Genomic DNA, 141514 nt, shown 5'->3' with positions numbered 1-141514 from the left:
TGATTGATGGGTTTACTGAATCCACGATTTAGGTTACGTTCAGGTGAGCGTTCTAGTCTTTGCTGATGAAAGGCTTTCTAGGGGCGCCTGGGTGGCGCAGTCGGTTGGGCGTCCGACTTCAGCCAGGTCACGATCTCGCGGTCCGTGAGTTCGAGCCCCACGTCGGGCTCTGGGCTGATGGCTCAGAGCCTGGAGCCTGTTTCCGATTCTGTGTCTCCCTCTCTCTCTGCCCCTCCCCCGTTCATGCTCTGTCTCTCTCTGTCCCAAAAATAAATAAAAACGTTGAGAAAAAAAAAATTAAAAAAAAAAAAAGAAAGGCTTTCTAACGGGCAGCGTGGTGGTCGTGATCATTGCTGATGGATTATTGTTGGGCAAGCAGCCACTCGCCCTCCCTCCTTCACAGCACACGCAGAGTATCCCTCCCCACCCCCGTTAACTGTGGACTTGGCCGTGGCCGTGGCTTACCTCGATCAGTGAACGTTCGTGGATGTCACACAGGCAGTGGCCCTCAAAGGGCTTGGCTCTTGTGCCCAGTGATCCGCCGTAAGAAGAACGCGCCCGGGGTCACCTGCTGCCCCTTCAGCCTGGGGCTCAGAGCAAACACGCCTGGGGGCTGAGCGAGCCCGACCCCCGTCCTGTAAGCCAGCCCGGCAGACCTTCGGCCTGAAGCACCGAGCCCAGCAGAGCTCAACCTGCGTCAGCCGAACCACAGTCGACCCCTCTCGTCGTGCGAGCCACTGGCCGGTGTGTGATGTGGCATTATTGTGTCGATTGCGACTAACAACACAGTGATGAACGTGCCACAGGTCTGCGCCCTTCCCTTTCCCCAGGACTCCCAAAGTTAGGTAGAGGTGGGTGATAGAACTTGCCGTTACTCTGGGGACCCAAGAGTACAAGAAAACCCATGCCAGTCACTTGTAGAAAAGGATCCGGGGAACCAGCCAGCTCCCGGCGCTTTCCCAAGACGCGCAAAAGGGGCCGCTGTAGAAGGAACGCGTGGCCGGTGCGCCTGAGAGCCTTGTAGAGTTTCTTCAGCACAGAACTCCACGGTATCCAGGGAGCTCCCTGTGGGCCCTTGGGGTGCCCTGCCAGGCGTGGCCCCGGGACCCAGCACCCTGGGAGAGGCCTTGCTCCCGAGGTGCAGAGGACACTGGTGTGGCGGGTGAGCCTCGAGGACAGTGCAGAGAGGACAGTGCAGGCTCGGCCGGGGCCCGGGGCACCTGGGGACCGCCCGGACCGGGTACCGCACGCACGTCCGGGGCTATGTGGCCTCCCTAAGCAGCACTCCAGGGAAAGGAGGAGCCCAAATCCCCCAAACGAGGTTTCTGCCACCCGACACAGGGGACTTGAAAGAGAAAGTAACCGGGGCGCCTGGGTGGCGCAGTTGGTTAAGCGTCCGACTTCAGCCAGGTCACGATCTTGCGGTCCGTGAGTTCGAGCCCCGCGTCGGGCTCTGTGCTGATGGCTCGGAGCCTGGAGCCTGTTTCCGATTCTGTGTCTCCCTCTCTCTCTCTGCCCCTCCCCCGTTCATGCTCTCTCTCTGTCCCAAAAATAAATAAAAAACGTTGAAAAAAAATTAAAAAAAAAAGAAAGAGAAAGTAACTTGAGCTGGAGTGACAGTCCCGGCTCCCCAGAGACAGAAGACAGAAGTTCATGCCCGCTGCGGACAGAGAACTGATTTCATCCCTGGCTGAAGTGGTCTGTTTGCTTCGATCCCGTGTCTCCGTCCCCGCAGGGCTCAACCAGGGTTGGCAACCTGGGGCCCGCGGGCCAAATCCAGCCTCCTGCCTGCTTTTGTAAATAAAGTTTTATTGGAACAGCCATGCCCCCTTGTTTCCATACCGTCCAGGGCCACGGAGGCAGGACGGAGTAGGGGCAGGAGAGATGGTCTGGCCCGCAGAGCAGAAAAGAGTTATCACCTGCCCTTAGCGGACACAGGTTGCCAACCCCTGCCTAAAAAACGTCGCCGCCTCAAATTCTAAATCCCCACCTCCTGAACCCCGCTTCCGTTAGAGTCACTCGGCGGAGGCTTGGGAACGAGGCACAGCATTAACAAGAATAAACCTGGCTTCATAAAAGGAAACCAGACCCTTGAGTGGGCCAGGGGGCCCTTTCCCACATACTGCAACATTCTTCGGACTTCCCCCTCCGATTAGCCAACGGGATGTGCCGGGGGCCTGCCTGGATCACAGGGAGCTTGTACCCGTCCCCGTCCAAGAAAAATGACTTTTCCCCCTACCGTTCGTATCCCACCCCCTGCCCAGCACTCCTTACCGCCCTCCCTCACCCCCGTGTTCCCCGGGAGAGGCCGGGTCGAGCAGTCCCCGGGTTTGAACTACTCCGGCCAGACTCCACCCGGCACCGGGGATGCCAGCAGAAACGCGACGTCCGTCTCCATTAATCACAGGCGGAATCTGCAACTTGAGCCCCGTGCACCAGAAACGAATGGAAGAAGTGCAACCTGACCACAAAAGTATTATTTTATAAATAAGGCCCTTCAGTAGTGGTTAATTGGATACACATTTTGCAAGATTCGGGGAACATTAGAACTATCACACTCCAATCGACTGGCTGGGTTCGTGTTACCGCAGCGGCCATTTTCTGCGCAACGTCAGGCCCCAGGTTGCAAATTCTAGCTCAGAGACTTTATTTTTCCCTAAAGGATGTCGCTTCTCCACCCCCACTCTTAAAAAAAAAAAAAAAAAAAAAGCAGATGGATGTAGTGTATATTTAACAGCTCCATAAATCACTCAACATGCTTGAATCTCATCAAAATTCTGCCAGAAATGATTTTCCCTGAAGCAGACGGCCCGTTTGGGAACCTAATTTGGCATGCTTTTATTTCCACCAAATTTCTAGGAGCTCCTACTGGGTGTCAGTCTACATCTTAGTGCTGGACGGAGCCCGGGGCAGCCGTGTCCCATACGTGATTCGGCGTCCCAGAGGAAGCGAGCGCCGCACGCGCGGGGGGCGGAAGAAGTTCAGGGACACAGGGAGACGCAGGTCGCCCTCCCCTTCGTTCCGAGTCAGTTTAAGATTCACCCATTTCTCCGGGCGCCCGGGCGGCTCCATCGGTCAAGTGTCCGACTCTCGATTTCGGCTCAGGTCGTGACCTCACGGTTTGTGAGATCGAGTCCCGAATCGGGCTCGGCTCTGACAACTCGGACCCTGACTGGGATTCTCTGTCTTCCTTTCTCGCTGCCCCTCCCCAGCTGGTGTCCTCCCCAGCTCTCTCTCTCTCTCAAAAATAAATAATTAAACTTAAAAAAAAAAAAAAGATTCACTCATTTCTCACGGGGACAGATCAAATCCAAGGCAGGCTTTGAGTGTCGATGGCCCTGTGCCAGTACTCAGGGTAGCAAGGGGACAGGGAAGGGACTCAGGGTCACTTACAGAGGGTAGGCTGGAAGGAGGGGTGGCATGCAGGGGAGGCTGGAAACGGCACCCAAGTTATCTCATCGATTCCTCAAAATGACTCCACAAGGCAGGCACGGTTACGATACCCAGTTCATGGATGAGAAGACCAAGTCTGTCGGGTTTCTCAATGTTTCTATCAAAATACTCCTGATAATGGAAGAAGGGGAACATAGAAGCTGGGGACCTGGAGGGGGGCGGTTCCCAAATCTACCTACTGCAAAAGCAGCATTTCTTTGAAGTTCTGTGTGCGTGTGTGTGTTGCTTTGATTTTTACACACATTTTTACATAGTTTTTTTTTTTAATATAAAAATGATGTTTTGGGGGTGCCTGGGTGGCTCAGTCGGTTGAGCGTCCGACTTCGGCTCAGGTCATGATCTCACAGTTCGTGAGTTCGAGCCCCGCGTTGGGCTCTGTGCGGACAGCTCGGAGCCTGGAGCTGCTTCGGATTCTGTGTCTCCCTCTCTCTCTCTCTCTCTGCCCCTCCCTCGCTCATGCTCTGTCTCTCTCTGTCAAAAATCAATAAACATTAAAAAAAAATGATGTTTGGGGGCACCTGGGGGGTGCCCCAGCTAGTTGAGTGTCCAACTCTTGGTTTCGGCTCAGGTCACGGTCTCACGATTCATGACTTCGAGCCCCGAGTCAGGCTCTGTGCCAAAGGTGTGGAGCCTGCTTGGGATTCTCTCTCTCCCTCCCTCCCTCTCTCTCAAAGTAAATAAATACATTTTAAAAATAAATAAATGAATAAAAATAAAAATGGTGTTTTTGGTTGTCTATCAGTGAAATCCCACCAACTTCCTCTCAAAAGAACTTCTAATGCAATCTGCCTTCCCAGAGGATGTACCTCATTTCTTCTGGGCGTTTCTGACTCCTTTTACCCCCTGACTGTGCCCGGAGGCTAAAATGCTCCAGTTTAAGACGCTCTGTTGGACAGCAGAACTTGTAAACTGGTGGCCTTCGGGCCCTTTGGTTTTGTTTGGCTTCTGTAGTGGTTTTTTTTTTAATTTAATTTTTTATGGCTTATGTAGTGTTTTTAAGTTTTCACCAAAATAAGAAAATAATCCAGATTTCCATGTTCTCTTGAACAAATGGTTCCCCAAAGAGCCACCACATGGCCCTGAGTAGTGGCAGGCCCCTTCTGGCTGGGCAGGGGTTCCCAGTGCTGGTGATGCAGGTGGTTCCCAGGGGTGGTGCTGAAGTCCCCACCGCTCCCTAGTGTCTTACGCCTGGACTATGTCATTGGTTTATGGGCTCAGTTGGGCCCTGGAGGCCCTGGGTATGTGTTCTTGCCTTGGAATGACTGGCATTTGGGGGTACAAAGGGCTGAAAGGCCATGGGGTCCTCCCCGGGAAGACAGAGTTGGCCACAACACGAAGAAAGTGAAGCGCGTTCACAAAGAGCCTGGCAGAGCCATGTCAACATGGAGGGAAAAAGCCCAGACGATGCTCGTGAAGCCTTTTTATTTTCCACTCTACCTCTGCTCCTGCTCGGAGTGATGGATCGAAGAAGCTCACTTCCTTTGATTGAAGAGAAAAAAAAGAAAAGAGAAAAAAGGAAAAGAAGAAGAGAAAAGAGAAGAGAAAAGAGAAGAGAAAAGAGAAAAGAAAAGAAAAGAAAAGAAAAGAAAAGAAAAGAAAAGAAAAGAAAAAAGAAAAGAAAAAAGAAAAGAAAAAAACAGAATGCAAAAGAAAAAGGCAGTGTTTAATAAAACACGGAGGAATGACGTAATGGCGCTCAGAACCCTCGGGGTGGAGCTGTTAATTGCTTCCTTCCCCGGGATGCTGGTTAGCCCTTCTCTGGTGGACTTAGATGTGTTTGTCAAAGAAAGTATCAACCCCCCATAACTCTCCGAAATGATACAATACATCACTTGAAAGTAAGCTAGGATCAACACGTTGTTAACTGTTTGATCTCCCAAGTCAGAATTAATGATAGGTATTTTGCACAAAGAGAAAACAAATGAAGCTAAAAGCCTATTTATGTTAACTAAAGACATCCTTGCAGCATCGGGGTTGAGCTGGAGGCGATTTCCTGCGGCACAGCTGTTCCACGTTTGGTAGTCTGCGGGCGGGTGGCAGCAACCGGTAATCAGAGCCAGACTGAGGGTGCGGGGCTGCGATGACGGGGGGACAGGGATCTCCAAACAGGAAAGCCCAGTGACCGCCTGGAAAAGGAGGTCCCGCGTTAGAATTCACGGCGGACTCCTCCAGAACTTCGGGGAGAGTCAGGGACCAGCTTCTTCACCGGAAAAATGGACCTCATTCATTCCTTCACTCATTCTGGAAACAGTGAAGGAGCCGGGCTGTGCACTGGGACCCAGTGGGGTGCAGACCAGGTCCCTACCCTCGTGGACCTCACATTTTGGACGAGAACACTTTCACCAGTAAGGAAACCAACAGATGAGCAAATAAGAAAACTCCGGGTCAGGATGAACGAACGATAAGATGTGTCCCAAAGGGACCAAGATGAGTGGTCAGGGAAGGCCCCTCTGGAGCGGTGACGCCGGGGTGGAGCCCTGAATGATGTGGAGACGGGGCGAGCTAGGCACACAGTCTAGAATGGAATGTGCCGGCAGAGCCCGAAGCCCGTGCAAAGGCCGGGAGGCAGGGAAAGGCACCAGCAAAGGCGGGAGGCAGGGAAAGGCACCAGCAAAGGCGGGAGGCAGGGAAAGGCATCGGGGCGTCCAGGCTGATGCCAAGGGGCTCATGTGCTAGAGCTGCGGGAGGGAGGTGGCAGGAGGAGGAAGAGGCCGGCGACGCAGGGGACGGTCACACGTGAGGCTCGCTCTGGAGTCTAGCCGCTGTTCTGAGTGTGAAGTTTCCACTGAAAGAGTCTGGATAGGATCCGATTTTCACTCTTTTTTTTTTTTTTTTTTTTGAGAGAGAGCGAGAGAGAGAGAGAGAGAGAGAGCGCCTGCATCCAATCAGGGCAAAGGGGCAAAGGGAGAGGGACACAGAGAATCTTAAGCAGCCTCCACACTCAGTGCAGAGCCCGATGCGGGGCTCGAACCCACGAACCGTGAGATCATGACCTGAGCTGAAATCAGGAATCTGACACTCAACCCACTGAGCCACCCAGGCGCCCCCTCTGCCCCCCACACCGCTGATGTTCATTTAAAAAATCTCTGTGGCTCTGGTTAGACAATGGGTTGCCGGGACCAGTGGGGGCAATGCGATCGGGGAGACCCCACAGGTGTTGGTGTTGTCCAGCCAGGGAGGACTCCGTGAACTGAGGCGGCCAGCCCCCGGCCGTCACCCACCGTGTCAGGCACTCACCTCAAGTGCCAAGTTTCGGATGGGGGAGAGGGACTGCCAAAAGTCTGAGGACCCAAGATGAATAAGGACACCTTTGGCATTATTGAGTTTTGCTCCTGCCTTAGGGTCTGGGATGGGTTGGCACAGCCCTGGGACCCATCCTGTCTCTGTTTAGAGTTTTGATACTTTGTTCATCAGGGATTTTTTTTATGTTACTTTTGATTTAAAAACAACAACAACAACAACATTGCATGAAAATATCGCTTACCTGGATGACTGAAGTTCTGGTGCCCCCTCAACCCTAACTGCACCCCTGTGCTAAGCAGGGGACAAATGTGAGCCATGGCCATCGTTGCTGTGGTTCCTTGGCTTACCAGCGAGTATGCGAAATCTTACCCGGCTACCAGGAGGGGCAGGTGCGTGGTGGCTTCTGGAAGCTTCCCATGCTCCCCCCGCTCCCCCCAAGTTTATGACTGAGCTAGAACCATGTCCGCCAGGAGCTCCCGGGGCTATGAGTGGCTGAATGCATGCTCCCAGAGCTCAGACGGAGGGAACCTGTCTGTCAGGCAGGGGGGCCTCCTGGCTGCGTCTCAGTCCTCACCTGGGGAGCTTCTCAGTTATTCAGATGCTGGGGCCACACCCCAGAGCAATCACTGGAAAGCCTGGGATCTGGCCCCGGGCCCCCTGGTAATTCCAACTTCCAACCGGTTCGAGAAACTGAATCGAGAAACTGAATTAAAAAACACAGGAGGGGGACGCCTGGGTGGCTCAGTTAAGCGGCCAGCTTTGGCTCAGGTCATGATCTCGCGGTCCGTGAGTTCGAGCCCCCCGTCGGGCTCTGTGCGGGACAGCTCAGAGCCTGGAAACTGCTTTGGATTCTGTGTCTCCCTCTCTCCCTGCCCCTCCCCCACTCACACTGTGTCTCTCCAAAATAAATAAACATTAAAAAAAATTTTAGGGGTGCCTGGGTGGCTCAGTCGGTTAAGCGTCCGACTTCGGCTCAGGTCATGATCTCGCGGTCCGTGAGTTCGAGCCCCGCGTCGGGCTCTGTGCTGACAGCTCAGAGCCTGGAGCCTGCTTCAGATTCTGTGTCTCCCTCTCTCTCTGCCCCTCCCCCGCTCATGCTCTGTCTCTCTCTGTCTCAAAAATAAATAAACATTAAAAAAAATTTTTCAAAAAAAAATTTTTAATGTGGTTATTTTATGGGGACAGGTAAAGATCACGAAGGTGCGTGAGAGCAGTGTGGGGCACCCCTGTTCAGTGGATGGCCCCAAGGCCCGGAGGTGCCATCTGACGTGCACCACTCTCTCCGGGTGACAAAGGACGAGACAGACGGGGGGGGGCAGTAGAAATACGCGTCTCAAGCCACCCCGACGGTGATGAGCCCAAATGCTGGTAGTTTTTAAACTCTTGGTTCAAAAGTTTTGTCACCTCTACCAAACTGAGAAGTCCTCTGTCACCCTAAGATGTGAGTTTTACAGACTCACCCCAACCCAGGCTTTCCCAGCACTTCTCTGCAAGCAGAGGGAAAACCGACAAACTGCGACGATTGTCTATTCGTCGCCATTTTTCCGTCGCTCGCAGTGTTTCTCAACCTGCGGTGATGTGGCTCCAGGGAACATTTGGGAACGTTCCAAAGAGGGTGGGGGTGAGGTAAGTACGCTGTGGGTGCAGGCCCGGGAGGCCCCGACACCTGCCGCCGTGCACGGGACAGTCCCCTCAACAAAGGATGAAGCCCCAAATGTCCACCGTGCCGAGGCTAAGAAACCCTGCTCTGTAATAATGATGACCCGTCTCACTTCACAATCTCAGACAGAAGGATTAGAAATGTCTCTCTGTGGCATTCCTCAAGTTTGCCCAGAAATTAACTTTTTTTGGCTAAAAAAAAAAAAAAAAAAAAGAGGAAAAGATTATACAAATGGCAATCATATCTTTTTTTTTAACATTTATTTATTTTTGAGAGAGACAGACAGAGTGCGAGCTGGGGAGGGGCAGAGAGAGGGAGACACAGAATCGGAAACAGGCTCCAGGCTCCGAGCCATCAGCCCAGAGCCCGACGCGGGGCTCGAACTCACGAATCGTGAGATCGTGACCCGAGCTGAAGTCGGACGCTCAACCGACTGAGCCACCCAGGCGCCCTGGCTCATATCTTTAATAAGAGCTAACATTTGTAGGGGCGCCTGGGTGGCTCAGTCGGTTGAGCGTCCGACTTCAGCTCGGGTCACGATCTCACGCTCTGTGAGTTCGAGCCCTGCGTCGGGCTCTGGGCTGATGGCTCAGAGCCTGGAGCCTGCTTCAGATTCTGTGTCTCCCTCTCTCTCTGCCCCTCCCCCGTTCATGCTCTGTCTCTCTCTGTCCCAAAAATAAATAAACGTTAAAAAAAATTATAAAAAAAAAAAAAAGAGCTAACATTTGTAGAGCCTTCGTGTTGTGCCAAGCACTGGCCCGACGACTTTGCGTGCAGTCCTCACCAGCACCCCACCAGGCTCGGAGGAGGTATCTGAGGCACAGAGAGGTGAAGCCACCGGCCTGAGGCCCCACAGCTGATGCTTCCGAGGCGGGGTCCGACCCCAGCAATCTGCGCTCGCGACTGCACGGTTTTTCGGTGTTTTTTAGTGTAGCCTAAATTGTAAGAATATGTATCTTCTACGGGACTCACTTTAACTATCTTCGTTGTTAAACGAGGGGACGACATGTCACACAGAGGCTTTCATTTTTCCTGAGTTGGTCCTCGTGAAGAAAGAGGACACTGCCCCGTTCCAGCTCGTACCCTTCATTGCAGTCACTTGTCCTGCGATTTCCCTGTTTGGCCTTAATTTCCTTGGAGTCCTCGGTGCCATGTAAACCGGACGGGAGGGGTGCGTGGAGACGGCTTCTGTTGAGCCCAGGACAGCCCGTCGGCTGGTCTGAGCGAGAGACTCAGATTTGATGGTGTGAACAAGCCAGAAGCGTGCAAGTCTGAGCATTTACGTGGAGGGAGCGGAATTCAGCGAGTCCTTATTCTATGCCAGGCACTGTGGGTGTTTCTTCATGGCACCAGCTCTCGTTGGGGGTGTGTAGTGGGGGTTTTTTTTGCTTTTTTGCTGGGGTGAAAATCATATCACAAAATTTAGTACTTCAAGCACTTATCGTCTCTATGAACTTGCCAGTTCTGGACACTTCCTGTCAACGGAATCGTACAACCTCAAGTCTTTTTCGTCCGGCTTCTCTCACTTAGCGCCATGTTTTCAGGGCTCAGCCAGGTGCCCACACCTGCCACCATTTTACGGCTGAATCACGTTCCGTTGTGTGGCTAGACCCCATTTTGCTTCTCCATTTCTCTGTCGACGGGAGCGGGGGTTGTTTTCACGGTTTGGTTATTGTGACTAATGCTGCTATGAACATTCATGTGCAAGATCTTTAAAAAATTTTTAAAGTATTTATTTTTGAGAGAGAGACAGAGCATGCGTGGGGGAGGGGCAGAGAGAGAGGGAGACGCAGAATCCGAAGCAGGCTCCAGGCTTTGAGCTGTCAGCACAGAGCCCGATGTGGGACTCGATCTCACGAACCAGAAGATTGTGATCTGAGCTGAAACCAAGAGTCGGATGCTTAATCAACTGAGCCATCTAGCAGCCCATATTTTTAAAAATTTTCTTAAATGTTTTTATTTATTTTTGAGACAGAGACATGAGCAGGGGAGGGGCAGAGAGAGAGGGAGACACGGAATCCGAAGCAGGCTCCAGGCTCTGAGCCGTCAGCACAGAGCCCGACACGGGGCTCAAACCCACAAACCTGGAGATCGTGACCTGAGCTGAAGTCGGACGCTCAACCGACTGAGCCACCCAAGCACCCCCATGTACGAGCTTTTTGAACACTCGCTTTCAATTCCCTTGGGTACATTGTCGAGGAGCAGGATTTCTGGGTCATCCAGTAACTCTGTTAGAGCAGTGGTGAGCCCACTTTAGAGACGCGATATCCGAGCCGAGATGTACCCTTGCCCAGTGTCTCAGTGATAAGCGTTAGGACTGGGATTTGAACACGGGCCACAAGGCCATAACCTCTGGTCTCCCCTGCCTGTCATAAATGAGGCTTGGGAGAAACTGCAGGTGAATCATATGACACAAACCCTCGTTTGTTTATTACATTTTGTATTTTTCAGTTTGCTTTTATTTCATTATGACAGTCGGGAGCGCTCATTGCCTCATACCAAATGACTTTTAAAATCAAGTGTACGGGCGCCTGGGTGGCGCAGTCGGTTGAGCGTCCGACTTCAGCCAGGTCACGATCTCGCGGTCCATGAGTTCGAGCCCCGCGTCAGGCTCTGGGCTGATGGCTCGGAGCCTGGAGCCTGTTTCCGATTCTGTGTCTCCCTCTCTCTCTGCCCCTCCCCCGTTCATGCTCTGTCTCTCTCTGTCCCAAAAATAAATAAAAACGTGGAAAAAAAAATTTTTTAAATCAAGTGTATTAAAAAACAAATGATCAATGGTCCACATGCTTTAGGCAGCTCTCACTTAAAAGATTTTTTTAAATGTTTATTTATTTTTGAGAGAGAGAGAGAGAGAGAGAGAGACAGAGCACAATTGCAGGAGGGGCAGAGAGAAAGGAGACACGGAATCCGAAGCAGGCTCCAGGCTCCGAGCCGTCAGCACAGAGCCCGACGCGGGGCTCGAACCCCCGAGCTGTGAGATCATGACCTGAGCCGAAGTCGGAAGCCTAACCGACCGTCTCACGCAGCTTTCCCTTTGGGGCTTCTTTCCTCCGTCAGTAAATGACAGAACGGTTGCCGAGGGAACACTCAGGTTTGATCATTTTTTAACCCCTGGGAAGAAGGGACTGATCCTCAGGGGCCCAGGGCTATGCCATTCCCAGGGTCAGGAGTGACGGGGACTCTCGGGGCCTGAGCTGGGCCATCCGGGGAAGTGCTGTGCCCTCCGCAGCCACTGAGACCGGGCCAACAGTACTGGCGACCCTGTGCCAATCACAACAGCTCCCGGGTTAGGGCGATACCATCTGACCTACGTCGTGAAGTGCCTCTTTGGCTTCTCCGTCTCAGGGTTTCAAGATTCTAGGTTTCCTTGATGAGCTGGATGGGCCCTGGTGTCCTACAGACAGGGCTCGGTTGCAGATGCCACCTGTGGGCAAGTTGCTTCATGGGAAGTCACACCAAAGAGGCGAAGGCACACCTATTCCACGGAGAGATAATAAAGAAACCACAGCTTGTCCAGGGAGCTTATGTTGTGCCAGAAAACGGGCCAAAGCCCTCTCTATCTTCTCATTAACTTAATTCTCAACAATAATCCTTTGATCGAGGGACTGATTTTGTTCCTGCTTCATGGATGTGGAAGGTGAGGCACAGAGAGGTTGAGTGACTCGCCTGAGGCCACCCAGCCAAGGCTGGACTTTGCGATCCCAGCAACTTGGCTTCCAGAGCCCCGCGCTGTCAGCCCCCGTGGCTCAAAATCATGCTGGGCAGCTACCTCCACCAGAGTGTGGAAAACTCCATCGGCTCAGCTTCAAAAGAGGTCACACATCAGCCCGGATGGACCTGTGTAGTTTACATGTACATGTAACACTCCGTGTTCTGAGCGCTGACTCTCTCTCTGCTGGGTGCGGAGGCAGGCGCGTATTGTTTCACTTGAGCAGCCCTTCGAGGAGGGCACCAGTCTACCCATTCAGATGCAAAAGGGAAGAGTCAGAGGGGTTTAGTGACTCCGTCGCGGTCACACAGCCCTGAGAGCAGGAGCTGGGGATTCCAACCCAGACACTCAGGCCCCCGGAAGGCACTGGTACGGATGTACTCATTGCTGGTCATACTCCGTGGCCGGCAGCTGTGATCGGTGGGCGCACGGGGTGGCCCTGCAGTGTCCCTAGAGATGCACACCGCCCGGCCTCCCCCCCCCCCCCCCCCCCCCCGCTGCAAGGTGCATCTCCAAACATGCAACAGCACACGGGTGGAGGGTGGTGCCGGCCTCCCCCGCTGTGCAGATGCTGCTTCTTTAGACAATGAACTGGGGAGGAAGGGGGCTCTGGGGTGACGGGAGGGGCACGCGGGGGGCTCGGAGCCACGCGCTTTGCCAACTCGCAACTTGTTGCTGCCGCCGGGGTGGGCACGGGCCCTGTTCTTTGCCCTGAAAGAGCAGGCTAGGCGCCACGGCCTTCCCGTGTCTTCCCAGGAGCCGCCCCCAAGCCCTGACTCCCAAGCGCCTCCAAAGGCAGAGCCCCAAGCCGGACTACGGAACCTGGACGATGCTGGGATCACGGACGGCTTTGGAGGAGCGGCAGCGAGGACGCCGAGTGGGGACAAGCTCAGATGCCCACCCCTCCATGTGCAGACCAGATGCAGGACGGGAAGCAGAAACCACATCAAAGTGGCGGGCGCCCAGGCCGGGGCGGGAGGGACCAAGGACGGGCACAGCACGGTGATAAAAACCCCAGGCCCCACAGCCGTCACCATCTGCAGGCACGGAGCCGCTGGTCCGGGAGGACACTGAGCATCTGGGCTCCCTGCGTCTTGGGGCTGAGAACGTGGGTTCGTCGGCCAGCGGGGCCGTGGCCAGGGTGCAGCTGCTCCGTGGCCCGCGGAGAGGCGGGGCCGAGGCCAGCGGAGTTTCGGAGCACGGGCCGTGGGCCCTGAGGGTGTGTGGGGGGGGGATCCCAGCTTGACCGACCACGAAGATCATAACCTTGCAAAAGCTATTTAGCCTCGGTTTTGCCATCTATATAATGGGCGTAATGCCTTGCCTACCTTACGGGGTCGGGGAGAGGATCAGATGCGTTCCGGAAGCCCTCTGGGAGCCAGCGCCCCCCAGGGGAGCAGCTATGGGCGGGTTGAGCTACGGGGGTAAATAAGCCAGTATCCTCCCGGCTCTGAAATGCATGCTCCTCCCTGTCCCCTGGAGTCCCCAGCAAGAGCGGCTCGGCTGCCCGCGGCCATAGCTGTCCCTTTGTCGGCCGCCTCCCCTCCCTGCCTGACTTCCCTACTCCCGCGTCTCCCCCACGCACACTGCTCGCCGCACGCGGTCGCTGTCGTCACCGTCTCAGGTGGGCTCTGGGAAGAACCGAGCCCATGACCTCGCCCACGGCTAACACCACCAGCTCTCCACGCCGTGAGTCAGACCGCGGTTCGAATCCTGCCACGTGCACGCTGAGACCTGGGACAAGTGATGCGGGGTCTCTGAGCCTCTGTTTCTCATCTTTAAAATGCACGCCATGAGGGGCGCCTGGGGGGCTGAGTCGGTTGAGCGTCGGACTTCGGCTCAGGTCACGATCTCACAGTCCGTGCGTTCGAGCCCCGCGTCGGGCTCTGTGCTGATGGCTCAGAGCCCGGAGCCCGCTTCGGCTTCTGTGTCTCCCTCTCTCTCTCTCTCTGCCCCTTCCCTGCTCGTGCTGTCTCCCTCTCTCTTCTCAAAATTGAATAAACGTTAAATTTTTCTTTTTTAATGCAGACAATAACGGCAGCTGCTGCGTTAGTTTCAAGACTCGGTATGTTCTGTAGGTCGCGTCTCACATAGACCCCGGCGGACAGGGACCGCTCAACAAATGTTAGCGGTTAGTTTTACAGTCAGGTAGACAGGGGGCAGCTTTCCGGGTGGGAGAGCCGTGCAGGCGTAAGGCCCCCGCCTGGCTTAATGCTTTGCCATCACTGTCTTCACATTCGTAACGAGCGTGAACAAAGGGTCCCACGTTCCGTGTTGTATACTGGAGCCCGCAAACGATGTAGTCGTCCCTGTGGGACCTCGATGGGCGTCAGATCCCCCGTCTGTACGATGCGGTGACAACAGAATGGACCCAGCCCAGCAGTCATGACGTGGGGCCCAAGTGTGGGTCTATAGAAGCGGTCTGCCAATAAAGACAAAAAGCCCCAAGGAAAACACTGGCAAAGTATCCGAATGGGCACGGCTCCGGAGAAGAGGGACGAATGGCCAAGAAACGCACCGGGAGATGCTCGCGCCTTCGGCCATCGGGGAAATGCAAATCAAGACCACAGTAAGATACCCCTCGGCACCCATTACCACGGCCAGAGTCAAAAGACGGACCAAAGCAAGCGTTGGCGAGGACGCGGAGAAAATCGGGACCCTTCTGGGCGGCCGGCCGGTGGGAACGCGTGACGGCACGGCCGTCCCGGAGAACAGTGTGGCGGCTCGTCAAGAGTTAAAGTGGAGGGTTACTCTATGGGCCGGCAGGCCCGCTCAGGGCCTGCCCAAGAGGAACGAAAACCTACGTCCACACGAAAACTGGCACGCGCATGTCGACGGCAGCATGAGTCACAAAAGCCAGAAGTGGGAACAACCCAGTGACCCACTGACCGATGCGCAGACCGCGGTCTGTCCTACGATGGGACGTTACTCAGCCACACAGACGAGGGGAGCGATGGTACCCCTGCGACAGGTGGCTGAACGGGGCGAAAGGAGCCAGACACAGACCCCACGCTGTGCGGTTGGCCTTGCGAGAAATGTCCGGGAGAGAGGGCTCCACAGACACTGAAATCAGCGCTTGCCAGGGGTTGGGGCTGGAGTGGGGGGGGGGGACGGAACTGGGGAGAGGCTGCTGATGAGGCTGAGGTGTCTCTTGGGGGCCAGGAAAACCCTCTGCGAGCCTGTGATGGGTGCACAACCACGAATACACTGAAAACGCTGACCTGCGTACTTTAAGCGGCCGAGTTGTATATTTTTGAAAAGGTGCCTTGCAAATTCCACAGCGCTGGACGACGGCTGTTCTGACGATCGTGGCCCTGCCTGCACATACGTACACACACACCCACACAGGCACCTGCACACGTACACATGCACACCCACGCAGGCACCCACCACGCTCGTGGTCCCGGCCGCGTTTGTGCCAGACCTGAGCCACTGCCCTGCATGTCTTCCGTGTTTATTCTTCACCTTCAGGGAAACACATCCCCCGCCAGGCCCCCCGGGCAGAAGCCTCAAAGAAATATGCCAACCAGGAGGGATCCCTCCTTCCCACATTCCGAAGCAGAAGCACGGGTCACTGAGAGTCCCTGGTGGGACAACATGTGACATGGGCCCTCCAGACCCTCCTTAGCACTCCCGGACCTTGCTAGGAGGTAAGGGCCCCCTCGTTTTGTTTCAGGCTGCAGACGGCAGAGGGCTCGGGACAGTCAGCGTTCCGATAAAGTGGTGGTGGCCCATATGGGCTTGTCCCCTCACCCTGTCCCTCCTTTGGACTTCTCTCTCCCTACAGTGCTCATGCATGTGTCCCTCTCTGACCCTCTGCTCCTCTCCCTATCTCTCCCCATTTCTCCCTCATCCGCACCTTTGTCACCTCATAGCTGCAAGGTGGCAGCCGAGCTTCCGGCCAGCACGCCCATGTTCCAGGCAAGAAGAAAAGGCAGAAGGAACATGAATCAACGCCTCAAAATATTTTCCCAGGTGTTTGTGACGGAGGTTCAAATCGGTGAATGTCTGGATATCCTTCTTTTCCTTAAGCACCCCCGCCGGAAAGAATTTTGTATTTCGCTTGCTCGGTATTCTCCTCCATTCCGCGCTCTAAAAACAGCCCGGGTTGTGCCTGGGCTTTTGTGAAATGGAAGTGGAGGGCTGGCAGGGCAGGGGGACTAGTAGGCAGCGATGTGGGTTCTGGTCCCTCGGCCCCACGGGCCTCCACCACACCCGCACTTACCCCCACCGCACCAAATGTTTTAGCTCGTCGTTCGCTCCTTCTCCCGCACCCCCACTGATCCCCTCCCTCATTTCAACAAGAACTGTGGGCTCATCAGAAGGACCCTGACCAGGAAGAGCTCAACGAAGCAGAAATCCCTGAGCCAGAGGAGATGGAGGGAAGGAGTGTTTCCGGTCACTTTGCCCACGACCCCCTGAGGCCGTGATGCCCTGCTCGGGCTCTCCTCCGTGGCGACCCACAGGGCTTGAGTGGACCCCCCCCCCTTTCGTGGCCCTGCTCTTACAGAGCCTGGAGCATCACCTCTACTGACAGAGGCAGACAGAGATGCTTCCAGGAGATGGGCCAGGCCCCGCCCTCTCCCAGGACCTGCTGGGCAGGTCCTCGCTTGTTCTGTGCTCATCGTGGGGTGTAGACATGTGGGGGAGGCGGGGACTGGTTAAAGGGGCAGCCGGCTCAGTTGAGTTCCAATTAACTGTGGTCTCACTCAGCTGAGGCCGGCCTACGGTCTGCTCTTTCCCGCGCCTTCCGTCTCGGGCGGCGGGAACCTCCAGCGGGGTGGGGATCGTTTCCGCTGGCAGGGCCAGGCGGGTCACGGCCAAATAAGCCTGATGATTATGACGACGGCACCAGTCCTTGCGCACTTGTGATGGTCCATGTTATCATAATATGCTAAGCACATGGGGTTATTTTTCTTCTTAATCTTTACAACCGCTCTATGAAGCAGATGCTATAATTATAGCCATTTTGCAGATAAGGAAACTGAGGCTCCAGGAAGCCAAATAACACAGCCAGGAAGCAGGTGGACACTGGGATAGAAAGGCGGGGGCGTCCGCCATCAGGGCACACGCCTCGGTCCTCCCTCCCCGCCAGCACCTCCTTGGCCGCCACTGTCCCACCTGGCCTCCAGCAACGGCTTTGGCGTGGGCTTGCTTCCGTCTTTGTGTACATTAATTTAGTCTAAGGTGTGAGCGACTACCAAGCTCGACTCCTCGTGGCAATATCTGCTTTTTTCTTTTGAGTTCTGGTTCTTCCAAATGCATCCTTATTCAGAATGCAGAGAAGCACCAGCCGAATTAAAGGGCCCCTCCCACACGGCCGTTCCTGCGGGGGGACTAGGGGTGCTGAGCAGGATCTGCTGCCGTCTTTCCATCTACAAACCCTACGGCAGCAGAGGCGGTGAGCACCTCACCTCCAGCCCTGCCCTTGGCCATGAGTAAGTCTTTCCAGGCCCTTCCACGGCGGCCGTTAATCTGCAGCCCCAACGACCAGACTGTTCTCGGCATTTCCAGGTCTTGTTTGGACTGGAACAATTTAAAATGCTTTCTTATAATTACAGAGGTAGTGCGGGCGGGGGAAGTGCCGCCAGGAGGCCAGTGGGTTTGCACGTCTCGGCCGCAGCCAGCAATTTCAGTAATGATAGTCATGCACGCCGGTTATCTTTGGGGTTTCCAGAAATACAGGGACTTTTCCAGACACTCGTGAGTGTCTGTGATATGAGTGATTCGGTCTCCATCCCTCTCCGAGGCCGCGAGAACCCACTGCCTGGATGAGCAGGGTTGCCTTTAGCGGCTGTTCAGGGAACACTGAAGTCAGGTGGGTCCGGACAGTCCGGGGGGTTGGACAACACTCAGAAGCCACCCCTGGAGAAGGGTCGTTCCCCGGATGGAGGGCTCTCCTGGGGTGGAAGCTTCTGAGTTTTAAGGCCAAGAAAGTCCTGGGCAGATCAGGAAGACTTGGTCACCCTATTATCCCAAAGCTTGGCATAAAACCATGGCGATGGAAAAGCAGAAGTCAGAGGCTCCATGCTGGGACCCGGCCCACAACTGGCAAGAGTTCTAGAAAGAGGAGATAGGACGGAGGGAGAAATGATCATAGCATTAACAGTTCTTGGAAAACCGGAGACAAAAAGGACACTCCAAGTTTTGCCAGAGAAAGAGGGGAAAGTTCGTATACGAATGAACAGGAATCGGAATAGCCTTGAACTTCTGAACAACAATCCTGGAAATGTTGCAACTCTGAGAAGCAGGAGCCGAGCCTTACGAGGCCTTCAAAAGTCTGGAGGAAAATCATTCTCAAGCGAGAAGTTTTCTATTGAGCTAAGTAATCAACGTGTGAGACAGAATGATGTTTTCAGATACTGGAAGTTTCAAAAAGTGGCCTCCCGTGTATCTTATCCCAGTAGCTCCTGGAGGCCTCTGTCCCAATCACACAACAGTATAAACCATGAAAGGCATGGGATCCAGGAACCGGGGGGACGCACTGCAGGAGGGAGGTGAAAACTCGTCCCAGGGTGGCATGTGGGGAAGTCCCAGCTGTGCAGCAGGCCTGGAAGCCACCGACAGGAAACCAGGAAGAATAAGTGAAAACCCAGAACGAAAAGAAAGTCACCCAATAGATTACCTGATGTATTGAAAAAACTTGGGGCGCCTGGGTGGCGCAGTCGGTTAAGCGTCCGACTTCAGCCAGGTCACGATCTCGCGGTCCGTGAGTTTGAGCCCCGCGTCGGGCTCGGGGCTGACGGCTCGGAGCCTGGACCCTGCTTCCGATTCTGTGTCTCCCTCTCTCTCTGCTCCTCCCCTGCTTGCGCTCTGTGTCTCTCTCCCTCTCAAAAATAAACAGTTAAAAAATTGTCTTTAAAACAATGGTGGATCCTCACCTGTATTCCCGCCGAAAGCAGGAGTCCGTGCTGGAGTGGGGACTGGCCCAGGGCTACTCTTTGTCACAAGCTTGTATTCAGCTGAACACAGAGGTCTTACTTGCCTCTGCATAAGTAGAAATTAAATGTGAAAAGTGACAAAAGCACAGCTTTCTCTGGGAAGCAAAAGTAACACAAGGGATTCGTCCGCAGGGGGGTGGGGGTGGGGGTGGCCGGCTTTCGAGTACAGCTGGATCCAGCAGCTCACGCGATGCCACCGAGGGCCGGGGTGGCCCACTCGAGTCAGCGTGCTGGGGACTTCCTTAGTTTTAGCACCGAAATCTCCACCCTCCGGGGAAACCTGTCAGTGCCCAGCAGACCAGGACGGCTGGTCACCCCAGCAAGGGCCCCGGGGTTTCGGCTTTTCTGGTCTGCCTTCCACGGGGTCGACGTCATGCTCACGTCTCACGGGGTGGCCCCTCGCACATTTGTGTGGTCGCCCCTCCCCCGCTGCCAGGCGCCTGAGTCGTTGACTCACAGCCCCTTTTCACACACTTTTAGTCCGATTTTATGTTTCATCTTCCCATCTTTCATACACTTACGCTTTTTGTGAAGCCTCCCACCGAACCTTTTTTGGGAAGCAGTCCGTCTATACATCCTAAATAAATAAACACGTCACTCTCCTTTCCACAGCTGTCCCGGCGAGAGCGGCTTTCACGGTGGACCTGCCCGGCTTCCCGTGGTGGGGGGCCCTGCCAGGGCGAAGTGAGTTCTCTAGCCCGAATTACTCTCTCTGGGCCCACACCCCTTTTCTCCGCCCACGCCTGCCGAGCGCCTTTGTGTGAACAGGGACAAGGTGGCCTTCTCAGTAGATGTGGCCCTCCACACAGCTCGGGGGGCCGATCACAGCTTCTCTCTCCCGGGCCGGACCGGGACAGCGGGTGGAAACACCCAGATCAGCACCTGGATGCGGCACTCGGGTCGGCAACCAGTGGCCCGTAAGGCCTCTGCCCCTGCCCCTAAAGAATTTGGTGTGGCTGTGCGCCCCCCTCAAAAAAATAGACTCAAAAACAGAAAATTCAAAATTGAATGGTACCACCCACCAGAGTATGCAGAATGAGAAAGACAGACATATCAGGTGTTGGGGAGGGTCTGAGCTCTCGTAGGCTGCCGCGGGGGACTTAGTGTTCGACCACCCCGGACAACAGGGGGGCAGAATCGACTAGAGCGAACGAGTCACAAGTCCCCGTCTGACCCAGCTGCTCTGATCTCCTTCCTAGGAGTAGACTCGCTGACTTGTTCACCAAGAGGCAGATAGGCAAGGATGTTCCCAGCATCATCTCCTTTTTTTATTGCCTTTTTCTTTTTTATTTGGGAGAGACAGTGGGCGAGGGGCAGAGGGAGAGAGAGAGACAGAGAGAGAGAATCCTAAGCAGGTTCCACACTCAGCACAGAGCCCCACGCGGGGCTCACGATCCAGGGATCGTGACCTGAGCCGAAATCAAGAGTCGGACACTCCGTTGACCGAGCCACCCAGACACCCCTTCATCTCCTTCTTTTTTTTTCTTTTAATTCTTTTTTACATTTATTTATCTTTGAGAAACAGAGTAAGACAAAGCGTGAGCAGGGAAGGGGCAGAGAGAGAAGGAGACACAGAATCCGAAGCAGGCTCCAGGCTCTGAGCTGTCAGCACGGAGCCCGACGCGGGGCTCGCACCCACGAACCGCAAAATCATGACCTGAGCCGAAGTCGGACGCTCCACCGACTGAGCCCCCCAGGTGCCCCAACCCTTCGTCTCCTTCCCAAACAGAAACTCCAAACGACCACACGCCCATCAAGAGAAGAACAGATAAACTAATCAGCTCCATTCACAGAATGGAATATTATAGAGCGGAGGAAATGAACCGATTACAGGTAAACGCGGCGAGATGGGTCGATCTTACAAACATAACGTTCAGGGAAAGAGGCCAGACACACAAGAACAAACATCAATTCGACTTTGTCCGCCTCCCTTTCTCTGACAGCCAGACCAATTTTGGGGTGAGAATCTGGGTGTTTACCCTAGGAGATGGGGCTGTACCGGAAGAGACCTCTTGTGGGGGGGGGGGGTGATGCTATTTCTTGATTTATTCCCAGGGCAGAGGCCCTCACTCTGGGGTCACTTGGTGCATATTCACTCTTGCAAAGTTGGTGCTCCTTCCTGCACGGGTGTCATTCTTCAGTAGCAAACCCTGGATAAATGCGATTACATCACGTTGACTGTGTTTCCCTCGCCCAAGGGATTGTGGGGGGGCCTGGGCCGATGGTGAGCCCCCCTTATCCTCCCGTCTCCGCCGAAATGTCTCCCAGCACCTGTCCTAGCAGGTGGCCTAACCGCTGGCCACGATGCCGCCATGCCCCCGGTCAGTCTCCCTTTACGCCCGGCTGAGCCGCTGTTTCTCCTGTTGATGGCGGAGCCGCTTTCTGTGGCTGGGGGGCTGTCACTTGCGGGTTCGGGGACGTGGTGCACTGTGCCTTATCCCTCTCACGGCCCGGCCTGCCGCGTGCCTGTTTTCTGGAACAGTGCCAGGTACAGAGTCAGAGATGAAGCCTTTGCGGCTGTTGTGTGTGTGTTGGACGGGACGAGTCAGGCGTTTCTCAACCGACCAGAGGAAGGGAAACGTGCGTCCTGTTTTCCGTCCACCAGAGGAGAAGGCTGGATTGATGGGCAATGTTTTCGACCTCTTCCTCCGAGCCCTTGTTCGTTTCCGGATCTAAGATTGGGAACAATCCGTGTGAACCAAAGGAGCGTTCGGAGGCTGAACCGGCAGCCAGACGGAGGCTTCGGGCACGACGCTGAAGGGGAGCACGTCGGAGCCCACGGCGGGGACAGGACGTCCCGGCTGGGCAAAGGCTGGAAGGAAGGCCATCGGGGGTGAGACCATCGAGCCCAGGGCCCCACTGTGGTTGAGGACACGCGGGCAGAAGCCGTGGCAGGCCTCTGCGCATACGTGACCCCGTGGCGGTCACGGACCGGGCGTGCCAGACTCCGCCATCAACGCCACGCCCACACAGCCAGGCCCCCGGCCCGCTGGACTATTTATACCCCTGGGAGGTCACCAGGAGGGCCAGGAAGCAAAGAGCCTTGCGGCGCATTAAGCCCGCGACCGCCGCCCCATCTCAGCCCCGGGCTTCCGAGAGGGCCCGCTCAGCGCTATCAGCAGGCCGGCTCTGAAGATAAGCGGCCTCCGCTTGGCCCCACGAATGGTGTTATTTCAGGGACCGCTCAGAAGGACAGGATGGGATGGGACCCAGCCATCTGTCATCCTCTCCTTCGTCAACACGCTTCGCAAGCGTCGAACAAAGACCAGCACTTGTCTGGGGAAACCACCCTCCCCAAAGGCATCTGGGCAAGGAATCTGCTCAGAGCGATGCTTTCCATCCTCCTCCCCAGCACCTCTGGGCGGTCACCACCCCCCCCCCGCCCCCCGAGGCCAAGGTCTGCTCCCCAACCCCGGGCTGGACGGGCTGCGTGAGGTCACTTCTGCTAAAAACCTCCTAAAATAAAGAGATCCCAGATCTGGACTCGGTTAGAGAGGGTCAGGGCCCAAACGTGGAATTTCTCTACTTCAAACCCTCTACATCCCGCATCTCGATAACATAATTAAGTTGGATACGCGGCGCTGAGGGTCAAGGGCCAAGGTGCGGGCCTCTGAGCCGACGGGGGCCCGCGTCTCCATCCCCCACCCTTTCCACCTTGGCCCCCGCCGTTCCCCCACCCCCACCGGACACACACCCACGCTGTTCTTGGGGATTGTGTCATCTTCTACTCGGCGGCCGGCCGGCTGCCTCAAGTGATGCCTCCGGTTTGGGAGAACGTGGGCAGATGCATCGTCCCCAGTTTCCCCCGCCACTGCCTGTCACAGAGCGGGAAAAGCAAAGAAGACAGCCACGGTTTGGGATGAAAGTCAGCGGGAAGGTTCACTGCTCCGTTGGCACGCCCGGGCACACCTGGGAAGACTTCTCTTTGATGATCCCCAAGCGGCGTCAAATGTGCCCACGGGGTGAGGCCGACTGAGGGCCCCCGACCCCAGCCTTGATCTGAAAGGGAGGGACGCCGAGGGCCAGGGCGAAGGCCTCCTCGAGGTCGTGCAGCTGCGAGGGGCACACCCCACGTCTGATTCCAGGCCTGTTGATGACAACAATGACATGTATTCACCAAACATGCGAGGGAAGCCATGGGCTGGGCACTGGGGACACCGCAGTGACCAAACTCCTCGCCAGGAGCAGGGCTCACGCACGAGGCGACTTGGGGCGAAGATCTACGGAAGCTGAGGGAACAGCCTGTGGCTGTCTGGGGGAACAGCATTCCTGGCACAGGCTGGAACCAGTGCAAAGGCCCTGAGGCAGAGCACGCTTGGGGTGTTGAGAACAGCAAGGACGATGCATGGCCGTGGCAGAGAACATAAAGGGACAGGGGGTGGGGCGAGGTGCGGGAGGCCGGATAAGGGCCCCTCAAAGATGTCCACGTCCCAGTCCCTGGACTCTGTGAATATCGTACCTTACAGAGCTGACATGTCACCTAGTGTCCGCTATTTTCACCCACAGCACTTCTGGCACCGAGACCCTCGACCCTCGACCCTCGACCCTAGGAGGAGCCCCTTCTTCAAGTCTTCAGACACCAGCCGGATGTCCTGATTCGATTCGATGCTGGCACTAACCACCCAGAGTTTGCACAGACCCAAGGTTAGGGGGTCCCCTGCGTCGACGCCCGTTGTAAGTCCCAGGTTGTCACCTGGACTTCTGACGGTCTGGCTATAAACGGGGGGGGGGGGCGGATATCCACAACCCCTCCTCAGCTTGGGTGACTCGCTCAAACTGCTCACAGAACTCAAGTTACTTTCCTTATTAGCACCGGCCGTAAAGGACACAAGCCAGGAACAGCCAAATGGAAGAGATCCCTGGGGCGGAGCATGGGGGGGAGGGGGGAGAGGGGCTCAGAGCTTCTGGCCCTCCCGGCACCCCCATACGATTACCGGGCAGGAAGCTCCCCAAACCCCATTTTTCAGGGTTTTTTTAAACGGATGTTCCATTAAGTACGCAGGACTGAGTAAATCACTGGCCGGTGGTGATGAACTCGGTCCCCAGCCTCCTGGAGGTCAGGGACTTGGGCTGGAAGTTCCAGCCCTCCTCTAGGGGTCCGTCCCTCTGGCCAGTCAAGAGTCACCTCCTCAGCATAATAAACTCAGACGTGGCTGGAGGGAGCTACTTTTGGGAATCGGCCGACATCTCAAAACCCCCTTCTTCCCATCCCTCAGGAATTTCCAAGGGTTTTAGGAGCTCTGTGCCAGGAACCGGGGACAAAGACCAAATATTTCTTTTTTATTCCATCCCACCTTGCACCAGGGACTTGGCAGATATGGTTGGGTTAAGGATCGTTGAGGCAGAGGGATGGTCCTGGACTGTGTGAGCACAACATCATCACAGGGGGCCGTGTGAGAGAGGAGTCGGATCAGAGAAAGACGTGGGGGGATTGGAGGACGCCACTCTCCTGCCCTGGGGCTGGGGAAGGGGCCGCAAGCCGAGGGGCGACAGCAGAGGCGCTGAAGGAGCCGGAAAAGGCGGGGGCCCTCCAGTCTCTGGAAGGAACGAGCCCTCTCCTGCGGCCTGGACAGACTCCCGACCCCCCGAACTGTGAGGGGTAAGTCCGTGCTGCTGTAAGGCGCTGCGTTAGGGGTCATTTGTCGCAGCAGCCCAGGAAACCGGGGACGGGACAGATGCAGTGGGGCCTTTGGGGTGATTTGACTCGAAGAAGGGTGGGGCTCGGGGAGGGTGCTGGGCAGAGACCTCGGGTTTAACAGGATCACTCTGGCTGCGGCGATCAGCCCGGTGCTTGAGCTAAGCGCTCTGCTTACGTCATCTCATTTAATGCTCCCCATGTCCCTGAGACGTTGTGAGCGCCGTGCCCATTTCACAGAAGAGGAAGCTGGGGCTTCAGGGAGCTCCGTGGTCGCTGTGCGGTGCCTCGAGGTGCGCCAGCTCGTAAGAGGCTCCGATTCTCCCCCTGGTAGGGCGTACGAGGTCCTTCGATCGGTGGCCACCCCCGCCCCGGCAGATGTCCTTCAACTGTCCCCTAGAATGAATGTCCAGCCGTCTGCTGTCCCCTTACTGCCTCCTGCAGGTGTTCACGGCTCTCCCAGAGAGGCGGGCACTGCCACACAGACTCTGTCACCAACCCGCCGAGTGGACACCACAGCGGGGGGGGGGGGGGGGTTTCCAGAAGGCAGGAGGGGCCCCCGCCCCTTAACATCTCCCCTGAGCTCCCAGGCTTCTGCCTTGTTGGCCCGGCTTCCGTTTCTCCATCAGTGGTTCTCAACCGGGAGCGACTGTCTTCCCAGGGGACGCGGGGCAATGTCTGGGGACATCAATGGCTATCACCACTTGGGGGACAGGAGAGGAATGGGGGCCAGGGATGTTGCTAAACATCCTACAGTGTGCAGCGTGCCCCGCCCCAAACGGCAGCAGCTGAGGCCGAGAATCACAGTTTGCCCGTCACGCGTCTATTGGCCTCATGTCCCCCCCTCGGGGTCTGCGGGCGGCCCTGTGGCCATGGGGCGTTACACATGGGGTTTCTGTGCACTCTGCCTGCGCCCCTTGTCACATCCCCTTTCTGACACCCCCCTCACCTGGTTTGAGTGCCTTCTCTCTGCCCCCCGCCCCGCTCCCCTGCACCGATCCCCACCCAACGCTCAACGTTGTCACCCCTTTCCCTTGGTTGCTTACTTGTTCTGCTCCCTCTGCCCCTGGACGCACCACCATCCACGAGCACGGGGCCCTCATCTCCCCCTCGGTCACGGTGCGTCCTCGGGGCCCAGAACCCCGCCCACAGTGCGTCGATGCTCAAAACACACCTGCTGGATGGCAGACGTGTCGAGTCAGAATTGGGCCCCGGGCCTGGCCCCGAAGTCTTTGTCCTAGTCCCCAAGCACAGGACAGCCCGGCAGGACACGGGTGGGGCCCTGACTCAAAGGCAGGAAGGATTTCAGGACGATGACCACAGCCCATTCGCATCAGCAAGGGGCCGTTCCGAGCACAGAGGCTCGTGCGGCTGCTTAGGACACGCGGCCGGAGAGAGGAGAGCTCGTACCGTCGCGAAACGCTGGCCCGCGGTGCTGGGACAAGAGTGGCGGCCACACCTCAGTGTCACGGCACTTCGAGCGGGCCCGCTCCTGGGCCAGCTCCTGGGCCTGCTGGCCGCCGGGTCTGAGAGACGGCCGGCGGAGAGGGCGCCGCTCGCCCAGGCCAGGTGCACTCTGCCTCTGTCCAAACAGCTGCTGCGAAAGGCTTTGGCGAGTTCTGTGTTTTCCCTCTTCTATTTTTGTTTCCTCAAATCTGAGACCAAGAGAGGCCAGTGCCAGATTCTGAAGCGGTCTGAGCCAGGGCGGACCGATCCACAGGCGAAGGGAAACGTGTCTGCGAGGGGTCACTGCAAGTACCCTTGGAAGGGATGGACAGACTTCACGTTGAGGGCGGGGCCGAGCCCGGAGAAGGACCGGGTCCCCTGACAGAGGCTCCGTCCCGCCATCGGAGGCCCCCGGACCCAGGGCCGCCTCCGCTCTGCCCCCCGCTGGAGGTGCTGTTTTCCCCGACCCCTTCCGGGAAACAGCGCCCCCTGGAGGTGTGCAGGGCCCAGCAAATGTGTGATGGTTTCTACCTCCCTGTGTGTTCGAGTGGGGACGGCGGTCAGCGTATGTGGCTCTCAGGCTTGTCCCGCGGATCTGCACGAGCTCGGTGCCTCGGACGGGGTCCCTGGCCCGGAAGGAGCACTCCAGGGCTCACACTGTGGTTTGCAAAGATCCACACAGGTCATGCCATCATCCTTCCCGGGCACATGTGAGAGTAGCTGAGGTGATGAGGGACTTTACAAAGACTCTGGGGGCGACAGGTAAGGATTCTGGGCACTTGTAGGTCACAACCTAAATCATTCAACTCACTGGATGGGATCGGGGCGGGGGGCGTCCTCCCTGGGAAGACTCTGTGTTCAGCTACAGCCATGATCATTCTCTCGCGTGCCTGCTATTTGCCAGGGACTTTCTGTGCCCGTGCTACCCCTGACGTCCTCCATAACCCAAGGTGCATGGGGTAGCTCAGGTGATGTGCGAGGGAAGAAGTCTGAAATAGCCCCCAGATTTCTGCCCAGCGTTGAATGATCGCACCCAAAGGTGAAGGGATTTTGCAGGTGCAGTTAGGGCCCCTAACCAACGGACTTGGAGCGAATCAAAGGGAGATTATCCTGGGTGGGTCTGACCTCATCAGATGAATCTTTAAAAGAAGAGAGGTCCTCCTACTGGCTTTGAAGAACGAAGCGGCCGTGTTGTGAGGGGAGCACCTGTAAAGGAGCCGAGAGTGACCCAGGGCTGACAACCAGGAAGAAAATGGGGACCTCGGTCCTACGACCGCAAGGAATTGGATTTGGCCAACAGCCGGGATGAATTTGGAAGAAGCCTCAGCTCCAGGTAGGAATGGAGCCACGGTGGGGGGGGTGGGGTGCCTGGGGGGCTCGGTCGGTTAAGCGTCTGACTCTTGAGTTCCGCTCAGGTCATGATCTTGAGGTTCATGAGATCGAGCCCCGCCTCGGGCTCTGCGCTGGCTGCATGGAGCCTGCTTGGGATTCTCTCTCTCTCTCTCTCTCTCTCTCCCTGTCTCCCTCTCTCTCTGCCCCTCCCCCATGTTCACACTCTCCCTCTCTCTCTCTCTCTCAAAATAAATAAACATAATAAATACACATAAAAAAAAAAAAAAACGCACCTGCTGGCACATTGCTTACAGCCCCGTGAGGTCTTGAGCAGAGAACCTAGCTACACGTTGTCCACACTTCTGACCCGCAGAAGGTGTAAGATAATAAACGGGTGATGATTTAAGCCAACAAGTTTGGGTAATTGTGCTGTAGCAAGAGAAAACTAATACCAATAGGTAGTTGCCAGTCTCCAACATCCATGAAATTCTGAGAGCAATAAAACACTGCTGATTTTTGACTATATACCTCGCCACCTAGAATCAAAGACTATAGTTTCCAGTCTCCCCTGCGGCTGGGTGTGGCCACGTGACTGTATTTTTGCTAATTGGCGGATGACTGGATATTTTGTGTCTACGCGTTAGGACGGCTACTGGAAGGAAGCATATAGCCTAGAATACAGATATAATGGCTGGTGCTCCAGCAGCCATGTTGGGCCACGAAGTGGACTGGGAGGATGGAGGCCATGAATGACGATGACAGGGCAGACAGGCGGAAAGAGACTAGATCCCAAATGGTGCGGTGGAACTGCCATCCTGACCTTGGACAGCTGACTTTCAGACTTCCTTTAAATGAGAAACTTTTATCTTGTTTAAGCCACTGTGACTTGGGGGTTTTGTTGTGGTGGCGGTTAAGTACAGCTTATGCTCACCCTACATTATCTCGGTGGGCACCATACCGTCTCACAGAGGAGGAAACTGAGGTCACAGAGAAGGTAGAGACGTGCCCACAGCGGGGATCCCACAGCTAACTAAATAACTGGCCCCAGGTCCCTCTGCCCAACACGCACTGCCTCTGACTCTGTGGCGTGAGAACTCTCCTCCACGTCAAACAGATATCTGTTAAGAAAGCAGCAGTGGACTTCCCCCAGAGCAGGTGAGTGAGTGTCCTGCCAGTTGCCCCCACCGGTGAATTTGACCAGTGTCAATTCTCACCCCAAACGCCTGGTGAAGGGCCTCGGGGCTCACCACCTCCAGCCTCTGCAGATGAGGAGGCAGGACAGGTTCCACTGGGGCCTCGGAGCCTTTGCACGTGCTGATCCCTGAGGCAGAGATGCTCTTCCCTGCAGTCACTCCACTGCTCTGTCCTTCCTTCGGGGGCCCACCCCTTCCTTGACCACTCCGTCCGAGGAGCTTAGCCAAGCTGAGCCAACCCCTCACTTCCTTCCCCTGCTCACTGTTCCTTCCTGATACACATCATTACTCGCCACTAAAGTGCTCACGGTCCACGCCAGCTTGTCCAGCAGGCACGGTGGACAGTGCCCAGGGCTCACGGCACTGTCAGGGGCCCCCGAGGTGTTTTCACGTCTTTTAAAATCAGAAGGTAAGAAATGAATGGGATTCAGCCTGACTTACTTGCCATTCCAACCCGGTCGTAACAGAATCTGCATCATTCTGCATGAGGGGAGGGGTCCACGCGGCCACGGCGCGGTGCCAGTTACGACTTGCTTCTCATGCTCCCCGGATGCAGGCTTCGTGGTGAGGACGCTTTGCCTCGTCCCCTGCCTCTCCAGTGGCCGTAGCGGGGCTGGTGCGTGGCGGTGCGTGCCATGAACTAGTGAATGAACAAACGAGCGAATGAGTGCTTCCGGCCGAAGAGGAAGGCTGTGCTTCCTCGGAGAGATCCCCGCTCCCGCAAAGGGCAGCGCGGGTTGGCTGCCCTTGGCCGTGGTCATCCTTGTGTGTGGTCTACCTACTCCTCCTGGATCCCTGTGCCACGTCGGCCCCACCGGAGGACGGCGGCTCCCGTCGTGCACGGGCCAAGGGCGGGAAGTGGGGGGAAGCGGGGGTTGGGCTCCCGCAGCCCCTTCTCCAGCCACGGGATGGGGCAGAAAACGGCAGCACGTATGGCACGAGGCAGGCTGGGACTGAGGCTGCTGGGAAGTTCTGGTAGGCTCCAGAGCTTCGTGGGGGCAGAAGGGGACAAGGCCGTGGGAGAAAGACAGGAACCTCACCGTAATGGGATGAACGGTGGCCTCAAAAAAGACTTGTCCACATCCTAATGCCTCGTACTTACGAACGTGACCTTATTTGGGAAAAAGGTCTTTGCAGATGTAACTGAGGATCTTGAGACGAGATCATTCTGGATCATCCAGCGAATCCTAAACGCGATGACGAAAGGCCCAGGAAGTCACCAGAGGAAAGCGGAGAGATGTGACGACGGGTGACCCAGCCACCAGCCGAGGGAGCCAGCAGCCCCAGAAGCTGGGAGACGCTGGGAATGACTCTCCCTGACGTCCCCGCACAGGGCACAGCCCTGCAGACACCTTGAGTGTTGACTTCTGGCCTCGGAACTGCGAGCAGACCCTTCTGTTTTCGGCCACCACTGTCGTCATCAGTCACGGCAGCTCCGGGAGGCGAACACGCTCACCTTCCCCGAAACATCTGAACGGAGGGAAGGACTCCAAACGTACGTGTGAGGATTCTCCGAGCAGATGGCCTCAGTGGCCGCGGCCAACACCCCCAGCCTCTCAGCAGGGCCCACACACGGTCCGTCACCGGCAGGCGAGGGAGGGCTCCCAGCGAAGGCCTCGCTCACCCGCTCGCTCGGCAGGAGAGGCCGCCGGCCACACCCAGGGAGGAGGCTTTGTGTTGTGCTCAGAGTTCTCACAAAGGAAGGTCTCGGGTGGCTTGGAAACGGCAGGGAGACCCCGGGCCTGCCCTTTGCGGTCCAGGAAGTTGGCATGGATTCGGGGACTGACACACGGCCCCGGGGGCCTTTGGGAGGGTTGGGGCTGGGGGCCCAGAGACCCCGCTTTTACAAGCACCCCCGGGCGATCGTAGCTGCGGTGATCTCGGTGGAGGCCAGGCTGCGGGGCTCATATTCTGATCGCGGCACTTGGTGGCTGGGGACTTCGAGTAAACGCCGTCACCTCTCTGCGCCTGCTCGGCGTGGCCGGCGGGGACCTCAGGCCGCGCCGCGGGAGCAAAGGTGCCTGACGCAGGTGCTCGGAGAGCAGGGGCGGGACAGGAGGCGATGAGAAACCGCTCGGAGGTGAAAGTGAGCAAGAGGGGTGGAAACCGGGAAGGCAAATGACCTCACGTGCGCTGCCGCGGCCACAACACCCCTGCCCGCAGGAGCCCAGAGAGGCGCCTGACGGGGGAGGCGGGCCAGCAGGTCGCTCTGAGACTGGCCTCTCGGCTTCTTCCGGAAGGTGTGGCTTTTAGTAGACATGTGGGTACAAATCCATAGCCATCTGCAATGATTAAAACAGCAACTGACATTCACCCCTTATGAATAACAGCCTAACGAGACAGACGATTGGGAGTAGTGAGGACTGTGGCTAACGAGCGCTGTTTGGCTCCAGCCGAGAGTCTCCACGCAGGAAGGCGGCCCACGGCAGGCAGGTCTGCCCATTTCTCGAGAGGAGTTTTCACCCTCAACCTCCTAGTTTTCAAAAACCATGATGGCCATGAACTCCCTTTTGGAAGACGTATCAACACCATGCTGGGGGGCGGGGCGGGGGGTCAGGCTCGTCCGCAGGCGCATCCGGCCCTCCGGTCTCTGGCCTGGAACTGGAACAAAAGCTAGTTTGCGCCTCAGGACAGTGACAGGAGGGTTTGGAAATCCCGGGGGCTGGAAGTTGCTGGGAGCGGTTGTTTCGTTTGAGGCAACGGGGAAGGGCGGGCCGTCTGGCCAAGTAACAGCGGGGCTCCTAACATCCACCAGGCGACCTCTGGGTGCACTTGAAAGTGACAAAGGAACCCACGATGTTGCACGGCTGAGCGCTGCCGAACGCACGGCAAGGAGGTGGGCCCCTGGCTGCCTCCCCCGGGCCCCCACCGGTCGGTCCCTCCCCAGCTCGAGCCCAGAGCCAACAGCTCCCCCCCACCCCGCCCCGAACCACTGAAACAATTTGCATTGGACAATGCTGGCGACGGGGCCCTTGCTGCTTCAGTTTTGGGTGTGCACTTCCCCGCCCCCCCCCTCCGCCCCCAGCCTGCCTTTTTTGTTTCCTTCTTGTGCCTCTCTTTTATTGGGATGACTAAATCTTTAAACTATGTTAGCAGTAAACACAGCTAATTTACCCCCCCGCCTCTCTGAAACAGCTGTTGACAGCTGCACTGTAATTCAATCAAGGATCTTTGTAGTCGAGCCTCCCCGGTTCACATTTGTGGTTCGGTCCCATCCCTCCTGCCCGGAGCCCCACACAGCTGGACCAAGTATTGACGAGCGCCCCGTTCTCCCCGGGGCCTGGCTGACGAACGGCGCGCCGATGGTGGGGGCCAAGGCGGAGAGTTCTTAGCGAACCAAGGGAGCGGCGACGTCCGGGAGTTAAGAGGGAAAGAACCCGACATCCACGGCCCCAAGAATCAGAACCAAATGTCTCCTTTTATTGAAAAGTCAAAAACCCTCTTTATTTTGTCTATTTATACAGAAAATTCGCTGAGGACCGCTCTATGCAACAGCTGAAGGTACAATGGTCTGACCGTTAATAAATAGTCTTAAATAAGAAAACAAACAGGCCGGGGGCGGGGGGGTGGGGAAGCGAACTCATCATCCTGAACGAGGGACCGAAGAAGGAGCGTGTAAAGTGAGCTTCCGATGGACATAAATAATTTCCTTTGTTTTGTAACAACTATTTACATGTTTCAATGTACAGACGATGCGAGCCAGAAGCCAGTTGGGGTACAAGTGGCCAGAAAACTTGCACCTAGAGGGAATCACACAAAAATCCCCAGATCTGCCAACAGGTAAAACAAAGCACAGCAAAGACAGTGACTCTCCCCTACTGACCGGGCCGAGTGAAGGCTGCAGCCTAAGCTACTGAAGAAGAAAAATAAAAGAAGATAAAAACGGGGGCTCTGGTGTTTCCAGGAACCAACTTAATCAAGGTGGAGAAAACAGTTCCCTGCTGGACGGGACTCCAGGGGCACAGGCCTCATCTGGATGAAGCCTCGTGTGGATTAGCCTCATCTGCACAACCCTGCTCTAGACTGCCCAGAGCTCCCCAAGGCTTGTGTGGCAGCTAGCGGCTGGGTGCACAGCATTTAGGGGACCCACTGGCCAAGGGAAGGGAGGCTCACACCAAGAGCCACATCAGAAATGGCAACTTGGAGTTGGAACACCCGATTAGGACGTCACTCCCAAAGCGGCTTCTAGATCCTTCCATCTGAGGTTGGCATCCAGCAGATCTGAACCACGTCATCTGCTGCTTACTTCGAGGAGCTGATTGTTTGCAGAGCCCTCAGCAGGGGCCACCGGGGGCCCCGGTTGGAGCCCAGACCTCAGAACGCTGCTGTCCACCTACGGCCCAACGGGGGAGCCCCCCGGGGCGGTGGCCAGCACCCCCGCCCACCCCACCCCGATCTAGAGCTGGGCTTCCTTGGCACTCCTTTCAATGGGGCCATGTTGGCTAGAGTGCAAGGTGTCGCTGCAGGTGCTCTCCCGCTGGCTGTCCCGTCCACCCTGGCATGCCACATCGAGTTTCCTACCGTGAGGAGAGCCGGGAAACCGGTTCCAAAGTCTGCCAGCCCTCCACATGCCTATTTTAATCTCTGCCACCACACACACACACACACACACACACCCAGCTGAACATGTTTTTCCTTCAAGGTCAACACCCCCCCTCCTGCGAGCAGAAATCTGCCGTTTCCCTGCCCAGCTAAATCTTAGATTTAGGCAGGTCTATATAAACAGTGGGCCTCTGCAAGTCTCAGAATGAAACCAGACTGGAATGACGGGGGGTGGGGGGTGGGGGGTGTCTCCCCATCCTCCCCCGGCCACAGCTTCTGTTTACGAAACCAGAGTAAACCAAGAGATGGGGATAAATTGTTTAGGAAAATATATCTGTAACATCCTAACCATTTTCGTTCATTCGTTTTATTGTGACATTTGTTACAGGAACTTCTGTGTTAACTCTCCTTGCGCACAGACACAACGCGCCCACGCCTCGCCGCGCCCCCTTCCTCCCGCTGCTGGGGGGCCCGGCTGAAGGGCGCTCCTAATTACCCCTGGGAACGAGTCAGCGCACGGCAGAGACTTCACAGCCAATGATCGCGGCCGGGCCACTTTTCTTTATATATATATTGTTTTCCTTCAGGCTTTGCCTGCAGCAGCTTGTAGGATCTTGTCCATAGGAGGCCGGTGAAAACCTGATCAAAAGGCATTCACCTCTCAAATTCCTTGACGCTCCCACACCGTTGAGGTTGGGGACGGGGGCGGGACAGGCCTCTCGAGGGGCGGCGGGTCTGCTGGTGCCTTGCCAAGGCAGGGGGTGGCAGGAGACCGAGGATCCTGAAAGAACGTGGCCCCCGAGGATCTGAGCTCCGGGGAGGGACTAGTGGCAGCCACAGGCCCGGACGACCATGTTTCTGTATTTCTTCAGGATGACGTTGGAGCTGTCGTCGAAGTACAGCACAGAGATGGCGTTGAGCTGCGTGGGGGCACAGCACGGCTTGGGCACCGTCTCCGGGTTGATGAAGTGGACCTGGAACGAGCAAGCGGCGGCAGCGGTGAGACGCGTCGCGTCACTCCCCCCCGGCCGCCTCGTTTCTAGAAGGATCACGAGGGCAAAACGACCGCGCGCGGGGCTCGCCCTCGGCGCTTCCTGGGCGGACACGGGACTAGCTCGGTTCTGAGAGGGCCCGTTTCCCACGGCAGGGAACCAGAGTACCGACGTCTACACAGCACACGGCTGGGAAGCGAGTGGCCGGGCGGGTCTCCACCGCGGGGCTGCCTGTACAGTGCGGAGGGCTTGGTGGGGTCTCTGCGGGGCCAGGGGCGCTCGACCCCCAGCCGCGACGGCCAAAGATGTCTCCAGAACCTGTCAAATGTCCCCTTGGGGGGGGGGCAAAATTGCCCCAAGTGGAGACAGAATGGGCCCGCAGGCCGAATCCTGCCCACCAGCTGTTCCTGCGAATAAAGTTTTATTGGCACCTAGGGCTGCACCTGGCACACTTGAGTCGCTGCAACAGAGGCCGTAGGACTCGCGAGGTTAAAAAGATCTACCACCTGACCCTGTCCAGAGAAAGGTGGCTGACCCCCGGGCTCACCTGTCCTGTCCAAGAAAAAGAGAAAGCGAGGCACACATGTAATTTCCCATGTTCTAGCAGCCGCATGTGAAAAGATGGAAAAGAAATACGTACAATTCATTTAAATAATATATTTAATTTAACCCAGGGTTTCAAAAATATGATCGTTGCAATACATACTTACCGTAAAGAATCATTAATGATGTATTTTGCTTTTTTTTGGTACCAAGTTTTCAAAAACTAGTGTGTATTTTATTTTTTTTTGTTTTTGTTTTTTGTAATGTTTTTATTTATTTTTGAAGGAGAGAGAGAGAGAGACAGAGCATGTGCGAGGGAGGAGCAGACAGAGAGGGAGACACGGAATCCGAAGCAGGCTCCGGGCTCCGAGCTGTCAGCACAGAGTCCGACGTGGGGCTCGAACCCCCAAACCATGAGATCACGAGCTGAGTTGAAGTCAGACGCTTAACCGACTTAGCCACCCAGGTGCCCCTAAGTTTTTTTTTTTAGTTTTGAGACAGAGAGAGAGAGAGAGAGAGAGAGAGAATGCAAGTGGAGGAGGGGTGGGGAGAGAGAATCCCAGGCAGGCTCCACACTCCACAAGGAACCTGACATGGGCTTCACCCCAGAAACCGTGAGATCATGATCTGAGCTGAAACTAAGAGTTGGATGCTTACACTGACTGAGTCAGCCAGGCGCACCCCTAGTGCGTATCGCATTGTACTGTAATGTTGATTTTTGAGGGGGGGAGGGGCAGAGAGAGGGGGACAGAGGATCCCAAACGAGCTCCACGCTGACAGCAGAGAGCCCAGCGTGGGGCTCGAACTCACCAGAGATCATGGCCTGATCCGAAGTCGGATACTTAGCCGACCGGGCCCCCCAGGCGCCCGTAGGGTGCATGTTGGACTCCCGACGCCTCTTGATTCAGACTGGCCCTATTTCAAGTGCTCAAGAGCCACGTGTAAATGTGGTTACCGCGTTGGAGGGTGCAGATCTAAACGATACGAGACCGTCCTGCCTCGTTAGTAGTGACAGTTAAGAGGACAAAATGGGGCGAACGCTTGGTTGGACATCATCAAGAAAGAAGGTCGGGAAGGGAGGACTGAAGACAGAGGCCGGCTGGCTGCCCAGGTTTACTGCCCTTCGTGCTCGTGGGATTCTCTGCACCCTACGGAGACCAGGGCTGGTGGCAAACAACGCCCCGGGCCTGAAGGGGCCACACAAGCGCCCCGGATGAGCGAGGCAGGCAGGGAGTCAGACGAGAGGGAAGAGTGAGGGCTGGGGCACACCGCAGGGCGGACGCGGCCAGCTGACCGCGGCCAACCAAAGCCAGCGAGTTGAATATGCCGAGTGCCCGGGACAGGCCAGGAGTCTGGTTCTTGCTTTGTTTTTATGTCAAACTTCAGGTTTCCAAGCACATGCCAAGGGAAAGCACACTGTAGAGGCCTCCAGCCTGTGACCTCTGACATGAGCCAGCACACTTGGTAACTTTTTATGACGGACCATTTCAAACCTTACAAATCTAACTGCCCCCCCCCCCACCTCCACCCTTGAATCATTTGAAAGCAAATCCCAGACATCAGCTCATTTCCTCTGTATTTCACTAGGACTCTCGGCAGGCAAGGCTTCTCCCCCCACCCCTTTTATTTTTTTAATGTTTTTTTTTTTTTTTTTTTGAGACAGAGAGAGACAGAGCGTGAGCAGGGGAGGGGCAGGGAGAGAGGGAGACACAGAATCTGAAGCAGGCTCCAGGCTCCGAGCTGTCAGCACCGAGCCCGACGCGGGGCTCGAACTCACGGACCGCGAGATCGTGACCTGAGCCGAAGTCGGATGCTCCGCCGACAGAGCCACCCAGGCGCCCCTCCCACCCCCTTTTAAACATGACCACAGAAGCATCTTTTCGGAATAATCGGAGGGCTCGCTCTGATCCCAGAGTTTCCTCGTGACGAGCGGACGGGGCGGGTGGTCACAGGATGGCTAGGCTCCTGTTGTGTGGGCCATGAAGCAGGGGTCGGAGGGTAGAGTTAGACCCGTGGCAGCCCGGGAGACCCCCGGGGCACCTCCCAGGGGCTTCAGGACAGGACCTTAGGGGGCACGTGGGCGCCAAGGAACAGGGTGGGGGCACTATTCATTTCCAGCCCGAGGACTTTCAATCCTGAACAGGGCTCCGGAGTTTACTGCTGGGGGAGGAAGGACCTTGCAAAAGCGTTGCTAAAAAGAAGAGGCCTTCCTTCAAAGGGCAGACCGCGGCCCAAGTGAAAGGACCAAAGGGGCTTTTTCTCCAGGAAGTAACACGTGGGTAGGAACATGGGGAGAGAGAGAGGTTTATTCTGAAACAAAAGAAGCCAAAAAGTCCATCACAAACAGAACTGCAGGACAGAGGGGATGGCCCTGAGGAGGGAGCTCTCTGTCACCAGGAGCATTCAAGCCAGGGAGGACGACCGATTGACAGGAAAGGCCCCAGTAATGTTCAGGGCAGAGAGCTAGATAATCAAGACCCCTGAGCCTCAGATTCTACACCGAAGAACCAAGTTCCTAATTTTTATCACTACTGCGGTTTTCAGGAGAGTAATAAAAATCACATGCACCAGGGGTCCCAGTGCTGGGCACCCTGGTAAGAGCTTAGCTTATTATCACACTGAATCCTCCAGTGACCCCACGGAAGTTCCACCTGAAAGGCCCCCCTCCACCCCATCTCTCTGTCCTATCGTCCTGTCTGCCACCTTCCTGTCCCTTACTCCTCTCAGGCTTCCTCATTTGTCTACTCGACCGTTTCTCTCCCTGGAAACCGAGGCCCCGAAGGCAAGGACCCCATCTGTGCCGTTCCCTGCGGTGGCCGCTGTTCCCAGTCCGGGTCTACACGCAGGAGATGCTCAGGAGATGCTCTAGGATGGCTGAACCCCCAGAGTTCAAGGGTAGGAGGCAAAGACGTGAACTCGGAAAGGGGACAGGCTCTCGAGCCAGCATGAGCCAAAGGAAGCACGGATTTGGGGGGTCGGGGAAGGACCTATGGACGTGGGGTAGACGTGCGGACAGCCAAGAACAGTCCCCCAGACAGAGGCAGGACCAGGGCCGACTTCCCCATTAGGCACAGTGACCGCTGTCCGAGATGCCTTTAGGAGCCCGGGAACCTGTTCTCGCTTCTTTCAAAACTGGGAGAAATACATGAACTTTAGGGTCAGAGGTTGTTGTACACATTGTTATGCTGATGCCGTTGTAGAAGAAGATTCTTAATCTTTTTTTTTTTTTTTTTTTTTATGGAGGAAGGGGCCCAGGCGGGATGGGGTGGGGGCCCCAGGCTGGGGGAGCCCGAGGCAGGGTCCGGCCACCCCGATGGCAGGCGGGCCGCACTCACCAGCGTCTGCACGATGGCGTGGTTGGTGGCGTTCATGTAGGAGTTCAGAGGGAAGGCACACTCCCCCTCGCAGTAGTAAGCAGCATAGCCTTCGGGAGCGATGATCCAGTCCTGCGGGCGAGAGAGGGCGAATGGGGGCGAGTGAGAGCCCCGTACGGCCCACTAACCTCCACGTCCAAACCGCCTCCTGCGGGCCACACTCCGCGCTCCCGGGCACAAAGACCCGGCCCCGCTCCGTCCTGCGCAGCGGGGGTCCTGCTGGAGCAGGAGAAACAGATGATGATGCGCTTTCACGGTCCCCACTGAACGCAGAATGGAGGAAAGACCACCCGGGGGCTGGGCTGAGTCCGGAACGGACGCTCGCACGGCTTTGTGGAAAGGTGGCACGACCGAGGGGACGTCCACGTTAGCACTGCCAGGTGGTTACACGTTGGCGGTCTGCGTTCGGCGAAATCTCCGTCTGCCAGTTCGCCCACGTGGGGCACAGACGGATAATCACCCACCACGGGGAGAACAGATAGAGGACCGTGTAGACGAGCCAGCCCAGCCGCCCTGTGCACGCGAGCGGCTTGGTGAAGGACGCGCGGCCGTGCCTGCCTTTACGGTCGGGTGAGCACAGCACTACCGTCCCAGCAACACCCACACCCCTCACTGACTCAAGTCCATGGATTCTTCCAGCAGCGGAGTCTGGGGCTCGGTTCCAGCCCGGCCGGGTGCCCCGTGGAGCACTGGGCCAGAACCAGGGGAGGGCTCCACGCTGGCCGTGGGCCAGTGCCTCGAAGGTGCGCTCGGGAGCGATCCCCAGGGAAGGGTCTGGCCTCGCCCACCGAACCACAAGTTCACTGAGGGGAGAACGAGATCGGTGGCCTTGGTGATCTCAACGCCCCATCGGGGAGCCGAGCTCCACGAGGGCGGGCACACTGTTCACGCTCACGGCTGTGTCTCTGGTGCCCGGAAGAGGGCCCAGGATGTCGGAGATACAAGCAATCACGAGAGCGTATGACCCTCACGCCCGTCCTGGGATACGCCCCCTGCCCTTCACCCCACTCCATCCAAATGGTTCCGGAGGGGGCAGTCATGGTCCCCGGACGTGATCTCACCCCCCAAACAGCCGACCGGTTCAGGATCAAGCACCCGACCCGAGCTGGCTCCGTCAACTCCCTGCCCTGCGCAACTGAATCACGGAAGGGGGAGGGAGGGACAGGCAGGGCAGGAGGTGGGGGCCGGCCCTCCAGGCAGCTGCATTCTGGCACACGGGCTCCCCCGCGTCTGAGAGCAGCTGGCCGCAGGATGGAAATGGAGTCCACGTGGAGAACGAGGCTCAGGGTCCGGAGCGTTTGGGCTGCCGGTTCCAGCTTGCGTCCTGATTCCATTCCCGCTCTTGGATCTCACGAGGCGTCCCCGCATCCTTCGCCTGGACTGTCTACCCTAGCGAGGGCCCTTGAGGCTGGAGTCTCAAGTCGAGCAGGTGAGAAACCTGACCCACCGTACGTGTGGGACGCAGGCCTCACCGCCCTGGTCGGGGAGCCTGGGGGAAGCCCAGCCCAGAGCCGCCCCCCCGCATCGGGCAGACCCAGCCGACCGCCCTTACCTGCCAGCCCAGGTCGCGGAAGCTCACGTACAGCTCGTGTTTCTTACAGGCCTGCCTCTGGTCACTGCTGCTGTTTTCTGCATTGACGGGAAGCAGAGGGGCAGGGCAGGGGGGTGGGGAGGGAAGGAAACGCGCGCGCGTTAGAGTTCCCTCGGTCGCAGGCGACGGCGTGAGCACGGTCAGACTCAGAAAGCTGGAAGGCGACCTTTCGGACGCAGAAGCTGTCCGAGTACCCGCAGCCTTAAAACTCACTTCCGTCCCCGACGAACGGCCCACGCGAGACGTGCCCGCATTCCCGCGCCACCTCAGCCCCTGCCACGCTCTGGACCCTCCTGCGGACCCCGGGCGTCTTTGTCCACGCGTGTTGTTCAGACGCAGACACGGGCCCAGATTCCCTGCGGGAATCAAACTACGGCCACAGGCCGCCGTGCTGGCCCCGGGAGCCCGCTCACTGGCGAGGCTCACCCTTCAAGAAAGGGCACGAGGGGGCGCAGACGGGGCCTGGGGCAAGGCCCCCACCACCAGGAAGAAAGGAGAGGGCAGGAAGTCAGATCCCACTGACCTCCCAGAAAAACACTCTCCTGAGGCTGCTTTGAGGAGTCAAAACTATGCGCTGGGGTTTTCCGGAAGCATGTAAGGGTTGTTGGCATTTGGGTTAGGGCCTGAGCACTTGTGAACATGCAGAAACCCTCGGCTTTCTCTCTCTCTCGATCGTGCGCACACTATCTCTCTCATTCTCTCTCTCTCACGTACACACACACTCACTCTGTTGCTCCTGCAACATCATCTTCTATCCTGCAGCCACAGGGATCGTTTTCCTTAACCATGCCTTGTCTCTCTCCCACCTAAAACTTTCTAGCGTGCTTCGAGCAACATCTCTCAACTCCTGCCCTTGGCCTGTCAGGTCCTACGGAACCCAGATTCCTAAACCATCAAGCGCTAAGCTCTAATCACACCGGCCTTCTTTCTGTGCTGTGAATCTAATGCCAAGCCTGTCTCTGCCTCAGGGCCTTTGCACTTGCTGTTCTCTGCACCTGAAATGTTTCTTGTGATCTTTGTATGTCTGGATCTACTTGATATTCAAGCCTGTCTGAATGTCGCCCCTTCAAAAAAGGTCTTGCAAGGTCACCATTGGATTCCCAGAGCCCAGTGTCCACTGATATTTGTGTAATTAACGCACAACTAAAGGAGAGGTTAGTGCCCCAGCTTCTGTCCGTTGCTGTGATGCCTCCAGGCCTAAGTGTCCCAGAAGGTAATGAAACCAGTGGATGAGAGACACAAGGAGGAACGGGGGCTGCCTGCTCACCTGGCCCGTACCTGGGAGGCTTCCAGATGTACCCCGTTCCCGCTGCCTGGTCAGGCCTCTCAGACGGCCAGGGGAGTGGCCCTCCTGGAGGCCTCAGGTGCTCCCGGCACCCCCCCCGCCCCGGTTGAGAACCCAGGACTGAGCTCACCAGCTCATTTCCCACCCTTGGAGTGAGGACTGGTTCAGGTAAGAGCGAACGGCCCGATCCAAGCCGACAGCACGTGGATGGAAGCGTGCTGGGGGCTTCTGGAAAAAGTCTCCTGATTCCGAAGAAAGACGCATGGGATACGGTGCTCAGCTCTTCCCCCCATCACTCGGGAGCAGAAGAGGAATGAAGCCTGATGGCTCCACGCGGCCACAGCCTTGAGAAGAAGCCAACTCGGAACACAGAAGGGCAAGGTCAAAAAAGCCGGGCTTCCACTGTCGTTGACTTTGTGGACCAACCAACCCTCGCGCCCACCCGGCCCTGGCACCGCGAGCCGATGGCTTCCCTGGCGGCTGATGCCACTTGATCCGTGCTTCTGAGACTTGCGGCCAAACCACCCAGCGGGTCCTACCTAGGAAGGTGCGTCCCGGTGTGGGGCTGGTGGTCAGCTGGAGCCCAGGTACAGACCCCGGAGGTGTAGACCCCAGAGCGCACCGGCTCCCAAGTGGAGTCTGACCAGTGGGTGTGGACCAGGGAAGGGGGTGGTGCCCCTCCAGCTGTGGAGTCACATCCCGGTTCTCCCAGACCTTGGGCTCCTCGTTCGCCGAGGATCTAGTGCCTACTGGGGTGGCCTCGAATGTTCAAATCAGTCTCGCACAACACTCGGCTCATAGCGACAAGCTGCTGATCTTTCTCCTTCCGGCCCACCTGCGAGGGAGGGGCCTGCTCCTGAAGCCAAGACTTCGCTGCTGACTTGAATTTAAATGACCATAAAAAACACTACACACGAACTTCATTCACACAGACACCCTTCAGCCATTTAAAGCGAATGCCTTGTTTCCTCCAAATCCCACGACACGCCCGTTTGGCAAGAAGCGAAACGTCCACCAGTTTTCCGCCTTCCTCTGATTCACGAGAACTCTCCCCGTGTGGCTTCTAGGTTCGTGGGAAATAGATAAAAAGGGTATCACTGAATTCCCTTCCCTGGACCTCAACTTCCCCATCTGGGAAGTGGGTGGGGTGGCTCTCTAGGAAGTCACATGTGGCGGCCACAGCAGATCGGGAAACCCCCTCGGACACCTGCGAGACATTACGCTGTCCCAGACACCCCAAACATACGGCCACCTGGGCCACCCGGAGGCGGAGAACAAATCTGAAGCGAAATGGAGGGGGGCGGGAGCGAGGATGGGAAGGACAAAAGAGAAGGAATACTGGACGAGAGGAGGAGGAGGGAGGGCAGGGGGAGGGCGGCAGAGGGCACAGCAATCAGAAAACGGTCTCGGGCGGGCTTTCCGGAAACGCTTAGGTGACGAGCCCGTGTTCACGGCTGGCCGGGTTAATCGCACGCGACTTCCACCTTCGTCGGCCTCTGTGAATATTCCCGATTTTATACATATCTTTATGGTCCAGGAAAGCAATTTTTATTTTCTATTTTTTTTTAAGTTTATTGATTTATTTTGAGAGAGAGCGAGCGAGCGCGCACGCAAGCATGGGGGAGGGGCGGAGAGAGAGGGAGAGACAGAATCCCACGCGGGCTCTGCCCTGGCCGTGCAGAGCCTGACTCGGGGCTCGAACTCACACACCGTTGAGATCGTGACCTGAGCCGAAACCAAGAGTCGGAGGCTCAACCGACCGAGCCACCCAGGCGCCCAGGAAGGCAGTTTTTAAAGATTTACAAACCGGTGAGAAAAACCGCGTTGGACTGAGCACGACAGACACTCGGAACTACAGAAATGACCTCGGGGGGGGGGGGGGGGGGGACACAGTGTCACTGCCTGGTGCCTCATTCATTCATTCATTCATTCATTCATTCATTCACTGATGCCATCTGTTCCTGGGGGTCTGTCTACTAGTTTGCGGCCACTGTTCTAGGCATTAGAGCGACAGGCGCCAACAAAACAAAGCCCTGCCCCGGGCGCCTACGCCTTCCAGTGACAGATGATCAATCAGTGGGTCAGCTTGAGTTGTGTCCTGTCGAGGAGAGCAGTAAGGCCGGAGAGGGGGTGTGTTGCCAGGGGGCCCTGCGATGGAGGGTCCTCACAGAAGGCCCTTGGGAGGAAGTGACATCTGCACGAGAACCGAAAGGGAGTGAGAGTCTGCCAGAGAGGCATCCCAAGGAGGAACGCTCCAGCCCGAGGACGCAGAAGGAGAGGGAGGAGCGCGCCGTCCGTGACCGCGAAGGTCAGCGAGAACCCTGACAGCCCCGGCAGCCGACAGACGGACAGAGGGCCAGGCACCAGAACCTTCCAGGAGCGAGGAGGGGTGAGCGGGGCTCAGCAGCAGGCAGTGTGGACGGGGGAGAAGGCGGGCCTTGCTGACCGAGCTCCGAGGGGTGGCTGGGAGGACAGAGCGGCAGCGGGGGGTCGGGCTCCCCTTCCCCACCTCTGGGCCTGGCAGCCGGAGGGCTGAGAGAGGGAACCGGCTACGGGGGTCCTCTGGAGGGCCAAGTGGCACTCAACACGTGACGGTCGAGGTCAAGGGAGCCATCAGAGAAGAGCCCCAGAAACCGACCGGGCCATTCACAATGCTGTCCGGAATGCAGAGCGGAACTGCAAAGATGGCCTCCATTGCTGTGGCAATGCCCGTGGCCACAGGCAGCAACTTCAATGCACAGGCCTCCCTCCCCGCCTTCCCTGTAGGGAGCCGGAAGGTAGAGGGGAGGGAGGAGGAGCCTCCCCTCAGCCCAGTGACGCGTGAACGAGACAGAGGACTGAGCGCGTTAACTTGGGGCAGGGGCGCGGCTACGAAGCTTTGCTCCATGTCCTGGGTAACGAAGGATCCGAAGCTACGCGAGGCTCAGTGAGGAGAAGGTGCCAGCATCGATTAGTAATGTCTGCCACGGGCAGAGGAAGGGCGAGGGTCGGCCCGAGTGCCACGTTCCCCAATCCTGTCTTAAAGCGAAGCCATGATATCTGGCTTGACGTTGAAACCCAAGGCCCAACGGACCAAGGCTGCGAGCAGCGTGTGAGGCCAGCTGTAGGTGTAAGAGGTGGGGGGGGGGGGGGGCGGTCACCAGCCCTGCCACCAGAGACCCAGACGCCTGCACTGTAACTCCGGGCCTCCTTGGATCGCCGGGCTGCTCTGGGAGAAAGCGGTCAGAGGTCCTGGTTCAAGATGACCGCGTGTTAGCAGAAAGGCTAGGACAGGGGAGAAGAGATGACTCCCAGCTCCCCTGTCCCTCTGGTCTGCCCTACCCCCCCGAACCCCACACGGCTTCATCCGCCTCCACCGGCCCCTGCCTGAGCCGCTGACAAGTTACACCCCCCCCCCCACCCAGGTCATCTGATGGAGCTGCCTAATTACCAGGGGGGTGGGGAGAAGACAGTCGAAGGGAGGCCAGGGACCCAGGCTCTCCATCCCCAACCACACCGTCTACGAGCAGTAGAAGGCTCTGGGGTGTATGTAGGGGAGAAGGGGGGGATGAGCCTGCAGGAGAGAAAGCTCCGTGGTGGACAGCAGGCTGGAGCACGTGGCCCCCCCCCCCGGCACACGATGGGCTGCGTATGAGAGAGAATTCAGCTTGTAGGGCCCTAGAGCAGGATTCCCAGCCCAGCACGTGGGGCCAAGCACTTCAAAAGGTGTGAATGTGCGTACTCACACATTCAGCCATTCTGGTTTACCAAGTCTGTTGGGGTGGGGTGGGGCGGGGGGGAGGCGTTGCTATGGCTTTTAAATTAAATGTCCAGGAAGGGTTTAGATGAACTTCAAAAGGGGCCAGGAAGTAGCAAGCCCCGGGAAGGAGGCAGACCGCCAGCAAGCTAGAAGAGGTGCCACGTGAGGTAGTGAGAGCCCCGTCCTGGGGGTTATGCAAATGGAGACCCGATGAGTGTTTGGGGAGGATGCAGTGGGGGAAACCGGGTGTCGAATTCTAAGACTTTGAGGCCTGGTGCCTCTTCCTTCCCTCCTGCGTGTCGGCTGGCAAGGAATCTGCCCGTGCTTCCTGCCTGGCTGATATGGAAAGACATCCAACGGGGGTCCCCACTCTGACACCCCACCCTGCTCCTCGCCATTCCCAGAACAGCCAGAATGATTCTCATCACCCCTGCCCCCCCCCGCCCCCCATCGTAGCTTAAAACTCTGCCAAGTTCAAACTCAAAGACGGGGCTCCCAAGAGCCTGATATGGCTCACCTTGCCAGCCCCGCCGTCCCCTGGTCCCAGCCACCATGGCCTCTCTCTCCCCTCGAAGGCGCCCTGTCGCCTCCCGCCAGAAGTCTCTGTGCCCGCTCCCTGGGTCACCCTGGTCCAGCCGACCCAGCCAGGCCTCGAGGGCACCTGCTGGTCCCAGAGCTCTCGGGGGACAGTCTTCCCTGAAGTCCCCTCCCCCAATGCATCCGTCCCTAGTCACCACCCCCTGCCTCTCAGGCCTGTTGGTAAGTGTGCCTGGGAGCGGCAGCCACCTCCAGCCTGGCCCAAACCCCGAGGACGGACGGTGGCTGGGCTTTCCCCACTGAACCCCCGTCCCCAGGGCCGGCACAGAGGAGGCTTCCAATGCGAAGGAAGGGATCCGGTTGTTGGATGTTTGTTTATTTTTGAGCGAGGCAGAATGTGAGTAGGGGAGGGGCAGAGAGAGAGGGAGACAGAATCCGAAGCAGGCTCCAGGCTCCGAGCCGTCAGCACAGAGTCGGACGCGGGGCTCGAACTCACCATCTATGAGATCATGACCTGAGCGGACGTTTAACCGCTTAACCAACTGAGCCACCCAGCCGCCCCGGTTGCTGGATTTTAATTAGGGGGCATGACAGACCCTTTTGAGAAGCCCGAGAAAGGATGGATCCAACTGCCTGAAAAGATTCCCTGCAAATCCCTGCACATCGTCTCCAGGGCCACTGGAGTCCATCCAGGGGCCCCTGGGGGGTCAGGAAACCCGACTCTGAAAGCTTTACCAAGCACAGCAACCACTCCTTTCTTCTTCGAGAAGGAAAACGAACAGACACTTAAAAACTGGTCACATGAGGCCAAAGAAGCTAATGACAATATGGGGTCAATCTGGGGGTCGGGGCCGCTCTGCCGGCTTACCACCCTATTTCTGAACACCCCCGTGATCCCCCCCGCATGCTTCTCGGGCCAGCTCCGGGCCCAGCGGCGGGCAGAGCCGATGAGCTCAGCTCAGAGCTCCCCACGCGGCGGGCAGGCTGGTCCCTGCTGCGGACCCTGCCTGCCCTGCCCTGCCCCGCAGCCCACCCAGAGCTCCGTGATGGCCTCGGGGGGACGTGTTCCCGCACATCCATCTGCTGAGTCAACCGCTCTGCAAACACGGTGGCTGGGTCTCCTGTGGCTGCTTCAACAAATCAGCACAAACACGGCGGCTGAAAACACCACTTTATAAGCTTCTAGCTCTGTAGCTCGGAAAGTGCATCACAGGCCGAAATCAGGGCCTCGGCGGGGCCTCGTTCCTCCTGGAGGCTCAGGGGGACATCTGTTTCCTAGTCTCTTCCAGCTTCGAAAAGCCCGCCTTCGCGACGTGTGCCCCACCCCGCCTCCAGCTTCAAAGCCAGCGACATCGCGCCTCGCCGCCCCTCTGACTCGGGGAGAGATTTCCCCCCTTTAAGGACCCACGTGATGACAGCACGGTGCTGGGCCCACCTGGACCGTCCAGGCTTCTCTATCCTAAGGTCAGCTGATTAGCAACCTGGATGCTATCGGCAGCCTTGGTCCCGTTGGCCACGTAAGGAAACAGTCACCAGTTCTCGTGATTAAGGACACGGACATCGGAGGCCTGGCGGGGGCGGGGGGGGGGCATTATTCTGCAAACAGTTTCCTGAGGAGCCAAGGGACACCCCTTGGAGAGCAGCGCACCCAGCCAAGGCGAGGGGGACGGGGCACAAGCTGGGCTCCTCGGAGGCGGTGGGTCATTTCTGCAGCCCACTGGGGACGTGGTCTGCGGGCCAACTTAATTTAGTTGCAATTTTCTTGGGGCGCCTGGGTGGCGCAGTCGGTTAAGCGTCCGACTTCAGCCAGGTCACGATCTCGCGGTCCGTGAGTTCGAGCCCCGCGTCGGGCTCTGGGCTGATGGCTCGGAGCCTGGAGCCTGTTTCCGATTCTGTGTCTCCCTCTCTCTCTGCCCCTCCCCCGTTCATGCTCTGTCTCTCTCTGTCCCAAAAATAAATAAACGTTGAAAAAAAAAAATTAAAAAAAAAAAATTTATTTGCAATTTTCTTTTTGCTCTGGGGGAAAAATCAAGAAGCATCTTTCCCTAACAGAGGCAGCGTCTGCTACGCAGAACGTGGCACGGACCAGGGTGTGGGCACGCAGGCCACAGGCGTCCACCGTGCTGAAGAGGCCGGCCCAGGCCAGCCCGGCCCCAAAACTCATCCCAGCGACCCCAGGCCACCAGATGCCATCAACACCCTACTGCTTGATCAGCCGGTAGGGAAAGGGACCACGTCTCGGCCAAGCCCCGATGCCGGCACAAAGGCAGGCCCAGGCAGGGCTCGGCAGGCACCTGGTGAATCGTCAGAAAACACTGAACAGGACTGTGGAGGAACCCAAGCTCATCCAGTGCAGGCAGACGCCTCCCGGCACAATCAACAGGCTCAAATCCCAGGGCTGACACTTACTTGCACTGTGCACTTTCGGGCCAGTGACTTAACCCCTCTGAGCCCCACTGTCGCCCCCTCTTCAACATGGGAGGCCGTCCGCCTCAGAGCCTCAAGAAGCACAGAGTACATAAATGTAGCACCTCCTGGAAGTTTCTGTTGCGGAATTCACTACCTTCAGGATTGCTATTCACCTCTGAGCTGCTTGCTGTGAAGATGTTCCCTTTATTTTCAGTTTGTGTTTACTTGTCCCAATGCAACATTTCAATGAACCTAAAAGTACCCCCCAAAATACACTGAAAGAGTTAATGCTCTTTTTTTCTTTACTTCTGACATTTCAAACAAACGTTCAAAGTATCCCAAATAACGTTCAAAAAAACCCCACTACCGCCCATGCGGAACAAGCAGTAAAGCGAGCCATGAGTTTCAAATATTTTTCACCTAAGAAATAAAATTAAAGACACAGCAAACTCTCCCCGTTTGTCCTCCTTTCCTCTCCCAAGGAGTGGCCTTCCTGGGGATGTTGGGGCGACCTCTCCTGCTCTGCATGTTTTCAGAGTTTGCTTTCATTTATTTGGGGCCGTGATTCTCCGTACTTGGAAATTGACATGACTGGCATCTTGTTATACTAACGTAACACACTAGTATACATTGTAACGCACTAGTATACATTGTATACTAACGTAACGCACAAATGTGCCGCCATGTGCCTTTCTACACGAACTTATTACTTTGTCCAGTTAAAGCAGTGGGATCTGCACGGCACAGGATTTTGCGGGGTCTGCTTCCCGCTGCATTGGCTCGACGGTCACTTGCTGAGTACAGGATGAATTCTGGGGCCTTGCGGGGGCCTGTGGGATCCTCAGGGGCTCTGCATTAACCCTCCCGGCCCGGCGTACCTGCGACGTTGGTCACCCGCAGGGCTTCCTGGTTCTTGGGCGTCTTGGAGCGGTTCTGGCTGCGTTGCTTGCCCCCTGTGGAGCGGGTGCTGCGAAGGTGGACCTCCGTGGCCTTGAAGAAGGCCACCATGAAGGGCTGCTTGTTCTGGGGCCCGTGCCTCCCGATCAGGCCCGCCAACTTGGGGTTGATGCTCTGCCCTAGACCGGAAGCAGCCAAATGCACAGAAGATCAATTATGGGAGAAGCGGTGAGCCGGTGAGCGGGGAGGGGCCGCCCGGACACGATTTCTTTCCCGCCTCACGGTTCATTCATGCATCCGTTATCTGTCCACCCGGCGGGTATTTATTCGGCATTTACTCTGTGCCATGCTGTTCAGGAGCTTGGAACACAGCAGGGAACCGCACAGAGGAAACCTCCTGCCCTCTGGGCGTGCGGGCAGGTGGGGCAGGCAGGCTGAGGTTTGCAGGTCTCAGGCTAGCGGAAGTCGCATTTACATTTCATTGGCCCAAGCTGGTCACGCGACCCACCAGCTCAAGAGGTGGGAGAAGCCTGCTTGCCCGAGGACGGCGGGGACAGCTGCACACAGCCCTGGTGACTGCCACCCTAGGCACGGAGGGGCCGTCTGAGCGGAGGTCTGCGTGACAGGGAGGGGGGAGCCATGTGGATGTCTGGGGACAGGAGTTCCAGGCGGAGGGCACTACCGAGGCGAATGCTTGGGAGGAGGGAGCGAGGTGGGTTCTCTCAACGAGCAGTGAGGACGCTGGCTGCCTGGCTGGAGCACAGCCTGGGGGGAGGCAGGGAAGAAAAGGGGTCGGGGGATGAATCGTGGGGGAGTCTCAGGAGCACAGGTAAGGTCGGGTCCTGTGGGCAACAGCAAGCACTTGACCTTTACTCTGTTCACCGAGTCGAACAGCGCCCCTCCCCCCCAGCCCCCACCAAGTTCAAGTCCGTGCAGAACCTCAGGATGTGACCTCATTGAAAACAGCACCTGTGCGGACACAATCAGTTAAGATAAGGTCACATGGGCTCGGAGGGTGTCCTCAGAGAAAGGCCACACGAAGACACAGAGAGACACGGACCCACATGCACCCACGTGCATACACCCGGAGGGAAGGAGGCCAGAGAACACGGAAGAACAGCAGGGGCCCCCGGAAGCTGGGACAGGCAAGCAAGGGCTCATTCCTCGAGGCCTCGGAAGGGGTGCGGCCCTGGGGCCTGCGGTCTCCAGGCTTTAGCAAGGTGCGGCCCGCTGTTTTGCGGCCCCCAGTTTGGGGCCTCCCGGAAGGCCCAGGAGACCGAGGCGATTGCGTGAAGTGGCAACCCCGAGACGGCCACCTGCTGTGTGTGACAGAGCAGCCCAGGTGTCCTGGGGGGGCCGGGTGGGGGGGCCGGTGGAGGCTACCGGGGCCGTGGCAGGGAGAGGGGACGGGGGGGCTCCTCAACGGTCCATTTCTCAACTCCGTCTTTTAAATTCATTTTTCGTGTTTCATTTTGAAATAATTATACAGATTCACGGGAGAAGTCGCAGAAGAAAACGCACAGGGACGCGCCCCCCGCGCTCCTTCCCCAGTTTCGCCCAGCGGTCGCGTCACGGGAGTCCCTCCGAAGCTGGGAACCAGCAGATCCTGGAGGGACTGTGAAAAGACACAAGTGACAGAACTTGCTGAGGGACTGGACAGAGAGGGTGTGAAGAGGTGGGGACTCATCCCTGACCTTCCTGCTCTGAGCCTGGGCACCTGGAGGAAGGGAGGGGCCGTTTATGGAGGTGGGGAAACTGAGGCGGGCGTGGGGGTGGGGTGGAGAGAACCAGCCGGGGAGGGGAGGGGAGGGTGGAGGGCGAAAGCAGGTGGTTTCGCGGCCGCTGTCTGCAACGCCCACCTGACGCGGGAGGGAAGCTGGCGCGTGGGAAGCACAGCTCCTGGTCCGGGGGGAGAGACGGACCTGGGGCCAAACGTGCTCTGGCCCGGTGCCAGACGTCCCAGGTTCAAGTCCCGCCTCTGCCACTCAACACCCAGACACTTCTCAGAGCCGAGCTTTGCGTTCCCCAAGTGCTGGAGAAATGCTGGCTCAGGGCAGAGGTCGGGGGGCCGTCTGGGTGGCAGAGAGGAGCTCACCTGGGGAGGGCGTGTAGCTGGACAAGCGTTACAAGGGCTGAGCCCAGGCATCCTGTCTCCACCACCGAGAGGACAGGGGTGCCCAGTCAGAAGGATCTAGAAGAAGCGTGGGCAGGAGGAAGGAGGACACCCAGAGGATATGGGGTCCTGGAGGCAGAGAGGAGAAGGCGGGCAGAATAATCTCGGTGTCCTGTGCTCTGCTGATGGGTGTGCAGTAGGATGGGAGCCGGGATCAGTCTACCTTTCGGCTGCGGCAACAAGCAGGCCATTGGCCGGTAGGGATTGATGTCCTGCCTCCTGGTGGTTAAGTATCCCAAAGAAGAATAAAGCAAGAGACAGGGGGCAAAGAAAGCCTATCTCACTCGCGAGAGAAGAGCTCCGAGAGGCTGAGTAACCTGCCCAAGGCCTCCCAGCTGGGGAGGGGCCGAGCCGAATCTGAACCCAGGCTGCGTACCCACGACAGGAATGCGTCACCCCGAGTTAGGCGAGAGGAGCCGGAGGCGAGCGGGAGCGGAGCTTCTGGAGGCCGCGGGCCCGTCCACATCTGGAATTAACTTCACCTGGAGCCCCCCAGACGGGCCCAAGTCAGGAAACCCAGCCTCCCAGGGACCAGACCAGCACCAGGGGGTTCGCTTTGGTTTTTTAACAGCCAGCGTTTAAAAGAGCAGACTTCCCCTGTCCACCACTATTTTACCTTAACCCCTTTAAACGTTCGGCTTTCCTGCATTCTTCAGCAGGGTTTCCTCGAGTTCATGCATTTATAATTCGAACGATTCTATAAAAGAAACCATTAAAGCTGAGCCCCTAGGAATTGCATCTTGCCCCCACCCCCACCTGGAAGGCTTTCAGGGCAAAATAAAAATGCCTCGCCTGAAAAGCTGATGCCGATCTAGATACAGTAAACGCGAGCGCCGTGAGCAGTGTGTGCAGGGAGGGGGTCGAGCTCGCCCTCACAGCTGTCGGCGCACAGCCTCGGCTGCGAAACGGGCAGACAGAGGGGAAGGAAGCGGGTCTTCGGGGGGTTTAAACCCGCAGCTGCCACTGACCACGCCGTGTGGGCCGAGGGAGGTCAAGTTGCATGCTGGGGCCTCTAATTCCTCATCTGTGAGATGGGGATGATGCCATGGCTCCTGTCCCTGGTACCCAGCCCAATTTTCATTTCTGCAGCTGTGCCTTAGGGGTGGGCCTACGAGACAACAACTAGTCCTCCAGCTGCAGCGACTGGCTCAGGGGCGGGCACATGACCCAACTCAGCCAACGAACGGAGGGGAGGCACCCTGGAAGTTTCCTTTCCAGAAAGTCCCTGGACAAGACTGAGGCAGGAGGAGTGGATGGAGCCCCAGAAATGGCCACCAGTTAGAGACCACGGGTGGGTGACAATTTCGAGTGGGACCGCCCTGGTGGAAGGAAGAGCAGAGACACGGACATGGAACCTCTGGTGATATCCCTGAGCCACTGGATCAAACCGGTCCTGAAGCTTGCTTCTCGCCCCAACCACCGAGATGAATAAACCCCCTGTGACTGTTTAGTCTGAGCTGCCTGCCCGTGTGTCCACAGTCACACGTGTGCACAGGTCCTCATAACTGGGATTGTACTGTTACTGCCGTTTCCTATAAACCTGGTTTTTACGCAATATACCCTGGACATCTTTCCACATCGATGAAACACACTGACCTCATCCCTCGTGGCCACAGAGGAGCCTCACATCTGGAAATGCCTTTACGTCATCCTCTCCTGCCCGTGGACGTCTGCGTTATGTGTTCCAGGCTTCAACAACCACCTTGTTACTGACTCATTAGTTCATTCGGCAGCTATCGACGGCACGCCTGCCGTGGGCCGCCCTGGGCTAGGTGTGCACGTAAAACAGCCAGAACAACCCCCTGGGGGCCCACCGGGGCGGGGGGGGGGGTGGGGACGAGCTGAGGGACGGTGGTGATGGCCGAGAAGCAGTCTAGGGCAGGGGCAGGGACAGGGACGAGGGGGACTGGTCAGGGAAGGCTGCATAGTCACAGGGGTCCTGGGAGAGAAATGTTCCCAGCAGAGGGAACAGGAAATGCCAAGTCCCGGAGACAGGAACACACACACGTGTGTTTGAAGAACAGGGAGGAGGCGGGGGCGCCTGGGTGGCTCAGTCAGCTAAGCGTCCGACTCTTGATTTCGGCTCAGGTCGTGGTATCGTGGTTCGTGAGTTCGAGCCCCGCGCTGGGTTCTGCGCTGGCCGTGTGGAGCCTGCTTGGGATTCTCTCTCTCCCTCTCTCGCTCTGCCCCTCTCCCACTTACTTTTTCTCTCTCTCTCAAAATAAATAAGTACATAAACACTTAAAATAAAATAAAAAAAAAAACAAACAGGGAGGAGGCCAGTGGGGCTGGAGAGAGAGAGGGAGGGAGGGAGGGGGCCCGACGATGAGGCTGGGTCACTGGGGGCCCTGGCGGGGGCTCTGGATCACATTCTAGGTACGATGGCGGCCACAGAGGGTCTGGAGAGGGGGGACATGGCCAAACCTCTGAGGCCCGCTCAGGGGGGTATGTGGGGTGAATGGTGATCTGGAACGGAGTCCCCTCCCATCTGCTCTCCTCTAGACCCCTGCACTTGGGTGGCCTCTCTGGGCCCCACACACATTGTGCTGCCCTCCATCCAGCCCGGCAATTCAGGGCAGGGTGGTCCCCTCCACTCACTGTCCCGGCACAGGACAGGGCTCGACACTGGCCAAAGCACGTTCACGCAGACGATGGCAGGAGGCACTCAGGCCAGCGGGGGGCACCTCAGCATGGCAGACGTGCCCAAGGAGCACCCTCCCTGAGTCCTGACAACAAACGCTGTCTCCAGACATCGCTAAGTGTCCCCTAGGAGGCCACATGTCCCAGTGGAGAGCCACAGCTTTACCCACACTTCCCTAAAGTGAGCACCTGTTCTCCTGGATAGACATACAACCGGAAGCCATTGCCATCCAGTTTTTAGCTGCAGAATCCTAGAGAAGACAATGTGGCGTTTTCCCAAGACAATTAACCGACCAGGCACCTAAACCATTCATCTTTTTTTTTTTAAGTTTATTTAAGAGAGAGAGAGAGAGAGAGAGAGAGTGCAAGCAGGGGAGGGGCAGGGAGAGAGGGAAAGAGAGAGAATCCCAAGTAGGCTCCGCACTGTCAGCACAGAACCCGACGTGGGGCTCGATCCCACAAACCAGGAGATCGTGACCTGAGCTGAAATCAAGAGCCCGACGCTTAACCGAGTCACCCAGGCGCCCCTCATTCACCTTTTTACAAGTATTCACGGTGCGCGGGCCAAAGCCCCACACTGCTCTGCACCCCGGGGGTTATAACCAGGAACAAGACAGGCCCAGGCTCCCGCGGGGCCCCGTGGAGGAGGAACAGAACAAGATGTAGCATGATTACACCCGGGAGAGAGGAAATTTAAAGCATATGCCAACCTCCATGGGTATGTACCTGCGAAAAGTGTATTTTTATTTTAATGCCCCCCAAAAAGGGCCGAGAGAGGCTCGAATGAAGGACGGGACACGTGGGCGGGCTGGGGAAGAATTTGATTTCAGTGTATGATGTCACAGTTATAGCACACACAAGCACACGTGCTCGTTTTGATTGTTTCTAAGTGTCCAGGGCGAGTCACGCTAGATACGGAGTCGGGCCACATGCGCCAGCCAGAGGGACGGAGGTAGGGGACATACCTGGTCTAGGCAGGGAGGGCAGAGAAACCCAATACTTTAACCATAAGGTCTGTATCCTCGGGGAAGTCGGAAACGATCTAGAGTGTAGCTAAGAGTTAATAGGTTAAAAAAAAAAAAAGGAAAAAAACACCTGAAGATTTGCCCAAGTCCAGGGTTGCCAGACTTTGCAAATGAAAATACAGGATGCCCGGTTAAATCTGAATTTCAGATAAATGACCATGTTTGCAGCACGCGGGACACACTTACACGGAGTAATTGTTGGGTTTTTATCTGAAATTCAAATTTAACGGGGCGTCCCGTATTTGAATCCGCCCAGAGGTGCCCCGCAAGCTAGGGGAGAAAGGTTTTCCCGATGTGCGACGGTAACTGATCCCTGGGGAAACAGGATGGCGGGGACATCTGGTCCACCTGACGGGCAGGTTATGGGGCCAGGGTGAGGGCTTCGCCGGTTTCTTCTTTAGTAGAACACACAGCTGGCCTCTTTCGTGGGGTGTTTTACTTCTGTTTTTGCTTTCTGGGCTTTTTAAACTTGGGGTTTTAAGTGAGCATGTAGTAAAATGACATTTCTCGTATACAGAGCCGTGAGAAGACTCACATGATCACCACTTCTGTCAGGATGCAGAGCGGCCCCCAGTCAGGATGACCCCACGACAGAGGACGATCTAGCACAAATGTCAACGGTGCCAAGGTGGAGGGGCGCCCGGGGGGCTCCGTCGGTGGAGCGTCCGACTTCGGCTCAGGTCACGATCTCGCGGTTCGTGGGTTCGAGCCCCGCGTCGGGCTCTGCGCTGACAGCTCGGAGCCTGGAGCCCGCTTTGGATTCTGTGTCTCCCTCTCTCTCTGCCCCTCCCCCCCACTCACGTTCTGTCTCTTTCTCTCTCTCAAAAATAAACATTTTAAAAAATGCTTTAAGAAATAAACACTTAAAACAATAAAAAAAAAACAAATACTGCCAAGGTAGAGAAACTCTGCTCTCTAGACCTGCTCTCCCTCCGTTTACCGCCTACTCACCATCTGTTTGGATGCTTTAATGGCACAGTGGATGACCTGTGACGGAGCACCTCTGACCCACAAAGCCTAAAACCATTGCTACCCGGTGCTTTACAGGAACTTTGTAGGTACTTAAAAGTTTGCTGACCTCTGCTCTAACCGACCCTGCCTCCACATACCCCCGACCGTAAAGGCGACCATACCTGCCCCCGAGACGCGACACTTTTATGGTCTATTACCTGCCAATGAACGCGTTCCCGACAGAGTCGGTTCTCCGCGGCTGGTGGCTCACAAGAAAGACGAGAAACCATCCTTCCGGCCCCTTTGCTCTGCGCCAGGCACTGCGCTGAGCCCCTTCCGTGCGCTGCTCCAAGCGGCCTCCTGACCCCATGTTTACGGGCGGGGAAGCGGGCTCCAAGCTGTGAACTTAATCATCAGACCGTCGCTGAGTCCGGGTGGACGGAGACGCAGGGAGGAAAGATTGCCCAGGCACGGATGTGGGCGACACGCGGAGCCTCAAACGGCAGGGGAGGGCTCGCCGAGGCACGGGGGCGGGCGACAGCCACCACCGGCAGGTCCTGGGATGGCACGAGCAGAGTCCACACGCCCAGCCCAGAGGACGTCCCCCCAGAACCGGCCCGGGGCACAGACGGGGGCCTCTCGGGAGAGGAGAGAGCACAGCCTCATCACAGAGAAGGAGCATCTTGGTTTTCCTGTGGTTTCCTTGTTTTCCAGGCCCAGAGCCACGGGCTCCCCTGCGGAGGCCCGAGGAGTAAGAATGCGCTTTGTTGATTGTGCAAAACGCCGGTTCCAGCCACTTGTCTCGATGGCCCAAGGCCCAAGTGACAAGTGAGAACGCAGTTAACGCTTGTGACATCTGCCTGGCCTCAATCACCCAATGTTGTCCCGGCCCCTGCTGCCCACCCAGCCCTGGAAGGACCCCTCCCAGCCTCTGGGTCATCAAGGCCTCCTGTTTTCTCTCGCTCGGCCTCTGGAGAAACAGGATGTGAAGCAACACCAAGGGCAAAGGCACCTTGGAGCCCGCTGCGCTGGGGGCGGGACCAGTCGCCAACCTCGGCTCTCTGGGGCTTTGTCTCCCCAGCGGCCCTGGGCGAACGGCTCACCTCCTGGTCCCGTCCCAGCCGAGCATCGCACTTGGGACAGCATACGCCCCCAATCCTTTAAATGCCTCGCAATCCCCAGAAGTGTGAGACAGGCCAGGGAGGCCACCGCATCGTCCTCTTGAACTGGAAGGGTAGGGCTTCTAGACGTCGCCCTCCTGGGCCTCCCAGTGATTTCTTCTCTCTACAGGGGGGAGGAGGAGGACCCTATGAAGAAGGACAAATGCTGAAGTCCTTGTCTTGGGAACAAGGGACCAGGTGTTTTCACGTCTGTAAGGACAGAGGCATCTCTGGCCCAAAGCAACGTCTCCATCATCTCCCGGCAGCTTGGAGATGGAAGGCGGCCCCGGGAGAACCACGGGCCCTGATCTGGAGAAGCCAGAAGCAGTCCTGGGAACCTCCGAGGCTCTGAACTTGTCTTCACAGCCTGAACCTTGACCCTCAGCATACGGTCTCTCCGCTTTCCACCTTCCTACAAGAATGTGGGCGAGGTGACGGCAAAATCCTTCAGGCCGTAGCCCCGGTGCCTACAACAAATCGCTGCCATACCAAATGTGTGTTGAGTGAAGAAACGCGTATCCGGTGCAGGCGGAGAGGCTCGTAGCTGCTGGTTCTAACAAGCAGGTCTGACGGGGCAGGGAGAGTCCGGCGTCGCTCTCCGGCCTGGGGGGCAGGGCCCGGGGCCAAGCTGTCCGCGGGCACCGTGCCCAGGCCCGCGGTACTTTTAGGGGCCCGTGAAATGTTTTAACGTCTCTTAAAATCGGAAGACAAAACACAAACTTTTTGGGGTCGCAGAAAATGTTTTCATTTTTAATCCGGCCAGGATTATATTCATCTTTATACTAACGTGGTCATAGAACATAATTTTTGGTGTTTTTTTTTTTTTTCTTTAATGGAAGGAAGGAGTCCACGAAAGTCAGATGCAGCCCTGGCCGCTTCTGATGGTCCTGCGGGAAGCCCACGGTCTTCTGGGTTCCTTCCCAAACAGCTTCGTTCCCAAGGAGGGACCTGCAGGCGGTCCTGGGCTGTCTGTCCGGATGGCCTGGCCGTGTACCCGGCGGGCACCCACTGAACCACACAACCCTCCCCCGGCCTGGGCCCCGCTGACCACATTCCTCGGACGCGGTCCCGCAAAGAGCGAGGTTGGGGGCGCCGGACTGGGAACCCGTGGCGGAGCCCCCAGTCTGCCCAGGGAACTGGGTGCCTTCAGGCAAGTTACCCCACCTGCTGGGCCTCGGTTTCCTCCCCTGCTCCCCTGCTGACAACCCCCCAGGCGGGCCACCGCGAGCAGCGAGCACAGCGACGGCGATCTCGAGCACACGTGCGGTTGGCCAGGGTGCCGGGCCCAGGACTCAGCATTTTACCGCAAATCCATTCATGTCTTCCTCCCGGCCATCACCGCGCCCGTGGAACAGACGAGAGGACGAGGCATCGAGAGGCTGAACCGGCTGCCCCAGGAGCAGGGACTGGGGCCGTCGGCTCCCGAGTCCGTGGGGGTGCCACCGGCCGGTCCCGCTTCTGCTCTGCGCGGGAGCCCCGCGCCGGCCGCCTGGCCCACGGCGAGGGTTCGGCCCGCCTGGCACGGCAGGGACGGCCCCCCGGTCAGCGGGCCAGCCCTCCACTCGGGTGGCACCGGAACACGTCGGAACCCCTCCGTCGGGGCTTGCTCGGCTCCTCTCCCACCGGCCCCGGGAGCGGGGAGCACAGCCTGGGTGGCCTGGGGGCGGCCGCCGCTCCTCCTGCCTTCGGGACGAAGGGAGAGACGGGGAGACGCCGGCCTCCTTCCCACGGCGTCCTGCCCTCGGACGAGACGATGCTCCCCAGTTGGCTCCTCCTGATGAGCCACAGGTGCCCGGAGCGTTTACGAGCTTCTCCCCCCAACGGGCCCCAGCCGTGCCGCCCCCGGGGGCACCCACGGGAAGGCGCGGCTGCAGGGACAGGGACCGGACGCCCGCTTCCCGGGTGGTCCCGGGAGGGATCCGGAGACCCTGCGAGCGGGAGGCTCACCCCACACCAAGCACCAAGCTTCTCAGAGGAGACCTGTGGCGTCTGTGCCTCGCCAGGATGGAGGCGAGCTCACCAGCACTGCTGGCATCATGCCCATTGCACGGGCGTGGCAACTGAGGCCCCCGACAGGGCCCGGGCTCCCTGTTCCGGCAGCCGCCCGGCGGGCTGCAAGATGCTGCTAGGGTCTGGATCGGGGTGAGATGCTGTACCTGACTCGGTGCCCCCTCCCCTCCCCTCCCCTCCCCAGGGGCCGGAGACACCTGGAACTCGGCTTGCCCCGGGGGGGGGGGGGGCAATCCGTATTCTCTACGAGCCCCCCGGGGGATTCCGATGGACAACTGCAGAGCCAGGAGCCCGTGGTTTCAGAACCGCCGGGCTCACCTGCCTCTCATCTCATCCCCAAGAAGATCCCCAAATTCACAGCCCCCACCGGCCACGGCATACCTCGGCTCCTCCCCGGCGGGCTGAGCGGCTGGTCCCGCCCTGACCCAGGCAGCCAGGCCAAACTTGTCTCCGTGGCAGGTACGGTGCCTGGACGGACCGGCCAAGTCCCCGGGGGGGGGGGGGGGCGGCATCCCTGCCCAGCAACCGGTGCCCGGCGTGGGAGGGGACGGGCGGGGAGGAGACGGGCCTGGAGTCAGGGGTACAGCTTCTGCTCCTCGCCCTGACTCTGGGCAGCAGCTATGACCACTAGGCTACACCACCCCCCCCCCCCCATAGACGGAGAGGAGTTCCCAGGTGGATGCCGGAAGAGGGAGCCGCACACCCTCAGGGGCCTCGGCGTCCTCCCCTGTGCCATGAGGAGCTGGACGGCGGCATCTGCCTCGAGGCCCCGTGGCGGGACTTACGAGGGACCACGGCAGACAGCGCTCTGTGCTCGGCTGCTGCCTCAAGCTGGGCAATTAAGCCCTTCACTTGCATGAGCTCATCTGATCCTTCACCACCACCCTGGACGGTGGAAACTATTATTAACCCCACTTTCCAGAGGAGGGACATGGAGTGACTCACCCTGGGTCACATGGCTGCACACGGCCGAGGTGGGATTTGAACCCGGGGAGTCTGGCCTCCTGAGCCCAAGCTTTAACCAGCAGGCTAGGCCATCTCAGTGGATGCCAAGCCTCCCCTTCACGCCGGGGGGAGCAGAGGCTGGAGGAAATAAGCGTACAAAGCCCCAGACTTTGGGGGAGAAAGACAGTGGCAAAAACTAAAGGGAACAGGGTTGGTTGTCCCTTGAGAGAAAAACCAAACTTGGGCCGCCTCAAGCTAGCAGGGCAGAGAAGCACAGGACCCCTTAAGGTCAAGTTGGAAGGTCTAGCCAGGATCCACAAGTCCAGGGAAAGGGATCAAGCCTACCTTAGCCTCATTTTTTAACCTCACCCCCCGCCCCCAATCTGCTCCTCAAAAGCTTGTAAGTAAAAAGCAGAGCTGAATGACTCCATTGCCAAATACGTTTGGAATTCCTCTACGCTATATTCCCCATCAGGAAACTCCCAATGGACATTCACAAAATAAAGGCTCTGATAAGTCCTGCAGAGAAACCTGCTGAGTGTCTCCAACCTAGCATTTCTCACACTTCACTGATCATCAATGCTTTCCTTTACCCCGGGACACCCTTGAACACTTCACAGAACGCAGTTTGAGAAGTTCTGGCAGACAACAGGGATTGCACATTTTGTCTGTAAATAATCATCGGAAAATAGTAAGTATTTTCAGCTTTGTGGACCAGAGTCTCTGTCATAACTACTCAACGCTGCTGTGATAGCACAAAAGGAGGCCTAGACAATATGTAAATCAGTAAGTGTGGCTGTGTACTAATAAAACTTTATGACCACCAAAATGTGAATTTCATGGAAGTTTACATGTCATGAAATAGTCTTTCTTTTTTGATATCTTGCCCATTTAAAAATGTGAGGACTATTCTTAGCTCACAGGCCACAGAAAAACAGGCTGCAAGCTGAATTTGGTCCATCAGACATATAGCTTGCCAACTCGAAATGTAGCAATGGAAAACTTCAGCACTTCTAGGAACCGCCCCCCCCAGCCCCCCCCCCCCGCCCCGACCTTAAGTGTCATGGAAAGGGGAAGGAGAAGGGAAGGGGGGGGGAGGGCTCCATCAGGAGAAAGAAAACCACTGGAAACAAGACAAGCGTGGCCCTAAACTCTGCGGCCCGTCCCACATGGTACATGGCCTTAGGCAAATCTCAGGTAGAGAAGGCAGCCTGAGACCAAAGCGGTGGCCTCTGACGGGAAAGAAAAGTGGCCAAGCCCAGGAGGCGTAAACGAAAAGGTGATACAAATTGGGCGCATCACCTAAATCCGTTGGGTAAAACCTGGCATTAACCACAGTAAAAAGAAAAAGTAAAAACGGGCAAAAGAATTTGCAGCTCCAAGCACAAAGGGCCAGCTGTCCGTAGAATATAAAGAAAAAGACCAACGCTCTACCAGAGGGTATGAACGGATGGCACACGGAGGAAAGCTGCGGGCCACGCACAGGAGGAAGGGCTGAGCCTCAAACGTGAGAGAGAAAAGCAAAGCAAACCTACAGGGTCCCATTTGTCGCCTACCTGATGTGCAAAGACGGACAAGTTTGGAAACGTGTCCTGTCAAAGAAGGGGGAACGGGTGCCCTCGTGCATTGCTTGGGGGCGGGGGGGTGTATTGATCCAAACCACAGACAGCGTCCCTTTCGGGAATTTATCCCAGGGCTACACTCACTCAAGCGGACGAGGACGCTTAACCGACCGAGCCACCCAGGCAACCCCTTTTTTAATCGTTAAAACTTTGTTTTTAGTTTGTTTTAGAGACAGAGAGAGAGAGAGAGAGAGAGAAGGTGAGGGGCAGAGAGAGAGAGGGAGGGAGAGAATCCCAGGCAGGCACATACCTGTCCACGCAGAGCCCGACGCGAGGCTCGATCTCCCCAACAACGAGATCGTGACCTGAGCCGAGATCCACAGTCGGACTCTCCGAGCTGCCCCCAGCTCCCCATTGGGGCACTATTTTAAAACCCCTTCTGTATTAACTCACGTAATCTCAGAAGCACCCCGGAGCCCTGGGCGTTGGGGATGAGGAGGCTGGGAAAGGTCAGGGAGGTTGCCCAAAGTCACACAGCGAGCGAGCGGAAGAGCTACGAAGGCTCCACACGTACACACACCCACAACAGCCTTCACACGAACAGGGAAGTTCTTTAACGGCTGAAAAGGCCCAACCTTCAAGGTGAGTCGCCAGGTGAAAAAAAAGCCAGGGGGCCAACGCTGTCTAGACTATGGTACTGCCCGCAGGGGAAAACAGATAAATAAAAGGAACACAGAATGTACGTGCGATGGTGTAAATCCCCAGAGGGCATCTCTGAAAAGACGTCCACTACCATGGGAACAGCATTGGCGCTGGAGGTGGAGTTCAGCTACAGAAGGAGGTCACGGGGCAAGTCCACACGGGTGCACGCATCTGTAACTTGAATTTGGAGCCACTGGCAAGTATTACCCATTCTGAAATAAATGTGTTCTTCGTTTGGGTGTGTTTTTTTTTTTTTCCTTAAAGCTGGCGTAAGGAAGAAGCTACCGACCCCAGAGCCGCCCCCCAACTTAATAAGAAACACATTTCGGGGGAAGAAATGGGCGCAGCTAACCCCACCCTGGCTCCCACTCGCCGTCTGTCCGCCCTCGTCAAAGACGGGGGATCTAAGGCGGGGCGCGGAAAGCACAGGGGAACGCAGCCAACAGCGGAGTCTCCAAGTACTGGGGGTCAGAACCACATTCGGGGTCTCCTGGAAGGGGCTTCCTGCCTCGCACCAGGGCTGAGGTCCTTAACCACGGGCAATGTGGCTCTTCAGGGAACATTCGGTAACAGTTGGAGACATTCTGGGCAGACTGGCCTCTAGTGGGTAGGAGCCGGGGACACGGTTCAACATCCTGCCATGCACGGGACACCCAGGATGTCCCATGTCCCCAGGTTGGGGTGCCTGCGTCAGCGCGTCTCACACAGTTATGTGCGCTCAGGCATCACCCGGGGCTCCAGTTAGAGTGCCGGTTCTAGGGGCGCCTGGGTGGCTCAGTCGGTTGAGCGTCCGACTTCGGCTCAGGTCGTGATTTCGCGGTTTGTGAGTTCGAGCCCCGGGTCAGGCTCTGTGCTGACGGCTCGGAGCCTGGAGCCGGCTTTGGACTCTGTGTCTCCCTCTCTCTCTGCCCCTCCCCCACTTGTGCTCTGTCTCTATCAAAAATAAATAAATGTAAAAAAAAATTTTTTTTAAAGTGCCGGTTTTAGGGGCGCCTGGGTGGCTCAGTCGGTTGAGCGACCAACTTTGGCTCAGGTCATGATCTCGCTGTCCGTGAGTTCGAGCCCCGCGTCTGAGCCGTCAGCCCAGAGCCTGGAGCCTGTTTCAGATTCTGTGTCTCCCTCTCTCTGACCCTCCTCCGTTCATGCTCTGTCTCTCCCTGTCTCAAAAATAAATAAAATGTTAGAAAAAAAAAATTTTTTTTTTTTTTTTAAATAAAGTGCCGGTGTTAACAGTGCAGGCCTGGGACGGGCCAGAGTCTGTGTTTTCGCGAGGATGTCCAGCCCGCTGGTGCGGGGACCTTGCTCTGCACAATGAGGCCTCGCCCAACCCGGTGTGGCCAACGGTGTCATCGTCTCCTGCAAAGGGGCAGGTGCTACTCTTGCTTGGGATCAAAACGCGGACAGCGAGCACTGCTTGGTGGGGGTCGGAGGAGCGAGCCCTCCCTGGATGGGAACAAGCATGAACTTGTTGCTGAGCTCCTACATGAGTCCAGGAGCACAGGCTGTGTCGGAACCAGAGGGGTGGTGATGGGACACCTACCGTCCAAGGTCTCCACGCAGAGCTGCAGGCCCAGATTGTGCCGTGGGTTGACCACCCAGTGGTTGCTGGTGGCCGTGATGTCGAACACCAGCCAGCCCTCCTCCGAGGCCCAGAGCGTGCGGCTGTCCAGCAGGAACAGGTCTGACTCCCTACAAAAGAGGAGGAGAGACACGAGGCATGGCAGGTCATGGCTCGGTCAGCCCTGTCACCAGCCGGCCGCTGTTGGACAGAAGGACCGTGGGGAGTAGGGGAGGTGGGAGGAGGTCCACCGGGCCCCCAGAAGCGGGTACATCAGAGCAAGATCCAGGGCTGAAGACCCCTTAGTAGCTGTGACGGAAAAAGGGAGTGTAGAAGGGGCACAGAGAATGCACGCAGGGGACAGGGCGCTGCTCCAAGGCGAGCTCACCCTTCACACTTGTTAGGGGGGATCCCGATGGGAGACAGTACAGGAAGGCAGGCATTTGCAGCCTCTGTGTTGCCTGAACTCTCAGGGAATAGAAGCTCACATTTTTTGGATTACTCACCATTTGCCAGGCATGGCCTGGAATACACATATTACCTCATTCAATTCTCACGACCCTAAGGTGTAGAGCTATTATCATCGCCACGATTACGGTAAAACCATGACTTGCCCCAGGTCATTTAGGCAGGAGTTGGGGTGTGAGCTCAGGCAACCGAGCACCGGTACACACACTCCTCATCTGCATGCCGTGCAACTTCCTCCTAAGCCCACCACGTATGAGGTGGTGGACGCCTAGATGGGCATTAATGGAGACAACCCTTTAATCCTCTCTTTCTCACATTTTGCAGTAGCAAAATGGGTAAAACTACAACTGATGTTGTAGTGGATGGAGGATAGGTGGATGGGTGGATGGATGGATGGACGGAAGGGTAGAGGGGTGGATGGATAGGTAGAGGGGTGGATGGATGGATGGATGGATGGATAGATAGAGGGGTGGATGGATAAAGGGGTGGACAGAGGGATGGATGGATGGATGGATGGATGGATGGATGGAGGGGTGGATGGATAAAGGGGTGGACAGAGGGATGGATGGATGGATGAGTGGGTGGATGGATGGATGGATGGATGGATGAGTGGATGGACAGAGGGATGGACAGATGAGTGGAAGGACAGATGGATGGATGGATGGATGGGTGGATGGATGGATGGATGGATGGATGGATGAGTGGATGGACAGAGGGATGGATGGATGAGTGGAAGGACAGATGGATGGATGGATGGATGGATGGATGGATGGATAGATGAGTGGGTGGGTGGATGGATAGATGGATGGATAGAGGGGTGGATGGATAGAGGGGTGGATAGATGGATGGATGGATGGATAGAGGGGTGGATATATGGGTGGATGGATGGATGGATGGATGGATGAGTGGATGGATGGATAGATGGATGGATGGATGGATGGATGGATGGATGGATAGAGGGGTGGATGGGTGGGTGGATGGACAGCTGGATGGATGGAGGGGTAGATGATGGATAGGTGGATGGATGGATGGATGGACAGACGGATGGATGGGTGGATGGATGGGTGGATGGGTGGGTGGGTGGGTGGGTGGATGGGTAGATGGGTGGACGATGGATATGTGGATTGTGGGTGGATGGATAGATAGATGGATGAATGAATGGTTGGATGGATGGATGGATGGATGGGTGAATTTTTACATTCATAGTTAATAGAATTGTAGTATACAACGTCTCATGACATTCTGCACAGTTTTACTCATAAGAATTGAAAGTTTCGGGGCGCCTGGGTGGCGCAGTCGGTTAAGCGTCCGACTTCAGCCAGGTCACAATCTCGCGGTCCGTGAGTTCGAGCCCCGCGTCAGGCTCTGGGCTGATGGCTCGGAGCCTGGAGCCTGTTTCCGATTCTGTGTCTCCCTCTCTCTCTGCCCCTCCCCCATTCATGCTCTGTCTCTCTCTGTCCCCAAAATAAATAAACGTTGAAAAAAAAATTTTTTTAAAAAGAATTGAAAGTTTCAACATTTTGAGTCCTTCAACAATCAGTTAAAAATTTTGAACCCCCACACTGTGCCAGACACTGGGGTACAACGGCGAACGACACCCTAACCAGCCCCTGCCCTGGGGCATCGACCATCTGCACCATACCCGGAGTGATCTAATTTTCCTGGGAATTAAGGCGAATTTTCTCTGCTCACACATAAAGGCCTGAGATCGAGTGACTGTTTATTGAGCACTTACCACGTGCCAGACTCTGGGCTGAAATGCCTGACCAGCATCCTATCAGCACTGAATCCTTACAACAACTCTATGAGGTGGATAAAATTACGTGTGCCATTGTGCAGATCTCAAGACTGAGGCTCAGAAAGGCAAAGCTGTTTGCCCGGGACTGCAGGGGTCACTGTGTGCTGAAACACGGTCAAGGCGGGATCGAAATCCAACCAGACCACCTGCCAGTCAAAGCTTGCAACCAGGGACGCACGCGGTTCATCTGGACGCTGCCGTTGCTCGGGTGTGATTGTCCTCATTTCAGAACCTCTGGCAAATCAAACTCATTGTAATACAAGCCATTAAGCCATCGGCTGGCACCGAGGAGCAGACGCCCCCCCACCTTAGATGAAGGGACACATCTCCTGTCATCCCTCTTCTGTGTGGCCCGGAGACTCCACGTTTGTGAGGTCGGCCGAATTCTACCTCTGCTGCGTGCCGTAACGCTAAATTAGACATGTACCAAGCCCCTTAATGTCTACGAGAGTCGTGAGAAGGCACGCAGAAACTAGATCAGTGACTTTAGCCGGTGTTTCAATTTCCTTTATCGCAGAACCCACTGGAAACGTATGGGGAGGTGAACAGGTCACTCAGAAAAGCCTACGCAGGGATGGGGAAGCGGCACGAGCCAAGGCAGGTGTGAGGGTGCAGGGCTGTCTCATCCGGCCCAGCTGTCGAAGGCAGGAACTTAAGTTCTAGTTCTCTCTATGCATCGCCCCATCCCAAAGTCTGAGAGCAGAGAACCCGGTTGTCTTAGTCGAGTTGGTGCCCAGCCCTTGGCCATGGGAGGGCTGGGCGCTCCACAGTGACAGCATCATCTGGAACAGAAGACAGAAACGGGGCGGGGGAGGAGGGGTCATCCCCCTCCACCTCCCCTAACATCCCACTTTTTAAGTGACACCCAACGATGGCCGGAACCCGACTCAGAAAATGCTGAGGTATGTTCTACAGGGCGTGTGCAAGAAACAGGACTGCCGATCTCCCGGCCAACAGACGGTGCAGCGTCTCGGCCAGCCACTCGGAAGTCCCCGAGGATCTCAGTCCCCTCGCTAACGCAGAGAGATTATGGAAGCAAGGACAGCTTTTCATTTTATTTGTATTTGTCCTTTTTAAGCAATTTAAAATTTTTGAAAATCTTTATCTCTTTTCGAGACAGAGTGAGAGACGGAGCGCGAGCAGGGGAGGGGCAGAGAGAGAGAGAGACGCAACACAGAATCGGAAGCCGGCTCCGGGCTCCGAGCTGGCAGCACGGAGCCCGACGCGGGGCTTGAACTCACGGAGCGCGAGATGGTGACCTGAGCACAAGTCAGCGCCCAGCCGACTGAGCCACCCAGGCGCCCCAGGGACGGCTTTTTGGAGCCCCGAAGTCTTTCTGAAGACCCTAGCTTTGACTGCCACGTCTGAACTGAACCAAAACGACGAGATAGTTCCACCTCTGCCCGGCGCCCCGTTACAGGCAGATTCAGAACTGCTTTGGGGGATGTTCCAGGCAGATCGCCAGCTTACAAAGGAGAGTTTCCCGCCGTCTTTGCCCCCCCGCGTGCCTCGGTGGCTCCGCTGGCCATGCATCGCTGCCAACATCGTCAGGGAACCAGTCAGCTGCTCCCAACGAGACACAGGCAGAGAAGAAACACCGCTCGAGCCAGCACAGCTCCCCTGCTCCCACACACCACAGCACGGAAGTCGCAAACCTGGGGCGGGGGGGGGGGGGGGTGACTCTGCTGGACGCCGCTGTTTGCAAGAAAACGCGACCAGATATCTGGAGAGGCCCTCACGGACGGGAAAACACCACGAGGAGTCACTTAGGGCCACAGAATCAGGCCTTCGAACGGTGAACGCCTTGCCAAACGATACTGAACGTTCTTCTTACAGGCCGTGACACCCCGCGCCAGATGTTAGTTACAGGGAGCGTTGACTCATCCGTGAATCAGCGGGAACGCACCGACTCCCCGCCCCCTAGCCACGGGCTGCAGTCTGTTCCAGGCTGGCTTGGCAGGGGCAGAGTCGTCTTCGAAGGCACGGGGGCAGGAGAGCCTTGGCGAGGCGGGGAGAGCGGGACGCTGACACGGGCTTTGCTTCTGCCCCGACGGTCCGGGCACGAGGCGGGCCCGGACGAAGCAACGGAGACGTCACTCTGCGACCAAGTCTGGAGGGAAAGGTGGGCGACTGGCCGTTTCCGGCCGGCACGTCGAGCGTCTTATCAGAGCACAGCGGTTCTCACGCAGAGGAGGAACCGGAGAAGCCCTCGGTGACGTGGCATTTACCCTGAACACGCTGGCCTCCTGGAGCCGGCCCAGGCGTGAGCAGAGGCCGAAAAGGCTCAGGGTGAAGGCCACCCCCCCGCCCCCGCCCCCGCCCCGGCGCTTTCCTCCCGCCAGTTCTCTGGGGCTCCCGACGGTAAGAGTGGTGTTCCCATTTTACAGATGAGGACGGTGAGCTCCAGAGAGGCGAAGCCAACTGTCCATCCGAGTGACCTGGTAAGCGACAGGACCGGGCACAGCATCGGAAGTCTGAGCACACAAGCCCTGGCACGTCCTTAAATCACCCTCTCACCAGAGGACAAGAGACACGGGAGGTGGTCGGATGCTGCGTTCACACACGTTCCCATCACAGCATAGCAGCGGAGCAGAGGAAATACTAGACGGGTATGAGGTCTGGGTGGTGGGGAAGGGAGGAGAGTAGGTCCAGCCAGCCGATCCCTGGGCCTCAGTCTCCTCCTCTGTCAAATGGGGATAACGCGACCTTCTTCGGCGACGGGGAGACCCAAGTGAAGACCAGCTCAGCACCAGACTCTCGGGGCTCCGAGGGGCCTCCCTGGGCTTACGTGAGCCACGCAGGGGCCGGTTCCCTGCGAGACCGCGGAACTCAACCTGCCTTGGCCCCAGACGTTCCGTGACTTCCCAAGAGCCACAAGTCAACAGACCACGTATCCATTCAAAGAATGTTCACTTGGGACTCCAAAGTGCATCAGGCAACTGCATTAGGATGTTTACAGTTGTAGGTTTTCTGCAAATAGGGCCACCGGCAACTCCTCCCACCGCTGCCCCCACATGGAGCTCCCCCGTAAGTCAGTGGGGTCTGTTTCCTGCCTCTGAAGTCTGGGCCGACTTTGCCACTTGCCGTGACCAGTGGGACCCGGTGGAAGCGAGGCCCGGCTAGGCTGGGGACTAAAATGTAAGGGGCTCGGCAGCTCTGGCTTTGCTCTCTGGGAAGCTCGCCCTGCCTAGATTTCTGAGCAAAATAGGACTCTGCCGATTCAGCCGCTGTGTTGTGGGGAGGCCATCCCTCCCAGAGAGAGGACCCCAAAACCAGTCACGCCGCATTACAGAAAAACCGCAAGCCATCTACTAAGAGACATTAGTAAAACCTTACGGCGCACACAAGTCCCATGGAGCTGCTTCTAAGGACCACACAAATCAACACTTCTTGACAAGGGGGAAATAGGGTACCAAGCAAAAAGGTCCTATAAAACAGAATGAGTAGCACGAGTGTTTCTGGAGAAATACAAGATACTAAAAACGGCGGAAAAAAACAAACAGAGAATTCGAGCCAAACTAAATGCGTTGAGAATTGGAACACGCGGGGCGTCTGGGTGGCTTAGTCGGGTGAGTGTCCGACTCTTGGTTTCAGCCCAGGTCATGATCCCAGGGTTGTGGGATCGAGCCCCTCATCGGGCTCTGTGCTGGGCATGGAACCTGCCTGAGATTCTCTCTCTCTCTCAATCTCTCTCTCTCTCTCTCTCTCTTTCTCCCTCTGCCCCCTCCCTGACTTGCACAAGTGTGCCCCCCACTCGCCATCTCTCAAAAGAAAAAAAAAAGAATTGAAACAGGAATAAACAGCCTTTCTCACCCCCAAACCCCAAATGGTTTTGCACTACCTTTACCAAAATTGACAAACTATCAATGGACAATTCCTGCTTATATACAAATCGGTCAAGAAAATGGCACAGGACAAGGTGGGGAAAGCTCGTCCGCCACGGACTCCAACAACGGACAAGGCCCATGTCAACGGCAGCTCTACAAAGACCTACCAATGGCCGGTGAGCACGCGGAAGGAAGATAACATCGCCAGCCACTAGGGAAATGCGATGCGGAACCACAGTAAGACAGCCCCTCACGCCCGCTAGGACGGCTAAAACCAAAAACACAGACGGTAACGAGTGTTGGCAAGGACACGCGGTAACCACAGCGCTCCTACACCGCTCGTGGGGACGTGAAACGTGCACACAGACCCACACAAAATCCGACACGCCGAGGTTCATGGCAGCATTATTTGTAACGTGGCCCCAAAGAGTGTGAACAACTCAAATACCCATCAACTGCTACGTGGATAAACAAAGTGTGGTAAATCCACGCCACGGAAAATTACTTGGCGGTAAGACGGAATAAAGAACCAGCTGGTAAGATGGGCGAACTCTGAAATCACCCTGCCGGGTAAAGGAAGGCGGCCACGCGACCGCACGCGGGGGGATTCCGTTTACGTGAGCTGTCCAGAGAGGCAAATTTACAGAGAATCAGGAAGACGAGCGGTGGCTGGGAGGGGGCCGGGTGGGGGGGCGGGGGGTGCTGGTGGGTACGGACTTTCCTTTTGGGCTTATGAACACGTGGAACAGTGGAAATGGCCACAGACCTCTGAACGGACTAAAGACCACCGAACGGTAGGCTCCACAAGGGTGAGTCGTACGGAATGCGATTTCTCTCTCAATAAAGCTGTGTCGTTTGAAGCGGGTAGAGCCAACGTAGGCCTAAAACACGGAGCAAAGAGCCATCATGCTAATAGTATGCTCAGGTTCCCACGCCCACCCACCGTGTCTCAGCTACAACTCTCCCCCAAACGGTTCCCCTCCTCGCGTGTTCATCGACGCTGTCCCAATTCAGCTGGCCCGTTCCGTGTCTTCTAAATATGTGTTCAGGTTTACTTTTTGATTTTTTACGGGGGGGAGGGGCAGGGAGAGGGGGAGAGAGAGGATCCCGAGCAGGCTCCGCGACGCCAGTGAAGAGCCCGACGCGGGGCTCGAACCCGCGAACCGAGAGACCCTGACCTGAGCCGAAACCAAGAGTCGGACGCTTAACCCACTGAGCCCCCCGAGGAGCCCCTGGCACGTTGTTTCCATTTCTGGAAGAAGCCAGATCTCCGCGGGGCAACCCTACTTCCCCGCTCGGCCTGATTCGCATTACGAACCGGGGAGGGGGCGCTGGCCCCGGCTCTCAGCCCCCGTTCGTGGGTGTGGACAACGTGCCCACCCCTCCAAGCGCACAGGGGCGCAGCCGAGCTGAGACGCAGATGTGGCCTCGCTTCACCTTCTCCCACTGCTTCCGACGAAAGCAGCGGCAGGAGGACAGAAGAGGCAGAAGGTCACCTTCTCCCTCCTGACCCCCAGGAGCCCCTGAAGCCGTGCTCCCTGTGAGGCCTGAACCGCCAGTGACCCCGGCTTCGTGGCACGGAGGGGTGTTAATATTTAACCACCGGCCTGGGAACAGTGTGTGGCCGGGGCCTGTGGGCTCCTCCTCTCCCGGGACAGAACCAGCCCTGAGAACCAGCCGAAACCTAAGCCCCAGAGAGAAGCAGGAGGGCCACACGCCATGGCTAGAGTCGCTTTCCAGTACCTCACAGCCCACCTGCCCCGGAAAGTTCCACCAGGCTGGAAAAGTGGGTATTTTTAATCCAACGTGGGAAGGCGGAAAGTCCTTTTTTTTTTTTTTTTGCCCTCTGGCTCCTTAGAAACTATTCCGAGACTGTGATCTACAGGGCCTCACCACGACCCACCTCCCAGAGCGGTGGGGATCCCCGGGGAAATGTGGGGGGACCACCCCTGGACCCGGACCTCAGAGATCGGCCCTCTACGCAAACACAGCCCCCACAGAATACAGCCCCTGGGCCCCGCAGAACGGCCAGCTTGGAAGTCGGAGGATTTCTCTGGCCCCGGGGGACCCCTGACGGGGGCAGGAGCCACAGGAAAACAGATCCCAGCCAGCTTCCCCAGTGCCCGCGGCCTTGGCACTGGAGAGCCCCTCTCCTGTCTCAGAACCCAGTTTCCCTCCTCTTTCCCTCGATCCTGCAGCACTGTGGGGACCGGGCCTCCTTCCACCTCCTGCCTCCCCCTCCCGCCGGTGGGTCCCAGCGGCCTGGGGCCTCAGAAATCTCTTCCCGCTGCTTCCATTTTCGGCGCCGAAACCCAGACTTTGTGTGCAGGCCACCGGCGGCTGCGTGGGGGTAGCCAGCTCTGGGCCTCAGTGTAGGGTACGATGGAACCGCTCGTGCCGTCACAGCCCGACTCCCAGCTTGGCTGTCCCCCCTGGGGTCCCTCAGGAACACAGCCCACAACCTTCGGGGAGCACACGCGGCCGGGGTTTGGAAGGGCCACATTGGGAGGCATCCGGGTCTCTCCAGGAGTCCTGCCCGGCAGCAAGGGGCCCCGGCACCCCAACACTGAGGCCCGGGCAGCGGCTGTGCCACCAGGCTTGAGGGACATTCTCCCACCTAATCCTTCCTCCTTCACCGGGGTACAGAGCCGTGACCCCTGCTTCACAGATGAGGGGCTAATGGGGTGCCTGGGTGGTTCAGCCGGTTAAACGTCTGACTTCGGCTCGTGATCTCGCGGTTCGTATGTTCGAGCCCCCGCGTCAGGCTCTATGCCGACAGCTCGGACCCTGGAGCCTGCTTTGGATTGTGTCTCCCTCTCTCTCTATCCCTCCCCTGCTCGGTCTCTCTCTCTCTCTCTCCCTCTCTCGAGAATAAGTAAACGTTAAACAAAAAGTGTCTTCAGCCAATGAGGAGCACACCCCAGACAGAAAGCGACCCGAATAATCCCTCCCCTCGGGCCCCCCCAGCCAGGAATCCTCCCAGGGGTCAGTGGGCGTGGAGAGAATCCAGGAGAACGTGGCTGGCCCAGTGCCAAGCGACCCCCATCAGAGAGAGATGGACTTCGGATTATGGGGTGGGCAGAGTAACACCCGCCCCCCGATCCGGAAGACCATGTCCTCATCCCCAGAACCCGTGACCTGCCCGGGCAAGGGCACTCTGCAGATGTGGCGAAGGACGCTGAGCTGGGAGAGGATTCTGGGTGGTGCAGGTGCGCCAGCCAGAGACGGAGGTGTGAGGACAGACGCGGAGTCACAGGGACGCAACTGTTGGCCGCAGCCCGTGAGCCCGAGCGATGGGGGCGGCATCTGAAGCCGGAAAGGACAAGGAAACGGATCCTCCCTTGGGGCCTCCAGGAGGACCGCGGCCCTGGGGCACCTTCACGTTAGTTCAGCGAGATCCATAATGGGTGCGCGTTCGAGCCGCTAAATTTGTGGTCCAGCAGCCACGGGAACGAGTGGAGTCTCACTCCCCCAACACCCGCTCTGTCAGCCAGAGACAGAGCTTGGACTCCGGAGGCTGAGTGCCTCACAAGGCGAAGGCAATTGAATCCCGGTCAGTTGGCCCGAGGGAGGGGAAGGAGTCCCCTGTTACGCCCAGAGGAAGGACAAGAGTGTCTCCTGAGGCAGGTCAGAGGGATGGGCAGGGCTAATGCAGCCAGGAGGGCGGGAAGGGCATTCCAGCAGAGGGAACAGAGTGTGCGAGGCAAGGTAAGAGAGGCGGGGAGAGCCTCCGGCCCCGGGGGGTGGGGGTGGGGGGGGGTTCTGGTCTGAAGAGGACTGGGAAGCTAGGAAGAGTTTCCAGCCTGGGATGGAGTCACGATGAGGGGTCACCAGCAGCCTCCTCTCCCTCACCCCTGCTCTGACCCTCACCCTCAGCCCGCGGCTCTTTGGAACACTGTAGGGCCTGGCGCTTTCAAACTCTGCACGTCACTGACCGCCGCTGAGCCTCGAGAACGTGCCCCAGAAGCCGGAGAGCAGGAGGGCGCGCACTGGGGAGCCCCAGGCTGACAGGAAGTCACGGAGGGAGAGCAGGCATGTTGCTGCAAAGGAGGAGTCAGGCTGGGAAGCCAGCAGCCCTGCTCGCACCTGGACCCGCACACCAGCCCCGCAGGGAAGGAGATCAAAGGGCCCAGGGAGGAAGCCGGGGCGTGGTGCCGTGGGGAGTGCCCCTCCAGAGCCCCAGGCTGGGGAGGACCCAGCCCGGCTCCCCAGCACCCCACCCGGGGGCTTCGGGGAATGCCCTGCCTTTCTACCAAGCTACCCAAACGGTCCCTGGCATCCCTGGGACAGGAAGATGAAGTCAGAGAGGCTTTTTTAAAATACTTTCGCGAAGGCCATACGCACATCCAGGAAGGCTAAAATTAAGTCATTTGGGAGGAAGGTGGAAAAACACACAAAGAAGCATGATAGCCTCCTCCCACGGCCGGAGCATGAGCCACCAGCCCGCGGTTTCCCCACCCCGGGGCCATCTGTCCGTCTGTCGGTCGGTCGGTCTCTCTCCCTTCCCCCGTCCCCCCCGCCTGGGCATTCGCAGGAGGGTCAACAAGACTCCTGTCCACAGTCCAGGAGGCCCATGTTGTCAAAAGTCAGGAAGTCAGTCAGGAGCCATCAAGGGCTGGGCCTCAGTTTCCCCATACGTGAGAGGACGGATGCGTTTACCAAGCTCTCAACAACTGCCTCCGCTAACAGAACACCCAAGAGAGCAAAACGAGAGGGTCAAAAATCAAAAGGCTCTCAAATAAGGGTGGAATGCACCACAAGATTATTGCTCCCTAAGAGAGTTCATAACGTGCATTAGCTCTTTAAAGGCTCTGAGAAGTCCTGCTGCAAAGAAACGCCTACTCTGACCTTGGTGTGTGATAGAGAGTCTCTCAAATGTGTGCGTACACATGGGTCATGGGGGCAGGAGGTGGGCGAGGAGGTCAGCTAAAAATAGAAGGTTCTTGGGGCGCCTGGGTGGCGCAGTCGGTTAAGCGTCCGACTTCAGCCAGGTCACGATCTCGCGGTCCGGGAGTTCGAGCCCCGCGTCAGGCTCTGGGCTGATGGCTCGGAGCCTGGAGCCTGCTTCCGATTCTGTGTCTCCCTCTCTCTCTGCGCCTCCCCCGTTCATGCTCTGTCTCTCTCTGTCCCAAAAATAAATAAACGTTGAAAAAAAAAAAATTAAAAATAAATAAATAAATAAATAAATAAATAAATAAATAAAAATAGAAGGTTCTCCCCGATCGGGGATGCAGCAACCGGCAGGAGAAAACGATCAGGAGGTCTAAGCGAAGAATCCCCCAGGTTGGTCCTTGGGACACACTTTGGGCGGGCAGGGATGTAGGCATTACAACACAAGGCTTTGGGTCCCAGGAAAGTTAGAGTAAAATCCCAGTGGAGCGACCCTGGACAAGCCAGCTTCTGTCTTTCGTGTTATTTTACTTATAAAGTGGGGCGAACTATGAGGATTGTTCTAAAAATGGATTCCATAGAATGATGCACTCCCGATGCCACGCCAGCGTCCAAGGCTCAAGGCTCCAGGTCGGAGCGGACCTCCTCGTCAACGTGAATCTTCCCCACCCCGGATTTAAGCTGCCCCAGCCCCAAAGCAAGGAGCTCACAACCAAGTTCCGACCCTCACTCAAGGTGCAATGATCTTAGAACGGGCCTGGCACCCCGTCCGTCACCCAGGGAGCCTGCCGGTTCCCACCACACCTGAGAGGTCGGTGCTGTTGTCTCCTTCCACAGGCGGGAGGCTGAGGCTCAGGGAAGCCAGCAACGCTTCTGATGGGGGAAAGCCTGGGCGGGGGGTCCTACTCCCACCCGTCCTTACCCAACCCCCGCCCCACCCCCAGCAACCTGCGAGGGCTTTTCCGGGGCTCAAATCTGAGTACACAACTGCCCTGCTTTCCACCCTCTAGTGGCTCTTAGAATAAAAAGCCAAAATTCCCTAATGTGTTCCCCCCGTCACCCCACACGCCCGCTGCCCGGCCCCCGCGGCCTCAGCCACCCCAGCCTCCGTCCAGGCTCGCATCCGGACCAGACGCCAGCCTACCCCAGGCCTCCGCACGTGCGGCCGCTGCAACACCGTCCCTCACCTTTTTACCTCCAACACAGCTGCTCAGCCTTCGGCTCCCCAAGGAAGCTTCTGCCGACGCCCTGATGGGCACACCGTCTCTAGACGCCCTCCGAGCCTCTCCCTTCCGAGAACTCAGGCTGGGGTTTAAGTTCGTTTGCACGGTTCTTTGGGTTTTCCCTGTTTCCCTACCAGACCTCAAGCTCCTAAGCCCGGAAGAAACGGTCCTGCTTTGCCAGCCATTCGTTGCAGCCCCAGCACCTAACACACGGCACAGCACACAGCAGGTCTCCAATTTATGTCGCGTGAACGTGCGAGTATCTTCAGAGTCCTCTTACCAGCCCAGGGGGTTTTCTGGGATCACTTTCTGTTATCTGTGTTATTAAAAGAGGAAAAGTCGGGGCACCGGGGTGGCTTGGCTGGTGAAGCGTCCCACTCTTGATTTCAGCTCAGGTCATGATGCTGGAGTTGTGGGATCGAGCCCCGTGTTGGGTTCTGTGCTGAGAGCAGAGCCTGCCTGGGATTCTCTCTCTCCCTCTCTCTGCCCCTCCCCCGCCAGCGCTCTCTCTCTCAAAATGAATAAACTTAAAAAAAAAAATGTTTCTGTAAGAGAGGAAAAGTCCATGTTTTTTTCCAAACGACCCAAGCGCCTCCGGCAATGGATTCACCCCCAGCCCACTGCCCCCCACCCCAACCCCGGTACCCACCGGGAACCCAGGCTCCCGACAACACCTGCTGATTAGCCTCGGGCACTGCACACCCCACCCTCCAGGCCCGCCTGTGCAACCGGGGGGCTACCAGATTACCCGAACAGACCCCCGGTGGGAAACTGCCTGGTGGTCTGGGCTTCACCGCCCCCATATTTGCACCCTTGTCACTGTCAGCACTGGCCCCTTTATCTGTAAGCGTCCAGGGGGAGCTGGGAGGACACAGACAGACAGGAAGCCACAGCTGGGAAAAAAGCCAACTGCAAGTTTACTTTTGGACCTGACTCTTGTCCCCCTTTGCTCAAGGCTCCAGGGTTTGGGCCCCAGAGTTTCCGGAAACTGGAGACCCTGTCGTTCCTTCCGTTCACCCAGGCACGAGCCATCCAGACACCAAGTGACGAGAGGAGAGCCGTGCTGCTGACTTCAGTGCCTGGGAACCTATGTGCGGTGAAACAGAAAGGGCCCCGGGGCCGCCCCAGAGAAACCAGGCCTTGCGGGGAGCACCGTGGGGCTTGGGGGTGGCTCTGGAAACCCCCCGAGGCTGGCAGCTGCGTGCATCTCGCATCGTGGGGGCGGGCGGGCGAGACACCACGGACAGGAGACTCATCTTTCGAGACTTTCCCTGGTGGCCCCACTTCCTCCAGCCTCCAGCCCCAGACCAAAATAGAACGAGGTAAATTCTGCCTCTTTCACGCACAGTCAGGGAATAAACAAACCAACATAAACACCGTTTTCCTGCTGGGTCATCTTTCCTGCCTTTTTTCTTTTTCTTTTTCTTTTTTTTTTTTTTGAAAAAGAACCACAGCCTGTTTTAAGATTCCAAACCCAGAGGCAGAGACGCGAAGAGAAGGAAGCCGCCAGCAGAGGAGGGAGCCCGACAGCAGGGTGTGCAGACAGAAACGCGTAACGCGATTACCAAGTTCGAGGTCAGAAAACAAAGGCCAGGTCAGAGCACCTCGATGCCGAGTGGGAAGGGGTGTCTCAGACTTCAGCCCGACCGTGGATCCTTAACTGGAAGAGTGGAGGCTGGACGGAAGGCTGTGGAAACAGCTCCCTCTTCGTAATAAGCGCACGCTATGCCTCATGGCCACTCTGTCATACCTTCCGTCGTATTTCAGGGGCCGCCCCCGGCCCCAAAAGCACATCTGAGTCAAGGACTTAAATGCAAGTAGCCTGAGAGGTGACCCCAGGAACCACCTGGAGGTGAGGCAGAAAGAGAGGCAGGGATGGAAAAAAAGCCCACACAGGAAGCCGTGTGCATCCGGGGCTCACACGCCTGAGCCCCCCCGGGGACACGGCGCGAACACAGCTCAGCACGGTACTCCCCAAGGTGACAGGAGGCTGGGACATTTATCCTTCCTTTCCCTTGACAAGCCGGCCCCGGAGGCTCCTGGTTCTGACTCTTGGTCCCACCTGACTCACCAACGACCCTGCCCTTCCTCCTCCTCCCCTTCCCCCACCTGTGGGCCCAATCCCTGAGCCAAAGGTTGAATGCAAATCCCTGAACCCACAACGTCGAGGAGAAAAAAGAAGTCTGCTTCGGGGCCTAAGTATCATTTTTAAAGATTCCTTAACTAGGCCCTGAAAAGGAGTCCGAAAGAAAAAAATCATCTTCTTTAAAAGACTCTCATAGTCTAGTCTTCGCTCAGGAAGCATTTGCTCTGTGCCAGGCACTGGAGGGACGGTAGCTAAAAGCCCCAAAGGTTACAAGGCTCTCCAGCTGAGGACCCAGTGATCTTGACCCCCACATGTCCAGGTCCAAAAGGCAGTGAGACCACGATGGTGGATTTGAGCTGGATGTTAAAGTAGGTAGGGTTGGGGCACCTGGGTGGCTCCGTGGGTTAAGTGTCTGACTTTGGCTCAGGTCATGATCACACGGGTCATGGGTTCGAGCCCCGCGTCGGGCTCTGTACTGATGGCTCGGAGCCTGGAGCCTGCTTCGGATTCTGTGTCTCCCTCTTTCTCTGCCCCTCCCCAACTCATGCGCGCGCGTGCCCTCTCTCTCTCTCTCTCTCTCTCTCCCTCTCTCTCTCTCTCTCTCTCTCTCTCTCAAAAATAAATACACATCGGGGCACCCGGGTGGCTCAGTCGGTTGAGCATCCGACTTCAGCTCAGGTCATGATCTCGTGGTTCATGGGATCAAGTCCCACCATCAGGCTCTGCACTGACAGCACGGATCCTACTTGGGATTCTCTCTCTGCCCCTCCCCCCCACTCTCTCTCTGAAAATAATTAAATAAACTTTAAAAGGAAATAAATAAAAACCTAGTAATAAAAAGTAAATTGTATTTCTTAAAAAGCTGGTGGGGGGAGGGTGTAGGAGCGGGAATTAAGAGAGGAGAAGACCGGACGGACAGGGAAATGGGGTGAGAAACGCAGAGGCCTGAAAACAAGGTGCCCCCAGAAAAAAGGGGGTGCAAATGTCAACCTGGCCACACCAGAGAGCACGTGTACGTGTGTGTGCATCTTCGTGTGTCTGTGTATATGAGGTTGGAGCTAGACCACGGAATCAAGGTGCAGACGCAAGGTACCCAAATGCACAGAGATAACGGACAGATGTCCACCTGGAGACGTTGCAGGGCCAGCCCCACGGGCATGGCACCTGTCCCATCACTCAGGGTCCCCCACACAGAAGGACTCTGTGCGTGGTTTAACGCTCTGCCGTCACCGTCTCGAAATCCTTAGGACCTTTTCATTTTGCCTTAGGTCTCACAAATCATGTGGCCAGTCCTAGGTGCTCGTTCTCAATACTAACACCTACATCCTGTACGGTTCCAACTACGGGACGCTCTGGAAAAGATAAGATTATGAAGACAATGAAAACAAGGATGGGGGAGGGGAGAGAGGAGTACGCAGAGCACAGAGCATTTTTAGGGCAGTGAACACGTTCAGTATGACAGTATAACGGTGGACACACGTCACTGTACATTTATCCAAGCCCAGAGAATGTGCACCAGCATCAGTGACCCCTAGTGTAAACAGCACACTTGGGGTGATAATGATGTGTCCAAGTAGGTTCATTCAATGTCACAAGCGTCCCACTCTGGCTGGGGATGTTGATAACGGGAGAGGCTGTACATGTGTGGGGCCAGGGGGCATAGAGGAAACTTCTGTCCCTTCCCCTCAGTTTTGCAGGGAACCGAAAACGGCTCTGAAATAAAACTTTTAAAAAGTAGAATACAAACGAAGACTTCCAGTCCCTGCTTGGTTCAGGTCATGATCTCACAGTCGTGGGATGGAGCCCCTGGGCCGCATCAGGCTCCGCACTAACAGCACGGAGCGTGCTTGGAATTTTCTGTCCCTCTGTCTCTGCCTCTCTCTCTCAAAATAAATAAATAAACTTAAAAAAAATGGTAATCTGTTTTCCTCTTTTTTTTTTAAACTTTTTAAAAAAATACGTTTATTTTTGAAGGAGAGACAAAGTGTGAGCAGGGGAGGGGCAGAGGAAGAGGGAGACACAGAATCCGAAGCAGGTTCCAGGTCCTGAGCTGTCAGCACAGAGCCCGACTGGGCTCCAACCCACGAGCGGCGAGATCATGACCCCAGTCGAAGTCTGACCTTTAACTGGCTGAGCCACCCAGGTGCCCCTCTGTTTTCCTTTTTTTTTTTTTAATTTTTTTTTTTAACGTTTATTTATTTTTGAGACAGAGAGAGACAGAGCATGAGCAGGAGGGAGAGAGGGAGACACAGAATCCGAAGCGGGCTCCAGGCTCCGAGCTGTCAGCACAGAGCCCGACGCGGGGCTCGAACTCACTGACCGTGAGATCATGACCTGAGCCGAAGTCGGACACTTAACCGACTGAGCCACCCAGGCGCCCCTCTGTTTTCCTCTTTAAATGTGCTCCCAGGTGGTTCTGATGCCACCTCGGTTTGGGCCTCATCATCCCTGACTGTGGAAGGATACAAGCCTGTGAGCAAGGCCATGGCAGGGGCTAAGCAGTGTTTTAACGGGCAGACGGCGGTAAGCAAGATGAACGGGAAAGTAAGAACAAGGCAGGGGTGGTGAAGAATTCCTATTCCGAGCGTGGGTCAGAGCCAGCAGCACCCCTTGGGGCTGGTCCAGCACCCCAGCATCTCAGATCCTCCTCGGAGGCCCCGCTGCGGCAATGAGCTTCCCCTCCCCCACGCCAGCGTACCCTTCGCCGACCAACATCTAGAGTGGAAGTGCCTGGGGACCGACCTCCCCGTGCTCCACTCCGGGCGCTTCTCATTCGGGGGCCATTCTGCCCCCAGGGGGCATATGACGACGTCTGGACACGTTTGGGGTTGTTGAAACTTGGTGGCGCCATCTCCAGGGTAGAGGCCAGGAGGCCCGCAGGGCCCCGGACGGCCCGACCCACCCTCACACGGTGATGCGCACCGAGTCCACGGCAGGTCGGGCTTGCCAAGCCTGCGACGCTCGCCCTTAACCCCTACTGACGGACCTGGAGGCCTCAACACCTGCAGAGCTCTGCACCTCTGTCTCCAGGAGCCCCTGCAGGCGGAGGGAGCCACAGTCCCGCCGCGGAGACTTCAGGGCGCCTGGCGGCCAGCCTTTGCCCGCCCACTTCTCCGTGCCGGAAACGTTTTCTAGTTACTCACTTTCACCCGTAACTCTCGTGTCGGGGTGAGCTTCCCGGAAACCGGACCTGAGACCGGGGGCCGGCCGGCTTCCCTCCGCGGCTGAGCACTCGGCCGCTCCGCGAAGCCAAGGCCTGTGCCGAGGATCAGGCTGGAGGGCGTGCCGCGATCCATTAGCAATGCCTGCCTCGGGTGCCGGAGGGGCAGGAGGGGGAGTGCAGGCCGGGTGTCCGCTTTCCTTCCGCCATCCTGGGAGCGGCAGGATGGAAAGCCAAGGGCATCGTGAGGGGAAAAGAAGAAAATGGTGCTGACAGGCTGGCGAGAAGACGGAGGAAGGGAGACCCAGGGTGTGGAGGAACCGTGAGCATTTGCCCGGATGGCTACCTTCCGCCATGAACTTGAAATAACCGAGGACTTCCACAAGCGCGGTTGACGCCTTTAAAACATGATCTTCCTGGTAAGCCTGCCTTCCCGGTCCTCACTGGGTTCTTTTCTTCCCAGCTACAGATGACCGCTCACGACCACATTGAAAAATATTAATTCTCTTTGTCTCCTGCCAAAAAGGCTAAAGCAATTACAGGCCCTGATATGAAACACAGATGTTAATACATTTGGAAAAACAGGCTCCTATAGGCGAGCAGACGTCCAAGTATGAAGTGCTTTTGGAATTAAAGCTCCAGATCACGTTATACAGTCAGCCCCCAATGCGAAAGCCATCCTCTCCAAATTCATTCCAGGGTAGGAAACCCAGGGCCGCGGCACCCACGCTGACATGTCCCCTATTTGCAGACGAGAACCAATCCACCCTTGGGTACCCACTGGCACACAGCTCTAAATAATATAATTATAATCATCACAGGGAAACGTCCCTAAGATCGAAAAGTATTATAATTACGGGCAATTTTCACTTTTTGGAAATTGGGCTCAGATGCCGAAGAAAGAGTGCAAACAAGACGTTCTCAGGTTTCAGTTCCGGAAGAGAGAACGCGCCGGGACGGACCGGTCTGAGGCTGGACTAGGGCTCCTCGGCGGGCACTCGCTCAGCCAACAGGTAACTGTTGGCGTGCGTTTCCACACTGGTGACCGCTCAGGTGCTGGGACTACCTCGAGGCAAGAGGCGGCCGTGGTCCCGGGACTCGGGAAGCCCACGCCCCAGAAGGCCGGATGCTCCGTCATGCAATCACACACACAGGTTTTACCGAGCGCCGGCTCTGTGTCAGACTCCAGGCGCGAAGAACATGACAACGGGCCAAATAAAGCAAACCCCTGCCCTCTCGAGGCACCTGTCCCCGCCCCTGCTGTTGGGCAACTGCCACCGTCTCAGCAGCTGGCACTCAGATCTCCGGTGAGGCTCAGCCAGGGTCCATGAGCCGCCTCCCCTCTCCCCCCACCCCCCGCCGGCCCAAGTTCTTTCCCTCTTCACTATGCAGACTTGTGGAATAAGCCGGCCAGGTCTTTTGTCTTCTCTGCCTCAGTTTCCTTGTGCAGGAAACCGGATTTCCCCACCATTACCCAACTCCTAGGACTGCCGTGTAGGAAAAGGAAAATGCATACCTGCCGGCCAAGGAAGAAAACCCGATGGGACAAAAGACAGATGCAAGCTTCCTTTCCTTACTCCCTAACCCGGCATCGTGCCTCAGTGTCCTGGTCTGTGAGCCGAGCTGCCTGGTGGTACCTCCCTCGGGGGGTGTGATGCGAAGGACCACAGACTGCCGCCTGGCAAGTACTCAAGGAAGCTAGCTTTGTCATCATCGCTGTTCAAGAAGGTGGCCGTCTCTTCTCTCCGTTCAGAGGGGCGTTCTCAAGAAGGGGAGGGCCAGGGGACACCTGGGGGGTGGGGGTGGGGGCTCAGTCGGTTGAGCGTCCACCTCTTGGTTTCGGCTCAGGTCATGATCTCAAGGTTTGTGAGTTCGAGCCCCGTGTCAGGCTCTGAGCTGTCAGTGCAGAACCTGCTTGGGCTTCTCTGTCTCTCCCTCTTTCTGCCCCTCCTCCCCCCACCCCCCCTCGAAATAAATAAGTAAACTTAAAAAAAAAAAAAAGAAGGGGTGGGCAAAATGGAAGGCACCGGCCGAATCGATGCAGGTGTGCCCAGCAGCAGCCCTTGCCCGCAGGCAAGGGGACCCGTGCTCACCGTGACCTTAGCCGCCAAGTGTCAGGCCCACCTGGAGCGATCAGACTGGGGCGGATGGGTAGGAGGCGCCTCTCAAGTGCCCCTTGCTGGGATCGCTCGTGTCCCCTCGCAGAAAGACGGCCAGACCCTTCCAGTCGCCTTGGGAGCCCTACTTGCCACCCCGCTGCACTTCCCCACAGCCCCCGAACCCCTGGGGGGGGGGAGTGGGACGGGAGTCTACACCCCCATGAAATGGATGAAGTGACTCATCCGAGTTCCCGCCGATCCTCAAGGGAACAGCAAGGGTGGGGAGCAAGTCAGTGTCCGGATCAAGGTGACACCAGGACCGAGTCCGTGGGGATTCTCGAGGTGGGGCTCCAGCGTGCCGAGTTTTACTTCCACTGCCTGGCTTTGAATTCCGCCTCTAGCGTGTGACCTTGGGAGGCTCATGTGACCACTCTGCGCCCCGGCGACCTCATCCACCAAACGGGAGAACACGGACGTCTCGAGGTCATCGTGCGGAGTAAGAGAGGACGCGGGCGCTTTGCTAAGCACCGACCGGATCTGTTGCGAGCATGTGACCGACGGAAACTGTCACCATCGTTCCCCACCAAGCCAGGCTTGGGATGAATTATGGAAGGAAACAAAGGCCCAAAGATCAGAAAAACCAGCAAGGCCCGCCAGCGTCAGCCCACAGGGCAGGACGCCGACGGCGCTAACTGGACTGGACACGGTGCCGGCCGTCTCCACCCGGCGGGTTTTCCCCGAATGCGGGCTTTTTCCAGAGCGGTCCCTCTGGACACGGGAGAGGACCCCAAGGGGGACCGAGAGGCATCGGGGGACCTGGTTCCCGCTGAGGCAGCTCCGGGCTGGGATTACAGAAAGGCAGCAAGGAGACCTGCCAAGGTGTCCTTGACCAGACTGCCCCGGGCATGCTCTCCCCTGACCTTCCGGAACAGCCGGTGGGTGCCCAGGCAGCCAGCTGCTCCTTCCCTGCCCTCTGAAGATTCTACTGGGGAGCTGAATCGGCAACTTCTGTAAAAGCAGCTCAAAACCAGAGCTCACGCCCTGGGGCTGAGGTGTAGTGGAAGGAGGCGCAAGCCAGGAGACGGGGAACCAGGCACGTAGGCCTTGAGGAGCAGCAGAAAGGCTCCGGAAGCTTCCGGAAGCCTCTGGAGCCAGAGCCTGAAGGGCTCCCCACCCTCAGCCAGCCCCTCGCCTGTGCCGCTGAGACTGTGAAGCGGGGTCTGGACGGCACTCGGCTTCGGTCCTGTGAAGAAAAACGGTCATCGTTGAAAGACCAGGCAAAAGGGAACATGGAGGCCCGGACTGGAGGGGATCGGTCCCCTTCCATCTCTCAGGCATATACGACGGCTCACAGACCAGAGAGAAGGGAGCTCTCGCCACCTGCCCACAGCCTGGAAGCTGTAAAAACATGCCCAGCCTCGACCCTCAGGACTCTGACGTATCCGGAGTTGTAAAAGCCCCCACCCCCCACCCCAAGGTGATCCTCACCCCCAGCCCAGGGTGAGAACCAGAGCTCGGGGATCCCAATCACGTGAGGGAATCAGTACCAGCGAGAAGCACCACGGTGCCACCGCGGCCGAGAACGTGAGCCCTGGAATCTCGGAGACCCAAGTTCAAGTCCCAACTCTGCCCCGTCCTAGCTGTGTGACCTCAGGTAAGTTACGCCCTCTCTCTGAGGAAGTCTCTACACCTGGGAAATGGGGAGAGTAAGTTTTCCTAGGATCTTTTCCAAGGGACACGATGAAGCTAAAAGGCCCAGCACACGCAGTCACATCCGGAAAGCACCAAATGATGACAAACCTAGAACACAGGTGGGGATGTGCTCTGGTGGGTGACCATATCCGTCTGCCCAGACATGCTCAGCTCAAAATCAGGTAAACGTCAGAGCCTCGCTCCCAAGTCCTGAACCTTTAACACGAGGGAGACTGGGGAAGGGTCCGGCGACCCGCACCCTGCCGCCGCCGGTGCTCTCCCAGTAAGACAGTCTCTGCCCCCAGCACGCAGGCAGCTTGTCCCTGCTTCCCACGGATGGAAATCACGAGGGCATGCCCTGGGAGCTTGTCAGAAATGCACAAGGTCAGCCCCCCCTCGCCCTGCCCCCGCAAAGGGCAGACTCGACCACGTTTTCACCGGATCCTGGGAGCCTGAACTGAACTGTTACGGGCAAGAATGCTACGGGGCTCCCGTCTTGAGATGAACAGGTAAGAGCTGTGGCAGGTCTGAGAGTTCCGGGAGGGGTGAGGGCACTGCTGAAGAGACAGGATGCCCTCTCCTTGATGGCAGCCGGGAGCCCTGGGGGTCCCCGGGGAGGGCGGGGGTGGGGGGGAAGCGTGTCCAAGACCCCCATCTGGCGGCACAGGGACACAGGCTCGCCTCTTCCCTCCGCTCGCCCGCCAGCCGCCTCGGCGAGCAGCCCCTCGGTCCCCACTCCGGCCCGTCACGGGGACAGCTCCTTCCTCCTCGGTGGCTCAGGCTGCGGCCGATCCAACCTTGGCCTCGGGGACCGCTCAGGTCCCTCCCCCGGCACCCCGAGTCCCTGAGACTGACTGAGGGACAGTTTTCAATGGCTGCCAACACCATCTCGACCTTGGCAGTCACTGACCCCCTTCGAACAGGTGCTGCCGTCCCCGGCAGGCCTGTGGTCCCCCAAGGGCGTGTCTCACAGAGCACCTGTGTCCCGCACAGGTGAGGCAGCACGGGCTGGGGGGGGGGGGAGGGGGGGCGAGCCGGGGCCTCTGCGGGGAGGGCTGGGAGGGGGTCAGGATGGAAAGGCCCAGTCCGGCGTTCGGGAACGAAACTGGTTCAGTCGTGCGACCTCCACACGGACGCAAATCCAGCTCCAGAGAGCCGGGTCCCAGCCGGTCCAGCCTGAGGCTTGGGGTTCATTCAGAAAAGGAGGGCAGGCCCCGATCCCTGGGCCCCCCAGTTCCCCCGGCAAAGCCACTGGAGCCAAGGCCCCCGTCCCCAGGCCTGCCCCTCAGCCCCCACTCATCCCGCAGGCCGCCAAGGGCGGCTCCAGCGGCCTCTCCAGCTTCAAGCAGGGCCCGACGGCTGTGGAAGGCCTCCAGCTCGGCTCATTATCGGAATTTAATCTGGATTCCGAGAGATCAAGAGGACTTGGTGGAAAGTGGCTGCCACGAGGGGAGAGACGCTGAGGCTAACCCAAAGCCAGCTAATCCCCGGCACCCCGGGGCCTCCCTGGAGCCCCGGCAGAGGCTCGCCAGGGAGCCAGATGGCCCAGCTCCACGCAGCTGGGCGGCTGGTGGCAGCAAAGCCACAGACCCCTCAGCAGAGGGGGCAGGCTGGCCACACGGCGGGGTGGCAGGGGCAGGACCTGGGCTCCTCTGGGGATCAGCTCTTGAAGACGATGCGTGTCCCCAACCCCACCCCACCGGCAGAGCTGGGGAAACGCCAACAGGGGCCCCGCCTCCACACGAGCTCAGGCCTTCATCGCCATCAGAGACCGCGAAGCTAAGAGATTCGGCGGGGGGGGGGTGGGGGGGGGGAGCAGTGCTGCAGCCAAAACCGGGAGCTCCCGTTTTCTTCCGAGGGGTCTCTCTGTGTCACCCTGTGACAACGGTGATCGTAGTGAAGAAGGTGGTGATGGTGGTGGTAGTAGTGATGATCTAAACCCAGTGACCCTTTATTGAGCACTTACTATGTTCTAAATAAGTATGTCGGGGCGCCTGGGTGGCTCAGTCGGTTAAGCGTCCGACGTTGGCTCAGGTCATGATCTCGCGGTTCGTGGGTTCGAGCCCCGTGTCGGGCTCGGTGCTGACAGCTCGGACCCTGGAGCTGGCTTCAGATTCTGTGTCTCCCCCTCTCTCTCTGCCCCTCCCCCACTCACGCTCTATCTCCCTCTGTCTCAAAAATAAATTAAATAAATAAATAAATAAGCATGTTAACCCACTTTATCCTCACCACACCCCTGGGAGGTAGATGCAATTACTATCCCCATTGTACAGAGGAAGAAACTGAGGCCCCAAGGGTTACTGGTAGATAGTGTTGGTATTTGAACCCACACTCTTACTAGCCGGGCCATCCTACCTGGGGAATTACACAACAGAATCATTTTGCTTCTGTATTAAAAAAAAAAAAAAAAAAAAAAACGAAACAACCCACCCAGAAAAAGATATAAATAATTTAAAAAAAAATTTTTTTTTTTAACCTTTTAACTTCTGGAGAATGGAGCTCTCGTCTCCTTGTCTCAGGTACGGAGAGGAAATTTGGAAATCTGACGATAGCATTCCCTTTCCCCGCCTCCCCCCACCCCCGCCTCCCCACGCCTGTCACTCCACTCCCCGCCTATTTGGTACTTTGCACCTGTCGTGTTATCTCCTCTGCTGGACCGTGAGCTCCTAGCGGGCAGGGACGTGGGTCTGGTTACTCCCGCCGGCGCACGGCACACAGCAGGTACTCAAACGTTTGCTGATAAGGGGCTTGGTCTCCCAGCAAGCCAAGCGCCCCCAGAGTCGGGGACCCAAAGCAAGACTCATAGCCTCACAGATCGCCTGTGGCCAAGCTGCTCATCGGGGGCAACCTGCCACGCCCACCCTGGCCCCCTGCTAGAGAGCCACGGACAGCCGTCCCACCCATCCCCCATCCAACCACAGTGACGTGGGCCTTCTCCCCTCCCCTGGGACCTCTGGAGCCACTCCACGGAGCTAAGCCAGGGTCGAGGGGGCAGCGGCCTCAATCCGGGATGGGACAGGTGCCCACGGTGCCAGCAGGTCGAGACAGGCAGAGAGGGGAGCAGCTGCTGGCAGCCGGGGGGACGGGAGGCCAGGGTTCGTGTTCCATTAAGCGAGGACTGAGTGGCTCACCCTGCCCGGGCAGCATCTCGTCCCTCTGTCCTCCCCACGACCCACGCTTGTCCCTCACTTAGGACCACGGCCTTTGCAGTTCCCCTGAGACACTCTCCCCGCTCTCTCCCACTCCCCGTGGCCAGATCCTTCCTGTCACTCGAACATCCCCAGCTCAGCAAGGCCATCAATGACCACTAGCACTCTGCCAGGCCACGTGGCCCGTTTGTTTCCCATCCACCTTCTCTACCCCGTCGCGGGGAGGACTGTATCCGCTCAAGTCCTCCCCCCGGGACCTAGGAGTGTGACCTTGTTTGGAAAGGGGGTCTTTGCAGACCCTCCGTGGAGTAAGATGAGGTCATACTGGAGGAAGGCGGGCCCCTAATTCGAGATGACTGGTTTCCTTCTGAGAGAGAGACACACACACAGTGTCACGTGAAGGAGCAGAGCCACGTGGCAACAGGGTAGAGGGAACGGACGCAGCTGGAAGCCAAGGGCACCGACAGTGGAGAGCCACCCCCGGAAGCTGGCAGAGGTGGGAAGGGCCCCCCACCACCTCCCAAAGGCTTCCGAGGGAGCACGGCCCTGCCTTGACTTCAGACGTCCAGCCTCCGGCACTGAGCACTTCTCTACTGTCCTCGCAGTACTCCGTCAGGACGCCCCAGAAACCTAGGTCACTCCTCAGCCACCATTCAGATGGGCCCTGCCCTCGTGATCTGAGCTCGCTCGTCCCCACGGTCCAGTTCTGAGGCCGGCACCTGGACGCTCAAGGCGGTGGAAGCAACAAATCGCTGGGCTCACGCGTCTCTGTCCAAGTGCAGGGGCCTCGCACCTCCATGAAGGAGGTCCCGTGCCCGTCAAGCCGGGCTTGCCGCTCTCAGCCCCCAGCGTCCCCCAGCAGCGCAGGGACCGGCGGGTGACGACACCCCTGGCACCAAGCCCGGCACCGGAGGGTGCGAGCCGGCAGTGCTGGAGCAGGTTCCCGCTCACGAGAAGGGGCGGCATCCCGGCCAGAACCCCGGGGGACCGGCAGCCAGGGAAGGGCCACCGCGCTCCTGCACGGGGACCGGAGAAAGAGCAGCACAGATGACAGCCGCCAACCCTCGCGGATGCGTTCGGCCAGACCCACTCGGAGCAGCCACACTCCGGAGGTTAAGCCTCTTGATGGAGATTTCTGAGGCAGGTGTGGGGGGCCTGCCAGGGGGTCTGGGGAGCGAGCCGGGCTCACTCGGGTTTCTGCACAAGGGGGCAACGGAACGCTATCGACCAACGGCCTCTGCCTCGCCTCCAGCTCATCAGCCTTCACGAGAAAAGTCAAACATCTGGTTTTGTTCAAGAGTCCTGGGGCAATCTGTGAGCGAACAGAGCAAACGTGTGTCGCACCCCCAGAATGAACTCCACGCTTCTTCCTATGAGTCTGGGGGCCAGGGCACAGGCCGTCAGGGTTACCTGGGGCACCTGAGCGTCCACAGTCAGATTCGGAGGCGACTGCCAGGACCGGGTGCCAGCTCCCCCACGCCACACCACGTCCCTTTCTGGTACCGTCCCCTCCAGGACGGCGTGTAGGGCACTGCGTCCCAGTGGGGGCTCTAAAGTGCAAATTTCGTCCACACTGAGATACCCCTTGTCGCCCGTCAGACTGACAGAGACCAAACAGTTCGATGAGAGACGGCGTCCTGAGCGCTTGGGAAACAGGCCTCCTCTCCTACATGGTTGGTATAAACGGACATGACCTCCAAGGACAGCCGTTCAGCAAAACCTATCAGTTGCCGATGCGTGTACCCTCGGACCGCACAAGTCTGTTTCTAGAGCCGTATCCGACAGACACGACGGACGTGAAATAATGCGTCCCTGAAAAAAACGTGTCGTCCGCCTGTAACACAGAGAGGTGGGGAACCCGCCACGCACATGCAGGAAACTGGCTAAGTCCCTCACGGCATGGTGACAGAGAGAAAAAGGACGTTCTGTGTGAACCCACCCGGGATCGCCCAAGGCTTGCTGTGAGGCGAAGAAAGCAAGGTGCAGGAGGGAGAATATGAAGAGACGCCCCCTGGAAAGACACACATTCGCACACGTGTTTGCGGATTCAAGGAAGCTCACAGCACTGAACTTGAGGCTGCCTGAGAGACGGGCCCCTGGGACTCAGAGCTGGGCGGGAGCTTCAACGTTCACATTCGTTGCTTTTCTCGCGTCTGAATTTTATGACATCCGCGCGTCTCAGCTACTCAAACCTGTATCTTCAAAAGAAACACTTTCTGTATACCCCCCCGGCTCAAGCCCTAATTTGGCCACTTTCTCTCTGGGTGGTGGGGGGAAATGGCACACCCTTTGCTCTCAGCTCTTAATTCTCCCCACGTCACTGAGGAGTCCCCATCCCGGAGGGCTACGATGCACGCGGAATGAGGTTACACATGCAAACCAGTGGAAGTAAGAAAGAAGAGTTCGGTTTTCTTAGTGTGTAAGACGACCCCTAACATGGCGGTGCTTGGGGAGGTGGTGATGGTTCCCAGGTCCCTAGTGTGGTGACAGGTCCCCATTCCCGCTGCACATGCGAATAAGGGCTGTCCCTCAGGAGGCGCCATGAATTCCTCCATTAGTTACTGACGAAATGGCATCGAGCGATGATAAAAGACGATAGAAGTCTGCCAGCCTGAGACATCTTGAAAGCCAACCGCTGGGTGTCACCGCCTGGGTCACATCCACCTCGGGAGCCCATTATGTCCTTGTTCGACGCTCCAGCCCATCTCTCAGCCTTCTTACCCCCCGGGAGACCTCAAAACTAAATCAATGCAAGATTTTGGTTCCTGACTTCGTGATTCTCCGAAGTCTCAGGTCTCTCTCTGCCTGGTTACTCAGGTTCTGCTCCCCTACCATTTTATTACAAACGGCCACCTTCACTGCTTGCCTGACATCATGGGCTGGGGTTCGCAGTGAGGCACAGGGTAGGCCTCCCCCCAAAATGTTTCTCCCTCTTCCCTACCCCCGTCCCCTCGGTGCCCGTGAACGCATGCCAGACCCAGACCCCCCATAAATACCCACGTGGCTCACCTGGCTGTCTCCGATTCCTAACTCAATTTGCTGACAGGGGCTAGTTTTAAGACACGGCGACATACACCATAAACTTTCTTGAAAAAATGCGTTCCGTGGAGGGGGCCTGGCACACGGCTGGTGACCCGTGACGGAAGCAGCCGCGACTGCCCCCTGCCCCAAACTGGCCCCGTCCCCTGGCCGCCACCTCCCGGGGACCCGTCACAGCACCCACCTGCCCAAGTGCTCCTGAAGCACCTGGTAAACGCTGATCCGGAACGTCTCATTATCGAAGCGTTCCCGGATGTAGTCCTTGTAGATGCGGAATTCGGCTGCGGTCACGGCTTCCCCTTCTGGGATCTTGGAAAGATCAAACCGGAACTCCCGGTGGTGGTAACGTGGGTGGAAGAACTCTTTGTCGTGCTCCACTACAAAGGAAGAAAGCACACGGGCACCGAAAGCTCGTTAGTAGCTGGCTCTCATGCTCGTGGCTCAGCGTCCCAGCCGGCCCACTGCCGGGCCCCCCAGGTGCCACCTGCCCGTTCCCGCTGACCTGGTGCAGCCGGGGTGGGGGTGGGGGTGGGGTCGCAGCCACAGACCCTATGGTCGCCTTGAGCGACAGCAACGACTCTCCATCAACCCGCTGGGGAGAGTGGGGCACAGACCCAGCCGTCCCAGGGACCCTGGACAGACTCGGGTTCACGGGAGCTCAGGCTTGCGTTCAAATCCGGGCTCTGCCGCTAAGGAGCTGGCCTGCACGAGGTACCAAGTCATCTCTCTGGACCTCGATTTCCTCATCTAAAAATAAGGACAATAGTCCTCCTTCGGGGGTTGTTGTGACAGTTAAGTAACCGAATTCTCATAAGCAGGAGTGTTTATTTTTTGGGGGGGGGGTTGTTAATGTCTATTTATATTTGAGAGAAAGAGTGCACGTGAGTATGCGAGCAGGGGGAGGGAGGAGGGGCAGAGAGAGACAGAGACAGAATCGGAAGCAGGCTCCAGGCTCCGAGCTGTCAGCACAGAGCCCGACGCGGGGCTCGAACCCACGAGATCGTGACCTGAGCCCAAGTCAGATCCTGAAGCGACTGAGCCACCCAGGCGCCCCACCCCAGATGTTTCTAACGGCCACCAGGGTTTACAACCACAGCCTTAGAGTGAAAGCAGAAAAAAGAGGTGAACGGCAAGGTCAGGGGACGTGGCTTTTGAAAATGGCTTCTGGATAACGTAAGGCAAAGGCCTCAGTGCTTCTGCTTTATTCTGGTGGTGATCCTAGCCTCGGGTATGACACCCACTGCATCGATAATAACGCCCCAATGATACAAGCCCAAAATGGGTGTTTCTGGGAGTGGACCTGTGATTCCCAAGTGCACGCATCCTCTGGTCCAAAATGGAACAGGGGAGGGGTGGGGAGAGACCAGACAGGCAGGGAAAATAGTGGAACCAGCTTGGCCAGAAGAGGGGAGAAACACGCCAGCTTCATCTAGAGCTTTGGGTTAATGAACTCTAGAAGCTCTCAGGCTGGGTCAGGGCTACCCCGGCTGCGAGCAGGACGTGAGCGCCTTTGAGGAAGAAGGTCCCCAACAGTGGCAGCCCAAAGGCCCTTCCTACAGATCTCCATTAAAAAAAAAATCTGTTTTAAACCTTAATAGTAGTTCTAAAAGATACTGCGATGGGGGCAGGGGTGGGAGCAGCCCTCAAGGCCAGGGGACTCTGGCTGGGCACAGGAGCGACCCTGTCACTGGAGAGATCTCGGGAAGGTGACCCCTGCACGGCAGGTGCTGGAATCTTGGGCCACATGTGCAGAGCTGGCCACAGGAATGACCTCTCCAGAAACCACTGGATCTGTAGAACATTTCCTTTCTGACCCGGTCTACGGGCAAGGCTGAGCTGGGTGGCAAACAATGGTGATGGGCACGCGTCACCAGTCCCCCAACTCTGATCTATGCGGAAGTGGGGAGGGAGGGGTCTTTGTGGTAGCTTCTAGGAAGTACAGCCCACTGGGGACCACGGAGCTTCGGGAGGGGGCACGGCAAAGACCCTCGACTCTGTCACTGGGGAAATGCCCGGGGCCGGTCCTCTGTCATCCTTCTAGCTCATTCAACCTTCAGGTCACCCAAGGAGGTGGGCACAATGCCACACTGGCAGGAAAGGCACCTGAGACCCAAGAGGTGTGGGGTGGCCTGCCCGGGGCCAAAGAGCCGGGACTCGAACCCAGGCCCCACCAAATCCCAGCCACGCATCTCAGTGGCTGAGCCAACAGCCCCGCAAGACCAATTCCTGTGCCTGTTGTCAGAACATTCTCATTGCGTGACAGCACGCGTCCGGAACGCGCTCGAACCGTGTGTGCAGTTCTGCACACGGTCAAGGTGAACCTCCCCACGGAGCTCCTCCCAGATCGACAGAGCATCACCCCCCAGCACCCCTCTGCTCTCCCCAACTTCTCAAGCCACAGGCTGGTTTTGCTTGTTTTTGAATATCATAAACAGGGATTCACACGGTACATATTCTTTTGTACTCGCCTTTTTTTTTTTTTTTTTAATTTATTTTTGAGAAACAGAGAGAGAGCACAAGCAGAAGAGGGGCAGAGAGAAAGGGAGACACAGAACCGGAAGCAGGCTCCAGGCTCTGAGCTGTCAGCACAGAGCCCGACACAGGGCTCGAACTCACGAACCGTGAGATCACGACCTGAGCCGAAGTCGGACGCTCAACCGACTGAGCCACCCAGGTGCCCCTCTATCTTTTTTTTTTTTTTAAAGCTTGTTTATTTATTTTGAGAGAGAGAGACAGAATGCGAGTGGGGGAGAGGCAGAGAGAGAGAGAGAGAGAGAGAGAGAGGGAGACACAGAATCCGAAGCAGGCTCCAGGCTCCGAGCTGTCAGCACAGAGCCCGACGCGGGCCTCGAACCCACGAACCGCGAGATCATGACCTGAGCCGAAGTCAGACGCTCAACCGACTGAGCCACCCAGGCGCCCCTGAAATGTTCCCTTACACAGTCCTATTTAAGTCCCATGCGGCTGTAGAATATGAGAGAGGCATTCCACAGCCCCCCTCCCTCCCCCCATGCCGACAGACTGCACAGATAAAGTCTCCATTTCCAACCATCGGCCTCTGTCCTCCCCCAGAGAACGTGGGTGCAGAACCCCCAGCTTGTAGCAAAGATGCCTGAAGAACCCAGAAGCACACACACACAAAAAAAGCAGTATTCACGAAGCACCAGCTCTGGGCACTTTCCAGCATCATCTGATCGACTCTGGTGAGGCAGGATGGATCCCCATTTTACAGATGAGGAACCGGAGGCTCGGGGACTTGCCCAAGACTACAAGTGAAGTGAAGTGAGTGGCTGGCCTCCGGAAGCCCACTCTGGAACCACGTGAGCTCAGCTCAAATCTCAGCTGTGTCTATCAGCTGTGTGGTCTTGACCGCGTTCCCTAACCTCTGCATGCCTCCCCTTGCCCCGGGGATAATAATGAGAACGGCCCTTCCTCGCTGAGCTGTCCAGAGTCAGCACCTAACAGCAATGCTGGGCACACGGAACCAATTCACGTCCTGGGCCTCTCAAACAATGAGCCGAGGGAACGACGGTCGGTGCAGAAGAAGCCTTATGCGCGTGTGGGTACCTGACAACCGTATTTGAAAAAGAGTGCGGTTAGACCGGACACTAAAGACATGTGCGAATAAGCATGACACGAACACAGGTGCCATCACTAAAGTCACCCCCAAACAAGGAGAGAAAAGACTGATGCATAATCACAAAGCTCAATCTAGGCAGCAGGTGCACACAAAACCTTTTAAACGTCTAAGATAAAAATGCATCTTACCTGTGAAGACAGTGAAGCGATCAGGGTTATACGGTTTCTTTTGTTAAAACGATACAGGCACCGAGCGTCCGGCTACATTTGTTGCAAACATTTGCAGGCCCTTTCGGGCGGCTTTCTGAGCAAATTGCCCTCACTAATTATTTCAGGGCAATGAGCAGCATAAACCACATGGACCTCCTGTGCTTCCTAAGACCACGGCATCATGGGTTTTAGAAATAACTTTGTGATTTATCAAAGAAAGAAGTCATTCCCCCCCCCCAAAAAAAAGAGCAGTTAATAATTCAAAGTCCAAACCAAACTCCCAATCTCGCATTTCCAAGGCTTCCATTTTACACAGCAGTCACCCCACAGCACAGAATCTACACCATTTCGATCTCAGGGGTCAAGACGGTTCAGCTCTCACCACGAAAGCAGAGAAATGCATGTACTTTGAGGGAGTAAATACGTCTTCACATTTCCTTGTCACGTCACCATTCTTGATTACCCAAGACCTGGGTTTTGAAATAACTGCCTAGAGTTGTTATCTCCCTCTGTCCATACAGAAAAGCTTTCCAAAGGGAACCCAGAGCCTAGGAATCTAGCTTTTTCTGCACTGACCTCTGCACTCCAGCACCCCACCGGCTAAGAGAGCTCCCGGGCATTAACGAAGACTTTCATCTTCCAAACATGAAAAGGGCCCAGATCTCCGAGACCAAGAGAGAAGTCCAAAGAAAACAGATTCCGGGAAACACCGTTCCCCAAAGCCGATTTTCGTGTCCTTTTACAAAAGGCTGGAATTAATAACCCCCACGCTGGTCCTGGGAGGGGTAATTCTGGGTGGGAGAATGTCAGTGTTTATGGACATTTATCTGTTTAGCAGAGGCAGGTGGGAACAGGAAGCCACCCGCCCGGGCGTCCCTTCTCACCACCCGCTGACACGTCAGGGAACACCTCTGCCCCATGCAGGTGACCACGGTCGCGACACCCGACACGCAGACTCACGCAGCTGGCTGGGTGCTTACCCTTCTGCGTCTGCGTCCTTCACTCAGCCTCCCCCCGTGTGGCTGTGTGTAGTCATGGGTCATTCGTCTGCACTGCTGTATCGAACCCCGTTGTGGGTACAGGCCCCCGTCTCCTCTTTGAGGGTAGTTTCCAGTCTGGGGCTGTTACACACCCTGCTTTGAGGAACATCCTGGTACGTGCCTTTTGGCGAACACGTTTCTGTTGGGGAAACACTCTGACACAGGACAGCAGGTCAGCGGGCAGGTAATCGCTGGTCTTGGGTAGATGCACCTGACTGTTCCCATGTCAAGAATGTGGGGGTAACGGCAACGGGGCCAAATGAGACACAGCCCCCAGAGGAACAGTTCGTTTTAGTTTCTGTTCGTAAACCCCAGTGCATTTGTTTACGTATGAGGGAGTTCTTCACATGGAAGACGGTGAATCCAGTCTTGAGGAAGGATGGGGACAAGCAGCCCCAGAGGACAGGGAAGGGCACCGCGGCAGAGGAGACAGACTGGTCCAAAGGTCTCCAGTTCCGAGCCTCTTTAATAAAGATGACGCTCCGGGAGGCAAGAGAACCAATCAAGAGTCCGCAATATAACCAGAAGCTAGAAATGACTTTTCAAGGACGCTTGACTGCTCGAGATCCCATGTGTCAGAAACCTCCCCCATCCTGACTTGACTCTAAAACTTCCAACCCAGGCTCCTTTCCTTCCTACAGGGATACACTTCACCCGGAAGGTTCTGTCACACGTCCAGAACTCCCTGGAGCTGACTGTTACCAAGGCAGCTGTCGGAAGGCAACCGGTGGCCCGGAAGCCTTGGGCATGTCAACTTCCAGGATGGCTCCACATTCATTCGAAGATTTACCCGGCGAGGTGATGGAGTCTGAAAAGCTGCCCAAGGCACGCCAGAAATCGGGAGCTCTAGAAAGTGGAACAGGCGTACCCGACTACTCCCAGAGGAAAAGGTTCTCTTAGTAACACGACGGTTGGCACTCGGCTGTGCAACTGTTCCAGAAGAAGACAGGGTGCTGTCCGGAACGCACAGTAAAGGAATAGCACGCAAAAGCGTAAAATGATACAGGCTTCCAGGAAAACAGCTCCGCGTCTCCTCGCACCCCAATGCACTCGCTCAACAAATGCTCCTTGACCACCCCAGCGGGGTGTGGGAGAGCGCTCCATCGTCCTGAGATTCGAGAAACACCGATAAAAGCCCAGTTAGGTCGAAGCTCTGTCCCCTGCCTAATCCCTGAGCTAGGTAATGCCTATCACTTTTTAAATTTTATGTTTAATATTTAGTACTAAAAACAGTAAGTAATACATTAATATTAATTATTATATTTATTTATAGATTGTGTTATTTCATTGTAATTCAATGTAATTTAATATTAATCATTTAATATTTTAAAATATACATAAGATTCACCATCTTTTAAAAAAAATTTTTTTTTTAAATTTTTTTTTTTCTCAACGTTTTTATTTATTTTTGGGACAGAGAGAGACAGAGCATGAACGGGGGAGGGGCAGAGAGAGAGGGAGACACAGAATCCGAAACAGGCTCCAGGCTCCGAGCCATCAGCCCAGAGCCTGACGCGGGGCTCGAACTCATGGACCGCGAGATCGTGACCTGGCTGAAGTCGGACGCTCAACCGACTGCGCCACCCAGGCGCCCCTAAAAAAATTTTTTTAATGTTTATTTCGTTTTGAGGCAGAGAGAGACACAGCAATGAACGGGGGAGGGGCAGAGAGAGAGGGAGACACAGAATCAGAAGCGGGCTCCAGGCTCTGAGCTGTCAGCCCAGAGCCCGACGCGGGGCTCGAACTCACGGACCGCGAGATCGTGACCTGAGCAGAAACCAAGAGTCGGACGCTTAACTGACTGACCACCCAGGAGCCTCGGTAACTACATTTTTCATTTTTCGAGGGACTGTCGTACCGTTTTCCACGGAGCCTGCATCGTCCTACCGTCCCACCAACCGTACTCAAGGGCTCCGGTCTCTGCAGGTCCTCGCCAGGAAGGGTCGACTTGTTGTCTTCTGGCGTTCCGTTTTGACAGCAGCCAGGCGGATGGCAGCGGGGTGGACGGCCACGAGTACACAGGCCCTCCCGCGGGCCTGGATGGCGCGTCACAGGGGTCACACACAGGATCTCACGGGACCCTTATCGAAGCCCTACTCAGCGGCAGGCACGTGAATCAGGTCCGTTCTACAGATGAAGACGATAAGGCTCAGAGAGGTCAAGTCGCTTCCCCAGAGCCACACAGCCGGTCCGAACACCCACTTGGTGCCCGCGTCACCGGCCGCAGGACCCCCTCCCTGACGCTGGACACGGCCACCGCCCGCCCAGCTGCGGAGATCATCAGGTAAGGACACAGCTCGGAAGCACAGCAAGTTCGCCACATCCGCCTCCTTACACGCTAAGCTCGGCGAGTGAAGACCGCATCCCACTCGGGTCCCTCTCCAGTTTGCAAGTTCGGCTCCTGCCCAAGGCCAGGGCCGCCCCCGAGAGAGGCCGACAGCTCCAAGACTGGCCCGTCTCCCCATCGTCCCTCCCTAGCCCCCTGCCTGGCGGAGGGCACACAAGCAGCATTGTCTCCCCGCCCCCCAAAAACCGCTGTTTCAACTCTCGAACTTTCCACCAAATACTTGGGCTGCCGAGGAGACCACCTGGGGTCCCAGCGCCGGGCGCTCCGAGAGGGTCTTTGGAGACACTGCCTCCTTGTTAGATGCCCCGAGACCCAGGCGCGGAGGCGAGGCCGCTGGCAGGCCAGGCATTTGTCATCGTGCGCGGCACAGATGTGGGGTGGGGGTGGGGCAGGGGAATTACTGTACCGCAAGATTAAACACTTCAATGTCAACATGCGCTCAGTGTTGCTCGAACAATGTTATCATTGTGAATTGAATGGACCAAAGGGTTTAGGGGATGGGGCGGGGAGAGGGAGAAAAGATGGGTTTAATTATCTCTAGGGCTGAAGCCAGTTATTTGCCTAAAAAGACCCAGACGCTGGTGGAGCTGGAAAGAAAAATGGGCTGTAAGCACATGTCGAGCCTTCTGCCGCAAACCCAGGCGGCCAGCCCTCATTCGTGGGCGCCCCAGCTCCGCGGAGGGAGGCAGCCAGCCCCCCGGGGGTCTCCGGGTCCCCAGATCCCATTCCTGGTCAATTGCGAGCGGAGGCACAGAATGGAAACCGTTCGCTGTTTTCGGCTCGACTGGTTATTCTCAACCGCGGTCATTCTGTCCTCCCCTCAACCCCACCAAGGGATATTGGGCAACGCTTGGATTCGTTTTTGTTTTGCCACAACTGACGGGGTATTTGCCACTGGCAGCTAGTGGGTGGAGGCCAGGGACATTGCTAAACATCCTGCAACGCACAGCACAGCCCCCCACCCCTTCAGGGAATGGTCCGGCCCCAACTGTCAATCATGCCAAGTTGAGACTCCCTTGGCAAACAGACAAACGACTCCTAAGAGAGGAACCCTGGGGTTTGGCCCCATCTGGGCTCTCAGCTAGGTGAGCGGGACCCCAGGCACCCTGGACCTCGGCTTTTCCCTGCAGAACGAGGGGACGGATTTCATCGGTCTCGCCCCCTCCCTGCACTCCCATCAGGGCCGTACCATGGAACGTTGCCAACGTTCTACCAGTTTTGACCTATAAGGGTTCAACCTCACACCTCTACACTTGACCTCTGTGTCTGTGCTTCCGATATGACTGCCACTAACCCACAGGTGTCTACGCGGAGCACCTTGACACGTGGCTGGTGCTGCTGGGACCCGAAGGCTTCCATTTATTCTAGCGCGATTCATCTGACTCTAAACGGCCACGTGAAGCTAGCGGCTCCCGTATCGGGCAGCACAGACGCAGAGCGTTTCCGTCCCGGAAGAAGGTTCTATTGGACAGCCATGCTTCGCCGTATCGGTGTGCTGGCTTCTTAAAGCACCAAGACGATGTGTAAAGCTCACTGCAAACCAGGGTCTGACACATGTTCTCGGAGGTACAAGAGGAGGTTTTTTTCCCCCAGCTCAAAGACACCCCCGTTGTGAAAAATGCCACGGAGACGGGGAGAGGTTAATCCTTGAGTTGTGTGCGAGGCCTGGGACGGAAGCTGGTGGCTCCGTGGCTCTGGGTTCTGTCTTTGCTCTAGGTCACCCTGGCACCCCAGCCCCTTCCCTCATGCAGAGCTGGGCTCGTCTCCATGGTCACAGCCCCACGGGGCTTAACATCCCTTATAACCTCCCCTCCCCCACCTGCCCCGTTCTTTCCCGCCTAGAACTGAACTGCTGATTATTTTGATGGGCCTGCTGACCTGTTTATTAACGGTCTCCTCTTCTAGGTTTTAACTCCAAGAGTATACACACTGAGCAACAGAACGTTAACAGGTTTCAACCGTGGAGCTGTACAATGGGAGAGCTCTAGAAATACTTAATTCTGGGCGCCTGGGCGGTTCAGTCGGTTAAGCGTCCGACTCGTGATTTTGGCTGAGGTCATGATCTCCCAGCTCATGGGATCGAGCCCCATGTCAGGCTCTGTGCTGACAGTGTGGAGCCTGCTTGGGATTCTCCCTCTTCCTCTCTCTCTTCTCCTCCCCCACTTACGCTCTCTTTCTTTCTCTCTGTCAAAAACCAATCAATCGATCAATCAATCGACCCTTCATCGGGTTGCTGTTGGCTCAAAATAGACCAGGGACTGGCCAACTCCATTGCGCTCCAGAATTACCAGGGAGCTCGTTAACACAGAGATCACTGGCATTTGTAAGAACCAGCATTCCTAACACATTCTCAGGAGATACCGGAGGTCTGGGGGCCCCACTTTAAGAACCGCAGGACAGAGGCTGTGTGTAGAATGCCACCACCCAGAGAGGTCCTGAACGATGTTAGCTGTCACTATTTGGTTGTTCTCCACTGTCGCATCTGCTCTGTCGCTTGCCTGACTCTTGGCAGGTTCTCCAGCATCTCAGTGAAGAGTCTTCAGAAACCTCCCCAGCCGGCACCCTCGCCTCACTCAGCTCAAGAGCAATAAATAACTGGGTCTGGGGAGGGGGGGGACACGGGTTCGAACACAGGCTCTGCCAACCACCGGCAGGGACACAGGACAAGTCAACCCATCTCTGGGAGGCTCAGCTTGCCCCTCTGTAAAATGGAGACATTAAGGGGCCTCCAGTTACGGGGCCTTTTGAGAATTCAAGGTCACAGAGGCAGGGGGTGGAGGGGGACACATGTGCCCTAACCACAGCAGCCCCCCACCCCCACCCAGGGCGGCCACTACTGGGGAGAGGAGCTGCTTTGGGACGGGAGGGAGCCTCTCCAGACCTTGCCCCAAAGCAGCCAAAGACTCCAGGGTCAGCTGGGCACATACAGCTGGCTTAAGGTATTTTAGAAGCAAATCAAATCAAATGAGAATTTATAATCCTTCCTGAGGTCTGGGCTCCATCAACCCAAACTCATTAGGCCCCCGCCGTGCAGGTGCAGCTAAGGAAGAGACTGGCTCCCATCTCCCTTTCAAAATAAAAGCTTCTCTAAAGCCCAGTACTTGGACCGAACCACAGAGCCATCCATGGTGATCGCTGCACACAGGATGGTGTAGGTGAGGTGTGCAAAGGCTGGACCGCACCAGGGCTGGGCAGTTTGCTGGAAGGCTGGACCGCACGGCGGGGAGGGAGGGTTGCTGGCACCGGCAATCTTCAGGAGCCACATCCGTTTGACATTCACATTTTCCGGGGTTTTTTTTTCTCCCAAGTTTATTTACTTATTTATTTTTAAGTAACCTCTACACCCAACGAGGGGCTGGACCTCACCAGCCCGAGATCAAGAGTCACATGCTCCACCCAGCCAGCCAAGTGCCTCGCTATTCACACTGTCAACAGGCCGAACTTGGATCCCCAAACTGAACCACGCCAAAACACCCTCAAGCTCACCCCGTTGTCCTTTGCACCTATTTCTGGTCACGGAAGGAGAATCCACGATCAAGAAGCCAAAGGATGGTTTTGAAATCTGTTGCACATCATCCGTAGAGGTGCAAACGACTTCCAGAGGGAGTCTCCCCAGCTTACATGAGCCGGTTCTACACGGGGACATCTTACAAATCACTGGAAAGGATCAGTAGCGATCGAAGAGAATTCCTGTACAATTAAATTTACGTAAAGTTTTAAAACCGGGGCGACGAACCCATGCCGTGGGAGGACCGGACAGGGGTCACCCCCCGGGGAGGAGCGCGAGGGGGTTCTGGGAGCTGATCGTGTTCTGCTTCTTGATTCGTGCACGGTTCTGCACACGGTTACACTTCCGTAAACAGTGTGCGTGGTAAAGGTTGGCTGGCTTCATCCATCTTCAATACAACACGAGTATTTATTACCGTATCTCCTCTATTGTAGGAGGTGTGATCAACTTAATGACGGCTCTTGGGGGAGAAGATACCAACACGTTGATCAATTTTATGACATTTTGGTTTCAGAAACGCCGATAATCAAAGAAATGGGGTATTATGTCTAAAGGACTCGATTGTAAAACATTTCTGTGGCTTCCTCCTGCCCTCGCAGATGACCTGCCCATTAGCAAGGCTCTTTACTAACCTGCTCTAAACCCATCTTTCGAGCCCGAGGAGCACTTCAGGATCAAGTTTAAGAGGGACGGCTCAAGAGCCGGACCTCCAAACTCAAATTCACTTCCTGGCTATGTATCCTGGGCCAGCTACTACACTCTGTGCTCAGTTTTCTGGTCTATAAAATAGGAAGATAATAACAGCCCCCACCTGAAATGGTTGTTAGGAGAAGTCATCAAGTTAATTTAGGTAAAGAGGATAAAGGATGCTTGGCACATAGTAAGCCCCTGACAAATGGTACCTACTTAGATTATTATTAGAATGGCTAACACGGGGGCGCCTGGGTGGCTCAGTCGGGTGAACATCCGACTTCAGCTCAGGTCGTGATCTCACGGTTCGTGGGTTCGAGCCCCACATCGGGCTCTGGGCTGACAGCTCAGAGCCTGGAGCCTGCTTCAGATTCTGTGTCTCCCTCTCTCTCTCTCTGCCCCTCCCCTGCTCATGCTCAGTCTCTCTCTCTCTCAAAAATGAATAAACTAAAAAAAAATTAAAAAAAAAAAGAGTGGCTAACACAGATATAACTAAATAGTAGACACACCCTCAATCCCCCAACCCAGTCACAAGGGACCAGAACCTGACTCCCAGCAACCTTACTCATGTAGCACGATCTACTATCTAGATCCAACTGATGCACGAGTACACATGTGATTCAAGCTGCCTCAGAGTCTCTCTGAGGTGCAGAGGTCTACCATACCATCAAGGACCCAAGTTTCTTCGGTCTTTTTGCTCTGCCCCTGTCTGCATGTTGATTTTTAATCCTTAGGCCTTTTGCCTCATGGTCACAAGATGGCTGCCACGACTCCAAACATCATGTCTTCACAGAGCCACATTCATGGCAGAAAAAAAAAAAGAAGAAGAAGAAGTACAGAGAGTTCTGTTTGCTCAGCTGTCACTCATCTGGAAGCAAAATATTTTTCAGAACCACCTCCTACCCCATTCCTCCCCTAGCAAATTTCCTCTCGTGTCTCACTGGTTCGGACAGCATCCTGTGGCTATCCCAACCTGCTGGAGAAGCTGGGAAAGCAAGTATGTGGCTAGCCAGATAGTTATAATTACAAGTTGCTGTGGGTGGCCTTCTTTCTCCCAACCGACAGGGTAGCAGAGGAAACCAGTGAGGCAGAGAGGCAAGAGGGGAGCTGTTCAGTGACAGATGAGGGACCCAGAGAGAATAACCCCGGGGTTCTCTAAGGACCTGCAAGCTGCTGGTGTGTCCTTCCCTAAGGCTTGAGATGCACTGACTTCCTTTCCCCACCCCCCCTTAAGCTAGCTTGAATAGGTTTATTTCGCCTGGACCAAAGAATTCTGTTACGTGTACTTTTGTTCACACCAAACACCCGCGGCCCAAAAACGATCCCTGAAAATACCTGCCACCTCATCAACTCCCACCGGCGAACCCAAGGATACGCTCGGACCCTCGCGCATTACTCTCTTGCGGACAAGCAGAAGCAACCTAGTACCCAAAGCCCACTTCCTGAAAGTTCTTTCCGGCTCTCAGCCTACACACAAGGTTGAGCAGGCTCTCTCCAAGCAGCTTTCCACCTCTGGCTAGCAAACCGTGCGACACGGATTCTTACGATGCCTCGAGTATCTGGATCGATTCATCCTCTGTCCAGAGGGAAACAGGAGCCACCTGTCCCACAAGCAGAACTCAGACCCAGGGGACAATGATTCCTGACCTTCTCGGGACTTTTCAAACACTTTGCTCCCCTGTCTAAGGCGATCAGGAGGGTTGAGCTGATAAGATAAAGTTTGTTTTCAGCAAACAAGTGGCTGTTGGCTAGAGTCCTGAGGACTCACATTGTGTCTACTTGGGGGGGGGGGGGTGAGCCTAAAGAGAAGCTCAAGTCTCTCCGTGGGCCACAGAGGGTCTGAATTCGTGTCAGCATGCTACCGGCCTTCTCATACATTCATGGCAGCACACTATTGTCTGGAGACCAGAAACCAGCTTTGGGGCTGTGTCAGAGAGAGAAACGAAAATCACCCCCTTCCCCCTGCGTTGGCTAGAGGCCACTTTCATACCTCCCCATCCTCCCTGGCAGCAACAGCTGGCCTTATGAACCAGGTTGGCTCCTGGGACTTAAGGAGAAATCTTCTAGAGAATTCTAGAAAATGAAGAGCGAGGCAAGCAAGGAGAGCTCTTTGAACGCATCCCCTTTCTCTTGCCTTGAACGTGAGATTGTGCGAGGATGTGATGTCTGGGGCTGTAGCAGCCATCTTGCAACCACGAGGCAACGGGCACGAGGAAGTTGAAGGTGGTGAAGATAAGGCGTAAGTTTCACGAATACCTGGAGGAGACCACTGAGCTACCACCCCCAAACTCGGAATCACCTCCTTGAGGTCTTGCTGGTATGGGAGATAATGACATGTCTTTAGCGCCAAAGCCGCTGTTAGGCAGGTGTTCTGTGACTTAGAACACGTCCTAGATGAGACATCGTTCCTCTCCACAGAAGAGGAGATCTGTAATAGGAGGGGAGTAACTCTAATCCTCTTCTGATTAAAGAGAAGCGTTTGGGTCCACTATGGGCGCTGAGCGCGTCTCTCTCCAACGTGGCAGCTTCCTAAGGGATCTCAAGGGTAATTTTCACTCTGCCCAACTTCTATCCAACCCGCTGCCTTCCACCTGGCCCCCACGGAAGGGGTGACTTTTTTTCACACTTTTTTGCAAGGGTCCAGGCCTCTTGTCAAGATCTGTAATAGGAGGGGAGTAAAAAAGCAGAAGTATCATTTGTTTGAATGTTTATTTTCGAAAGAGAGAGAGAGAGAGAGAAAAAGACAGAACGTGAGCGGGGGAGGGGCAGAGAGAGAAGAGGAGACACAGAATCGGAAGCAGGTTCCAGGCTCCCAGCTGTCAGCACAGGGTCCGATGCGGGGCTCGAACTCACGAACCGCGAGATTGTGACCTGAGCCGAAGTCGGATGCTTAACCACCCAGGCGTCCCCAGAAGTATAATTTTTTTTTTTCAACGTTTATTTATTTTTGGGACAGAGAGAGACAGAGCATGAACGGGGGAGGGGCAGAGAGAGAGGGAGACACAGAATTGGAAACAGGCTCCAGGCTCCGAGCCATCAGCCCAGAGCCTCACGTGGGGCTCGAACTCCCGGACCGCGAGATCGTGACCTGGCTGAAGTCGGACGCTTAACCGACTGCGCCACCCAGGCGCCCCAGAAGCATAATTTTTAAAATGTGAAGCCACTTACGGAAATGCGGTCTTGGATAGGAGGGGCCCAGGCTGGGGGTGGAGAGGGACTCACAGGCGCCCCCAGTGAGCTGTACCGGGCAGACCGGTCCGCACATCAGGGGCTGGTTCGTCACCATGTTCCCAGAAGGGCCTAGAAGACACTCTGCAGCAGTCAAGGGCTCCCAGGGCAGCCCCAGCAGGAGCCCCTCATTTCCTGAGGGTTCCCCATTACCATCTCGCTCAGTCTCTGTGGCCCCGAGCCCCCAGCCACCCCACCTGACGGGGAAAGTGCCGTGGGCTGAATCGTGCCCCCCGAACCCACGTGTTGAAGCCCGACCCCCAAACGATGCTATCAGGAGACGGGTCTTGGGGAGGGATTGGGTTTAGAGAAGGCCGTGAGGGTGGGCCCCAGGCAGGAGTCAGCGTCCCCATACGAGGGGGAGGTGACCGGGGCTCCGGGCCCTCGCCTTGTGGGGACGTGTGTAGCCACAGAGAAAAACAGACCCAACCATACTGGCAGGCTCGTTTCAGCCCTGCGGCCTCCAGACCTGTGAGAACGAACGTCTGCGGTCTAAGCCGCCCGGTCTGTGGCCCTTTGCGATGGCCCGGACTGACTAAGGTGGAAACCGAGGCCCCGAGCGCCCGGGTGCCTTCCGTCACCTGCCTGAGGTCACACACCAGCGACCTGGGACTCAAAGCCACACGGACCTGCTGTCCCCAAAGCCAGACGAGTGAGTGGCCAAGCCTGACCCCCACTTGGCCTCACATGTGGTAATGAATGTGGGAAAAGCATGCTAACAGCTGGGGGGGGGGGGTGGTCACTTAAGATGGAGAAGTATCAGGGATTCGTATCAAAACACGAGGGGACACAGGGGCGCCCGGGGGTTCAGTCGGTTCAGCGCCCGACTTCGGCTCGGGTCACGATCTCGCAGTTCGTGGGTTCGAGCCCCGCGTCGGGCTCTGTGCCGATGGCTCGGAGCCTGGAGCCTGAGCTTCGGATTCCGTGTCTCCCTCTCTCTGTCCCTCCCCTGCTCATACTGTCTCTGTCTCTCAAAACATGAATAAATGTTAAAAAAAAAAATTTTATTTTCAACGTTTATTTGTTTTTGGGACAGAGAGAGACAGAGCATGAACGGGGGAGGGGCAGAGAGAGAGGGAGACACAGAATCGGAAACAGGCTCCAGGCTCTGAGCCATCAGCCCAGAGCCCGACGCGGGGCTCGAACTCACGGACCGCGAGATTGTGACCTGGCTGAAGTCGGACGCTTAACCGACTGCGCCACCCAGGCGCCCCAAAAAAAAATGTTAATAAAAACATGAGGGGACACAAGAAATGCCACCCCACTAAGTGTGACATCAGTGGCATTCAGGAAAAGAAAACCAAAACCAAAAAAAAAAAAAAAAAGGCACAATTTTACTGTGAGTTTTAAGTTAACTAATTAATTTTATTTCTTACGAGTAGACCAGCCCACAGCCAAGTGTGTAAATCCAAAGGGCTGTCTGTGCCTTGAGCTGGAGGGCACATGCAGACTGGGCCTGGGGGTTCCGTGTTTCCCTAAAACTCTGCACCGATCAGTACGGATCGGAGCCAGCAAGGGGCGACTTTCTGGGATAACAGGATCTGCGATAAGAAAGCCAGCTTCCCGGTCTGTCTCACGTCCGGCTAACTCAGACGGGCTCTCCGCTTCCCCGGGGTCATCGCGGCTAAGGGGGGACCACCCTCAGCCCCAAGCCTGCAGAGCTCAGCGTCCAGCCCACTGTGACCCTCGGCACGAGCCGACGGCGGGTCCCGCCGCCCTGGGGGCCCAGAGGCGCCACGCTGGGGGCCGGCACAGGCAGCCCGCTCCGGGTGGCCCAAGCGTTGGCCTGGCAAGTGACCTTGTCACTGCCGGCAGCTAACGCTCCTGGGCATCCAATGCCCCGCAGGCACCCATGCCCGCTCTCCTCTCTCCTCCGCCCAGGGGGTCCCGCCAGCTGCCCGGGAGGCAGGTGCCAGTATTCATGCAGAGGAGGAAACGGGGACCCACAGTATAATCACCTGCCCCAGGTCACAAAGCTAACGAGTGGCAGAACTGGGATTTAGACTCCTAAGGTCCAACCCCAGAGCCAGTCTTAACTACCACCGGAGATGTTTTACAAGAATGGTTTTTTTGATGTTTATTTTAGAGAGAGACGGAGCTTGAGCAGGGGAGGGGAAGAGGGAGAGAGGGTGACACAGAATCCGAAGCAGGCTCCAGGCCCCGAGCTGTCAGCACAGAGCCCGACGCGGGGCTCGAACCCACGAATCGTGAGATCGTGACCTGAGCCGAGGTCGGATGCTTAACGGATTGAGCCACCCTGGCGCCCGTAGAAGTTTTTACAAGCAGAACACGGGGAGGAGGCTACTAGGGCCACGCAAATTCAGGAAGCAGCATGCGCTGGGCCGCGGCATCTCTTACGGAGGCACGACGCGTGGCTCGCGTGACGGAGGCTGAGAAGCCGTCAGCGGAGAAATCCGTTTAAATCAGAGGGGCCCCTCTGAACAGCCGGGAGGAGACAGGGTGCGTTGTGTCATTGGTCGTCTGCAGAGGGACAAAGGGGGACAGGTAAAACTCGGGCTTCATTTTTAGCCCTTCCCAGGTAGAGGGTGTGGGCAGCCGCAAGCAGGGGTCAGCGACCTTCTCCAGCAGGCCAGAGAGGCAGCACCGTAAGGCTTGGGAGAACATCGTCTCCGTTGCAATGACCCCACTCCCGCTGCGGTGGGAAAGCAGAGGTGGACAACACGTAGGCGAACGAGCATGTTCGAAGCAAGTCACAGACGCTGGAACCTGGATTTCCTCTGATCTCCAGATGTCACGAAGTCTTCTTCTTCTTTTGATTATGTATCTTGCTTTTTAAAACAATGTAAAAACCGGGGCGCCTGGGTGGCGCAGTCGGTTAAGTGTCCGACTTCAGCCAGGTCACGATCTCGCGGTCCATGAGTTCGAGCCCCACGTCGGGCTCTGGGCTGATGGCTCGGAGCCTGGAGCCTGTTTCAGATTCTGTGTCTCCCCCTCTCTCTGACCCTCCCCTGTTCATGCTCTGTCTCTCTCTGTCTCAGAAATAAATAAACATTAAAAAAAAAAAAAGATTAGGGGCGCCTGGGTGGCGCAGTCGGTTGAGCGTCCGACTTCAGCCAGGTCACGATCTCGCGGTCCGTGAGTTCGAGCCCCGCGTCGGGCTCTGGGCTGACATCTCGGAGCCTGGAGCCTGTTTCCGATTCTGTGTCTCCCTCTCTCTCTGCCCCTCCCCCGTTCATGCTCTGTCTCTCTCTGTCCCAAAAATAAATAAACGTTGAAAATTAAATAAATAAATAAATAAATAAATAAATAAATAAAACAATGTAAAAACCGGGGCGCCCGGGTGGCTCAGTCAGCTGGGCGTCCGACTTCAGCTCAGGTCGTGATCTCACGGTTCACGAGTTCGAGCCCCCGCGTCGGGCTCTGTGCTGACGGCTCAGAGCCTGGATGGAGCCTGCTTCGGATTCTGTGTCTCCATCTCTCTCTTTCTCTGCCCCTCCCCCATCCTCTCAAAAATAATAAATAAACAAAAAAATTATAAGTACTCAGGGCACCTGGGGGGCTCAGTCTGTTGAACATCCGACTTCGGCTCAGGTCACCATCTCACGGTTCGTGGGTTCAAGCCCCGCATCGGGCTCTGTGCTGACAGCTCAGAGCCTGGAGCCTGCTTCGGATTCTGTATCTCCCTCTCTCTCTGCCCCTCCCCTGCTCGAGCTCTGTCTCTCTCTCTCCCTCTCTCAAAAATAAACATTAAAATAAAATGTAAAAACCGGGGCCCCTGGCTGGCTCAGCCAGAAAAGCATCCAACTCTTGATCTTGAGGTCGTGAGTTCGAGCCCCGTGTCGGGTGTAAACATTACTTTAAAAAAATGAACTCAAAAAAATGTAACAACCACTCTTGCTCACAGGCTACGCAAAAACAGACAGAGGTTCAGACGTGGGCCGTGGGTCGTGGCCTGAAGCCAGCAGGTCTCTCTGCTTGAATCAGCTTTTGGGCTACGGCAGATGTAGAAACACCACCTCTCTGCTACACCCCCCCAAGTTACCTGCCGAGAGAGGAGGACAGTTACCTGGTAAGAGACGTTTTTACCCCAATGCCTCTGAGGGAAGCTGGGTGACAAAAAAAGAGGGGCCACTTCTAAGTGTGCATCTAATAACCTTTCAGCATCACGGAGCACAAGTCACTGTAATGCTCTGGTGGGGCAGCTGGGTGGCTCGGTCGGTGAAGCGTCCGACTTCGGCTCAGGTCACGATCTCCCAGTTTGTGAGTTCGAGCCCCATATCGGGCTCGCTGAGGTCAGCCTGTCCGCACGGGGCCCGCTTCCGATCCTCTGTCCCCCTCTCTCTGCCCCTGCCCGACTTGTGCTCTCCCCAAAGTAAGTATGAAAACAAAACAAAACAAAACAAAACAAAACAAAACAAAACTACTTTGGTTCCTGGGAGACGATGCCACTCTGTAGAGATGTGACCTCCCTCTTTGTCCCCAGGGTGTTTCAGACCCAGGCAGCGCTGTGCTCCCATGAGAGGGCTCACATTTTGGTTGCAGTCCGTGTTCCTTTCGACTGGAAAATGATCCATCGGTCTAGAAATACCGCTTCGCCCGTTCACCACCATGGGCCGACGGGTTCGAAGCAAAGGCTCTCAAATCAGTTTCTAACTTTGAGGAAAGGTACCCTACACCAGTGGTTCTCCACTGGGGGCAACTCCCCCCCCCCACACACACACGGGGGACATTGGCAATGTCTGGACACAAAACGCCTCGGGGTACAGTGCCACGGGCACCTGGCAGGGAGGAGCCAGGGCTTGCCCAACACCCTGTTAACACGCAGGACAGCTCTCACCACAGAGCGCCGTCTGGCTAAAAACCTAAGAGTGCCAAGACTGGGAAACCCTGCCCTACATCCACCCAAAGAAGGCACCGCCCAGTTCCCAGGGCGTCTGAGCCACGAGAGGTTTCTGGACCCCCTTTCCCATCCCCCCCTCCCCCAAGTATATTAAGACAATGAGGAGCCCGGGGTTCGAGTACCTTCATTTATTGTTTCCTCCTAAAGGAAATGACCAACCGGTGCCTCTACCCTATAAACATTTACTAGCCCTGGAAGGTTCTGAGGCCCCACTGCCATTTTTAAGGGCTTCTCTCTCAACAAACGTTAGGTCAAGTCAATCAGAAAAGGGAACCTGAGAAAGGGGAAGGTGGGGGGGTGGGGGGTGCGTTTTACAAAGTTCAGGACCAGGAGGAACGCTGAGAGACCTAACATGACCCCCCCCCCACCCTGTCTCTCGCGCTCATAAACGAATGTCTGCTTCACATTGGGCATCTTATGAACGGGGGCAGAAAGAGTTTTAAAGGTCTCAGGGCACAGCTGCACAGGCTTTTCATTTGCCAGCTGAGTCCCTGTCGTGCTAGTGGGTCTGTGGATTGATTAGTTAATGGCCCTTGGGGCATGATACCCCGAACATTCTCTTAAGACTGGCTCTCTGGGAGGGTTTCCCCGAGTCCTTGGGGCCTGGAAACAAAAATGTAATCAACAGGATCGCACAGAACAAAAAAAAATGCAATCAACAAAGATCGCAAAGTGTAACAATACCCAGACACCCACAATAGAGTGTTACCAAGAGTTAATATGGTGGTTGCTTCCTTTGTTATAAAGTTTTTCTTTTTAGAATAATTTTAGATTTCCAAGAAAGTCTCAAAACTGGTGGAGCGCTCCCGAACACCCTCACCCAGCCTCCCCTGGTGTGAACATCCCCCAGGACCATGGGACCCTTGTCGAAGCGAAGAAACGAGCACCAGTGCCCATCTCCATTTACTATTAACGAAAACTCCAGACTGTTTTTCAAATCGCATCAGTTTCCACTGATGTCCGCGTTCTGTTCCCAGATCTAACGCGGGATACGCTGTACTTCCTAACGGTTTCTTATTAACAGAAAGAAAACTTGACAGGAACCGTTGGAGTTTACTTGAAATTTCTCCCCAATCGCATTCCTTCCTCTCCTCCCGAGAGGCAGCTGCTGGGAGTGCCCCTGGTGTGACCTCATACGTGCGGACCCACGGACGACACATAGTATTACCTGGTGCCCCCTCCTGAGTGTGTGTGGTTCGACACAGTGTCCAATGGTTATACCTTTAAACATCTTCCTGCAACTTGCTTTTTTCCGTCCTGACATCATTCTGAATCTGTATTGCTACATAAGAAAGAAATCCTTCAGTTCCCTTCTGGTTGATTACAAATTTACAAATAAATGGATTGCAAATTTATTTCTCCAATCTCCTGCTCGTGGACATTTAGGCATTTGGTGATTCTAGTCTTCTCTAGAGTGTCTGGAGGTATTGCTATCAAAATGCCAATCTCTAGGGGCGCTTGGGTGGCTCAGCTGGTTGGGCATCTGACCCTTGGTTTCGGCTCAGGTCACAGTCTCACGGTTTGTAGGTTCAAGCCCTGCGTGGGGCTGTGTGCTGACAGCTCAGAGCCTGGAGCCTGCTTCGGATTCTCTCTTTCCCTCTTTCTCTGTCCCTCCCCCGTCCATGCTGTGTCTATCTCTCTCAAACAAATAACCTTAAATTTTTTTTTATTTTTAACTTTTTAATGTTTATTTGAGAGAGAGAGAGAGAGAGAGAGAGAGAGACAGAGCATGAGCGGGGGAGGGGTAGAGCCAGAGGGAGACACAGAATTATTGAAAGCAGGCTCCAGGCTCCGAGCTGTCAGCACAGAGCCTGACACGGGGCTCGAACTCCCAGACCGCAAGATCATGACCTGATCAGACACTTAACCAACTGAGCCACCCAGGCGCGCCCCCCCACCCCCCGCCACCAAAAAAATTTTAAATACCCATCTTTAGTTGCCTCTGGAATTTCACCATCCAAGGGGAGTGGGGTGCATGTAGGAGCCCCGGTACACGGCACTCGGGACCCTCCACCCTGGCAATTTGTTTGAGGTCCCAGAGCGGGAGGAAGGAGTTATCATAAGCAGGATAGATGATGAAAGAAAAAGGTATGCACCAAACCACAAAGTGAAGGTCAAGGGCTCAGCGTGTGTTTTGGTGGCCCAACACCACTCCCCTTGCGTGTCCCCCAGCCCCCCGTTCACATACCTCCATGGGGCGAGGAGAAAAGAGTTTACTGCTTTACGTTCAACCCCACAGCTTTCTAGCAACGCAAGTTGGGGCCCCTTTATCTTCCTGCTCCCTGATAAAAGGGGAACGACTCGTTTTGCAGAATGTTGAGAGAATTAAATGAGAAGCCCGATAAAGAGGGGTGTAAGAGCTCCTCGGCTGCTACAAAAAGATGGTGTCCTTTATCACTAGGATTTATTTCAGTGACGTACTTAGCTGACGAAGGACTCTCTGAATTCAGTCCCTACATTCAGCCCTGCAAGATCCCACCCGGACTACAGGAAGTGGCCCTGAGGCCCAGGCAGAAAAGGCAGCACCCCCACTCGGGGCAAGACTTCGTGACAGAGTAATAATCCGCACAAGCCGGACAAGCGCCAGCCAGGACCAGAGTCAGGCTCCTGATTCTCTGGGTCGGGAACCAGACGGAGGCTGGAGCGTGCTTTTGCTGAAAGACAAGTCCTAAAGAGGTCAGTCGTTTTACAAGTGGGAAGAGAGAGAAGTGGTTCTTCTTGTTGAACCATGTCAATACCTCACTGATGCAGAAACTTCTAGAAACACTGGTCTCCACAATGGGGTGCAAGCACTTGGGGGAGGCTAGAGGGATGCACTGGGATGTGGGGAAAATATTACAATCATAATTAAGTACATTTCAAGGACCGATGGACGTCAGGGAAGATGGAAATTTACCAGCCAAGCTTTGATAAAAATCTCTGCGTAACTGGTGGATGAGATAAAAAGCGAGGATCTTGGGGTGCCTGGGGGGCTCAGTCGGTTAAGCTTCCGACTTCAGCTCAGGTCACGATCTCACAGTCTGTGAGTTCAAGCCCCGAGTCGGGCTCTGGGCTGACGGGCTCAGAGCCTGGAGCCTGCTTCGGGTTCTGTGTCTCCCTCTCTCTCTGCCCCTCCCCCACTCATACTCTGTCTCTGTCTCAAAAATAAATAAAAACACTTCGGACTCTGTGTCTCCCTCTCTCTCTGCCCCTCTGCTGTTCACGCTGTCTCTCTCTGTCTCAAAAATAAATAAAAACATTTAAAAACCATTTTTTTAATCTTTTTTTAATGTTTATTTATTTCTGAGACAGAGAGAGACAGAGCATGAGCAGGGGAGGGGCAGAGAGAGAGGGAGACACAGAATCCGAAGCGGGCTCCAGGCCCCGAGCTGTCAGCACAGAGCCCGACGCGGGGCTCGAACTAACGGACCTGAGCCGAAGTCAGTCACTCAACCAACTGAGCCACCCAAGCACCCCTAAAAAACATTTTTTTTTTTAAATACAAAGTGAGGATCGTGTTTCAGCCAACAGTTCCTCTCTTCCGTTGCCATATTCTTCCCGGGAGAAAGCCTTCCCCCCATAGTGCCACACTTCCCAGGTTCCTTCTGGTGCTCCCCTTTCCAAGCTGGGGTTCTAGTTTCCCCGCCCACCTTGGGTCAGGTGTGGCCACGCGACCAGCTCTGGCCAATGAAATGTGAGAAGTGGGGCATTCACTTGTCAAAGCCCAGGCACAATTCACAGAGCCTTTCCCTCCGACTTGGGAACAGGTGACACCGGACAGGGTGTCAGCCCCATCAGCCAGGGGACCTGCGCCCCCTGCCAACCCGGCCAAGGCGCGGAGCCCCTACCAAGCCACAGTGGAGCCAAACTTAATACAAGAGAACAACAAACCTCTGTGGGTTTAGCCTACCAAGACTGCGGTCTCTGTTATCATGTGACAACTGCACTTATGCTGATTAGGCAAATGGAGGGCCAAAATAATAAAAATGTCGGACCAGGACTTTGGCCCGCCGATCCCGAACTGCTGGGCCACGATTCTGAAAGCCATCAAATTCTATCGCACAACATGAACTCACCTGTGAGAGCAAAATTAGGTGAAGGTGTCTCGTTAAATAAAAGTGCAATTTTGTATTAATTAATAATGATCAATTAGTTAAAATGTGTATCAATTAACATCAGAATTTTGCATTGTTTTTACCTTTAGGGCCTTCTTTCTTTTTTTTTTTTTTTAAACACATTTATTATTGAGAGACAGAGAGAGAGACAGGGTGCAAGCAGGGGAGGGGCAGAGAGAGAGGGAGACACAGACTCGGAAGCAGGCTCCGGGCTCTGAGCTGTCAGCACAGAGCCCGACGCGGGGCTTGAACCCAGGAACCACAAGATCGTGACCTGAGCCCAAGTCGGACGTTCAACCGACTGAGCCACCGAGGCGCCCCATGTTTTTACCTTTAGTGCTTTCCTCCTTAAATTTATATTTTACTTATGTTTTATAAGGTAAAAAAAAAAAAAAAGAAAAGAAAAAAAAACTAAACTAAAACAGTAGGATTTCTTTTTTTTTAATATTTATTTATTTGGGGGGAGAGTGCAAGCGGGGGAGGGGCAGAGGGCGGGGGACAGGGGATCCAAAGCGGGCCCTGTGCACACAGGCTGACAGCAGCTAGCCAGATGTGGGGTTCTAACTCACGAACCATGAGATCAAGACCTGAGCCCAAGTCGGAGGCTCAAGCGACGGAGCCACCCAGGCGCCCAATAGGACTTATTTCTAATTAGGGCGTCGACCCAGAAATTTACAAGCAGAGAGACAAAAGCAAAAAAAAAATTCAGAAGAGCTGCCTTAGAACATCTTCAACTCATTCATGCATACAAGCAGCCAATATCTGATCACCTCCTGTGCCATGAGAATTTGGCAAGGCAGTGCAAGAACAAAATAGTAAGAATGTCTGAAAAAACGGTCAAGAAAAGAGTCCTTTATCAAAGGCCAAACACAAGTCATTGAAACCGCAGAATAACTTGCTTGCCTCTGTTGGCCGCCTTAAATTGCCAGGGCAGATGAGCACCGGGACCATTACAGAACCAGTCTAAGCTGACTGTCACGCTAAGTGTTTAGATTTTTTTTTTTTTTTTTCCAAGCTACATAAAAGCAAGCGAGAGGCTGGCATGACAAGACAGCACAGGCCTAACTCCAGTGCTTAAAAAACATGCGAGTCCTCGATTTTGGAAACAGTGCAAGTTTTTATTCACAGCCAAATTTAATTAAGCCAGACAACAAAAGATTCGGAACTTGAAAGCCACTCTGGGGAGATAAAGATGGGAAAGAATAACACGTGACCTCAAAGATGCAGGGAAACCTAATACTCACTAAGTCAGATTTTTCGAGCAGTGTAGAAAGAGCTGAAGGGAATTTACGGGAAGCCTTGAGTGATTAAGCCCACCCCTCGTCTCGGGCCCTGGAGACGTTCTCTTTCGTCCCAGGGTCTCCAGAGGCTTCTAAACGCACTGAATCCACACAGGGCTTTGTTGCAGCCTAACCCCAGCCGGGGGAGTGGGGGACAGCCTTGCACCTGCTCCAATAAAGAGTGGGGAGGCTGTGCTGTTCTGTTAATGAATGCTTTGGGCTTGTCACTCCCTTGAAGGAAAAGACAATTTGTACTTTGACCATCTTCCAGAAGGGGTGGGAAGAAATAGTTCAGTGCTGGGCTTTTTTTTTTTTTTAATTAAAACTTTTTATTTTGGAATAATTTTTGACTTAGAGAAAAGTTGCACAGAGAGTACAGAGAGTTCCCATATACCTTCACCCAAATTTTAGTTTCCCTGGAAATAAAATTTTTAAATAGCCATAGATGCTAAAAGCAAGAGAAATAGTCAGCAAAATACTCTGTTTATCCTCAAAGAAGTTTGGTGTGCTCATTCAAATTTCATCGATCTCGGAAAGAAGGAAATCGTGTGTGTGCGAACACACACACATTTTGGGGGCCATTTTCTTGCTATCTTTAAAATAACATGGGTGGCTTAACCTAAATATTTTAAGTACTAAAAAACTCATATGGGGGGGGTGGCGCCTGGGGGGCTCAGTCGGTTAAGCGTCCGACTTTGGCTTGGGTCATGATCTCGCGGTTTGTGAGTTCGAGCCCCGCGTCAGGCTCTGTGCTGACGGCTCGGAGCCTGGAGCCTGTTTCGGATTCTGTGTCTCCCTCTCTCTCCGCGCCTCCCCCACTGATGTTCTCTCTCTCTCTCTCTCTCTCTCTCTCAAAAATAAATAAACGTTAAGAAATAAATTTTTAAAAAAACCTCACCTCGAGGGGCGCCTGGGTGGCGCAGTCGGTTAAGCGTCCGACTTCAGCCAGGTCACGATCTCGCGGTCCGTGAGTTCGAGCCCCGCGTCAGGCTCTGAGCTGATGGCTCAGAGCCTGGAGCCTGTTTCGGATTCTGTGTCTCCCTCTCTCTCCGCGCCTCCCCCACTGATGTTCTCTCTCTCTCAAAAATAAATAAACGTTAAGAAATAAATTTTTAAAAAAACCTCACCTCGAGACCAATATAGCGAAATGACTAGTGCTGTGGCCACCACAATAAAAACGAGAGCCACCGTTTCGTGCACACCTACTGTGTGCCAGGCTCTACACGTGTGTGATAGGGTTGTGCCTTCGCGAGGATCTGTGAAGGAGGGGATCGTTACCCAGCTTTACAAAACGAGGACGTGAACTCAGAGATGTTAAGGGACTTGTTCAAGGTCACACAGCAACCAGAGAGGAAACAGACACATGGGTTTAAGCTGTGTCTAAGGAGAAATCGCGGCGGATGCCGTTCCGTTCTCCCTTGCCAAGTCACACCCTCGGCTGTCACCGAGAACTTCCGTTACAAGGCAGTGAAGCCCCCCAACCCCCCACTCCATATATCACCCAGAATTAGCTGCAAAGTGTCAGGAAACTTGGCCAGGCAGCCCCAAGCATCAGCAAGGGCTGGAGACCTTCACCGTGAAGCCCTTTATAGAAAGCTGCAGTTGGAAGCCCCCTCTCCCGCAAGGGAACAAATTAACATTGGCATTCCAAACACAGGAAAGGAAGGAAATTGGAAACACAGTTTATACTTGGCCAGCCCTTTGAAATACTGTACCATGCTACCGACATCAATTAATGGAAAGCAGGGCTGGGCTGAGAGGCTCTGGTTTGCAAATGCATTAACACACGTTAAACATGTTTGTACAGGAACCGGATTATAAGCACCCTGGCTCCAAAACAATAAAGCAATTACCCTAAAACTGGTGCTCAGAGTTGTCATTAATTCAATCCACTCCACTCGGATCAGCAAAGGCTTTGCGCAGCTCCCAACAATGCCTTCTGCTACAAATGTTGAAAGGCCGCATCGCACATGCTTCTCTGAGTTTCACATAAGTAAGTGTCAAACTCTTGCGCTCCTGATGTCCTCCCCCCCACCCCCCAAATCATAAACACTCCCCTCTGGCGAGGGGAAGAACACGCGGCGGCCGGCCCCCGGTGTTCACCCACCGCGTCATTCCCCGTTGGGTTCAAGCAATCTGTCGGGGAGGTGGGGGGGGGAGGTCAACTATGAAATATATGAAAAAATATCTGTTCCATATTAAGAAATACCAAGTCACATTTTTGTCAGATATTATTTGTCAAATGCCAGTTGCTGCAAAACCCAGAATTCAACTGCAGCTGAACACACAGCTAATACCAAATGGTTCACATAATAGCCGTGATCATACACGGGATCGTTTGCAGCGAAAGAACCCCCCCCCCTCCCCTTCCTCTATAAACTGTTTCAGGAATTGGAAAGAAAAGCATCTGAAGCTCTGGAATAAATAAAGCACTGTGCCTTGAGCTGCCCCGTACGAAAGACCCAGCATGCTGGGAGCAAGGACTCAAAACAACCAGAAAGGCAAGTGCCCGCTGAACAGCTTTGTAAGAATGCTCACGAGGAAAGATTTTAGATGATGCACGGGTCAATCGCACCAGTTCTGGCTCACCGGGTAAGAACTGGCCAAATTCGTAAAAGACCAGCATCCCCGGGGCAGCCGCACCCACGGCAGCTCCCACCTGCACGCGCGACATCCAGGGTCCAGGCGACCCCGCATTCCTGGGGCCGCCTCTGCCCTGCTCCCGCGCCCCGGTGACGTCACCCTGCGACTCCACGTTGCTCTGGGATCCAACAAGTCTGAGCAATTTGGGCGTGTAAAGCTAAATGTGCCATCATTTTCACCACAAATTAACAGTTTCTATGTAAATATTGGTATTTCCTCACCCCATGAAGGCGAGAGGAGGCAAAATGGCACCGGCACATTTGATTCAAACTAATTAAAAGCAGAGGGTCGTGCAATTCAATATATTGATTTTACCAGTGGGACTTAAGTCTTTTATAAGAAGTAGACACAGCTGCGTTGCTCGCCCACCACCACGTTTTCACGGCATTTCTTTGCATTCCTTCTGACAATAACATGACAGGTCCCACGCATCCTGCCTGTGCCCTCACCCCCGCGACACTGCCTGACGGCACTGAGGCAAAGTGATACAGCAGCCTGCCAGAAACAGTGTGTCGACAGCCCCCAGCTAGGTCTGAAGAGTGACTGCAAAGAAAGGAGCATGGCCAGCCCTTCGGGCCCTCCATTCAAAATATTCATTTGGCAAAACGGATGGGCAGGCTGGGGAGGGTGGGGACTGGGGGAGCGTTAGGACACTGTGATGCTTGCAATGGGCCAAATATGACCTTACCCAATAGGGAAAAAAGATATTAAAGCGATAGGGGTGATCAATCAACTTAGATGGGACTCTCCCCGGAATGAAGTCATCACTTGTCTCGGAGTTCAGCGGACATGTGATATTCGCTCACATCACAGGCATCCTGGCCGTCAGGGGATCGGACGCCAGCTGGGTTTATCTCGCAGGGGTTTGAGAGCCCTACCCGGGGATGAAAGGCCCCTGACCCACAGCTCACAAGAGCTGTGTTTTACTTTTGAGTTCATTTCTTCATGGGGAGATGGCGGGGAGGGGGGAGAAGGTGAGGGGTGTCGGGGCGGGAGGGGGGAAGAGGGAATTTCAAGCAGGCTCCGCGCTGTCAGCATAGAGCCCGATGTGGGGCTTGAACCCACGAACCGTGAGATCACGACCTGGGCCGAAACCAAGTCTGCCGCTTAATCGACTGAGCCACCCAGGCGTCCCAAGAGCTGTGCTTTAGGAGCGGTTTCTTCTCTCTGGGCATTCACAGAATCGTCCCTTTGCAGTCCTGAAATCAATCTATCCGGGCCACCTCCCTCGCCCCACTCCACAACCAAAGCAGAGCCCCGGAATCAAAACCCCAAACTAGCCACAGCAGGCTGGCACCCAGGGCTCGGCCTCAACCTGCTTGGATTCCCGAAGGGCATACAAAGAAGATCAAGAAAGTTCAAGTCCGGGGCACATATATCCTTGGGAAAAGGGGTGGGGGGTGGGGGTGGGAGAAGATCTGTGATTTAAGAAGCAGGAAAAGGAGGTTTAAGGGGAGCGATTTCGCGAGGGTTCCGAAGCACACAGCTGTTGGTGCAGTCCTACGGTGAGGACACCGTGCAGCAAACAAGAAAAGAAAGCTAGAAAGAAGGGGGAAAGCCTGTGTGACATCTATATTAACCTCCAGCTGCTCACCAGTGAGGGCCTGCGCTCCAAGTGCTGGAATGTGGATCCGCCCCTTCCAAATTTTAACACAAGCCAGGTTACAGCTGCAAATGCCTCCAGCCCATGCTCCCTTCTCGAAGCACTCCCTGAAGGAAATTTTTAAACTGTAACAGAATCTTTTTCTAATAGTCTACAGCGGTAGGGCCTGTTCTTAAGGGGCAGGAGGAGAGATCTTAAACAGCCAGATGGTATAAAGCAAAAAACTGCACAGCCTTCTTTCTCCCCGCTGCCTTCTTTCTCCCCGCTGCCTTCTTTCTCCCCGCTCCTTGGCTGCATTAACAAAAGCCACTTTTATACGTGGAGTCCAATAGTGACCGGTTTCCAGCCTTTTCTTTTTTTAATTCAGCTCCGAAGATTCAACAAATTTGCTTCCTTCATAACCTGGGCCGGAGACGAACACCCATCGTTCACCCCTAAAGCCAGCCGGCTTCTTTTGAAGATCCCAAAAGGGGCCGCTGGATTTCCCCAAAGGCAAAAAGAAAAAAAAAAAAAAAAATGGTAGGGGGCTCTGGCTGGATTCGGTCTGCAGAACTCACATTGCCTGGGGACAACTTCAGAGAAGGTAGCCTGTTTTGAATTCAAAAACTTAAGTTCTACACAGAGGAATCAGGGGCTTGTTAATCCAAACCAGTTTACAAATCTCGCCATTGAAGCGAAGGGGCCCAGGCTGAGACGTGAGTCTCCCTTGCAGCTCAGCTAGCGTTACACGGGGGGGTTCATCAGACAGGCCGGTCTTTGTCATAAGGTGGGGTCTGAAGTCCTCATTCTCAGCACCTGGTTTTGTTGTACATTCTCTCCCAGCTCCTTCCCTAGTTTAGACCCCACTCAGCCTGGCAAAAAGCTAGAATTCCAAGGAGAACAACTTAGAGGAACAAAACCGGGTTTGGCTGCAGACAGGAGAGTAATGCACTGGGTCTGCAAAAGCCTTCAGAATCCAGGCAGAGGTCTCCCCGGCATGCAGGACAGCAGCGGTGTGGAGTGGGGGGAGGAGAGGGTGGTGGAGATCGCCAGCTTCTCCAACCACAGCCCCCGCATGATACCAACTAATGGTCTGATAGGGACAAATGGCATTTTCTTCTGCTTGGATAAAGTGAGACTCAACGCACCTTTAGAAAACTTGGTATGTTACAGATCCATTACGCTTTGCAACCCCAGGAAAAACCATGTGCTCCCTCTGCAAACTTAGCTTCCAGATTAGTCTCCTACACACTCCCCTCCACCCCCGGCTGCCACCCCCAAGCCCCTCCCATGGAGAAATTCTGGAGCCTGGACAGAATGGAAGGGACGGGCGGTTTACTCCCGTGCTGTTGCTCAGCAGAAATTAAAGGCCAACCTTAAAGCATCTACAGGAGGAGTCTTGCCAAACTGCAGCCCAGGTCTTCACCCAACTAATTACCTCGAGTTCTAGGGACGGCGAGAGAAAGAAAACAAGGTCAGCGCACTCTGTTAAAAGCCACTCTGCCATCTAATTTGGAGTGATGTTCCAGAAAGCAAGACCTGAGAAAGTCAGGACTGTCCCACAAAGCCCAAGCTCAGACAAGCCGGTCTTTGTCCTTTCAAGATGAAAGAAATGGGGCTAACGGGTTGAAAGGTGTGTGTTCAGCCAGAGGAGGTGAACCACCCACCTGTGGCCTTCCCAAACAAGTCCCAGCTCGCTCCCACCACCAAGGGAGAGCAAACAGCCCTGCCCCAAGGTTCCCAGAGGCGCTCAGTCAGCAGCCTAGTCCTTCTCTGGGGTGGGGGGAGCCCTGACCACCGAGGCTCATCCGTGTAAACAGGGTGCTTTGCTGCACTGGGTTTGCAAAGCCTTCCACAGAAGCCAGGGTTTACATATACCTTTCTAATGACCCCAGCCTAGCTCTGAGGGCCACCCCTGGGACCTGCTGCGTTCAGTGAGAGTCACCGGGACCCAAGAGAGCATTAGATACCATAAATCCCTCACCAGAGAAAGGGCCTTGGCTAACCCCCAGCTTCAGGATGGTTACAGAGCCCCGCTTTTATAAATATATTTGGAATTTTTCTTTAGGTTCTGGTGTAGGTCATAAATACACATTGTAAAAAAAAAAAAAAAAAAAGGCACACAGACAAAAGTGCAGACAATGAAAAATCAGACCCCAGCTCGCACTCCCTAAGCCCCAGCTCCAGTGCTACCCACCCCTCCCCCCGTAAAATGTATTTCACGTTCATGGTATCTTCTTCCAGGGGGAACGGATGATATACAAGCACATACGTAACCTCACTGATCTGCACCTTGCTTTTTTCCACCTCATACATCTTGGAGATTGTTCTAAATCAGGACATATGGAGCTGCCTCCTTCTAACAGGCTGCTTAGTATAATTTAAACTTTCTTGAGGTTATTTTGGTATCTAAACCTCCCACCCTTTTCTAGCTGAGAGTCGCTGCACTATTTGATTTCTCGCTACTATTAGGACAGACAATGGCGACCCGGGAACTCAGGGAACCTTATCCGGTGCTGGCAGCGTGAGGGTTGATCCCCGCTTCCCCGCGCCCCCTTCCCTGCCCCGCGCCCCCAGCGGGGGGCTTCGGTATCATCTCCCTGTTGACACGGCGCCCGTGGGCGTGAGTTTGTTGTCCTGGCTCCGTTCGCATTTTCGCAGCAAGTTACACACGTAGAATGAAATCGGCTCAGGAAACAGCGCTATCGGGGCGTGTTATCTCGGGAAACCAAATATTTGACCATCAGTCCTACAGCGCGCTGCCGGGGGTTAGTTTGAGCAAGTCGAGTGACCGTGCGCGCACAGACGGAGGAGCCCCCGCGCCCCCGCCGCAGCGCCAGCCTCCCGTCCCCGGGGCCATCGCGGCTCCAGGCGAGAGCTAGGTCCCCCCCGCCGCCCCCGGCAGCACTCAATCGCCAAAACCCGCGGTTTGCGCGCCACACGTGATAAACGCCGAAAATGGATTCTGCCCGCCCGGGACCTATCATTAAATATTTAAAATAGAAAGCTCGCGATGGCACCGTTTCTTCCCCAGCTCCCGCCAGGAGAGCTGGGAGGCAAGGGGGCGCCCGGCCGCCAGGAGGGCGCCCGGAGACACTGGCGGCGCGCCGCACGCCAAGGCGGGCGCACCGCGAGGGGACAGGTAGGGCTTCACGGGGCGGGGAAGGGGGTGCGACGCCTGCGATGCCAGGTCCAGGCGGGGCTGAGAGGGGCCCCGAAAAGGCGGGAAGGCAGCTTCGCCCAACAGGGCCCTTTAAATCCAGGTAGCAGGGGCCGCGCGGGCCCGGCACAGCTCACATGACCCAGCCCCGCGCTTTGAACTGAGCCGCGGCGGGCCCGGCGCCTCCGGCCCCCCAGAGGTGCGGCCGGCCGACTTCACCCGGAGGGGGCTTCAAACCAACCCCTTCCTCCGCCAAACTCCCACGGGCCGAAGGAGCCCGGCTCGCCCTACCTGGGGCGCGCGCTGCTTGGGGTCCACGGGGGCTCGGACCCTGCGCCGGCACTGCGGTTTTGCAAACCGCCCGGAGTGTAAAGATGGGCGGGCTGCGTGCAAAAGGGACCCCCCCCCTCCCCGTCCCAAAGTGCCTCCTGACCTAGAGGCTCACCCCCTCCCTCCTGCCCGCACTCACCGAGGTTGACGAAGCTCATGACCATGTCGGCGTCGGTGAGGAAGCGGCTATCTTGCAGGCTGGCCAGAGGGGGGCCCTGGGTACTGAAGACGGCCTTGTAGGGGTAGGAGAAGCCCTGGCCGTCGGGCCCGCCGCCCTCCTCCACCGCCATGGCGTTGTACAGGTCCAGCATGAACATGGGCGCCGAGTTGTGCTTGCCCTGGAGGTGGGGGCGCGGGCGATGGGGCAAGCCCAAGATAGAGAGGATCTCGCGCTGCATCTCCCGCCGCTCCTGGCTGCGGAGGCGCCGGTGGATGAAGCTCGAGTGCACCTCGTTGTCCAGGCTGAAGTCGGCCAGGGCGGAGCGCAGCAGGAACAGGGGCGCCCAGAGCGCCACGAAGCTGTGGGGCGCCGCGGCGCGCAGCGAGCGCACGTGCATCGCGCCGGCTCTACGCGCGACCCGGGCTCCGGGCACCCGGCGCCGGGGCCCGCGCCGCCCCAGGTGGCGGAGGGGGGCAGGCGGCCGTCCACGCCGCTCGGTCACTTGCTGCAGACGGGTCCCGCTGCGCCCGCGCCGGACATGGCCCCTCCCCGGCCGGCTGCGCTCTGCCCGGACCCCCGCCCCCTGCTCGGCGCTAGCCCCGGGGTCCCTCGCCCCGCACTCGCCCGGGCTCACCGCGGGGCTCGGAAACCGGCTGGAGCGAGCGAGCGAGCGAGCGAGCGAGCGAGGAGGAGGGCGCGGGTGGGAGGAGCAGCCGGCAAACCTAGGAGCCGGCAGAGCGAGCGCCGGGGAGGCAGCGAGGCGGCGGGCGAGCGAGCGCTCCTTCCTCCGGCTCCGCTCGCGCTCTCGCCCTCGGGCGGCGGCGACCCACTCTCTTCCGAACTGCGGCGCGGAGAGCAGGGGCCCCGAGTCGCTCTCCCAGCGGTGCGCGCCCTTGATCGCACGAGAGGCCGCCTCGGGAGCTCCAGACTGGTACGCGCTGGGGCCTGGGAGGAGGAGGAGGAGGACGGGCTTCCAAGGGCCCCTCCCGCGCCCGCGGCCTCCCACCTGCCCTCGGCCCCGCCCTCCCCCCAGCTGCGCCCAATGGGTTCATTCATTCCTTCTAGTGCGCTCTACAAATATTTACCGAGTGCCCACGGGGTGCCCAGCGCCGGGCCGGACGCCGCGGGGATGCGGAGGGTGGAATCCGAGCCGGCCCTGCCCTCTGGGGACGCGGAGTCCGGCCAGGGAGGTGGCCTGAGCGGGACCGGTGGGATTCTTCTCCGGCTGAAGGGGAAGAAGCGGGGGAGGGGGGGGGAGGGTGCGGAGGCCGCGCAGCAATCCGAGAAGGCTTCCCGGAGGAGGTGACCCCGAGTCCCTCCCGCCCCTCTGCTCCACCACCCCCCCTCCCCCCATTTACTCCAGCCACGCTGACCCCTGTGCGCCTCCCAGCGCTTAGCGCCAGCCTTCGCTCTTGCCCCCCCCCCCCTCCGCCCGGAATTCTCTCCCTTCCCACCCCTCTGTGCCTAGCTCCGATAGCCAACCCTCCACCTCCGGGTGCCACTCGGGTGCCACTTCCTCCCGGACCAGGAGAGGTAAGGTCACTTCTTGTGTTTTCTTGAACTCCCCCTCACCGCCTGGATTCCTGTTTTGAGTTATTCGTGCTGCCTTTATTGTCTCGTGTCCCCCCCCCCCACCGCGTCACACACCGGAAACGGAGTCCCCCACCCCGGAGACCCAGGCCTGGCTTCTCTGAGACTCCTCTGTACCCGCTGCGCCTTGGACCCGGGTCCTGGTAGCCACCGTGGCCGCAAAATCATTATCTGCTGAAGGATTGAAATTGTGTGAGCTGCAGAACTCGCCCCGCCTCCTCCCCTCTGCCCCCCCCCCCCCTTTACTTCCTAGCACTCCGGAGCCTGGGACTGAATACCCTGGCCCCTACCCCACCCCATGTCCGCCCTTCCCCATCAGCCCCTGGCTTGGCATTGTCTGAGGACCCACCTTGCACCCAGTTCCCCTCTGTGGCTCTGTGCCTGAGACCTCCTTTCTTCCCTCCTGGCCTTCCCTCACCCCACAAACATCCTGAGCTCCTCGGGGCCCAGCACCATTGGGCAGGGACACGGACGCCTTGGATGATGTTTGGAGAACTTAAGTGAATTACTGCCCTTCAGAACCTTGATGTCTTCATCCGTAAAAACGGGAGCAAAATACTCCCCCGGAGTGCGAGTGAGGCCGTGGGTACAAGTTCAACCTTGCCTCCCTCCCCTCCTGGGACTGCCCCAAAGAGGCGAATCCAGAAGCTAGGAGTTCCCAGATGGTGGGTTAGATGGAGGGCCACCACGAGAGTTTGGGAGGAAGGTAAAGTATTGAGTTTGGGAGACAAGAGCCCCGGCTGGTGGGGGGTGGGGGGACAGTCTGGCTAAGCCTCACCTGGGAACAGGAGAAAGCTCCGGTGTTGGTCAAGATAAACCTGGCCTTCTAGAGTTTTCCGGAGCAGAGATGGTTCTGCCATGCAGTCCTTTGGGGGCTTTTAGACAAGATGGCAGCCGGAGAAGAGAGGCCGGAGGCCAGGCAAGGAGAAGAGATCTACAAGGCTTACAGGTCAGAGCCATTCATGTTTCTTAGGCCCCTGGCTTCCAGGTGGAATAGGTCCTGAGGCCCCTCTGCCCACCTGTCAGTCAAGGCCCTTTGAAAGCCTCCTCCACCTGCCCTTTATCCATTAACTCCTTCCTTCAACAAAGGTTTGTGAAGGACTTCCTCCGAGTCAGGCAGGGTGGGCTTCCTGGGCGGGCAACCGTGGGGACGCCCAGGCCCCAAAGCTCAAAAGGGCCTCACGCTTGGCTTAATGTTCTGCTGCTTCTGTGTTGCAATTCTTCCTAATCTATGAACAAAGGGCCCCTGTTTTCATTTTGCACTGGGCCCTGCAAATTACGCGCCCGTCCCAGTGCCAAGCACAGTGCTGGGCTGGAGGGCACCGCAGAGAGCGAGCCCGCACGGCGGCCTCCATCGCAAAGCTGGCTTTCAGCCCAGAGGAGACGAAGCGGGAAGCTTCAACGGGATTAGAGGTCCGGAGGGGTGGCAGTGCTGTCCCTTGATTCTCTCGGAGAAGGATGTGGTGCACTCAGCCGGGGCCAGGCAGCACAGGGAACACAGGAGGGTCAGGGAGCAGAGACCCGAACGGGCATCGTGGTGGGTAGGAAGCAGACACGGGGGCCTGCGGAGGCAGTCAGAGGAGTGCTGGCGGGCCTGCCGAGTCCGCGGGTGAGGGGCGCGCCCTAGATCATCTTGTGATAAGCCACGGGGCTAAGTCAACAGGATGAGGCAGAGGGAAGGAGATCTCCTGGACCAGCTGCCATTGACCAGGGAGAGCCAGCTTCGCCAGGGAGAGGCATCCGAGGCAGAGCGACCAGCAGGTGCACAGGCTGTGCAGAACAAGGAACAGACGCGGGGCTTTGTTGCCCCTGAGCTCACTTCCGTCACCAGCTGAGACGAAGGAGGTTACTTTCTCCCCGAGTCCTCTGCTGCAGCCCTGTCTTTTAATCCACCCTTGAGTTTTTCAGGGGGATTGTGACCAGCGAGGGAGGCAGGGGGTAGGGGCAGCAGGTGCCGGTGCTACCGATTTACATATGAAAACAACTGATTGGTCAGCATCTGCCCTGCTCCCCTCAACCCCAGGAAGGCCCTGAAGCCAGGATTATGGTTCACCCCTCGGCACATCCCACCGGGAGCCCAGTGGAGCCTGGCCCACAGCAGGTGCTCAGTAAGTGCCCGTTGAATGAATAGCAAAATAAGCAGAACCAATACCTGAAAAGCACAGTTCACCGAGGGCTGACCATGCAGGCGCCAGGGCGAGGTGTCTCCCAGACCCCTCACCCCCAGACCCTTCCGTCTTTTCTCATGCAAGGCGAAGAGAAAGAGAAAGCATGCTCTCCATATCCAAGATCTGGGCAAAGATAAGGTTCCCTCCGAATTCCCACAACCTGATTTAGCTTTATCTTTCCTGCCATCCACGCTGGGGGAGGGGGTGTGTTCTTTATTTTCCCTGCTTCCTCCCCCACAGGAGTCCCCAGCACTGCACCCAGCCCTCAGTGAATGCTTGCTGGACCAATGAATGAATGAATGAATGAATGCCAACACACAGGCGAGAAATATCTGGCCTGGAATGTATGGGATGCTGGTTTGAGAGCTGAGGACACCATCAGAATCTTGGAGATTGTTTAGAGAAAGTCGGGGAGAGGGGAGCTAGCAGCCTGGCCCTGGGAGCCTGTCTGTCTGGTTTCACACCCCAGCCCTGCCACTTGCCCTTGTGTCTCAGAGATTTAAGCGCCCTGTGCCTCAGTTTCCCTGTCTGTATAATGGGAGGCTATTAGCGCCCATTTCCTAGGGTCACTTTTCTCCTACGGTTCCCAGGAGGATTTGGAAGCTAATGCAATTCACGTAGAGTGCTTTGCAAGGTGACTGGGGCACAGAGAAAGCATTTGATAAGTGTCTGTTACGATCTGGATGAAAAGGAAAATATGTTAACAGGAAAGCCTTCTAAGTTAAAAGTAACAACAGGGGCGCCTGGGTGGCTCAGTCGGTTAAGCGTCCGGCTTCAGCTCAGGTCATGATCTCACAGTCTGTGAGTTCGAGCCCCTCGTGGGGCTCTGTGCCGAGAGCTCGGAGCCTGGAGCCTGCTTCGGATTCTGTGTCTCCCTCTTTCTCTGCCCACCCCCCTGCTGATGCTCTGTCTCTCTCTGTCTCAAAAATAAAAACATTTTAAAAAATTAAAAAAAAACACAATCCTGAGGCGCCTGGGTGGCTCAGTCGGTTAAGAGACCGACTTCGGCTCAGGTCATGATCTCGTGGTTCGTGGGTTTGAGCCCCACATCACACTCTGCTGACGCTCAGAGCCTGGAGCCTGCTTTGGATTCTGGGTCTCCCTCTCTCTCTGCCCCTCCCCTGCTCACGCTCTGTCTCTCTCTCTCTCTCTCAAACATAAACATTAAAAAAATTCAACAACAACAACACAATTCTTCGTGAGGGTCTGGTTTTGGCCAAGCAGAGAAAAGTCCATTTCTCCCGATTATGAGAGATCGAGAGCCGGGGTGAGGGGTGTGAGCAGAGCACGATCACAGTAGTAGAGACGAAAGGGCAAGGCTTGCATTCTGACCCCCTCATTGTCCCCCGGCGCCCCTCCTGTGCCATCCAGGGCCCAGGAACTTCCCGGGGGCCTATCTGGTTTCCCAGCAGCCGGTGCCCCAGCCCCCACCCCGGTTGTGGTTCCCTGAGCTGGGCACCCAGCGCAGGACTCCCGGGCCGGCCGTAACCGGATCCGCCCTCTCTGCTCCACACCTGGGGCCTGCTTCGCCTGGCTGAAAGACAGCCTGGAAACGTGAGGGGTATCACTGTGTCTGGCCAGGCCCAGCCGAGAGTCCACACCCGGCTCTCAGCGCTGGGGCAAGTTTTCATTTCATACATCATCGCTCACATCTTGCCGGAGCGATTTTGACCAAGTCAGCATGTGTCTCGAAGGCAATAAAAAAAAGTAATCCTGCTGACGCTCAGATTCAGCGCGAGGTAGGGACCTCGTCTTCCCCAGCAGAACCCTTGTACCACCTGTCCCGGCAGAAGTTCAGCGGGCCTGGGGGCTCCCCGGGGGGCACCCTCCCCCCAGCCTGGCCAGTCTAGCGAGCTGCTCCCTCTGTCTCCCCGCCTGGCCATGGCCTGATGACCTGGACGGACGTCAGACGCCCGCCGGGAATAGGGGGCCGAGAGCCTCCTCGTGCACAGGGTTTCACATCCTTGTGTGCAGATCCTTGTGTGCGTGTGTGTGTGTGTGTGTGTGTGTGTCCACTTGCCCCAGAGAGGAAATTATTTTAGCACTCCTGTAATGAAATGTGGCTTTCCATGCAGACCTTTCATTGCGCTGGAGATACAGACTCAAGCTCGCTTTCCCTGGGGTTTTGCACAAATTTTTCAACAGAGGAGTAGGACACGAAACAGCTCCTATCGGTCTTGAGTGCATGTGGCAGTAGCCACAGTTGCAGATGGAAAACACACACACACACACACACACACACACACACACACACACGCTCGCTCCAGGGAAAGCTGATGCTCCCAGATAGATTTATTTATCAGGGTCTCCCAAAGAGCCAGGAGAAAGCTTCGGTTTTGTTTCTTACTGGCACGACTGTTGTTTCTTCCTCAGTTGAAGGAACCGGTTTTGAGCATTTACTATTCTTGGTTGAGGGGTAGAAGAAGCCCTTTCCTCCTTCCCAGACGTGAGCGGCTGGCAAGCTCGAAGTGGGGCACCTGCTACACCGTTCGCTGCCTAAGCCCGCGTCACCCTCCCCCAGGCGCGGGTCTGTTCTCGGACCACAGAGAAGCAGACCGGGATTCTGAGAGTGTCACGCTACTCATTCGGGAGGAGACCATCCAAAGCCGCGTCTGTCTGCACAGCCCGGGCTTTGAAGCACCTGGTGGTTTAGTGGCCTGGGAGCAGATCATTTCTCCCCCTCGCTTGATCCGAAAGCAAACCTTCTCCATCCTGACCGTGCTGTCGAATTTCCCAAATCCGCACCCCCCCAGCTGTCAAAATGCGCATACCCACACCCCTGGTCCCCGTGGGCCCTGTGATTCTGCACCTTTACTCGGTTCCCAGGGGGTGCTGATGTCGCCCGGTGTGCGGACTCTACGTTTCCGAAGTTAGAATTAACTTTCCTCCTCTTCCACTAAAGGAGACCACACACGAGACAAACACAACAGAAGGAAGGGACCCGGGGCCCAGATCTAACAGGGAGGGCTGGGGAGAGGGCGAGCTGGAAGCCACATTCCTGTGGGGGCGTGGGGGGGGTGCCATCCAGGAATTGTATTCTGACGTTCCCACAGAATGCTAACTTTCAAGAGAAGCGGAAACCCTGCTTTTATGTGACGGCTCTCAGTGTGTATGGGCAGCTAATTCAATTTGTTTTTCAACTGTCAGACCAAAGAAAACCCATCTACCAGCCAGATGCCGGACTCCAGTTTGCCACTGTCCCCGTATAGGTCTCTGCTGGGTTTGGAGGGTGTATGCAGCCTCCCCACTCCCCACACCAAAGGACCCCAAGGTCTGTGCGTTTCAAAGCAGCGCCCCCCCCCCCCCGCCAGCTCAGAAAATTCCCCCACAAACATCAAAATCCAGAATTCTCTCTCCAGGACCCTAAGCCTTCACTGCCATTGCCTCCAAGGGTCTCCCTCCTCCCCTCTGCGTCTGAGTCCTCCCTTGTGTTCAGGGAATCTCCCATCTTGGGAAGCAGCCTCCCACCCCCCCTCCCCCCCAGATGAGAGATGCCCTGGACCAGCCTGCTTTGCAACCAGAGCATGTGACCAGGTCCCAGCCAGTCAGATGCTGCTAGCCTGGGCCTGGGCCGTTCTGCAGAACCATCTGGGGCCATGTTCCCAATTGCAGAGACCCCCAACCTGGTTCTCTGGCCTTCCTGGAACTTCTGTGAGCCCCACAAGATCCTCTGGTGAACTCCTTTCCCGTACCCGTCAGCCCCAGATGGTTTCTGTTGCCTACAGCTACAAGCCTGCAGGATACAGCATCAGGGAGCTGGAAGGGGCCACGGGAATCATGTCAGTCTGAAGTTTACAGGCCTCTTTTTTTCAGCAGCTGGAACTTTTGATCAAGGACGCTTTTCACATATGCTCGACACAGAAAACAGAAACAGAGCTTCTCCGGTTAAACAGAGCGAGGAAGGGTGGCTGTAATTGCTCCAATTAACAAAGAAGAATGTAGAATGCCCAGTTAAATGTGAATTTCAGACAAATAATGAACGATTTTTTTAAATTTTTTATTTATTTTGGGGAGAGAAAGAGTGCGCGCGAGCGAGTGGGGGCGGGGCAGAGGGAGAGGGAGACACAGAATCGGAAGCGGGCTCCAGGCTCCGAGCTGTCGGCACCGAGCCCGACGCGGGGCTCGAACTCACGGACCGCGAGATCGTGACCTGAGCCCGAGTCGGATGCCACCCAGGCGCCCCAATAATGAACGACTTTCAGTCTAAGTACGTCCCATGCTTTATTTGAGACGTACTGAGACTAAACGTTTATTTCTTCGTTTATCGAAAAAGATCGTTTGATCGTTTAAGCCACCGTGTAGTGAGTTTCAGTCGGTTGCAACCCAAATCCTGCAAATGTGTGTATCGTGTCCTTCATCTTGAAGATAGAGAAATCGAGACCCACAGAAAAAGTGTGGGGCCCAACGTCTCCCAGTGAGTCAGGACAGAGCTGGCATTCAAATCTGGGGTTCTGGCTCCCAGGGTCCTGGGAACCCTTCACTGTCCCATATTATACATGTCCCCACGTCTGTTTCTTCTTCCTTCTCTGGCCTCCCTCGCTGTGTTCCTGCCCAGTATTTTTTATATAAAAAAAAATACTCTTCCTCCTGCTTTAGTGTTATCTTTATTGCCTCCCTCTTAACCAACCCTCACTCTAAATAGGTTAGTCCTGACTCATGTGAAAACATAGTTCGGGAAGATGAACAGATACGAGCTCGGGTTACCTATGATGCAAAGAATAATGAGGGTCAGTACTGACGACACAAACTATGTGGTGCCGGGCGCATCGCGGATTATCTTGGATCTTCCAACAGCCCGAAATTAGATGTTCTGTCTCCCGTTTCGCAGATGAAGATATCAAAGGCCCAGAAGTCAAGGAGCTTGGCCAGGACAAAGGGCAGTGCCGGCATTTAAAACCTGGGCCAACTGCTTCTGACTGCCTTCTGTCTTCCACCCACACCTCTCCATAAAGCCAGCCGCAACTTTTATTTCCGTGGCTCACACGATGACTGACCACTGAGTAAGGGTGCCAGATTTAGTACATAAAAACGCAGGACACCCGGCACGTTTGCATTTCCGATCAACGATGATGCCTAATTTTTAAATGTAAGTATGTCCCAAAGTGTGTGGGACACGCTTATACATACTGCCACCTGAAATATCATAGAGTTACATGTTTATTGCTTTCTTGTCTCTCCCCCCCCACGGGGACGAAGGCATGGGATTTGGTCTGACTTGTGCACCACCGTAAATCGAGCCCAGAAAGCGTCCTGCCTATAGTGCGTGACCGACAAATGCCCACTGAGAGAATGAACGAACTCCCTGGCACCTCGGTTTCTGTCCGGAACGCCACCTGTCTCCGAATCAGGAGCCGGGATTGTTCCTGCCAGCTGTCACTAGCTAGCATTGTCCCCGCTAGGTGCTCCTGAGAGGCTCACCGTAGCACCCAGTGTTCCTAGGGGGGATGGGGTGGCACAATGGCCTTGACAGTTGGGGATAGACTACAACGACCATGGGTTCGGGTGTTCAGGTGACAAGGGAGAGGCTCTCTGCCAAGGTGACGTCTGAGAAGCCAGGCATGTGACAAACAGGGAAAGGGTGTCCCCGAAGGAGGCGACGCCAAGTACAAAGACCCAGGGGTGAATCCCAAGAGCACCTGGACCACTTGACCCCAGAAACTCCTTCTAACCCCAGCTTTTCCTGGGGCCCGATGGATCCCTGTGCCCAGACCCCCGGACCCCGGCATCTGTATGACCCCATCACCCTCTTGGGCTGGCCTGAGTGGGTGCTTCATCCTGACAGCCAAAAGAAGTCAGCCCATGCCCCCAGCCCGGGGCCCCTGTCCCGGAGCAGAGTCCAGACACGGGTACAGCCATGTATGCGTCCGCTTCTGGTCGGAAGCCCGGGATCGTCTTTAGCCAGACCCATCCCCGGCCGCCTTTGAAGAGTGTGCTCCCAGGAAGCTATCTGCGGTTGCATAACCAGGAAGCACGACGCTCCCAGACATCAAAGAGGTTGCAAAGATTGCAGTCACCTCAGACCCAGCTCTCCTCCTGCAGCTGCTGTTTGGATGCCCAGTCCGAGGAGGATTTTTCTTCGGGGCTCCCATGAATGGTAGACAGGGTCAGCGCTTGGAGCCCCCGCCCCCGCCCCCGCCCCCACCTCCCGGCTGTAATGTGTCCCATGTCCTCCCAAGTCTCTGGCACCACGGCCCTGATTTTGTTTTTATGGGGTAATATTCTTTGATTCCCAAATGCCTTGTGGGAACTTGCTGGAGGTTGGGGGTGGGAGCAAGAGAAATAAAAGGATGATTTACAGGGGTTCAAAAGCTTCGTTATAACCAGAACATTTAATTGCAGACATTTGGTTGTTTCGTTTCCATTTTCGAAGGGGGAAAAAAAAATCAATTGAGGCTGGCCACACTGAGTCCCTCTTAGAGGTTAGTTCGAGGCATCTGTGACTTCCGAAATCCTTGTTGGCATTCGGCGATAAACAGACTGAGAAGATAAAGCCATCCTGTGTTTAAAAAGGGGGGGGGGTCTGTCTCTGCGGCAGAATTTTTAAAGATAAAACAATGGAACGTGACTCACAGAGGTCATCTTGTGAAAATGGCCCCACGTGGAGACAGATCTCCTCACTCAGGAGCAGAACCCTAAAACATACAGGAAGCTGGGAGGTGGGGAGCGGGGTCATTCTCTACACCTGGCTTCCGAGCAGCCACCCCGCAGCTCCGTTTCCCAGATGAGTTTGATGTCGCGAGTGTCACCTCCCCACCTCTGCTGCCTCGCCGCCTGGAACACCCTCTCTTTCCTCTCCGTTCGTCAAACGTACGCAACGTGCTACACGGAAAAGGCACTTCCCGGTCAGGTCAGCTTAAGAAACGACGAGCCGGAGAAAGACAAACAGGTTTCTTCATTTCAGAGCTTCTCGGCCTTTAATTAAAGTACAGCGTTTCCCTGAGCTGGTATATTAAGTCAGGAGGGCATTGAGTGCCGATGACACGAGCCCAAGGGCGCACGGGACGACCTCTTCTTTGCAGCTCTGTTCTCTCCAGCCCTCCAGCTCCGTCTTTTGACTTGGCATCTGTCTTCGTGTTGGCTTCCTTGTTTCCTACCACAGACTGGCATCCTCTGCATGGGGAGGGGGGGCGGGAGGGGATTCAGCCACCGATTGCTCGAGATGGACGGTGCTAGCTGGTGACCATAGTGGAGACAGAGAGAGTCTTGCTTCCAAAAAAAAAAGGACATCGGGTCTTGGGCCAAGGAGCGGAGCACCTGAGTTTCCTGGCCTGGGTCACCTGCCCACCCCCGAGTCGGGGACTGGTTCAACCCAACAAGAGACCTATGCCCTGGGGCAGAACCGGGACGCCGGTGTATAATCCAGTCTAGGGCTGAGCATCAGGGGAGGCAATGGTGTAAGTTCTGGTCCAAGTAGGAAAAACCGGAGAGCCAGCGGCATAGACGCCGAAGGGCGGGAGAAGACCGATGTCCCAGCTCAGGCAGAGACGGCCAGTTGGCCCTCCGTCCACATTGTCGCAGTACTCAGACCCTCCGAGGATCGGATGCCCACCCACATCGATGAGGGCCGTCTTCTCGACTCGGTCTACCAATTCGAAGCCTAACCTCTTCCAGAAACACTCTTACAGACACACCCAGAAATAATGGTCTACCAGCCATCTGGGCCTCCCTTAGCCCAGTCAAGGTGATACCTAAAATTAACCATCCCTGGGGGGGGTGGGGGTGGGTAAGAAGGCTCCACCCCAACCGTCTACAGGCACATGGTGGGTGAGTTTCAGTACCACCACCCAGGGCCGTGAAGATGATTCAGAGGTCATCTCTGTCTTCGGGAGACGGAGAGCCACAGTCATGACCTTGTGAACGCGGCCGTGGCAGGAGCACACGTAGGCTCTCTCCTCCTACTCCCCGACAGCTTCCCAACTGTTCCCGGAACTGAGGGGGAAAAAGAGGCACTGACGTTGCCTTCAGGCCAGAACGTATCACCTCCTACCTTACCCATCACTCAGGATGCCCCAGAGGGTCAGAGGTCTCCCTTCTGACTTTACCAAGAAGTGACTCTACATTGCTTCTTAAGAATTCACTTTGCGCCCGGCCCTGGACCCGGTATTTGAACCCGTAGGATCGCATCTGGCTGTGTGCGTCAGAAACGTGAGAGGAGATGTGCGTTCCGCCCACGGGAAGCGTGTGGGGAGGACGTCCTCCCCCCTGGTCACCCCACGCTGCTGCCCTCAGCCCATGGCCTACAGCCTCACGGTTGCATGGGTTGCCCAGCTCCGGGCATCTCGTCAGCCAGCACGGGGTCACAGAGGCACGCTTAGCTGCCCCAGAGGCCAACCGGTGAGGATTTCTGGCCGGTTCTGGTAGGAGGTGAGGGAGGATGGACGTGGGGTCAGCGACCACGGCAACACCGGTCTCGACGTGCCACCAGCCTGACTGGTTCCGGTCTCCCGACGTCCTCGTGACGTGGCGACTGTTTGCCTGTGGTCGAGGGACTAGACCGCGGGGCGGCAAACTGTGGCCCGCGCACCACATCCAGTCGCCTATTTTGGTTAATAAGGTTTGACTAACGCAGCGACGGCCACCCGCTTACCTCTTCTCTCAGCCCGCTTTCGTGTTTGACGACAGATTTGAGTAGCTGTGACAAAGACTGTACATTCTGCAGAGTCAGAAATATTTACGATCCGACTCCTTGCAGAAAACGGAAAACGTTTCCTGACCCCCTGCCCGAAACCCTGCTCACTCAGAGCGTGGTTGGGGGACCGGGACCTGCCGCCAGCTGCGCGAGCCTGCACCTTTCTGCGGCCCCATTTTCTCGTCTGTAAAATGGGCAGAGTCGCCACTCTCCTTTTTTCTCCCTCTCATTGCCTGGAAGACTCAGAGAGACGGTCCATGAAGCGCCTGGTGTGGGACGATTACTTGAAAAATGGTGGCGAGTCTCCGGCATTGGTCCTCGCGGCAGCCTCGTAATTCCTACTCAGGAATTCCTCGGGGGTCAAAGGAAGACGGGTCCCTGCGCACCCCTGGCTGCTGGGCACTGGGGGGAAAACAGCGATGACACCGATCTGGTACCGAATTCTCTTTGCGGCTTTTATCTGCCATCACGCAGAAGGGTTTTTGGTCCGACTGTGGCCCTGCGGCTTTCTGGCCAGTTCCTGGGTGTTTGCGCATCAAGGGTCCGCCTCAGACCTTAGCGGTCACCTTTTGCCCCAAGTTGAGTCCCCAAACGGTAAGACTGGTCCCTGTGACTCCTTTGGTTTCCGTCTGCTCGCGAGCCTGCGCGAGAAAGGTGCCGAGCTGCGTTAAACCCCCGCACAGCGAGAGAAGGCCCACAACCAGGCGGGCTCACCCTTCTGGAAGCGTGGATGAGCTTCTGAACCCAGTCGTCCTTAGAAATTCCATCCTTGCCTGTACATAAAATCTTAAATTAAAATCAAAACCAGAATTCAATTAAATGAAAATGAGAATGAAAAACGGATGAAAAAGAGAACCAAAGCATTTAAAATCGCCTCTTTGAGGGGGTGCGTTCCAAAGAACAGATGGCACCGAACTTACCGGATGTCCCAGAGAACTGGCCCCGGGAGTTCCCATCCCGCACGACACGCCAAAAGCTCCACTTTGGGGCAATTCTCCCTGTTTCCGGAAGGCTCTGGAGGTTTACCACAAATGCCCCTGCCTGTTCGGAGCTTCTCAGCGGCAGAAAATTGCTCACCACCAAGATTTCAAGACAGGCATTTAAAATCAACCCAAAGACACTCCTCTTTCGCATGCTTGTGCCTCCGTATACTTTTCCACGGTCCAATTCCACACTGTTCCTCGCACACAGGATCAGCATCCAAAGCAAGAATTCTTTTCAGAATTCTGTGTGCCTTTCTAGGATCACCTTGAGCTTGTCCAGGGGTGGGGGAAGAGCTCCAGTTACCGGGGGCTTGCGAAGGCTTTTAATAGGAAACACTTGTGCCAAATAAAAAGGCTTCTCCTTGTGTTTCGCTTTAGTTGTAAATTATCTCCTCCAAGGATCCATCCAGAAATCTCTGCGGAGGGTGAACTGGGCAGCGTGGCTGGATCCCGGTTTGTTGCTTGGTGCAGATACGTTTTCAGCTGCTGCATCCAAACTGCAACCAGGGGGACAATGAGAACAGAACTTCTTTTGTTCCGATTAAACTGTTTTTAATGGTCCCTTCTAGTCTGGGCCTTAGTGGACGTCTCAACAAGGCCACTCATTGAGACGTCCTTGAAAGAGGCGAGTGGAACAGAGTGCAGGGGAACCCTCGGGAGGGGGCTGGCGGCCCTTTGCTCAGCCTTGGTGGTCCTGCCGCAGAGGAGAACTGGGCCGTTTTATTTGTTGTCTAAGATGGAAAAGGGGAGAGGGTGTCGGCAGCAGGACCGTCCCACAAATTTCCATGACTAGTGCTTGCAACGTGTTCGGGCTCACGTGCGTGCACACACACAGGGACATCAGAAGTCATCCTGGAGGGACAGGGGTTCCCCAAAGCTGAAACCCCAAAAGCCGGTGGAGTCTAGCCGCTGAATGGAACGACGTGTGTTCCTCTGGCCCGAGAACTCAGACCGCATTAAGGGAGCCACATTTCTGACCACTTGGCTTTTCATCTGGAGGCCTGGGGAGTCCCTTTGGTTCAGGCACGATCCAGAATGCGGAAGAGAAGAAACCCACCGGCCGCTGCCAGGGCACAGAGTGTCCTGCTCAACACCTCTGGTGAAACCCGAGGTCCACAGTGTCCGTCCCCCGAGGGTCTCCCTGGAGGCATCCGAAGGGTATTGTCTATGTAACAACGGGGACCAAAGAGATAAGGAAATGAAAGGGAACGATGTATCCCTTGGAGAAAGCTTCCCCACTTCTTTTTATAAATGTACTCTTTCGTTTTCTTTTTGTTTGGGAGAGAGGGGGTGTGTGTGTGAGCAGGGGAGAGGGGCAGAGGGAGGGAGAGGGAGGGAGAGAGAGAGAGAGAGACAGAGAGAGAGAGACAGAGAGAGAGGGAGAGAGAGAATCTTAAGCAGGCTCCACACTCAGCACAGAGCCCAACGTGGGGCTCGATCCCATGACCCCGGGATCATGGCCTGAGCCAAAATCAAGAGTAGGAATCTCAACCAACTGAGGAACCCAGATGCCCAAGTTTCTCTGCTTTCAACTGTACATGCGCAAGTGAGATTTTAAGTGTGCTCGTTTGCTCTTTTCTAAAGAATACGCTTTGGTTCCCCACTTTAGTGAGGTCTAGATCAGTGGTTCTCAGCCAGGGACAGTTCTGCGCCCCCCAGGGGGACATGTGGCAATGTCTGGGGACATTTACAGTTTTCACAACTTGGGGACGGTGTTAGTGGCATCTGGTGGGTGGGGGCCAGGCATGCTGATCAATAGCCTACAATACCCAGCATGGGTTCCCACAACAGAGGTGGGTCCAGACCGAATGTCCGTGATGCCAAAGCTGAGACACCCGGGGCCAGAAGAAAGTGACCCAGACCCCAATCAAGCCCGCACCCCCGTCAAGGTTGGAAGGATCCGGATCCTCGTTTAGTTGAAGGTTAGGAAAGATCGAATTGCTTTCTGACCAGTGGACTCACAATTTCTCCCAAATGCGTTAGAACAACAAGGGAGACAGCGGCTCTTTGAAGCAAGGCCTTTGGGGTTAGTCTTTATTTGGCACTAAATCATCTTAAATTGCATGGGGAGATGAACTGCAATTCAAGTTGTATTACTAATCAATCTTTCAGTGGAATAAATCATGTGGAGTGATATTCTATTAAATCTGTAAGTAATTAAAGGTCATGTGGACTTCACGGGGAAAATTCTGGACTTTCATCAAGTTTCCCTTATGCTTCCCCCACCCCCCCCCACCAAAAAAAACACACCTGCTTCTATCACAGGGGACTGTCTCGAGGTAGAACATGGTTATTACTTGACATAGTGATTTATTAATCACGTCTATTTCTCTCCAGGCAGTAATGGGAAGGGGCTGATACCAGAGGATTTTGAAGAGAGAACTGGATGAAACTTAGGATCCAAATCCCAGGGTTTGTATCTTGGTTCTGCCAGCTGTGACCTTGGGCAACCAACCCCCTCCCACGGAACCTTGGGTTGTCTCATCTGTAAAAGGGGAATAAAAATAGTTCCTTCCTTGTAGGTGTCTTACCAAAGTGGCATGAGAGCACCGTTATAAATTGTTCGGCACGCTCCCTGGACCCTGAGAGGTGTTGGCCATCTCTCTGGTCCAGCTTTGTCCTTCGGCAAGAAGCCTGGAGGAGTGAGGTCCCCTGACATGTGTCCTTAGGGCACCCAGCTTCTCTGCACCCATGTGATGATATGGGCTCTAAGACCCTTGTGATTGGCATCTGCCTTCCCCTCGAGAATGGAAGCTCCCTGGCCACACAGCAGGTCTCAGTGCCCAGCACAGGCACACAGCAAGAACTCAATAAATGCTTTCAAATGAACGGATGACAGAGAGAGTATTTGACCAATGTCGGGAGCCTGGGTTTCCAGTCCTTTCTCCCCAACGCGGTAGCTGTGGATTTGGAGTAACAAAGCCAACAGCCTTGTCTTTTTCCTGGCACGTCTCATCCACCAGCAGATCCTACCACTCCCCCCTTCAAGGTGGATCCGGATTCTACCCACTTCCCCTGCCTGCTGCTGGATCCCGGCCACCACCACCTGTGCCTGGACCGTGGCCATGGCCTCCTCCCCAGCATCCCCCAAAGCCCCACGGGCCACATTTACCCCACCTTCTGGCTGCCTTTACCACGCTCACTGTATTCCAGATGTTCCAGACACCCAGCCTCCTCCTCAAATGTCACCACCCAGACGGCCCCATCAGAATAGCCTCTTCCAGGGGCGCCTGGGTGGCGCAGTCGGTTAAGCGTCCGACTTCAGCCAGGTCACGATCTCACGGTCCGTGAGTTCGAGCCCCGCGTCAGGCTCTGGGCTGATGGCTCGGAGCCTGGAGCCTGTTTCCAATTCTGTGTCTCCCTCTCTCTCTGCCCCTCCCCCGTTCATGCTCTGTCTCTCTCTGTCCCAAAAATAAATAAACGTTGAAAAAAAAAATTAAAAAAAAAAAATAGCCTCTTCCACTCTGCAGCATAAGGTTACTGTGCCCGAGTTAGTCACTTAAATCCATTGTATTTATTTATTTTTCTAAATTTTTAAAATGTTTATTCATTTTTGAGAGAGAGAGCGAGAGACAGAGAAAGACAGAAAGAGGGGGGGGAGGGGCAGAGAGAGAGGGAGACGCAGAATCCGAAGCAGGCTCCAGGCTCTGAGCTGTCAGCACAGAGCCCAACATGGGGCTCGAACTCATGGACCATGAGATCATGACCTGAGCCGAAGTTGGATGTTTAACCAACTGAGACACCCAGATGCCCCTCAAAATCAATCTTAGTAAAGATTCTTCAGGAAGCTGATGATACTGATCTACAAACTGAGACTCCTTCACACTATACCCCCTTGGTTTTTTCCTTCTGTCACGTGGACTACGTTCTTGGTGACCAGAGTTTAGGGGTATTCTCTGTTATCCCCCCACTCTTTTCCCCTTTATGGATGGCCAACCTCTGACCGCCTGAAATCTGAGCTTTGTCTAGCATCAAGGTACAACTCAGCATTTCTTTTAACTCCAGTTTTGCTATTACAGATAACAGTAACCAAGGGGTTACATATTTTGCTTTTTTCTTATTAGTTTGCTTTTCCTTATGCATTCAGTGAACCAACTCGCCAAAAGTTGGATCCAACTCTGAATTCTGTTGCTAACTTTTATCTTTAATAACTGACTACAGTACAGCGGCTGCTCCGGCTGAGGGGTGACCACATGGCCACCCAGAAACCCACAGCCTCTCATCCCCTGCCTTCCATCCATTCTCTTTTCAAATCACGTGTTCCCATGAACTGGGGCAAGGCTAACAAATCCCACTTCTGACACCAACTATGATTTGCTTCTCCTCCAAATGTGTGTTTCTTCCTACCCCAACCAATACTTTAATTCTTTGCACACCAGTTGGGTGTCCTGCAACTCAATTCAATTCTGACATTACCTAGAGTTAGCACAGACGCCCCACGTTAAGGGCTCAGCCCCAAAAGACGGTGCCAACATCAGGTACCAATTGCATCAGGTACCTGGGCCTCCCATACTTCTAACAGACCAGCCATAAACTGGGGGGGAGGGGGGGAGGGGGGAGGCACCCATGACACCCCCTCCTCAGGTTCATCAATTTGTTATAACTTCTCCCAGAACACAATACAAATGAACAGCCAGTGAAGAGGTACATAGGGCTGGAAGCATCCTGAACCCAGGAGCCTCTGTCCTTGCAGAATGGGGGTTCATCCTGGTCCCAACACGTGGATGTGTTCACCAGAAGCAACCTGAACATCA

The 141514-nt window shown here is 56.1% G+C and overlaps 1 protein-coding gene across 1 annotated transcript; it reads right to left on the bottom strand.

Annotated features, from left to right (window-relative positions):
* Nucleotides 1-33505: 33505 nt before the first annotated feature.
* On the bottom strand, nt 33506-123787 carry BMP7 (bone morphogenetic protein 7). Its single transcript, XM_047069492.1, has 7 exons — nt 123370-123787; nt 90863-91055; nt 63230-63378; nt 48503-48700; nt 39616-39692; nt 38025-38135; nt 33506-34128 (listed from the first exon to the last, which is right to left on the bottom strand). Exons 1-7 carry the CDS (start codon nt 123785-123787, stop codon nt 33979-33981), a joined length of 1296 nt encoding a protein of 431 aa, XP_046925448.1. The 3' UTR covers nt 33506-33978.
* Between the last annotated feature and the right edge of the window lie 17727 nt (nt 123788-141514).

This window comes from Lynx rufus, unplaced genomic scaffold, assembly GCF_022079265.1.
Source record: "Lynx rufus isolate CCGP_SWC_20201006 ecotype Redwood Valley unplaced genomic scaffold, mLynRuf1.p SCAF_8, whole genome shotgun sequence".
NCBI classification, from domain to species: Eukaryota; Metazoa; Chordata; class Mammalia; order Carnivora; family Felidae; genus Lynx; species Lynx rufus.
This window is presented reverse-complemented; position numbering and strand designations above follow the sequence as displayed.

Excerpts from the sequence above, each read along its gene's own strand:
- BMP7 (XM_047069492.1), bottom strand. The coding sequence starts at position 123,787 with ATGCACGTGCGCTCGCTGCGCGCCGCGGCGCCCCACAGCTTCGTGGCG. Across the intron at positions 63,379-90,862 it reads CTTCAGGAGCACTTGGGCAG|GGAGTCAGACCTGTTCCTGC; the intron begins GTGGGTGCTGTG and ends CCTCTTTTGTAG. Across the intron at positions 34,129-38,024 it reads ACGCCATCGTGCAGACGCTG|GTCCACTTCATCAACCCGGA; the intron begins GTGAGTGCGGCC and ends TGCTCGTTCCAG.